Source organism: Heteronotia binoei, chromosome 2 (genome assembly GCF_032191835.1).
Source record: "Heteronotia binoei isolate CCM8104 ecotype False Entrance Well chromosome 2, APGP_CSIRO_Hbin_v1, whole genome shotgun sequence".
NCBI classification, from domain to species: Eukaryota; Metazoa; Chordata; class Lepidosauria; order Squamata; family Gekkonidae; genus Heteronotia; species Heteronotia binoei.
Window position 1 is genome coordinate 205,204,318 of NC_083224.1, and position 119,576 is coordinate 205,323,893.

Genomic DNA, 119,576 nt, shown 5'->3' on the forward strand with positions numbered 1-119,576 from the left:
CCACAGAGTAGCGGTCCCGGACGATGATTTTGTTCAGGGCCCGGTAGTCATTGCAGGGCCAGAACTCGCCGCCTTTCTTCTTGACAAAGAGAACGGGGCAGGCAGTGGGGACGTGGATGGCCGGATGAAACCCCGTTTCAGGTTTTTGGCGAGGAAGTCCTGCAGAGCTGCTAGCTCCGGTTCGGACATGGGGTAGAGCTGCCGCATAGGCAGGGGTGCCCCTGGTACCAAATTGATGGCACAGTCATAAGGCCAGCGTGGAGGGAGCTGGTTGGCCCCCTTTTCCTCAAAGACACCGGCAAAGTTTGTGTAGGCCGGGGGAAGTAGAGGACCAGCAGCCACGGCAGCCAGAGTGGCCGAATGGGCCTGGTGAGGACAAGGGTCCTTGAAGCTCAGCTTTCCCTGTGCCCAGCCCACTAGGGGTTGTGCTTTACGAGCCAGGAGAGTTCCAGAATGAGGGGAAAACGGAGCATGTGAGCAACATCAAATTGTACTTGCTCGTGATGGTGTTGGATCTGGAGCATGACCGGGCAGGTCTCCTGGGTCACCGGATCAGAGGAGGTGCTCGTCGATGGCGTCGACCAGGGTCGGGGTGTCTTTGTCTTGCACTGGGACGAAGTGTTGCTTCACAAAGGCACATCAACGAAGCAGTGGGTGGCCCCAGAGTCGACCAGCGTAGACGAATCGCCAGCACCCGTCCGGCAAGCCGAGTGTGATCAGTACAAGGAATGGGCCCTGGCTGGTAACGTAGGATTCAGGGGACCCGGCTAGGTGCCCCAAGTCGGGGGGTCCACTCAGACTTGAGGCTGGTCTTTTACTGGTGGCGGTGGCACGGTACTCAGCTGGGTGCACTTGGCGGGGCAGCTGGAGGAGAAGTGCCCTGCCCTTCCACAGTACAGGCAGAGATTCTTTGAGCAGCACTATGCTTTTTCCTTGGGGGTGAGGCGCAGCTGTGCAACTGCGAGTTGCATGGGCTCGGGGTCGTCAGTCTCGGGACTGGTGTGCATTGGGGTTGTCACCATCGCTAGGCAGCGGGGCAGCTGAGAGGGATGGGTGCTGCTTCGCCCTAGGCAGCAGCTTTCCAGGCGGCCGTCGATGCGGACACACAGCGTGATTAGGCCTTGCAGTGTGGCTGGTCAGTCTACTTGAGCCAGCTCATCAAGGACTTTGTCAGACAGCGCCTCCATATACTGGTCCATGAGGGCAGCCTCATTCAAGGCCAGGTCTTGGGCCAGAAGTTTGAACTTGGTGGAGTACTGGGAAACTGAGTCCCTACCCTGCTTCTGGGTCCGGATCTTACGATTGGCAGCGGCTGCTTGCTGGGGGTTAGCAAAGGTTACTGCCGTATGATCCAGAAAGCCCTGGTAGTCAGTCAGCAGGGGCGATGGGGCTAGAAGCAAGGGGGTTGCCCATTTCGCTGCCTGCCCCTTTAAGAGGCTGACAATGAAGCATATCTTGATCTTGTCACTGGGGAAGTCTCTGGCACATAATTCAATATAGTTTGCACTGTGCCAGGAATGCAGGAAACTCCTTCACCTTCCCAGTGAACTTCTCTGTGGGAAGCACCGGGCATTTGGGTGGGGCAGTGACAATGGCTTGCTGCTTTACGAGCCAGGAGAGTTCCAGAATGAGGGGAAAACGGAGCATGTGAGCAACATCAAATTGTACTTGCTCGTGATGGTGTTGGATCTGGAGCATGACGGGGCAGGTCTCCTGGGTCACCGGATCAGAGGAGGTGCTCGTCGATGGCTTCGACCAGGGTCGGGGTGTCTTTGTCTTGCACTGGGACAAAGTGTTGCTTCACAAAGGCACATCAACGAAGCAATGGGTGGCCCCAGAGTCGACCAGCGTAGACGAATCGCCAGCACCCGTCCGGCAAGCCGAGTGTGATCAGTACGAGGAATGGGCCCTGGCTGGTAACGTAGGATTCAGGGGACCCGGCTAGGTGCCCCAAGTCGGGGGGTCCACTCAGACTTGGGGCTGGTCTTTTACTGGTGGCGGTGGCACGGTACTCAGCTGGGTGCACTTGGCGGGGCAGCTGGAGGAGAAGTGCCCTGCCCTTCCACAGTACAGGCAGAGATTCTTTGAGCAGCACTATGCTTTTTCCTTGGGGGTGAGGCGCAGCTGTGCAACTGCGAGTTGCATGGGCTCGGGGTCGTCAGTCTCGGGACTGGTGTGCATTGGGGTTGTCACCATCGCTAGGCAGCGGGGCAGCTGAGAGGGATGGGTGCTGCTTCGCCCTAGGCAGCAGCTTTCCAGGCGGCCGTCGATGCGCAATAAAACTGAATTACATAATTTGAGAATATGGAAACAAAAGGTATATATCCAGTAAATAGAAGATGGAAAATTAATTCAAACATTAAAAATACACTATTGCTTTTTATAAAAAGCCCTCTCGTGCAATTCCAATTCACTGAAATTTCCTATTTACTTTATATAAATTATTGAAATGTAAAGTATTAAAATACATCTGTATCCCATTCTCTTTATAAAAATGCCCCTTTGCACTCCTTCACATAGGTCCTGTGGTACTGTTTTTTTTTGATACCTAGCCTTCCTGCTGAAATCATTATCTGTACACATCCCAGATCAAACAAATTCCAGCTGCATTACTGCAATTGCTTTAAAATTATGTTTCGTGTGTTTTAATTGCCTATGAATGTATTTATGTTGTGTGGCCTAATGGCCTATTTTGTGTTGTGCCCACTTGCAGGGAGGGCAGAATATAAACTAGAAAAGATCAGATAAATTTAAAAAGAATTCTTCATGGTCTTAGTTAAACGTGGGCGTTCTGGCCACTACTTAATAGTGCTTTATGGACTAATAAAGCTTATTCCAGAAGCTTTTACTGATCGCGGGCCTTTGTCTACAAATGAAAGTTCTCTCTCATCCTAGAGAGGGAAGAGCGGCCCTATCTGTTCTCGTTACACGGAAACCGGAAGTGCAACGTCAGGCAACCGTTCTCTGTGGCCTCCGTGCGAACAACCTTCCCCAATAAAGCAGCGCGCACTACCTTTCGATTTGTGGGGAGAAAGAAAACGAAGGGTGTGTGTGTGTGAAAGAAGGAAAACAGCGGAACGAACGCCTGTTTTCAGCGCGAGACTATTTCTAGGCCTAGTACACCTATTGCTTGGGTTGCATCCGGGTACTTATGTATAACGGGCGCATGCGCCGCTCTCCTGTATTAGCGCGCCACTACATCTTGCCAGGGGCCTGTTGGTTGCTGAGTCTGCGCGTGCGTATCGGGCGCTTCCGACACGCCAGTCAATTCCTCGCATGCGCACAGAGGCAGTGGTAGCCATTTTGCGAGCCGCTTCAATCAGTCTTTCTGGTTAAAAAAAAAAAAGTAATCTCAACCCGAGCACTGTGCTCGCTTTTAATGGCGTCGGAGAAGGAGGTCGGACCCATTGCAGAGGCGACAATGCCCCTCAGCGGCGACGGCGCTTCAGAGAGCCCCGGGGGGGGGGCGGTCCTGTGGGGATAACGACGGTGCGGCGTCTCAGCGACTTGCGAGTCATCGATCTGAGAGCCGAGCTGAAGCGCCGCGGCCTGGACACCGGCGGGAATAAGAGCGTCCTCCTCGAGCAGCTGCAGAAGGTAAGCGTTTCACTGAGGGGGGCAGGGAGAAATCCTGGAATAAGGTGGGCAGCGTTAAGTTGGCTCTGCGCATGCGTGTCGCCTGAGGCTCGCCGCCCTGCGGTAAGTAGATGGCGCCTGCAGGGGGCGCTGTTGCGATCTGGGCGGTCTCGCGAGTCACGTGGGCGTGGGGGGCCTCTCGTGCCGCGCCGGTAATAAATAGCGTTTGTTTTTTATGTGTCCTCTTCTTAGAGGGCTCGTACTCTTTTTTATTTTTAAGTGTCCCTTCTCTTTTGTATTTTAAAAAACCTGATGAAAATGACCTGGTAATTAGCAGTGATCTCAGCTTAAAAAGGAGAGATCTTTAAAATGAGATTTGTCATAGCGATCACTTGTTTGACGTGTTCATTTAAGGGATCTCCTCTTTTTTACTTTCCAAAATATGGTAACATCCTATGAGATGTTTTTCTGCCTAGTAATTAGCCTAACACAAACCATAGCTACAATCTAGCATAAGTTAAACAGAATAGAATGCTTAAAGAGTAAAGGAACCTAGAAAAGAGACAAAACTGCTTCCCAACATCTGGGTAACATTAATCTTGGTGAGGAAGAAAAGAAAAAGCGCCATAAAACTACACTACATTTGAACACATTAAGAGCAGAGCTCTGTATCTGCTGACTTATTATAGCTGGCATAAAAGGAAAGATTGTGTGGCTGGTTTGCTAATTATGTGGGCTAAATGAAATCGCTATGATCAGAGGCCCTGGAAACGTTACATAATTAAATAGGGATTTGCCAGATTTATAGGTTAGGGTTACCAGCCTCCAGGTAGCACCTGTAGGTCCCCTATTAAAATTACAGTGATGAGTTCCCCAGAGAAAATGGCTGCTTTGAAGGGTAGACTTTATGTCATTTGCCTAGCATAATGTGTGAGGAGAGAATCAGGAGAGACCTCTGGAGAGAGATGCTTCCATGGAAGCCCATGGAGAGAGAGAAAGGGGTCAGAGAGCAGGTCCCAATTTAAGACAAAGTAGATAGCACCTGTGGAGAAACGCCATTTTAATCCATGTTGGTGCTTCATTGGGAGGGATCGCTAAACTGCCAAGCAGGCTTGGGCCTAGCCTTCCCCTCCTCCCCCCCTCCCTTCCAGAGCCAAACCAACAACTCTAGGGGGAAAGTCTCCTAGAGAGGCAGGAAGTTCTTTTGTTCTCTGCATGTGAGTTAGGAGGAAGAGTTTTTCAGTTTTGCAGCTGGCGCTCTGGAAGAGAGGTTGCTTGCCTGTGGACTCCTGCCTGTGGGGGAGGCCTGCTCAGGAAAATGAGGCCTCCAGGCAGTAAGACCAAGTAAGTCATCCAAAAAGGCAGGGCGTGTTTAGATCAGGGACAGTAAAATGCGTTTATAACACATTTTGTTTGTCAGGCTGTTTGCTGTACAGGTGCTGTGCTGTGCTAACTTTTTAAATGCAACTGTTTTTGTTTTGTTTTTCTTTCCCTTTCTTTTTCTCTTTTAAATAAATATTTTTTTGCTGTTTTAAATGCTGGCAGTCAAACTCTGTACCACATAGATCCCCAAACCGCTTTAGACCACGCTGTGTTAAGAAGGGGGCCCCAGGTGAAGGGGGGAAGGCATGCAGTTGGATAAGGTGCCAATCCTCCAGGGGTGCCCCAAAGAAGTGCTGAGGTCTCTGTGAAACCCAAGTGCAGGGTGGCAGAGGACCTTGAGGCCTGGCCTCACAGCTGGAGAGGGGGATTGGGAGTCCTGTTCCTCTCAATCTGAACCCCTAGACTGAGCAGGTGGTGGCAGTGAGCCCAAGGGGCAGGAGGAGAAATAGCTCCCTCCAGGAGTTGGCGACTCAATGGGGAGCTGACGGGACCGGGTCTGAAGGCAGAATCGGGCCGGTTCCGCCACAGCACCTATACACACTTAGAGTGTTGTAGGTCTCCCCAATGTCTGGGCATGCTGAATCACTCACTCCAACAGCTGGAAGTGTCTTTTTCATCATATTTCACAATTTGCCAGTGCAAGTTGATATTTATCTATTTACGTTGTAACCTGCTCTGAGCCTCACAATTGTGCGGAATAGAAATTGAACACATAACTAAATTGTACTCTCCTGAGGTCTCTCTTCACTCCCCCCCCCCTCCACAGGTTCTATCCCAGAAGTCTCCAGACATTTCCCTTCCAAGAGTCCTTTGGTCTGTGCTTTATCCCATTCTGTGGTTGGGGTCTTCCTCATATTTACGCCTTTGCAATAACCTTGAGAAAAAGGCTGCAGCAGTGTTTCCCATTTGCAGGGCCGTGACCCGGTACTGGGCCATGGAAGCATCAATACGGGTCACAAGCCCCACCCCCAGCAAAGCCTGAGCTCTGCTCTGCTTCCTTCCCCCATCTCTCTGTTGTGTAGAGAAAAGCTAGGCTTGAAGACTGATAATAATATAATAATAATAGATTTTATTTGTATCCCGCCCTCCCCGCCTAGGCGGCTCAGGGCGGCTAACAACATTTTATACATTTACAATTAATAGATAAAAACTTTGAATTTAACAATTAAAATTAAACATGTAAAAACCAGTTAATAGATTTAAAATACATCATTTAAGTTAATTTAAATTTAAATTTATCTGGCAGTAGTAATGGTTAGTTCTGTGACGCTGATTCTGCCAGTTTAAATAGTTCGATAGTAATGTAGATGGCGGATCCTTTATTCACAGCAGTTCAGCAGTCGATGTCGATATACGCTTGTTTGAAAAGGACGGTCTTGCAGGCCCTGTGGAACTGGTCAAGGTTCCGCAGGGCCCGCACTTCCTCCGGAAGCTGATTCCACAGAGCAGGGGCCGCAGCTGAAAAGGCCCGAGTTCTGGTGTTTTGGAGCTTGACCTCTCTCGGCCCAGGGATCGCCATTTTATTTTTTCCCACTGACCTCAGTGCCCTCTGGGGTTCATATGGGGAGAGACGGTCCCTTAGGTAGGCTGGTCCTCGGCCATATAAGGCTTTAAAGGTAATGACCAACACTTTGTACCGGACTCGGTATGTAATTGGCAGCCAGTGCAGTCCGCGCAGCCCCGGCCGTATGTGCTCCCATTTTGAGAGCCCCAACAATAGCCTGGCCGACGCGTTCTGATACAGGTTGCAAAGCCTGAGCTCCATTTGACTTCCTTCCCCAGTCTCTGTGTTGTGCAGAGAAAAGCTAGCCTTGAAGACTGACACAGGCTGCAAAGCCTGAGCTCCATTTGACTTCCTTCCTTCTCCCGTCTCTGTGTTGTGCAGAGGGGAGCTGGGCTGCGTCTCCTTCCTTCTCCCCTCCCTCCCAGTGTTTGAGAGAAAATATGGAGTCCACTGGCACTTTAGACCCATGTTGTGGATCCATGTTGGTGCCTCTTTGTATATTCCATTGGAGTAGGGGGCTGACAACCTTAGTTCTGAATTCATCATTAATAAGCAGGTTTCTAGTTTTGTCTGCTCTTTTCCATCACTATTTTAATACTTGAATTCTTTTTCTACTTCAATGTAGCTTACAACTTTTGCAGTGTAGTCACATGATGTAATAAAATTACAATGATGTTAAAATAATATCTGTAAGTGTGATGTATGCTATCAAATGTCTGAAGCTTTGTAAATCAGGAATGTCCAATTTAAATGTTATCATAAATAGTGCAGTTCTATTTGGACGTCTCCGTCATCATCCTGAATAGCCCTTAATGTTGCTCCCAGTAAATCCAAAAAGTGAGTACAATTATAGAACACTGCTGTGTGTGCTTGTGTGACATCACAAGCGAGCCAGTTTGATGTAGTGCAGGGGTGGCCAACGGTAGCTTTCCAGATGTTTTTTGCCTACAACCCCCCATCAGCCCCAGCCAGCATTTCCAATGGTTGGGGCTGATGGGAGTTGTAGGCAAAAACATCTGGAGAGCTACCCTTGGCCAACCCTGATGTAGTGGTTAAGTGTGCTGACTTTTGATTTCCCACTCCTCCCCACATGCAACTGCTGGATTGACCTTGGATCTATCATAACTCTCTCAGAGCTCTTCTGCTCAAGAGCAGCTATTGGAGAGCTCAGCCCCACCTACCTCACAGGGGGGGTCTGTTGTGAGGGGGGAAAGGAGATTGAAAACTGCTCTGAGACTTCTTTGGGTAATAAAGGGCGGGGTATAAATCCAGTCTCCTCCTCTTCTTTCTCCTCCCCATCCATTCTTTTTCTCACATGGAAGGTTTTGTGATAATTGGGCAAAATTAGCCACCTATACTCTTATCATGCCGCCTTATGATACATCCTTGAAGATCCTACCAATTAAAGCCTCTTTCTCAGATCAGAATTAGTTTCTAATAAAGATTTAAAGCTTAAAAAAATCTTCCTGGCTTTCACAGAACTGATGGTTTGCACAAATTTTCCTTCTCTTGATAGATAAAATGTTAGTTTTTTTTGAGCTGTTACATATTTCCAAATGTAAATCCGCCTCTCCTGCCCACCTGTGGCTTGAGATCTCCAGAAACCACATGATGCATCAGTGTTTTTGCTTTACAGGAGCAAGCCTTACAGGGTGGTTTGTGAAAGGAGTGGTGTGGCCCACATTGGAACGGAAAGAGTTGGTGTTTCACAAACTTGCTCTGGATTATGTTTGAATGTCATTTTGATCTGTCTTTTAGGCAATTGAGGAGGAAGGGGGAGATCCCGATGAGATTCCAGTGGTGTCTGAAACAACCATCAAGAAGACTCCCAAAAGAAATGGCAAAGGTATGCAAGGATATAAAGCACCTATGTTCACATGGTGCTGCTTTCTGCTTGTTTTGTTAAATAGAGGAGTGCCGGCCGATCTGTGTATTCCCCCAAACGTGGAAGCAGTGAGCGCTTTCTGAGACGCTTCTTAGGCAGCCTAATCTGTCTGTAAAACTGCAGCTGCTCTGTGTACATTTTAGTCTCAAACCTGCTTCTCACCATGTTAGTGAAAGTCACTTTAACTTAGTTTTCACAAGCAGCAGGTGAGGATGTCCATGCTGCAGCACTTGAGGTTGCTGACTTCACTGGTTCATCTTTGTGGCTTCTGTGGAGTCTCACATGGGACTATGTCTCTGCAGCCCTGCCACTAGGGGGTGTTAGTGAGCTCTAAAAAGAAACTTCTAGACCAATTTCGCACTAGAGCTTTAATCCTGGTTTAACTCTGTCCCCAAACTGACATTCTACACTGGAATCATAGAATCAGAAAAACCAACTCTATGACTCCATGATTCTATGTTTTTAGTGTAGAATGTCAGCTTGGGAACAGGGCTAAACCAGGATTAAAAGTCTAGTGTGAAATCAGTCCTAGTGTCCTGAGAGTGCTCCCCTTTTCTGCATCACTGTGAGTTTCCTGCCCAAAAGATCACATAATGTGGGTTGAGCAACCACTCTCACCTCAGTTCTCTTTTTGTCGCACAAAGAGAATGTGAATTGTGAACTCTGTTGTGAGGTGAATTCCTGTCTGGATTCCCTTCCTATCTCTCTTTGAAAATGGCCTCATTTAAGAAATGCTCTGAATGTGGACCCAAGATGGCCCATTCCTCCTGCCTATTCTGTCTGGGAGAAGTGCACAACACCATCTCCTGCCTGGCCTGAGTCAGGATGACTCCCAAGGTGAGAGAGAGCTGTGCTGTGTGTCTCCTATTGGAGAAAGCACTCAGTGCACTAGAGGCTTTACCTCAGAAACATCCAGGGGAAAAGCCCAAAGCCCCCCTGTCATGACAGTTTCTCATACTGTGGAGGCCTCCAGTGTTGCTCTGGTGGGTTTTGGGACCCCAGCAAAAAAGGTCAAAAAGACCTGCAAATATAAAAGCCATGAATGATGGAGTTCGCTCTTGCCATGTCGCTGCAGTGTGCCCTGAAGCTGTTGTACACCCTCACCCAGACATCATTGTTCACTGTCCCTGAGTGCAACGGATTGACGCTCCATTTCTTGGGCTCCATTTCTTGCGGGGAAGAGGAGGAACATACATCTATTGAATAAATAGAGTGGTTCAGCGGAGTGATTTTTAAATTGTCATATCTTCTGTTTGTAAGAACAATTGAACTCTGATCCTGTTTGTTTTTAGTTTGCATAGGCCACAAAGAGTAATTTTATGAATGTGTGCTCTGCTTTAGCGTCTAATTACAGTGATCTTTCTAGGACGTAGGCCAGAAGAAGAGGGCATTGAAGATAATGGCCTCGAAGAAGATTTTGGAGATGGACAGGTATGACTGACCCAGTACTGAAGCTGCAGTCACAATTCTGCATCCTGAGTCCTGACTACTGTCATATCTGCTCTTTTTTTCTTTTTGCAGGAGGATATTGAAACAAGTTTGGATAACTTGCAGGATGTTGACATGATGGATATTAGTGTGTTAGATGAAGCCGAAATAGATAACTGCAGTGCAGTAGAGTGTCGAACAGCTGGCAGTGCCGATAGTGGGCTTGACTCCTTCTCTGGCAGTAAAGGAAATGCTGGAGCAGGAAGGAGAGAACATCCACAGCAGCTTGCAGGATGCCCTGCAGGTGACATGGAGGCACCTCCACAATTGCCAGGCATTAAAGAAGACCCGAGAGAAATACCAGTAGCAGTGGTATGCATCTCTATTCAAATGTGCGGAATCAGATCAATAATCACAGTAACCTTTTAAATTTTTTTCAAAATAGAAAATATAATGGGGGTATGTGTCTAAAATAAACACCAGCTGATTCTCCCCTAAAAATGCCTATAATAATACCATTTTTGCCTAAAACCTGAAAAAGTTAAATGCATGAATCATAAACATTGTCTGTAGTAACCAGAACTCAGAAATCTCATTTTTAAATAGTTGAATGTTGGGGTTTTTTTGCCTTGTGCATTCCTACTCATTCACCTTTTTTATGTATGTTCATGTTCAACTGGACTGCAGCTGCATTTTTTCCTTTGTCAAGCCCTGGGGTGTTTTGTTACAAACACTAGCCTTGTTCCCTGTCTGAGCTCATTGGAATCAGGCTGTGCCCAAATATTATGTGAGAGCCAGCTTAACCATTGTATATTGTGCAGTTGTAATTATTTGTGTTTATGATATTTAGTATGTCTTTCTCACTGAGACTCAAGATGGATTACATGGCGTTAAGTTGATGCGATCAATAGTGGATTTCAAAATCTGATTTCTAAGTTAAATATTTAGGGGTGGCCCCATTCTGTCTCCCCTAACCCCCCCCCCCCCCCCCAGCATTTTAATTCTAGTTTGTGAATCATTTCCACCTGCCTGAGATCTCAGGAGGGAATGCAAAGTTATTGCTTTTAGAACTAGATTTGGAAAACCAAATTTGAATGTGCCCTTAAAAAATCACCTTTTGGAGATTTTTTTTTTCATCCTAAATCTGCAGCCAATTCTGAGCAAGCATTTGCTATTTTTGTGAAGTTGTTTGTTACACAGTTTGACTAGGCTGGCTGTTGTGGCAAGATACGTTCATAGTGCCAGGCTATCATCTGTACCTATGGTTTTCATTCTGTGTGACAGGGAACTCTGAAGGTCCTTGGAAGATTATTGGTGGCATTTTGGTAAGAAGTACGATTTGTAGTACTTACAGACTCATCTGCAGTGTGCTAAGTTCTGAAGGCGTATTGTGTGCAAGAGTGGGCACATCAGCAGGCTCTCTAGTATGAAATGGCGCATTGAACTCATTGTGAAGGCTCCTTCCCTGAGCAGAGTCTATTGGTCGGCAGGCCCTTTCATCCACCAGTGAAGGCAGGACTTGTAAACACTTGAGACTTCCCCACTGGAGGGGATCACTCCCTATTTTGGAAATTCTGCAACTGTGGGAATTTTTCTTCACCCAGGCTAAAAAGACCTGCCTTGGCCCAAGCTAAAAAGGGTTGCAGACTTGTGGCGTGGGATTACACTAATTATGCGAAATACACAGCACTATCCTAGGTCTGGATGTCCTGTCATACTTGAAAAGAACCAGCCTATGTGGTGTAAGCCTCGTGTTTTGGTTCATCTCAGACTGTCCAGCCATTCACATTCCATGACAGGGCACTCAATAACAGTCTTCTGGTCCACACAAATGGGTCTTGCGCTGCCTCCATTACACCACTTATTGCAGCCCCCTCCTGCTGAAAGAAGTCTTTTTTTTAAAACAAATTTTTATTATTCTGTAATATATTATATTAATATTAAGATTCAATACCAGTACATTGCATTTTCCACCTCCCTCCCCCTCTTTTCGTGACTTCCACCGGTGCATTTTAATTGATGTACTAAAAAGTACTAAAAAAAATAAAAGGTAATCTTAGCATTTTTAGAATCTGCATAAAGAAAAGAAACTTATAACTCTAATAAAATAAAATAAGAAAAAGAATCATTTACTACAATTATACTCCTTTAGTCATTATCATAAAAGCAAGATTGAAAAAGTATATATTTCCATAGTCTCATTTTTAACTATAAAAAGGGTCCATTTACAATTCCACAAACCTTCAACTGTTGTCAAAAATCACCAAATGTCCCTTAACTTTCCACTGTTTTTCAGCATATTTCTGAATTTTCCCCACTCATTTCTAAATTTCTCTACATCATATTCTTTTAAGATTCTGGTAAGCTTGTCCATTTCACTCCAATGCATAACTTTCATAATCCAATCCCACTTTTCTGGTATTTTGTCTTGCTTCCGTGCAGCTGAAAGCATGTACCAGATTATTGTTCTATCTTGTTTTGGAAATTTCTCCATTTGTAATCCCAAACAGAAAGACTTCTGGTGCCTTCTTGATGTTATAGTCCAAAATTTTTGAAATCTCTTGCTGAATCATTCGCCAAAATTGCTTTGCCATTTCACAAGTCCACCACATATGGCAGAAAGAGCCTTCATGTTTTTTACATTTCCAACATCTATCTGACACCTGATTGATCATTTTTGACAGTTTCTTAGGTGTCATATGCCACCTATATAGCATTTTTCTTTAATATTATAACATGTCGATATCCTCATAGAGTTCTTCCATAAGTACTCCCATTGTTCCATCTGTATTTCTTTATATTTATCGCCCATTTTATCATTTGAGATTTAACTACTTCATCTTCTGTAGACCATTTCAACAATAATTTATAAATTCTTGAAATCAATTTTTCGCTATCGCCAAACTGCATTCTTTCCGGTTCTGTTTGTTCTTGTCTTACTCCATCATTTTTAATACCCCGTTCAAGCAAACTCTTGATTTGTTGTAATTGAAACCAATTATACTTATATTCCAATTCTTCTACTGATTTTAATTCCACCTTACTGCCATGTATTTTTAACAATTTTTTATATGATAACCATGTCTCCTCTTTAATGTTCGAATATAACTTTATTACTTCTTTTGGCACAATCCATAGCATTTCCTCTCATCCCCAAATCTTTTATATTTCAACCAGGTTTTTAACAAATTACTTCTTATATAATGATGTAAGAAGAAGCTATCCATCTTGCTTTTCCCATAACACAGATATGCCTGCCAACGAAAAATGTTTCCATGGCCTTCTAATGTTAATAAATTTCTATTTAGTAATGTCATCCATTCCCTAATCGATACCAAACAAACTGCATCATGGTATAACTTTAGATCTGGTAGTTGAAAGCCTCCCCTCTCTTTTGCGTCGGTCAAAATTTTCATTTTAATTCTCGGTTTCTTACCAGCCCATATAAATTCTGAAAGTTTCCTTTGCCATTTATTAAATTGCTTATTATCCTTCACTATTGGAATCGTTTGAAACAAAAACATAATTTTTGGTAACACATTCATTTTGATTGCTGAGATTCTGCCCAGAATAGACAAGTTCAACTTATTCCACTTTAATAAATCTCTCATCAGTTTTCCGCCAGAGCTTCTCATAATTATTTTTATACAAGTCAATGTTTTTTGTTGTTTCTATACCTAAATATTTTACTTTAGAGGTCACTTCACACTTTGTTAGACTTTGTAGTTCTTTCTGTTTAGTCTTTGACATATTTTTACACAAAATTTTTGACTTCTCTTTATTTATATAGAAGCCTGCCATCTCTCCATATTCTTGTATCTTTTGAAGCAGCAACAGTGTAACTTGAGTTGGATTTTCATTTATAAACATTACATCATCTGCAAACGCTCTGTATTTATAAGAAAAAACTTTCAATTTCAGTCCCTCTATCTCTTTATCGTCTTGGATTCGCATAAGCAATATCTCTAAAGTCATTATAAATATCAATGGAGATAGAGGGCAACCTTGTCTCATTCCTTGTCTGATTATCATTTTCTCTGCATTTATACAGAGTCTTGCTTGTTGTTCCGTAGCTTTCACCATTCTTACAAAATCGTTTCCCAATCTCAGTTTCTCCACTTCAAACATATAGTCCCAGTGCACATTATCAAATGCTTTCTCTGCATCTGCAAAGAATAATGCTACTTTTTCAGGATGTTTCTCATAATATTCTATAATATCTGTTACCGTTCTAATATTGTCTCTAATTTGCCTCCTGGGAAGAAACCCTGCTTGCTCTTCTTTAATAAAATTATTCAAATGCTGTTTTAGGTGTTCTGCTAATATTCTGGCATATATTTTGCAATCATTGTTAAGTAATGAAATTGGTCTATAATTTTTTACGTTCGTGGAATCTCTATCTTCTTTCGGTATCAACGAAATTACTGCTTCTTTCCAAGTAGGTATTTTCCCATCATAATATTCATCAATTTCTGAAGTTTTGGTAGTAGGGCCTCCATGAGGACTTTATAAAATTTTGCTGTAAACCATCTGGACCGGGTGCTTTCCCCAATTTTATTGAATTAATTGCCGCCTCTATTTCTTCCTTTCCGATTGGTTCATTTAATACCTTCTCCATATTTTCAGTTAAGGGGTTTACATTAATTTTCTGTAAATATGCATTAATTTTTTCCTTGACCACTGCATGACTTTTAAACAACTTGGCATAATATTTATAAAATTCTCTTTTAATTCCTTCCTGGTCGACAATTTCCTTGTCCCCCAAAATAATTATATTAATAATTTTATTCTCCCTTTTTCTTTTCATTTGCCAGGCCAGGTATTTTCCAGGTTTATTCGCACCTTCAAAAGATTTTTGTTGAAACCTTTTTAGATTCCATTCCACTTCTTTGTTTAAAAAATGTCTCAGTTGACTTTGTAATATTGTAATCTCCCTTATAATTTTCTTTTTCCCCAGTCTCTTTTTGAGCTCCTTCTCCTTCTTTCCAATCTCTTTTTGCAAGTCTATCATTTGTTTATCTTTGGCTTTTTTATCTTTATTATTCAATGTAATTAGGATGCCCCTCATTACTACTTTATATGCATCCCACACAGTTTGAAATTCAATGTCCTTATTTTCATTTATTTGAAAGAAAGATTTAGTCTCCTTTTCCAGAGACTCTACTACCCCCTTTTCCTGCAGCAAATCTTCATTTATCCACCATCTTAAAGTCTTTTTTATGGGCTTTGCAGACTACATTAATGGATTGTGGTCTGCCCCTATTTTAGGAAGAATCTCTATTTTTGTTGTTGTAAGTCCCAGATTTTTTGTAATCCATAACATATCGATTCTTGAGAAAGAATTATGTCTTGCTGAAAAGAAAGTATAGTCCCATACTTTAGGGTTAAATTCCCGCCATATATCCACCAGACTTTCCTTTTTAACTAGTTCAAAAAATGACTTTGGTAGTTTTCCTTCATTATTTTTTCCCCCAGATCTGTCCAAAATATTTTTAACCGTTCCATTAAAGTCTTCCATTAGCATAATTTGCTCATATGTCACTTGATCTAGTTGTTGCATAATATCCTTAAAGAAAGAGTCTTTTGCTCCATTTGGGGCATACATTCCCAATAACAAAGTTCTTTTATGGTTCAGCATCACTTCCACCACAATAAATCTACCATCGTCATCTTTAAAAATCAGCTTTGGGTCTATCAAAGATTTCAGGCTTTCACGGCTGGTAACATCATTAGGGTTTGTAGAATCTTTCGGGCTCAAGTGCCGTGTTCTACTGGAGAACACGGCACTTAAGCCCGAAAGATTCTACAAACCCTAATGAGATTTGGGTCTAATTCTTACTTCACATAAAAAAACCACACCTTTTTTCATAGAAGTAACTGGTTTCATCAGCCAGTGAACAAAATTCCACACCTAGTTGCTTATTCAATAAAAAAATTGTAATCCATTTGTTTGATATGTACTTCTTGTAGACAAATTATGTTACATTTTTGCTTCCCAATCCAATGAAAAGTTGCCCTTCTTTTTTGTGGTGAATCAAGTCCATTTATGTTCCAAGATATTACCGTAGCTTTCGGACCATAAGACGCACCCCCCCCCCCAAAAAAAAGTGGGGGGAAAAGTGTGTGCATCTTATGGAGCGAAGGGACAATAGGACGTACCTTCCTCCGGGGGGGGGGGGGGCGATCCGCTGCCTCTGATCCCGGTGCTTCCCCCACGCCTGCCTGCCTGGCTCCAGCTCTGCTTCCAGCAAGCGCTGGGATCGCTCCACGCTGCCCCCACCGCAAACCCAGCGCTTCGCGAGGGCCAGCTGCAGAGGGGGCGGCGTGCTTCCTCCGTGCCTGTCTGCCTGGCTCCAACTCTGACGCTTACAGCAAGCGCCAGGATTGCTCCCTGTGTGTATCTGTAAATTGCAAGCCTACTTTTGAATTATTGATGTTCACAATAGAAATTCCACGGTCAGTGCTTTGTGTCCTAGGACCCAGGGGAAAGCATGAAATGGCTGGGCATTATGAGCTTTTGAACATAAGTGCTTTGTGTGCTGGTTAAGAACATGTGAAGGCACCATAGACTGAGGGCTATGTGTTTATCTATAAAACTGTAATCTTCCCCAGAAAAATAACTGCAACTCCTATGGGGCAGTGCAAGAATAGAGAAACAGCCAGCATAGTGATCATTATCAGCCTACTATTTGGGAAGCCTGGGTTCAAATCTGCGGTCTACACAGGAAATGTGCTGGACACACACTCTCAGTGTAATCCATCTCACTGTGGATTGTGATTATTCCTCATCTAAACTGTTCCCATCACTTTTCTATTGAGAAAGACTGGAACTCAGGGGGCGAACTCAGTTGCACCCAGGACAGCCCTAACAAAACAAGCTTAACAACACAGAGAGAGAGAATAGCAAGGCAAAAAGCTCATTCCTGCAATAAAACTGTGTTAAAGTTCTCATGGATGTTTTCTGCATTTCTCCAGTGGGATTGAGGCAGTTGATCAAAGCAGCCTCTGTGCTTTCCCCTCCCTTTTCCCCAAGGGAGGAGGAGGGAGTAGAAGCCTCAGCCAGTATATGGGCTTGGTTCTGTAACTCTACTGTTTGATTAAGAGAACCAGGCTGTATCAGTTGCATAGCAGAGCTACAGAGCAAAGCCTGTCCATTGACTGAAGCTTCTCCATCCTCCTCCTTTCGGGAGAAGGGAGGGGAGAAGAGGGAAAGAGCAGAGGCTGTTTTGATCAGCTGCATCACAGGGAGAAATACAAAAATGGCAACCAGAGGAAGCAGGCGAGGGAGAAGGAAGCAGAGGGCCATTTGCTGGTGGGCCTGATTGGAGCCTTTTGGGGGACGGATTAGGCCTGCAGGCCACACATTTAACATCCCTGCTCTAAAACATACTATACTTGTGTGGATAGCATACCACTTAATAGATTCAAGTGGTTAGCCATGTTGGTCTGGAGCAATAGAACAAAGTTTGAGTCCAGTGGCACCTTTAAGAATAGCAAGTTAAATTCTGGGTATAAGTTTTTGTGTGCATGCACACCTCTTAAGATATGAAGAAGTGTGCATGCACATGAAAGCTTATACGCAGCATAGCACTTGAGTAACAATACGGTATTCATTATGGTACTGTTGTGGCAGTTAATGGGGTCCAACCCTACAATTCCAATTGATAAAGCACGCCTTTGTGAGCAGCCACAAGAAGCTAGAATCTTGCTTTCCCACTGTTGTTTGTTTTAACTGTATTATCTGAATCGACAAACCACTGTGGCAGCTGCTTTTGTACCTCCAGGGTCCCTGCACAGGTATTGTGAGCAAAAGGAAATGTGAACAGGCAAGTGACTCTGAGCTGTGACTTGCTTGAACATTTGAAAGCCTAACTCTCTGCTTAGTGCAAATCATGGTTCGTTGTTAGTTCCAGAGGGGTGTGATGGTTTGGTGTGATGAGTGAATTGAGTTAATGAGAGAAAAACTCAGTGCTGGTAGGGGGAGAAGGAGCAGATGATGAAGCAGGTGTCCAGAGCTGCAGTCCTATGCATGCTTACGTGTGACTAAGCTATTGAACAAAATAGGATTTGTTTCTGAGTAAATAGATATAGGATTGCGCCATATATCAATCTGGAGAGAACGTGTCCTGTTCAGACTTCGTTATGGGCAAGGTCTGTAGGGATCAGGAGTGGCCAAACTTGCTTAATGTGTGAGCCACATAGAATAAATGTCAGATTTTTGAGAGCTGCAAGACATGAACAAATATTGCACATGTCTTTATTAAAACTCTTAATACTTTGCACGGAAAGATAAAAGTACATATCCATGCACTTTACAGCATGACCATATTAGAAGACTTTTTAAAAAGCAAAAGCAGGGAATAAGACCAGCATAGGAAAGGTTATGGAATTATTTTTGGGCATCAGTGTGAGAAAGAAACACACATGTACCGTATAAATCATTGGCTATCATTTTCATCGTTATGCATCTCTCTTTGCCTTCATACCAAGGTTAGTAAATATAGCTCCTATAAGAGCTGTGAAACTGAGGGGGAACCCTGCACTGCCCTCTCTAATTCCATCCCTCTATCTAGTGGCTCCCTTGGCTTTCGCACTGTCTTTCCCCGCTCTCAGTATCTGGGCGACCTCTGTGGTGAAGAGCTGACAAGCCTATTTCCCTCCTTCCCTGCTTCACACATGGGTTAGAGCTCAGAGACTGAGACTGCCTTAAGTTCCTCCTTGAACTCCAGGGGCAGCACAGTATGCATGTGGCTCCCAAGCCACAGTTTGGCTGCCTCCTGGTTGAGACTGTGCTGAGGGCAAGCAAAACTACCTCCTCCCCCAAATTTTGTATCAAGAGGATTCTTCTTTGTGCAGAGGTGCTACAGGCTCAGAGAAATGTTATCAAAGTTCCTTGCTACTTTTCTTCATTTCCCTGTCATCTTCCACTTCATTTATTGCTTTTTAAAAAAACACTATGCTGTCTGTTAAGCAAAATGTTGGTTTAATTCAAGCTTCTTTCAGGATAAGGGGTTGTAATAAGGCACCGAAAATCTTATCCTTCATTCTGACTTGTCTTTCCTTGACAGCCATCTGTTACAATTGCTTGTTTTTCTTTCAGGTTGAAGGTGAAGATGCTAGAAGTGCCATGGAGCTGGGACCCTCTGATTTCATCAGTGAAAAGGTAAAATTGTTTTTAAAAGTTGGTTTCCCAATAATTCTGAAAAGCTGCTGAAACAACGGTTGGAAAGTTTATGATGCACGAAGACACTGACTTGCAACCTACTCACTTGCAGCTGCTAGAATGGCTTTGGGTTAGTCATAACTCTCGCAAGAGTTGTCCTTGGAAGGGTGGCTTTCTGTGAGAGCTCTCTCAGCCCCACCAACCTCACAGGGTGTCTGTTGTGGGGGAAGAAGATAAAGGAGATTGTAAGCTGCTCTGAGACTCTGATTCAGAGAGAAGGGTGGGGTATAAATCTAGGTGGGTAGTATGTTAGAGCAGCAGCAGCATTGGTCAGAATGCGCTTGCCTATGTAGTAGCCAGGAGTGGGCCCAGCAGGAGATGTGAGCAGAGCCTGATTTAGTGGATAGTTGGCCTCCACTCTTGGCAGTGGTGGGCGTGTAGGATTTCTGCATATATTTGGAGTGATGCACATCTGGCTGTTAGTATCTCCTCTGTGATAAAGGGAACACAGATGGAAATTGGCTAGGGATGGCCATTCGCTCATAGAAGCATAAGTTGTGCCTAGTTGGTTAGTTATCCGTGTCAGCATGTCTGACTTTGAAAGCAGGCAGCACTTGAAGGCTGCAATCTGAATTGGGGATGATTTCCATCTATGTTTCCTGAGGCCAGAGGGATGGTTCCCTCTTCTAACCTGGTTCGTGTGCTGGCTCCACTTCCTGCCCCAGCTTCACCTCTCTTCTTTAGTCTCTGTCTGCTTCTTCCACAGCTCCTTCTTTGCCTTCTTTCTCTGCTTCCCTTTCTGGCACATCTCCTGGGGGATGGGGAGATGACTTTTTTAGATGGCAGTTGGAGTAACTCCCCAAAATGGTGCCTGAACTGTCTCCCCATGCATGTCCATATAGACATATTGCTCTTGGTGTTTTTGGTTTCTCCCCTTGCCCCTTTCTCCCTCCCCCCTAAAAAAAGCTAGGATTTTTGTTCAAACCTAGTTTCCTTTGATTTTTCTGAGCTGTTGATTGTGCAGATTTTTTTAAAAATTGCATGGGGCCAGATTTTGACCACTAAGATGTAATGATGTTTGAATATAAATGCAGTGAATAAATCTGCATCAACATTTTTTACTGTTGTTTCACATCAGTTTACAGCTCACTTCTAACCATTGCTGCAAATACAGATGTCCCTCAGTGCTGAATGTGGCAAGACAGTGTTACAGCTTTTGCTTTGGTCATAATTATAATTTATACATTTTTAAATATCTTTATAAATGATTTGGATGAAGGAATAGAGGCAATGCTTATTACATTTGCAGTTGATGAATAAAATGAAAGGGTTTACAAATGCCGTCAAACACAGACAGGATACAGGATGATTTTGACAAGCTGGGAAACTGGGCTAAAACAAAAATAGTAAATTTTAACAGGGATAAATGCAAAGTTCTGCATTTAGGTAGGAAAAAAACCAATGCATGGTTATAGGATGGGGGAGACTCGTCTTGGCAGTAGTTTGTGCAAAAAGGATCTAGGGTTCTTAGTGGATCATACACTGTACATGAGTCAACAGTGTGATGCGGTGGCTAAAAAGGCAAATGCAATTTTGGGCTGTATCAGCAGAAGTCTAGTGTCCAGATCACATGAAGTTAAAAAAGCCAGTGTGATTTTGGGCTGTATCAACAGAAATATAGTGTCCAGATGAGGCAAAGTGATCACCTTATTCTGCTCGCATTAGAGCTCACCTAGAGTATTGTGTTCAGTTTTGGGCAGCACAATTTAAGAAGGATATAGCCAAACTGGAGCATATCCAGAGGAGGTAGCAAAGATGGTGAGGGGTCTGGACACCCAGTCCTATGAGGAAAGGCTGAGGGAGCTGGGTATGTTTTGCCTGGACAAATGACTGAGCGGTGATATGATCACCATCTTCAAGTACTTGAAGGGCTGTCATATAGAAGATGATACAGAGTTGTTTTCTGTTGTTCCAGAAGGTTGGACCAGAATCAGTGGGTTGAAATTACATCACGAGAGTTTTTGACTAAACATTAGGAAGAACTTCTTGCCAGGTTCCTCAGTGGAACAGGCTTCCTTGGGAGATGGTGGGTTCTCCCTTCTTTGGAGGTTTTTAACAGAGGCTAGATGGGCATCTGACAGCAGTGCTGATTCTGTTTTACTTGGGGAGTTCATAAGAAGGAGGACAGGAAGAGTTGCATCAGTTATTAGTTCTTGTGGCCCCTTCTCACATGCCTAGGGAAGTGCTGTTTTCCACTTTGGGGGTCAGTCAGCAATTTTTCTCCTGGCCAGTTTTGCTAGGGATCTTGGACAGTCTTTTTTTTAAAAAAACTATCTTCTGGGCATGGGACTGAGTGTGTGTGCAGGGGGCAGATACTTGTGAATTTCCTACATTGTACAGGGGGTTGGACTAAATGACCCTGGAGGTCCCGTCTAACTCTGTGATTCTATGATTCTGTGGAATAAACTGGAGCTAACCTACATGCGCTTGTTATAGGCCACTTTCTATGCAAAAGGGAAGTGGAGACTGCCAGAGCCCAGTGCAGACTTTACAAGCTCAGCTTTCTCTATTCTACCATGCAAAGGTTAAACTGGCAGTAGACTGCAGGCAAAGAAGGGAGTGGAAGCTCCGCAGCAGGCCGTGGCACCCTTGTGTTCTAGATGTGGACCATGCCACTTGTTAGCCCCTGTTCTTTGTGAGACTTTTAATTTCCTCCCCACAGGAGCACATGGCTATAAAGAGTGCGCAGTTGATGAAGGTTTGGATGACTTGACAGGAAGTCTGGGGTGGCTTTACAAGACTTGGTTGAATATGGTTGTCCTTGTTATTTCAAAACAGAAAATGGAAAATGTACCTTCAGGTTGTGAAGTGTGCAGGTGATTAATGTTGGCTAAGAAACCACAATAGAACATTGTCTCTGTAGTTACAGTTCCTAAAATATGGGGATTGGTGTTCTGTAATTATAGAGACCATGAGCCTTGCTTTATACCTCACCTTGGCCACAGTCTCACTGGGTGGCATTCACCAAGCTGTTATTCTCTTGTTGTCAATGCCCTCCCCCCATCTTTGATATGGGGGTATTAACCCTGATCTCTTACAGCTGGGCTACTAGAAGAAATTAAAGGGCTTTTGAAACACGATAAGCTTTTTATGAGCCAAATACTTGCATTATTGTCAAATATTTCACTAGAGGTGTGCAATCAGAAACTGTTACCCTGATAAAATGCCTGATGTTTGTGGATCAAATGTCTTTTTGCAGTACATCCTCCTGATGATTCCTGATTCTGATAATTTCACTCCCAATAATATCGTAAGGTTGGAAAGGCCACAGGAGCAGTGAAAAAGGAAGGGGCATGCCCTGTGGTGCTTTGGCCCTTTAAAATTTAAAGGGTCAAAGCACCTACAGACAATTTAAAGGGCCACTGTTATCTGTGGGTGGATGAGACCCAGTCTCCTGCCCACTGGAAATAATGGTACTTGGAGGTTCAAAAGGTCAATATACTCTGGGTGAGTGAGTGATTCTTTTTCTTTCCTTGATCCTGCTGAATCTGGGTGGGTGGCAGGACTTCCAAATTATCTTTTTTAATTTCCTTGGGTAACTTCATACAGCATATGACTACTGTTTTCACTAAATTTGGGAGTACTGTTCCAGCATTTATTAAAACAAAACATTTTCCCAATGTGACTTTGCAGAATGGTAATGGCACCTTCAGTTTTAAACAAAAGCAATAATTATGCCATTCCCAATTTTTCAGTAAGGAGTTAAAGTGATTTTTTTAAAGTGTATACTTACTTGAGGGCATTTTTTGACTCCTTCAACTTTTATTTTCTCCTGACATCTCATCATGAGATGGGGTAACATATTTTTTCTTTTTTTAACTACTAGGAATTGGAAAAATTTCCTCTGGAATCAGGTACTGTTGCTTAAAGACATGCTGGGCCCCCTCATTTTACCTCCCCCCATGTGTTTTTCATGGATAAAATCCTTTTAGTTGCGTAAAATATTTGGTTTTATTCCATTAATTACTATGGTATATTCTAAATGGTGCACGGTCCAGCAGTCTTGCACACGCAGCCCCCAAAAGCCACAGAGATTGGAAATCTGGTCATATCAGCAGATCTGCTACAGCATACTCCGTCTTGCATGAGGCAAATCTTTGGTGAGAAATGAGCAATTTGCTTGCTTCCTCAAATTGGCTGATGAGCTGCCCTTCAGAAGAGCAGTTCTGCATGTAGAGCAGGTCTTGTGATACGATCTAGTACCTTGAGTCTGTAAACTAAGACTAGAGAAGGACAGTTCAGTCTAAAGCAGAGAGTAGGGAACAAAAACAGGAATCGAAGACAGAAGAGAGGTTCATCACGAAAATTGTGCTTTCTGGACTGCAAACGTATTCTTGTTCCATCTGAAGCTGGTCTGGTTTTGATGTTTGGACTGATTCATCTTAAAGGAGTTCAGTAAAATCTGGAATCTGCACTGTTAAAAGGACTATATAAACATCCTGGACTTTGAAGCTAGAGTGCAGAAGAAAGAAAAAGCTGAGAATGCTACCTGAAGACAGTGAAAAAACCCCCACAAGCCAGGAACATCGTGCATAAAAGGTGTTTTAAGCCGTTTTCTTCTTTCTTTCAGACAGTGCTCTGCTAGGCATGTTAGTCTGCAGTGAGCTTAGGCGTGTGAATGTGATGTACGCAAGGGTTTTCCAATCTCTGTGTGGCATTAGACTGGCAGCCATGCCTGTTCCGCACTTGTCTTTGCTGTGGTCTACAGAAGATGAAGTAGTTAAATCTCAAATGATAAAATGGGCGATAAATATAAATAAAGAAATACAGATGGAACAATGGGAGTACTTATGGAAGAACTCTATGAGGATATCGACATGTTATAATATTAAAGAAAAATGCTATATAGGTGGCATATGACACCTAAGAAACTGTCAAAAATGATCAATCAGGTGTCAGATAGATGTTGGAAATGTAAAAAACATGAAGGCTCTTTCTGCCATATGTGGTGGACTTGTGAAATGGCAAAGCAATTTTGGCGAATGATTCAGCAAGAGATTTCAAAAATTTTGGACTATAACATCAAGAAGGCACCAGAAGTCTTTCTGTTTGGGATTACAAATGGAGAAATTTCCAAAACAAGATAGAACAATAATCTGGTACATGCTTTCAGCTGCACGGAAGCAAGACAAAATACCAGAAAAGTGGGATTGGATTATGAAAGTTATGCATTGGAGTGAAATGGACAAGCTTACCAGAATCTTAAAAGAATATGATGTAGAGAAATTTAGAAATGAGTGGGGAAAATTCAGAAATATGCTGAAAAACAGTGGAAAGTTAAGGGACATTTGGTGATTTTTGACAACAGTTGAAGGTTTGTGGAATTGTAAATGGACCCTTTTTATAGTTAAAAATGAGACTATGGAAATATATACTTTTTCAATCTTGCTTTTATGATAATGACTAAAGGAGTATAATTGTAGTAAATGATTCTTTTTCTTATTTTATTTTATTAGAGTTATAAGTTTCTTTTCTTTATGCAGATTCTAAAAATGCTAAGATTACCTTTTATTTTTTTTAGTACTTTTTAGTACATCAATTAAAATGCACCGGTGGAAGTCACGAAAAGAGGGGGAGGGAGGTGGAAAATGCAATGTACTGGTATTGAATCTTAATATTAATATAATATATTACAGAATAATAAAAATTTGTTTTAAAAAAAAGACTTCTTTCAGCAGGAGGGGGCTGCAATAAGTGGTGTAATGGAGGCAGCGCAAGACCCATTTGTGTGGACCAGAAGACTGTTATTGAGTGCCCTGTCATGGAATGTGAATGGCTGGACAGTCTGAGATGAACCAAAACACGAGGCTTACACCACATAGGCTGGTTCTTTTCAAGTATGACAGGACATCCAGACCTAGGATAGTGCTGTGTATTTCGCATAATTAGTGTAATCCCACGCCACAAGTCTGCAACCCTTTTTAGCTTGGGCCAAGGCAGGTCTTTTTAGCCTGGGTGAAGAAAAATTCCCACAGTTGCAGAATTTCCAAAATAGGGAGTGATCCCCTCCAGTGGGGAAGTCTCAAGTGTTTACAAGTCCTGCCTTCACTGGTGGATGAAAGGGCCTGCCGACCAATAGACTCTGCTCAGGGAAGGAGCCTTCACAATGAGTTCAATGCGCCATTTCATACTAGAGAGCCTGCTGATGTGCCCACTCTTGCACACAATACGCCTTCAGAACTTAGCACACTGCAGATGAGTCTGTAAGTACTACAAATCGTACTTCTTACCAAAATGCCACCAATAATCTTCCAAGGACCTTCAGAGTTCCCTGTCACACAGAATGAAAACCATAGGTACAGATGATAGCCTGGCACTATGAACGTATCTTGCCACAACAGCCAGCCTAGTCAAACTGTGTAACAAACAACTTCACAAAAATAGCAAATGCTTGCTCAGAATTGGCTGCAGATTTAGGATGAAAAAAAAAATCTCCAAAAGGTGATTTTTTAAGGGCACATTCAAATTTGGTTTTCCAAATCTAGTTCTAAAAGCAATAACTTTGCATTCCCTCCTGAGATCTCAGGCAGGTGGAAATGATTCACAAACTAGAATTAAAATGCTGGGGGGGGGGGGGTTAGGGGAGACAGAATGGGGCCACCCCTAAATATTTAACTTAGAAATCAGATTTTGAAATCCACTATTGATCGCATCAACTTAACGCCATGTAATCCATCTTGAGTCTCAGTGAGAAAGACATACTAAATATCATAAACACAAATAATTACAACTGCACAATATACAATGGTTAAGCTGGCTCTCACATAATATTTGGGCACAGCCTGATTCCAATGAGCTCAGACAGGGAACAAGGCTAGTGTTTGTAACAAAACACCCCAGGGCTTGACAAAGGAAAAAATGCAGCTGCAGTCCAGTTGAACATGAACATACATAAAAAAGGTGAATGAGTAGGAATGCACAAGGCAAAAAAACCCCAACATTCAACTATTTAAAAATGAGATTTCTGAGTTCTGGTTACTACAGACAATGTTTATGATTCATGCATTTAACTTTTTCAGGTTTTAGGCAAAAATGGTATTATTATAGGCATTTTTAGGGGAGAATCAGCTGGTGTTTATTTTAGACACATACCCCCATTATATTTTCTATTTTGAAAAAAATTTAAAAGGTTACTGTGATTATTGATCTGATTCCGCACATTTGAATAGAGATGCATACCACTGCTACTGGTATTTCTCTCGGGTCTTCTTTAATGCCTGGCAATTGTGGAGGTGCCTCCATGTCACCTGCAGGGCATCCTGCAAGCTGCTGTGGATGTTCTCTCCTTCCTGCTCCAGCATTTCCTTTACTGCCAGAGAAGGAGTCAAGCCCACTATCGGCACTGCCAGCTGTTCGACACTCTACTGCACTGCAGTTATCTATTTCGGCTTCATCTAACACACTAATATCCATCATGTCAACATCCTGCAAGTTATCCAAACTTGTTTCAATATCCTCCTGCAAAAAGAAAAAAAGAGCAGATATGACAGTAGTCAGGACTCAGGATGCAGAATTGTGACTTTGCAGCTTCAGTACTGGGTCAGTCATACCTGTCCATCTCCAAAATCTTCTTCGAGGCCATTATCTTCAATGCCCTCTTCTTCTGGCCTACGTCCTAGAAAGATCACTGTAATTAGACGCTAAAGCAGAGCACACATTCATAAAATTACTCTTTGTGGCCTATGCAAACTAAAAACAAACAGGATCAGAGTTCAATTGTTCTTACAAACAGAAGATATGACAATTTAAAAATCACTCCGCTGAACCACTCTATTTATTCAATAGATGTATGTTCCTCCTCTTCCCCGCAAGAAATGGAGCCCAAGAAATGGAGCGTCAATCCGTTGCACTCAGGGACAGTGAACAATGATGTCTGGGTGAGGGTGTACAACAGCTTCAGGGCACACTGCAGCGACATGGCAAGAGCGAACTCCATCATTCATGGCTTTTATATTTGCAGGTCTTTTTGACCTTTTTTGCTGGGGTCCCAAAACCCACCAGAGCAACACTGGAGGCCTCCACAGTATGAGAAACTGTCATGACAGGGGGGCTTTGGGCTTTTCCCCTGGATGTTTCTGAGGTAAAGCCTCTAGTGCACTGAGTGCTTTCTCCAATAGGAGACACACAGCACAGCTCTCTCTCACCTTGGGAGTCATCCTGACTCAGGCCAGGCAGGAGATGGTGTTGTGCACTTCTCCCAGACAGAATAGGCAGGAGGAATGGGCCATCTTGGGTCCACATTCAGAGCATTTCTTAAATGAGGCCATTTTCAAAGAGAGATAGGAAGGGAATCCAGACAGGAATTCACCTCACAACAGAGTTCACAATTCACATTCTCTTTGTGCGACAAAAAGAGAACTGAGGTGAGAGTGGTTGCTCAACCCACATTATGTGATCTTTTGGGCAGGAAACTCACAGTGATGCAGAAAAGGGGAGCACTCTCAGGACACTAGGACTGATTTCACACTAGACTTTTAATCCTGGTTTAGCCCTGTTCCCAAGCTGACATTCTACACTAAAAACATAGAATCATGGAGTCATAGAGTTGGTTTTTCTGATTCTATGATTCCAGTGTAGAATGTCAGTTTGGGGACAGAGTTAAACCAGGATTAAAGCTCTAGTGCGAAATTGGTCTAGAAGTTTCTTTTTAGAGCTCACTAACACCCCCTAGTGGCAGGGCTGCAGAGACATAGTCCCATGTGAGACTCCACAGAAGCCACAAAGATGAACCAGTGAAGTCAGCAACCTCAAGTGCTGCAGCATGGACATCCTCACCTGCTGCTTGTGAAAACTAAGTTAAAGTGACTTTCACTAACATGGTGAGAAGCAGGTTTGAGACTAAAATGTACACAGAGCAGCTGCAGTTTTACAGACAGATTAGGCTGCCTAAGAAGCGTCTCAGAAAGCGCTCACTGCTTCCACGTTTGGGGGAATACACAGATCGGCCGGCACTCCTCTATTTAACAAAACAAGCAGAAAGCAGCACCATGTGAACATAGGTGCTTTATATCCTTGCATACCTTTGCCATTTCTTTTGGGAGTCTTCTTGATGGTTGTTTCAGACACCACTGGAATCTCATCGGGATCTCCCCCTTCCTCCTCAATTGCCTAAAAGACAGATCAAAATGACATTCAAACATAATCCAGAGCAAGTTTGTGAAACACCAACTCTTTCCGTTCCAATGTGGGCCACACCACTCCTTTCACAAACCACCCTGTAAGGCTTGCTCCTGTAAAGCAAAAACACTGATGCATCATGTGGTTTCTGGAGATCTCAAGCCACAGGTGGGCAGGAGAGGCGGATTTACATTTGGAAATATGTAACAGCTCAAAAAAAACTAACATTTTATCTATCAAGAGAAGGAAAATTTGTGCAAACCATCAGTTCTGTGAAAGCCAGGAAGATTTTTTTAAGCTTTAAATCTTTATTAGAAACTAATTCTGATCTGAGAAAGAGGCTTTAATTGGTAGGATCTTCAAGGATGTATCATAAGGCGGCATGATAAGAGTATAGGTGGCTAATTTTGCCCAATTATCACAAAACCTTCCATGTGAGAAAAAGAATGGATGGGGAGGAGAAAGAAGAGGAGGAGACTGGATTTATACCCCGCCCTTTATTACCCAAAGAAGTCTCAGAGCAGTTTTCAATCTCCTTTCCCCCCTCACAACAGACCCCCCCTGTGAGGTAGGTGGGGCTGAGCTCTCCAATAGCTGCTCTTGAGCAGAAGAGCTCTGAGAGAGTTATGATAGATCCAAGGTCAATCCAGCAGTTGCATGTGGGGAGGAGTGGGAAATCAAAAGTCAGCACACTTAACCACTACATCAGGGTTGGCCAAGGGTAGCTCTCCAGATGTTTTTGCCTACAACTCCCATCAGCCCCAACCATTGGAAATGCTGGCTGGGGCTGATGGGGGGTTGTAGGCAAAAAACATCTGGAAAGCTACCGTTGGCCACCCCTGCACTACATCAAACTGGCTCGCTTGTGATGTCACACAAGCACACACAGCAGTGTTCTATAATTGTACTCACTTTTTGGATTTACTGGGAGCAACATTAAGGGCTATTCAGGATGATGACGGAGACGTCCAAATAGAACTGCACTATTTATGATAACATTTAAATTGGACATTCCTGATTTACAAAGCTTCAGACATTTGATAGCATACATCACACTTACAGATATTATTTTAACATCATTGTAATTTTATTACATCATGTGACTACACTGCAAAAGTTGTAAGCTACATTGAAGTAGAAAAAGAATTCAAGTATTAAAATAGTGATGGAAAAGAGCAGACAAAACTAGAAACCTGCTTATTAATGATGAATTCAGAACTAAGGTTGTCAGCCCCCTACTCCAATGGAATATACAAAGAGGCACCAACATGGATCCACAACATGGGTCTAAAGTGCCAGTGGACTCCATATTTTCTCTCAAACACTGGGAGGGAGGGGAGAAGGAAGGAGACGCAGCCCAGCTCCCCTCTGCACAACACAGAGACGGGAGAAGGAAGGAAGTCAAATGGAGCTCAGGCTTTGCAGCCTGTGTCAGTCTTCAAGGCTAGCTTTTCTCTGCACAACACAGAGACTGGGGAAGGAAGTCAAATGGAGCTCAGGCTTTGCAACCTGTATCAGAACGCGTCGGCCAGGCTATTGTTGGGGCTCTCAAAATGGGAGCACATACGGCCGGGGCTGCGCGGACTGCACTGGCTGCCAATTACATACCGAGTCCGGTACAAAGTGTTGGTCATTACCTTTAAAGCCTTATATGGCCGAGGACCAGCCTACCTAAGGGACCGTCTCTCCCCATATGAACCCCAGAGGGCACTGAGGTCAGTGGGAAAAAATAAAATGGCGATCCCTGGGCCGAGAGAGGTCAAGCTCCAAAACACCAGAACTCGGGCCTTTTCAGCTGCGGCCCCTGCTCTGTGGAATCAGCTTCCGGAGGAAGTGCGGGCCCTGCGGAACCTTGACCAGTTCCACAGGGCCTGCAAGACCGTCCTTTTCAAACAAGCGTATATCGACATCGACTGCTGAACTGCTGTGAATAAAGGATCCGCCATCTACATTACTATCGAACTATTTAAACTGGCAGAATCAGCGTCACAGAACTAACCATTACTACTGCCAGATAAATTTAAATTTAAATTAACTTAAATGATGTATTTTAAATCTATTAACTGGTTTTTACATGTTTAATTTTAATTGTTAAATTCAAAGTTTTTATCTATTAATTGTAAATGTATAAAATGTTGTTAGCCGCCCTGAGCCGCCTAGGCGGGGAGGGCGGGATACAAATAAAATCTATTATTATTATATTATTATCAGTCTTCAAGCCTAGCTTTTCTCTACACAACAGAGAGATGGGGGAAGGAAGCAGAGCAGAGCTCAGGCTTTGCTGGGGGTGGGGCTTGTGACCCGTATTGATGCTTCCATGGCCCAGTACCGGGTCACGGCCCTGCAAATGGGAAACACTGCTGCAGCCTTTTTCTCAAGGTTATTGCAAAGGCGTAAATATGAGGAAGACCCCAACCACAGAATGGGATAAAGCACAGACCAAAGGACTCTTGGAAGGGAAATGTCTGGAGACTTCTGGGATAGAACCTGTGGAGGGGGGGGGGGAGTGAAGAGAGACCTCAGGAGAGTACAATTTAGTTATGTGTTCAATTTCTATTCCGCACAATTGTGAGGCTCAGAGCAGGTTACAACGTAAATAGATAAATATCAACTTGCACTGGCAAATTGTGAAATATGATGAAAAAGACACTTCCAGCTGTTGGAGTGAGTGATTCAGCATGCCCAGACATTGGGGAGACCTACAACACTCTAAGTGTGTATAGGTGCTGTGGCGGAACCGGCCCGATTCTGCCTTCAGACCCGGTCCCGTCAGCTCCCCATTGAGTCGCCAACTCCTGGAGGGAGCTATTTCTCCTCCTGCCCCTTGGGCTCACTGCCACCACCTGCTCAGTCTAGGGGTTCAGATTGAGAGGAACAGGACTCCCAATCCCCCTCTCCAGCTGTGAGGCCAGGCCTCAAGGTCCTCTGCCACCCTGCACTTGGGTTTCACAGAGACCTCAGCACTTCTTTGGGGCACCCCTGGAGGATTGGCACCTTATCCAACTGCATGCCTTCCCCCCTTCACCTGGGGCCCCCTTCTTAACACAGCGTGGTCTAAAGCGGTTTGGGGATCTATGTGGTACAGAGTTTGACTGCCAGCATTTAAAACAGCAAAAAAATATTTATTTAAAAGAGAAAAAGAAAGGGAAAGAAAAACAAAACAAAAACAGTTGCATTTAAAAAGTTAGCACAGCACAGCACCTGTACAGCAAACAGCCTGACAAACAAAATGTGTTATAAACGCATTTTACTGTCCCTGATCTAAACACGCCCTGCCTTTTTGGATGACTTACTTGGTCTTACTGCCTGGAGGCCTCATTTTCCTGAGCAGGCCTCCCCCACAGGCAGGAGTCCACAGGCAAGCAACCTCTCTTCCAGAGCGCCAGCTGCAAAACTGAAAAACTCTTCCTCCTAACTCACATGCAGAGAACAAAAGAACTTCCTGCCTCTCTAGGAGACTTTCCCCCTAGAGTTGTTGGTTTGGCTCTGGAAGGGAGGGGGGGAGGAGGGGAAGGCTAGGCCCAAGCCTGCTTGGCAGTTTAGCGATCCCTCCCAATGAAGCACCAACATGGATTAAAATGGCGTTTCTCCACAGGTGCTATCTACTTTGTCTTAAATTGGGACCTGCTCTCTGACCCCTTTCTCTCTCTCCATGGGCTTCCATGGAAGCATCTCTCTCCAGAGGTCTCTCCTGATTCTCTCCTCACACATTATGCTAGGCAAATGACATAAAGTCTACCCTTCAAAGCAGCCATTTTCTCTGGGGAACTCATCACTGTAATTTTAATAGGGGACCTACAGGTGCTACCTGGAGGCTGGTAACCCTAACCTATAAATCTGGCAAATCCCTATTTAATTATGTAACGTTTCCAGGGCCTCTGATCATAGCGATTTCATTTAGCCCACATAATTAGCAAACCAGCCACACAATCTTTCCTTTTATGCCAGCTATAATAAGTCAGCAGATACAGAGCTCTGCTCTTAATGTGTTCAAATGTAGTGTAGTTTTATGGCGCTTTTTCTTTTCTTCCTCACCAAGATTAATGTTACCCAGATGTTGGGAAGCAGTTTTGTCTCTTTTCTAGGTTCCTTTACTCTTTAAGCATTCTATTCTGTTTAACTTATGCTAGATTGTAGCTATGGTTTGTGTTAGGCTAATTACTAGGCAGAAAAACATCTCATAGGATGTTACCATATTTTGGAAAGTAAAAAAGAGGAGATCCCTTAAATGAACACGTCAAACAAGTGATCGCTATGACAAATCTCATTTTAAAGATCTCTCCTTTTTAAGCTGAGATCACTGCTAATTACCAGGTCATTTTCATCAGGTTTTTTAAAATACAAAAGAGAAGGGACACTTAAAAATAAAAAAGAGTACGAGCCCTCTAAGAAGAGGACACATAAAAAACAAACGCTATTTATTACCGGCGCGGCACGAGAGGCCCCCCACGCCCACGTGACTCGCGAGACCGCCCAGATCGCAACAGCGCCCCCTGCAGGCGCCATCTACTTACCGCAGGGCGGCGAGCCTCAGGCGACACGCATGCGCAGAGCCAACTTAACGCTGCCCACCTTATTCCAGGATTTCTCCCTGCCCCCCTCAGTGAAACGCTTACCTTCCGCAGCTGCTCGAGGAGGACGCTCTTATTCCCGCCGGTGTCCAGGCCGCGGCGCTTCAGCTCGGCTCTCAGATCGATGACTCGCAAGTCGCTGAGACGCCGCACCGTCGTTATCCCCACAGGACCGCCCCCCCCCCCGGGGCTCTCTGAAGCGCCGTCGCCGCTGAGGGGCATTGTCGCCTCTGCAATGGGTCCGACCTCCTTCTCCGACGCCATTAAAAGCGAGCACAGTGCTCGGGTTGAGATTACTTTTTTTTTTTTAACCAGAAAGACTGATTGAAGCGGCTCGCAAAATGGCTACCACTGCCTCTGTGCGCATGCGAGGAATTGACTGGCGTGTCGGAAGCGCCCGATACACACGCGCAGACTCAGCAACCAACAGGCCCCTGGCAAGATGTAGTGGCGCGCTAATACAGGAGAGCGGCGCATGCGCCCGTTATACATAAGTACCCGGATGCAACCCAAGCAATAGGTGTACTAGGCCTAGAAATAGTCTCGCGCTGAAAACAGGCGTTCGTTCCGCTGTTTTCCTTCTTTCACACACACACACCCTTCGTTTTCTTTCTCCCCACAAATCGAAAGGTAGTGCGCGCTGCTTTATTGGGGAAGGTTGTTCGCACGGAGGCCACAGAGAACGGTTGCCTGACGTTGCACTTCCGGTTTCCGTGTAACGAGAACAGATAGGGCCGCTCTTCCCTCTCTAGGATGAGAAAGAACTTTCATTTGTAGACAAAGGCCCGCGATCAGTAAAAGCTTCTGGAATAAGCTTTATTAGTCCATAAAGCACTATTAAGTAGTGGCCAGAACGCCCACGTTTAACTAAGACCATGAAGAATTCTTTTTAAATTTATCTGATCTTTTCTAGTTTATATTCTGCCCTCCCTGCAAGTGGGCACAACACAAAATAGGCCATTAGGCCACACAACATAAATACATTCATAGGCAATTAAAACACACGAAACATAATTTTAAAGCAATTGCAGTAATGCAGCTGGAATTTGTTTGATCTGGGATGTGTACAGATAATGATTTCAGCAGGAAGGCTAGGTATCAAAAAAACACAGTACCACAGGACCTATGTGAAGGAGTGCAAAGGGGCATTTTTATAAAGAGAATGGGATACAGATGTATTTTAATACTTTACATTTCAATAATTTATATAAAGTAAATAGGAAATTTCAGTGAATTGGAATTGCACGAGAGGGCTTTTTATAAAAAGCAATAGTGTATTTTTAATGTTTGAATTAATTTTCCATCTTCTATTTACTGGATATATACCTTTTGTTTCCATATTCTCAAATTATGTAATTCAGTTTTATTGCGCATCGACGGCCGCCTGGAAAGCTGCTGCCTAGGGCGAAGCAGCACCCATCCCTCTCAGCTGCCCCGCTGCCTAGCGATGGTGACAACCCCAATGCACACCAGTCCTGAGACTGACGACCCCGAGCCCATGCAACTCGCAGTTGCACAGCTGCGCCTCACCCCCAAGGAAAAAGCATAGTGCTGCTCAAAGAATCTCTGCCTGTACTGTGGAAGGGCAGGGCACTTCTCCTCCAGCTGCCCCGCCAAGTGCACCCAGCTGAGTACCGTGCCACCGCCACCAGTAAAAGACCAGCCCCAAGTCTGAGTGGACCCCCCGACTTGGGGCACCTAGCCGGGTCCCCTGAATCCTACGTTACCAGCCAGGGCCCATTCCTTGTACTGATCACACTCGGCTTGCCGGACGGGTGCTGGCGATTCGTCTACGCTGGTCGACTCTGGGGCCACCCACTGCTTCGTTGATGTGCCTTTGTGAAGCAACACTTCGTCCCAGTGCAAGACAAAGACACCCCGACCCTGGTCGACGCCATCGACGAGCACCTCCTCTGATCCGGTGACCCAGGAGACCTGCCCGGTCATGCTCCAGATCCAACACCATCACGAGCAAGTACAATTTGATGTTGCTCACATGCTCCGTTTTCCCCTCATTCTGGAACTCTCCTGGCTCGTAAAGCACAACCCCTAGTGGGCTGGGCACAGGGAAAGCTGAGCTTCAAGGACCCTTGTCCTCACCAGGCCCATTCGGCCACTCTGGCTGCCGTGGCTGCTGGTCCTCTACTTCCCCCGGCCTACACAAACTTAGCCGGTGTCTTTGAGGAAAAGGGGGCCAACCAGCTCCCTCCACGCTGGCCTTATGACTGTGCCATCAATTTGGTACCAGGGGCACCCCTGCCTATGCGGCAGCTCTACCCCATGTCCGAACCGGAGCTAGCAGCTCTGCAGGACTTCCTCGCCAAAAACCTGAAACGGGGTTTCATCCGGCCATCCACGTCCCCACTGCCTGCCCCGTTCTCTTTGTCAAGAAGAAAGGCGGCGAGTTCTGGCCCTGCAATGACTACCGGGCCCTGAACAAAATCATCGTCCGGGACCGCTACTCTGTGGCAGGGTGGCTCAGGCTGAGTGGACTGAAATTAAATCCGACGAAGACAGAGGCCCTGTATCTAAGCCGTCGCGGTTTGGGACCAGAGGTCTGCTTACCAACCTTCGATGGCGCGCAGCTCACGCTGGCACCCAGGGTTAAAAGCTTGGGGGTTCTCTTGGGTTCCTCTTTAACAATGGAGATCCAAGTAGCTGCCACTGCCAAGTAAGCTTTTTACCATCTGCGGATGGCAAGGAAGTTGGTCCCCTTTCTCAAACGCGATGACTTGGCAACAGTGATCCATGCTACGGTCACCTCAAGACTGGATTACTGTAATGCCCTCTACATGGTACTGCCCTTGTCTCAAATCTGGCGACTCCAGCTAGTGCAGAATGTTGCAGCCAGGCTGTTAATGGGAGTTCCTCTACGCGAGCACATTCAGCCTGTGCTGAAAGCGCTGCACTGGCTACCGATAATGTACCAGATTCGTTTCAAGGTGCTGATTATTACCTTTAAAGTCCTATATAGTCAGGGTCCTGCATACCTGAGGGACCGCTTTTGCCTGCATATGCCCCAGCGAGCACTTCGGTCCAGGTCTCAAAACCAGTCCCCAGTATCAGAGAAGCAAGGCTCAAATCAACAAGAGCCAGGGCCTTTTCTGTTGCTGCCCCTAGCTGGTGGAATAGATCTGCCAGAATAGATCAAGGCCCTGCGAGAGCTTTCACAGTTCCGCAGGGCCTGCAAAACGGCACTCTTCTGCCTCTCAGACACTGGAATATAACTACAGTAAATGCTTAGCCTCACTGACTCCATTTTCTTAGCATTGATATTAACCATAAGAAAGCTTGCTGCATATCAAAGTAGAGGCCACAGAATGTTACTAATAGTTGGTGTGAACATTCCTTTCCTTGTAAACTAACAAAAGATACTTTCCTTTGAAGATAAGTGCCTCAGGGCTGGCAATTTGGCCATCCCCGTGAAGCAGCAATAACAAAGAGATAAGAGGAAGTACCCGTGTGAAACCTAGCACCCCGACCTAGCAATGTTTAGATGTGTGGGTTTTTGGCATAGCAAGCTTTGATGTAGAATTCTTTAAGATATGTGCTCATATGCAACACTGTATCAGTTCCAATCTTTCTTCGCTCAGATGCTATGGATTTTCTAATAAAGCCTAAACTTTGTATCAAATCGAAGTCTGGTTGATTTGAAGTTCCATTGTCTTGACATTTTGGAATTGATCCACTTTTTTAAGAGTTTATCCGTGCCGGCTACTTTTAAGCCAGATGGCTGCAAAATTTCCAGATAAGGGAGAACCTACCGAAACAGCGAAGGAGCCGAAGACCGCCCCCCCACGTTACTGGGACTAGGGGCACAGGAGGATCCCCGCTGCATTTCCAGACGATCTTCCTCACCCCAAAGCAGTTGAAGCCCTGCACCTCAACCACCTTAATGGACGAGGCGCCGAGTCGATACGAGAAACTACTCGCGAGGCCAGACCAGGGCGAGAACCCGGGAGGCGACGATAACCCGAAACGAGGGGCAACTGAGGAGGGTCGAGGCCGGGGGGGCCGACTTGGACGGAGAGGATGGGAACCCCCCGAAAGGAGAGGAAATCCTCGAGCAGATACGAAAGGAGATGAGAGGCTGGGCCAAAGACCTCCGGAACGAGATCCAGGCCAACACAGTGCACATCGCCAGAGAGGTGCAACAGCAGCTCGACCAGCTACGAGTTCGCCCACCACCAGCACCCGGCCCGCCAGTCGTGCCACCAGGGGAACCTGCAGCACCCCCCGTACCACCAGCGGGGCCGCCCGCCCCGCGGCCCAGACCTTGGGATGGGGGGAGAGGCAGAGGGCTGGATATCACTTTTGACGGAGATCCAAAAGAAGTCGAGTACTTCACGATCCAGGGCAATAGTTACATGCACTACTGGGGGAACACCTTCCCTGATGAACCCAGCCGGGTGGACTACCTTGCCTCAAAGCTGAAAGGGGCAGCCCGGAGATGGTACGTGAGCCTGTACAAGAGTCGGGCCCCCAAGCTGACCAGTGTGGAAGGGTTTTTGCAAGCGATGCTACGCCAGTACGAAGACCCTCTCCAAGAAACCTGGGCCCTGACCACGCTGCACGAAATGCAACAAGGGTCAAAAACGGTGAGAGAGTACACCGCAGAGTTCAGGGCCCACTGCGCGAGGGTCCGAGGCTGGAGCGAATTGATGAAGATCGAAGCTTACCAGCGAGGCCTCAATGCGAGCCTGCTGGACCACGCTTTCCACCAAGCCTGCCCGACCACATTGGTTGGGTGGATGCAGCTAGCTGGGGAAGTGGAGACCAACATGAAGCGCATAGCCCTGCAACGCCAACAGCAGCAAGGAGACTCGGCTGGGGGCGAAGCTAGAGGTGAAGAAGACCCAAACCCCGGGAGGGACCCTTAAACCACTAGGGGGCCGAAAGTGTTACCACTGTGGGGACCGGGGCACCTGGCCGTAAATTGCCCGGAAAAGCCTCGAGCCCCCTGAACCCGAAGGCGGCAGGCCCAAAGAAGACGCCGGGAAAGCCCAAGGAGCCCAGTCGGGGCAACACTGCCATATCGATGGCGATTGACGAGGATAGTATAATTGCTGAGGACCTGAGCGACGAGGCATGGGAACCCGAGCCGGCGAAAAACGAGAACGAACTGCACTAAAGGGTGCCGGGCAACAGGTCCTGGAACTAACAGCACCGTTACGGGTGAGAATAACTGGGTCCCTACTTTTCGTTCCCCTGACTCTATTAAACCCGAGACTTAAGAGATTCATGCACGCCCGGGCCTTGGTCGATTCGGGGTGCACCTGAGAGATCATAACCCTGGGATTGGTGTGGAACACCCTTCCCCACCCAATCCAATTTGAACAAATGGATGGGTCGGCCATGAGGGGGGAGCCATGCACAGAGGAGACCCAGGGGCTACCGGTGGGGATTGAGGAACATTGGGAGGTGGAAGTATTCGTCATCGCTCCATCTTGCTCTTTCGACGTGGTATTGGGGGTGGACTGGCTTGCGAGGCACCAGCCGGACATACAGTGGGGGGCGCAAACTATAGACTTTACGGATCGACAGTGTACGCACCACCACTGGCTGGGAAAGTGGGGGCCCACCCCACCCCCTAAGAATGAGACTATGTGTGTGTCAGTGGAGGAGATCAGGTCGATACCTAAAGAGTGTTTAGCGAGGAGGAAGCCAACGAGCTGCCACCCCACCACAATACCGACTGCACCATTGAACTGATCCTGGGGCGGGAACTCCCAAAGGCAAAACTGTACTCCATGGGGTGGGCAGAGAAGGCGGAATTGAGAAAGTTTATTGACAAAAACCTCAAAAGAGGATTCATCAGACCTGCTACGGCCCCTCACGCTGCCCCAGTCCTCTTCCAGAAGAAGGACGGGAGTCTTAGGCTTTGCACGGACTTTCGCAGGATAAATGGGATTTAAATGTCAAACGCCTATCCCATCCCGTTAATTAAGGACTTGCTAAGTACGGTGTCAGGGGTCCATTTTCACTAAACTGGACCTAAGGACACCTACTTTAGAGTAAGGATTAAGGAGGGGGACGAATGGAAAACGGCGTTCAATACACCGATGGGGCAGTTCGAATACTTGGTGATGCCGTTTGGCCTTCAAGGGGCCCCAGGGGTGTTTATGAACTTTATCAACGAAGTGCTCAGAGAATACCTGTACAAGGGGGTGGTGGTGTACCTGGATGACATCATTATCTATTCCAAGGATCTGCCCTCCCATGTGCAGCTGGTTAGAAAAGTGCTCTCTACCTTGTATGAGCACAAACTGTATACAAAATTGTCAAAGTGTGAATTTCACCAAGCGGAACTGGATTACCTGGGGTTTTGGGTGTCGGGGAAGGGATTGGCTATGGACTCAGCCAAAATACAATCAGCGCTGGACTGGGAACCCCCGAGGACATGTAGACAGCTACAATCCTTCCTCGGCATCGTGAATTTTTATAGGGGGTTCATTCAAGGGTTCGCCAAGGTGATGTTGCCCCTGACCGACCTACTTAAGACTAAGGGAAGGGGGCCGGAGGCTAAGAAACCCGGGGCAAAACTCCAATGGTCGCCGGAGTGCCAAAGGGCATTTGAGGAACTTAAGAGACTATTCACGAGTGAGCCTATCTTGGCCCACCCGAACGAACTCAAGCCCTTCGTGGTCCAGTGCGACGCTTCCGATGTGGCCGTCGGGGCAATATTAATGCAGAAAGACGAGGAGGGGAGGTTAAGACCGTGCATCTACATCTCCCAGAAATTTTCCCCAGAACAACGGAACTGGTAGGTCTGGGACAAAGAGGCGTTTGCAGTAACGTTTGCCCTAAAGACTTGGCGGTCGTGGTTGGAGGGGATGAGAGTCCCGTTTGAGATATGGACTGACCATAAAAACCTAGAGGCCCTGACTGGCCGGTGGAAATTAACCGCCAGGCAGATCCGATGGGCCGGCTTCTTTGCCAAGTTTGACTTCACCTTAAGGCACATCCCGGAGGCAAAGAACTTTCTGGCCGATGCGCTATCCCGGCTCCCCCAGCACGAAAGTCAGAAGGAGGTCACAGACTCCCTGATTCCTCCTTCGGCGGTGGCCGGGGCAGTGACTACTCGCTCCGGGAAAAAACCCAAAGCCTCTAGAACCGTGGGGGGGCAGTAGACTGATTGAGGAGACAGAGAAAGAGGGCGAGCAAAGACCAGATGGAGAAGGGGGGTTTTGGTATCACAAGGAAAAACTGTATGTACCCAAAACCCTCCGCTCTGAGGTCCTGCAACACTGCCACTGCAGCAAAATAGCAGGGCACTTCGGGTATGTGAAGACGCTGCATTTGGTAAATCGGCAGTTTTAGTGGCCAAAAATGAAAAGAGACATTTACGAATTTGTGAACTCCTGCCCGATTTGTATAATGGCAAAAAAGAGGGGAGGTAAAACACCTGGCCTCTTCCAGCCGACCCCCACAGCCACGCGACCGTGGTCGGTAGTGTCCATGGACTTTATAGTAGAGCTCCCAGTATCTCAGGGCAAAACTGTGATCTTGGTAGTAGCGGACACTTTTTCTAAGCAAGCGCATTTCACTCCTTGCAAGCAACTCCCTACTTCCAAAAAATTAGCCTACTTATTTTTCCAACACGATGTTAAATTACTCATTCCTTTTATTTATGTGACTGCACCATCAGTTTGCTTGGGAAATCAATGCATGGATGTTACTAGTTCAGATGAAGCAGTGGCCTTTATATCTTTTCAGCTGGAGGTTTATCATCAATGCCTTCTGTCCATTGAGCTGTATTTACTATCTTCCAGGCTAGATTCAGGATAGCCATGTTGGTCTGAAGCAGCAACAAAGTCTGAGCCCAGCTTCACCTGTAAGATTTTGTGTGCATGCACACTTCTTCATATACACTGAAACATTCCTGGCCCCTCTACTTACCACCCCCACTTCCAATATGTTGCTGCAGCTAAGAGAAGGATGGGGACAGCGTGCTCTGCTTGGCACTCACAGGCCCAGATAAAAGCGACCGCCACCCCCGTCACTCCTCCTGCCTGTGCAGCTGCTGCACCATGGCTTGGTTTCCCAGGCCAGCTAGGCCATGGAGGAGGCCCCCTTGGGCTGCAGGGGCTCCTCTACCTCCTCCGTAGCAGGCACGCAGGCCTCCCAAGGTTCTTGATGTGCTAGGCCCTCTGGTCCTGCAAACGAAAAATCCTGGCTACAGCCCCGCGCACATGTGGAGAGAAGGGGAGGGGGCTGTGTGCGAATCCCCTCTTGAGGAAGCCTGTGTCCATCTATAAGGCGTTAGGTGGGAAGTCTGAAGGAGTGCGCGCGCACACGGAAGCTGCTTTCTCGGATTCAGGCTAGCCTCGGGCCTAGGAAAGGAGAGTCCCGCCCCACTCCTCCGCGCAGGCGCGAGCAGCCCCGTCTCCGCGCGTGCGCAAGGCCTCTCTGCTGTGTCTGCCGCGGCCGGTGCCTTCCCGCCATTTTGTCTGAGGGAGGGGAGACAGAGGACTCTCCGGTCGCCTCCTTCGCTCCGCGCGGAGGGAAGAAAGATCCGAGCCCCCGGCCGCGATGGCGGCGTCTGAGTCCGAATGCCAAGCGTCGTCCGGGTCGGGCGCGGAAGACGCGTCGCCGCTTCTCCCTCCCCCTGCGAGCGCCGCCCCGGCGGGCCGCCGCCTGTGCGACCTGCGGGTGATCGACCTGCGCGCCGAGCTGAAGCGCCGCAACCTGGACAGCGGCGGCAACAAGAGCGTCCTCCTCGAGCGCCTCCGCAGAGTCAGTGAGGGAGGGGGGGAGGGGCCGCGGCGCCATGATGGGCCTGCCTCTCCTGGCGGGCGGGCGGGGGGGGGCCTCGAGCGCCATTGCGGAGGGACCGCTCGCTCCCATTAAGAATTGCTGGGTTGACCCCCCCCCCGGCCATGGGGTGACCTTGGGCTAGGTGCAGTGGGAAGCCGAGAGCTCCTCAGCCGCGGAAATGGTCTCTGCAGTGTGCCTGAGCCCCCGGGGTGCAGGGTGTCAGTATCACAACAGGTAAATAACCAGGCCAGAAGAGAGGAGGAGTAACGACATTTGTAGCAGGGGATGAGCTTTCATGAGTCACTGTTCACTTCGGATTCAACTAGAAAAAGAAGTGAGCAGTGATACATAAAAGCTGCTACAAATTTTGTTAGTTTTTAAGCTGGTATTGTACTCTTGCTTTTTCTGCTGCTACACATAGACTAGGAAAGCATAAGGTACAAGATGCTATTAAACCTTAAAAAGGAAAATGAGTGGCACATTCTCTGGGAATTCTGAAGGGGTAGGTTCAGATGGAGGTGGTGGGAAGTGGGGCAAGGAAGGGGGAAAGAAATGATTTATTTTTACTTATTTAAAACATGTATTAACTGCTTTTCTTGCAGAACTTGAGATGGCATACAATAGAAATAAAACATTAAAATAAATTTTAAAAACACAATGAAAACTACAGTTATAAAATCCCAGTGAAAAGTCAACAGTTTAAAAAAATCCTATCAGGACTGCCAATAAAAAGTCTTATTCAGCCAAATGCAATCCTAAATAAAACTGTCTTCAGCTGAAAGCAATCCAGGCGGATTGGAAAGGAGTGCTCTGGTAGGGAGAAAGGGAGGGTTGTATTCATCCATCTTATATTTTTATCCATCTTCCATGAAGCTATGGGTGACATAGGTCATGTGATCCCCTTCCCCATGTGATCTTTACAACAACCCTATTGAGAGATTGTGACTAGTTGGAGGTTACCCACTCTGAGTTTCATGGTTGAGTGGGGATTAATCTTGATTGTCTGATACTAGTTCACACTCTAACCGCTGGACCACACTGGATGAGACTAGAACAGTGGAGAGATGAGACTGGAATGATGGAGGAAAAACGAAGAAAGAGAGAGGGGGATAATGGGGCAGTAGAATAGGAGAAGGAGAAAGGAAGAAGAAAGCAGGGAGGAAGGAGGCAAAGGAAAATGGGGTGAAGGAGCAGAGATCAAAAGCAAGTGAAGTGGGGGAGGAATGGGAGTCTGCAAACAGTATGACTGAAGGAAGATAGCTCTTACCCTACCATCTTGAAGGAAAAAGATCCTTTTTTTTACTTTTTCTGCTTATCCCATCCTCTCAGATCTAAGGAAGACAAATGTGGAATCCCTTTTGTGGATCTTGACATTTAGGAAGAGAGAAAAGTCAGCACCATTTTATACCAAACAGACTAGGCTGCATTCATCCTTTGTCCCCTTTGAAGCATTATAGTCTTCCATTGGGATTCAGTAGGTTTCTTGTGGTCAGATTGAAATCACCAGAGTCATACAGAGGAACATTTATTTAAAGCTGAAGAAATGCTGGGCTCTCTGTTAGCAGAGCTTAGAAGGTATTCCTAGTGTGTCCTAAAGCTTTGAAGCTGACACTAAAAAATTTGAATTACATTTTTATCCTGTATTACATTTCTTTAGGTCATGATATGTAGAAATAAAACTCTTCGTTCCATTCTGGACAGTTTAAAAGTTCTGGAAGATTGGCCAGATAAGTCACTTTGGAAAGGGCGTTTTGCATTTATTTCAGAAGTGTAAAAACAAGGAATAACAATCAGATATCACAGTAGTTTTGAAACCAAGATAAGACTTTCTATTCCGCTGATTTTAACATTATTTGGTATAAGTAATGTGCTAGTGTAGTGGCCTTCAGTCTTACCTTTTCAGCATTATTATGTCTTGGAAACCCCATCATGTTTTCTGAAACATGTTCAGGATACATGCGTTGTTCTACACAGTCACTCTTAGGTTCCCTTTCTGCTATACAGCATGAATTGAGTGCAGCTTGGAATTCACCAATCAGTTCCCTGCTGTAACATCGCAGAAGCAAAGCAGGAATTATGCATGTTGATCAAGCTGTATGTCAAGGAACTTCTCGCAGCAACATTATTATCTTTGGTGGGTTTCGTCGTTCTTTCAAAGGAACTAGTCAGAACTAGTCGGTGAGAAGGGAAATCCTGTTGGCTGTTTTCCCCCCAGCATTTGCTCCTGCTTCCTTCCTTCACACCTACCTTCACCAATGTCTGCCCTTCTCAGGTGCAAGTTTCCCTCCGGTCCTTGCGGCTCCTCCCCTCCTCCTTTTCTGTCTCGCCTACCCCAGTCAGCTCCTAGTGGAGGTCATGCAATATATGCACATAATGTTACAGTTGTCCACAGCACCACCCAGGTGTCTTTTTTCCTGCATCGTCTGTCTGCACATGTACAGACATCACTTTTTAAATTTTTCTCCCTTTTATGTTTTCATGTTTCTCTGCAAATCCAGGTTACCAGAAACATACTCTGGCCCTGACTGCATCCCCCATGGATTTTTAGATCTACCTGTTGGGGCTGTTAGATATTAAATTCATTTGGGTAAAGTACATATTGGATATTATCTCAATTATCCTTACAGTAAATTTCCAAGGTTGCTGGAAATGTCTTTTATTGCCTGTGCAGCTGGTGCCATGTGTAAGGCTGCCCAGTGAATTCATAGCTGAAATAAAACTTAAACAAGTCAGCTGAATTTCAGATCGCGAGCCCAGGAAAGACCTTGTTACCTGAGGTCTTTTCAAGTAATGGTTGGTCATACCTGGCTAGATATAGCAGTAGTTTGACTGGCATATTATAGTCATAATATGTTTGTAGACAGTGATGGTTATCAAGAGGTGATGTTAAAATAGCCTTAGTTTGCAGAGTTTTTTTAACCAAGTTTTCTGGAAATTTTATAACCTTCCCTTCAGATGCTTCATTTTTCCCTTGTCTGCCAGCCAGTGACTCCAGCTCTGAGCATGTTTACAAGTAGAGATGTAAAATTTCCGGAAACTTCGAAGCTTGGGAAAAAACGGAAAATTTTTGGAAAAATTGAAAAACACTTTTTTTTCCTTTTCCAGATTGAAAGTCATTCTGTTACTTTAGGAACATAAAATATGACTATGGACAATTTTACTTGGCATGAAATTATCACAACTAGCATATTAAAAATATAGTGTATCCAAACAGAATTTACTTTTTAAATAATGTTTTTTTGTAATTGTAACAAATGGAGCAACAGTCTTCTGAACTGTTTACTAGTTTATCTGGAACAGACCAAAAAACCTCCACAAAACAATTTTTTAAAAATCCAGAAGTAACAATTATTCATATTTCCTTTCCACAGTATTAAATAAAAAAAAAAACTCATTCTCATAAAAAGAATTGAGGGGGGGTGTATAGAAGGAAATTTAGGACTAAGTTTCAGTGAATGTGCTTGACTTAACTTGCTTGTCCTCAGTGCACAGAAATTAGAATAATCTGATACAATACATATTTTTTAGAAATGATTTGAAAAATGTTTGAATACCTTGTCTTAAAATATTATATTCATCATGTTAAAAGAAAACGTTCCATAATCAATTTTTCATTTTTCTGGTTTTTTTCCGGACCTTCACATCTATATTTACAAGTAATTCAGTCTACTCTCAGTGCATCTTATGGCCTTCACTCTTCAACACTAATCTTTCAAAACCAGTCTTTGCTTATGATTGGTGCGACAGAACAGGCAGCATTATCTGTCTTCAATTTATGTTTGTGTAGGTAGGGTAACAGTACTTTAGTTGGGTTGTAGAATACAAGGATTAACCTTCATGTTAAAGCATAGCAACCAGTTTTTACTTTTCTGAAACTTCTTTGTGGGGAAGCAGAGAGAGGGAATTGGGATTATCACCACTGGTGTACCCTTTGGAGTTCCAGGGTATGAACCTCTCACGACATCAACTTCCGATCCCAAAATGCCTCCCTGCGCATTTCACGAAACTTCAAGCATCAGTGATTTCAGTTTAGATAGCCTCTGCTTCAGTTCAACTGCTTTTTCTTTTTTAAAAAGTCCAACAATAGTTTTGAGCTCTTTGTTCCTGTGAATGTTGCAAGGGTAGGCCTTGTACCATGCTTTCCTTTGGTATCCATTATGAAGACAGTGAAACTTCCTTTCTGAAATGCAGAGCAGAGAAGACCTTTACTACTTTTAGGGAGTGTTCTACAGTGTATCTAGTAGTAGAAAAGAGTCCAGTTGCACCCTAAAACCTAACAAAATTTGTGGCAAGATAGAAGCTTCTTATGAGCAGTGTCATAAAAGTTCCTACCCTGCCACAAATGTTCTTACTCGTGTTACTCAACATGGCTCATACCCATCTTAATGTATGTAGTGATAGTGTTCTTGCAGAAGTACTCATAATTGTGTCTTTCTAACAGGCCATTGAGGAAGAGGGGGGGAATCCTGATGAAATTCCAGCTGCTGCTGAAATTACCAATAAGAGAACACCCAAAAGAACCATAAAAGGTACAGAGAAATCATGTTTATCTTGCCATTGGGTTGAATTTGTTGTACACAGCGGTTTTCTTGTCTCCAGAGCTTTTCTCTGATATAGAGGTAGGTGCATGTTTCAAGCTATCACCAGATTTTAATACAGCACCTTTGCAGAACACTTTGTACTGAGGTTTTTTAATTAAAGGGGGGCTGTGTTTGTGCTTTTATATAAATGTTGGCACTTCCAAGCTGGGGTGAGTCAGTGGTTTTGCAAAATAATCTGCTCTGTAGTTCTCATTTAACTAATGGGAAGGTTTTAAATGCCTCTATTGATGTGGCTAAATAGGTTTAATTACTGAAGGGTTTTTAGCTCAAATTTTATACTTCATGTTAGGGTTGGATAACCTTTGTATTCTCCAGGATTACTAGGTTCTCCATAGAGTAATCTAAGAACTGATTTGACCTCATAAACTGACCCTGTAATGAACAGACTGGTAGTATTATCTTTCTCCGTAGGGCACTTTTTTTCTTGCCATTTCTTCAAAGAATGTGAGATGCCTTCACCTTCCCCATATAACCTTCACAATAACCCTGCATGGTAGGTTAGCCTGAGAGTGTGTGAGTGGCCCAGGGTCATCAAGCAAGCTTCTTGTTTCCAGATCCTAGTCTGACATACTGACCACTACATCACACTGGTTCTTAATCACACTTATGAGCAATAAGAGCTTCATTGTTATAGAGCTGAAATTTATAGCATTACATATATGCATTGATGGGTTTGTTATATGTTTAGTTGTTTTGTTTGCATTCTGCTTTTCTTTATTGGAACACAAGGAAACATAAGAGTTCCCAGATGGTATCCAGAGCAGGGTATCCTGCTTAACCTCAGGAAGGCTTTTGGGTGGCATTTTCAGACAGTGCAGTTACATACATAACCCTGATCATCTTGATTATCTGGTTTCAAAAGAAACCAGATTAGTATTTGGTTAGTATTTGGATGGGAGACTACCAAGGAAGTCCAGGGTTGCTACTCAGAGGCAAGCAGTAGCAAACCACCTTTGCATGTCTCTTGCCTTGAAAACCCTTGAAGGAGGGGTCGCATAAGTTGGCTGAGACTTGATAGCAATTCCACCATTATATACATACATATTTGCACGTTAGCAGACAAAATCTCCTCCTCCTTCTCCTCCCCCTGAAAAAGCTATGGTTTGAGTGGAATTTTTGTTTTACACTTTTCTTTGTCTTCCATAAAAAAAAAATGGAAGGCAGATTCCTCACTGGGTAATTCCAAATTTGCTGGGTTAGAGTAGTGCTTCAGACCCCATAATCAGCATTCCTGTAGTATATTCTTAAAACAGAGTGTAAAATTTGAAGGAGGTTATGTAGTAATTTCCCTACTCTTGAGCCTCTGTTGGTTTTTAGGACGTAAACCAGAAGAGGAAGATGGTGAAGATAATGGATTGGAGGAGAACTCGAGAGATGGGCAGGTATGAAAGGAAAAGGACATTTCACTTACTGCTTTAGTGTTTCTTAACAGACTTTTCAAGCTTGCTGCTAATAGTCTCTTTTTGTGCCCATCCTTCTCCACCTACAGGAGGATACTGAAGCAAGTTCAGATAACTTGCAGGATATTGACATGATGGACATTAGTGTGTTAGATGAAGCTGAAACCGATAATTCCAGTGCCATCGATTGCAAGGATGATTACATTGCTGAAAATGTTCTTGACTCTGATGAGAAAGATAATACTGACACAGAACTGAAGGAACTTCCTGATCAGCTGATGGATAATGAGGTCAGTAACTGGTGATGTCTTTCTATATATGTCAGAAATTCACACAATTGGTTGGCTCAAATCGTTACATGAAATTTAGATCCCCCTGTCCTCCGATACTCCCTACCCTGGTTTTTACTCTCTAGAAGTGCCCAACCCAGCATATCCTGTATCTTTACTCTCTCCCTCATTCCCAGTTGTCCCTTCCCTTTTTCCTAGGACACACACACTCCAGTCCGTGACCATCAATGTTCTGTTGCTGACATCTAAAACTTGAGCTGTTAGAATATTCATGAACATTCTGTGCAATGTCTGACTTTGAGATAGCTATCTAGCAACAGTCAGTTTTCTGTGTGTATGATTGATTTGAGAGCTGACAGACTTGTGTTACTTCTATGCAGTTACAGATATGTGCTGGAATGTGTGCAAATTTATGCATGTTAGTTTTCTCTTCATCATCTTCTGAGTAAAATTAATATTTTTTGGCAAGGAATATGTTTTTTGTTTTCATTCTTTCAGGAGAATGGTGAGGAACTTGATAACATGCTGGATGCTGCTTCCTCTGATTTAGCTGCAGAGAAGGTAATAGCCAAAAGCAGCCTCATGGGCTCAAAGTGTATTCTAATACCTCAGTTATCACTTTGTTTTTAACAGGGGCCATATTTGTAACACTGACTTATAGAGGCAAATAACTCTGTTCCCTCTTTCTCAGGGTGAACTTCAGCTTTTTGGCATCTGTTGTTCACTCTCATTTGCCCACAAGCAGCCAGCATGCATTAGAATGGGAGCACTGTGTCAGGACCTCGAGTCAAGAAATAACACAGTCCAACGATTCAGCAGTTTATTCCATAAGCATCTTAAGGCAGTACACCATCTTTGCTAAGACTAACGTCTTAGCCCAGTAACTCTCCTTTTAACCCCTCGCCCCAACCATTATATTTCAAGCACATAAGCACGGCAAAGCGGGAATATCTTTTGGCAGGACCCCCTCCCACCCCAAGTCTTAGAGTCCAGGTACCTAATCTTTATTTCACTAGCGTCTGACTTTGAGGCCGGTGGATACAGCTTGAACAAGTTCCCCGGATAAACATGCAGGGAGGAAAGCTAAGCAGGAATGCACCCAGGCAAAATTACATTACAGAATGCATGGCAAGAGGAATACAGAGAGGATGACTGTTGACACACTGTGCAAAAGTTTTCCTTGCTGTTCATTTTGCAGAAGGGTAGCTTAAAAACTGAGGAAGGCATCTGAAGTGTGCAACTGCTTCTGCTTGGCAGATTTGGAGTGAAGGGCTATTTTGATGGCTGTGGAGGCTTGGGAGTCTGGATTTGGCCTCAAGCTACCAGGCTTCCAATGGCTGATGCAGTAGACCTTAGTTGCCATTGCTCCATAAAATCTTTTAACTATCTACATCCCAGTAACTTGTCCAAACGTGGCAGTTGTGTAGATCTCTCTCTGTGTGCTTGTGTCGAGATTTTGTATTAAAGGATCAGGCAGCTGTGTTGTAATTTTGTAAGGCAGCTTGGCTCATAGGCTGTTGGAGCTGTTGTGAGATACACTGCTCTGTGATTGCAGCTGATGTTTCAGTAATCAGATTGGTCACAGCCATGGGAATTTTCATTCTATTGTAAAGCACTTCTCTCCCTTCTTTGTACCAAGTAAAGCTGAATCCTGCAGTTTGCACAGCATTTTTTCTCTGCCTCATAACTTATTCTGGATAGGGGTCAGGGCAAAAAGCTGTACAGGGCACTGACGCCCTACTGCCAGATAGCTGCTATGTAGAGATTCTGCCACCAGACATTGCCCACATGTTTTCAGGCATGTCTTCATCATCGTGTTCCGGTGGATTATAATAACCCTTCTAATAAACCATGCAAAGGACTGGGGACAATCCTAAACTAGCTTCTAAATGTTTGATGGCGGAGGGCCTCAGCTCAGTGGTAGGAAATGAGGTTGGTCTGGCAGGACCTGTTGGGGACAAATCTCTGCTGACTCTCCCTAATCACCAAGTTGTCCTTTAGGTGCTTGCAGATATTGATCCCTTTAAAATCTGCTCCAGTATTTTCCCTGGGACAGAAGTCAGACTGACCGGCCTGTAGTTTTCTGGGTCATCCCCCCTCCCTTTTTTGAAGGGATGACATTTGCCCTCCTCCAGTCTTGTGGCACATCTCCTGTCCTCCAACAGGTCTGGAAGATGATTGACAAAGGTTCTGCATGCTCTCTGGAAAGCTGTTTGAGCACTTTTGGGTGCATACAATCTGGCCCAGAGGATTTGTACTCATTCAGTGCAGCCAGGTGCTTCTCAACTACCACTCTGTCTATGTTAACCAACAGTTGGATGCCACGCCTTGCCTCCTACCATCTCTAGATGAGCCTGTTCTTTTCTTCAGGGAAAAACAGGCAAAATAGGCATTATTTTGGCATGCTTTCTCTCTGTCAAAGTGGTCCCAGTGCATCTTTTACCTTGCATTTGCTCTTTACATATCAGTCTCCGGCATCTCTAGTTAAAAAGCTTTCAAGAGCTGGAAGGACCTGAAAGTGCCAGTCTGAGTGGAAAATGTTGAACTGACTAGAACTGCAGCCTGATTGACATAAGGAAGCTTCATATGTTGATGTTTATGATTTTGGCATCTAGGAATCTAAATATTTTCTAGTTCTGGTAGCCCTTGGGGGGTTGTATGCATCATTTAAGGAATGTTTTCTTCTTCCATTTTTATTACAGGATTTGGAATATCATCATACAGAGCCAGGTACTGTTATATATGTTGCCTTTCCAGTAATTCTTCCAATTTTAGAAATGTGTGGAAAAGGTACAGATCTCAAATCTTTTGTTTTACTGTACAGTAGATTATCCAGATCATTTCAAAGGTCTATAAAGGTTGGAAACCCAGCCACATCCCTAGATCTGTCAAATGCCTACCATTTAAGAATTATTTTTCTAGACTTGAAGCATTTGAAACAAGACGTGTGCTTAGCTTCACATATGCACTAGAAATGTAATGTCACAGCTTGAAAGCAAAAGATTTATGCTCATAGACCAGACTGTGGTATACAATTCTTTGATTTGTGATCAAGTAGAATAGTGAAGACAGTTTTAACTTAGGGAAGTGCCAAGTTTTAAGTCAGTAACGGGATATAACAGAAGAAGGAAGACGAGGTTCCAAATGGAAATTCCATAAAGATACTATTTACTTTCTTCGACTTTCACATGTTCATCCATCGACAGAAGATGTTCGAGCTGTCATGTTGGAGTGCCCTGCTTTTAAAAAGAGAAAAATTCATTTGAAATGGAATTTTGAGTTCATTCAATCATTCCGTTTAAGCCTCTTGGAATCTGGGAAGCTAAATTTGGGAAGAACTAGAACAGATGAACCTCTTGAAGACTTGTCAAGAACGAGCCTGAAGGTTTTTCATTAATCTAATAGGGTCATGTTCTTCGTACCATTTGGTCTTTAATAAGCCATGTTAAGTTAGCTTAGGCGTATAAATGTGATGTTCGCAAGGGTTTTCCAATCTCTGTGTAGCATTAGACTGGCAGCCATGCCCGTTCCGCACTTGTCTTTACTGTGTTTCCCTGGTGATTAAACCTTGTGCCATTCTATTCCTGTTAAATCCATAGAAAATGAGAAAATGCTCGACATTTTGGGTGACACTTGTAAATCTGAGCCCTTTAAAGAAGACACTTCCGAAGCGGAGCAGGCACAGGAAGCGAAAAACCCGTTGGCGGGCGAAAAGGCAGCCGAGGAAGAGGAAGACGCGCTTGCCGCCACCGCCCCTCTGTTGGAAGAAGACCTTTTAGATACGGAGAGCCCCTCAGCCCGGGCTGCAGTCAGGAAGCAGGAGGAGGCGGAGGCAAAGCACTTAGTGGTAGCGGCAGGGGAGCTGAGCGAGCAGACAGGCGAGGAAGCCCAGCTGGACTCGGACTCTGTAGCGGTAGAGAGCAGGAGTGGTGGTGGAGGAGGAGGAGGTGAAGGAGATGAGAGTAGCAAAACAGCAGCCCAGAGTCTGGAAGCCAGTAGTGAGGCCAGTGTGGCCAGCCAAGAGGCCACGAAGATGGAAGAGAAATCTCAGTGTGAGGAAGACTCCTCCTCTGCCACTAGAGAGGCCTCTGCCCCAGAGGGTGGTGATCAGAACACGAGGTTTGTTTTTTCTCCGTTTTAGACCAGATGCTGTATTTTTTTTTTCCTTTTTTAAAAAAAAATCTCTTTGGTTTCTGAGAGTGAGGCCAGTGTTTACTTCCATTTGGTCTGCAAGACTGCTGAAATTGTTGCCTTATACTTTAAAAAACCATCTTTTGTGCATATTTTAAACAAAACAGTTTGATTTCTTTTCTGCAACCATCAGAGGTTGTTTTTCTTAAATTCTTACCTTTAATTGTCTACAAAATTCCTGTTAAGGTTGCCTTCCTGTGCTTGTTGGCTATCTCCATGAGATGTTTTTATTGTTGGCTTTTTGTTTTTGTTTTTACTTTTTAAGCATCTAAATTCTGGTAGGTATTGAATTCTTGCAATTTTATATATCAGTTGCCTTTTCTTTCATTATTGGTTTTCCCTTTTTTCCTGTCCTTAGTTCGGAGGAGAACAAAGATATAAAACTGGCTTCAAAAGAAGAGAAAGGTACATATAGTCTAAAAATGTCTATTTTTATTGACGTTTATTGTGTGTTAATTTTTTTATATATATAAATTGAAAGCTACCCTGGGAATTTTTTGTCGTTTTGTTTCATTTTAACTGAGAGCTGTGGGATAGAAATCATTGTTGAACAATCTTTTCCCAGCTGGGTTATATTCTTCAACTCCAGCTGACAGCAGCACATTCCTCTGATGGAAGAATAGGGTCTTGGACTGGAGGCACATAAGAGAAGCCATGTTGGATCAGACCAGCGTTCCACCCAGTCCAACATTCTGTGCCACATACTGGCCAAAATCCAGTCACCATCAGGAGGGCCATTACAGCAGAAACTCTCCCACTGTTGCCCTCCCCCCAACAAGGTGAAGCTGTTAGCTGAGCAGAGTGATAGGATATGACGCTTTGTGTTTGTGTGTTCTGTGGGCATGATCCACAACCATGAAACCCCCAGTTGTATCCAGAGACCAAACAATGCAATATGGCTGGGATTTGAATAGCCTTGGGCATAAGAGAAGTGGTCCCATACCTTATGGAACTGCATTGTTATGGATTGAACCTAGTGACACACATTAATGTGTACAGCTGCCTTGGACTCTAGATCCATCTGCCTTAGCAAAGTCTGTTTTGACTGGTGTTAGCTCTCTGGGGTCACGGGAATAGAAAAATGCCTCTCAGTTTTGCAGCCGGAGATCCTTTAACAGAAAACGCTAGAGATTAAACCTGAGACCTCCTGCATGCAGAGCAGGTTCTCAGCCATGGCTTGTCCATTAATCAAATTTCAGACATCGCTGTAAAATAAATAGCTTCCTTAGGTAAAGTAGAGGTGCTGAACTCATTTTTTTATGAGGGCCAGATCTGACATAAATGCTACTTTGTCGGGACAGGCAATGTGTGTCATAAAATTTAATGCCAGGTACTAGGGATAAAAACTTTATAAAAGACACAGTCAAACCCAATTAATGATATTTTTCTCAAAATAAAACATACTTTACACATAAGCAGAGCCCTGCTGGATCAGGCCAGTAGTCTAAGTCCAGCATACAGTAGCAGTTCCTCTAAGTCTGTACAATATTCTAAATGAGGCCACCCCATAGATCTACACAGGGGCATTACAATATCAGCTTGTCGATCTTAATACCTTTCCTAATCATCCCAATTTAAGGGTTTGCCTTTTTCACTGCTTTCAGCATACTGGTTTAGAACATAAGAGAAGCCATGTTAGTTTAGGCCAGTGGCTTATCCAGTCCAAAACAGTGACCAAAGCCCTTGCGCCCTCCAAGCCCCAAAAATACAGAGCATCACCCTGGAGGAAATGGCTATTTTGAAATAGTGGACTCTGTTCCATTAGATTCTCCTCCCCAAATCTCCAGTTGGAGAACTTGGCTGCCTGGGGAGGGGCACAAGATCCAGCTCTAGAGAAGCTTCCTGGGGTATTCGTGGAGCAGCGAGTCTTCTTCCCTCCCTCCCTCCAGTGGAAAGCAACAGGCTGGGCCTAACGAGGGAGGTGTGTCTGGTGAGGCGCAATTCAGCTGGGCTGTCCTCTGGGTTGGGAAGCCAATACACGGCCGCTTCCTCCTCTCCAGCAGGCGTGATGCAGCAGTGATGGTAAAGTTTGTCTTCCATCACTAGCCATGTGGTAAAAGGGAGCAGGGCAAGAGGACGGGGCTGGGCATTGCCCCACGCAAGCCCCAAGACACTTGGCCCACCTGCACAGGTGGCTTCCTCTCCCTGCAAAATAAAACTTGCAGCTGCAGCTCCTCCCTCTTGTTTACCCATTGAGACAGCAGCTTCTCTCTCCCCACCCCCCAGAAATTTGCAAGCAGCTGGGACAGGAAGCCACTCATGTTTGGCACTGTGGCATGAAGGCTTGGGGCCTGGCTTGGGGCAGAGCTCCCCACTTCCACTGCCTGCTACTCCTTAGCACTGGGGCAGTATATCATCTGGACCTGGACTCAGCCACAACCAGCAGCAGGACCCCTGATACCCCACCGTGAGCCTTGGCAGTGTCCCATCTTCCCAGCTTACTGTAAAAGGCTTACTTTGGGAGGACAAAGGGGCAGGGTTGAGTGAGCCAGCAGCCATGGTTCAGAAGTCGCCACTAGCAGGGGAGGTCTCAAGACAGGTGTAAAGGAAGCCGGTTGGGCCAGCTACAGCACGTCCTCAACAAGGCACAGGGCCACTATCCAGGAACTCACCAGGTGCTGGAAGCAGGTCCTTGAAAGTCAAACTGCCCATGTCTGGCTCAGCTTCCAGCCTTTTATTCTTCCCTGTTCAGTCACACCCCTCTTCCTCTTCCCTGTCACTGCCTGCCTTCCCAGCTCAACTTCCAGCTCAAAGCATGGGCTGGCCAATTGAGCAAAGGTGGGGAGGACCCAAGGGTGGAGAGCCAACCCTGCTGCCATGCTCCTCAGGGGGATTGGCCAGGCTATTTCCCCAGCCCCCCTGGTGAGGCGCAATTCAGTCTTTGACCAATCTGTTGCCCATGCTTCAGGTTGAAAGCTGAGCAGGGAAGGCAACCAGCAAGAGGGAGGAGGGGTGTGATCATTCTGGGAAGAATAAAAGGAAACAAAGGAGCTGAGGTCAGGGAGGAAAAGAGCTGGGAGCTTAGTGATTGTGGAGCAGAATACTAGCAGAGAGGAAGAGGAAGGAGGGGATGGGCTTGATCCAGTCCACAGGCTGTTTTGTTTGATACCTCTGAGGGCATCTTCCTTTCCATTTGGACTGGCTTTTTCAGCAGTGAGTGTGGCCATGTCACACCACAGTTTGATGCATCCTCTTTTTGTTTCCCACCAGGTCACAGTGTTGCCGCTTCTGGTCGGAACTTTTGGGTGAGCGGCCTTGCTTCCACCACCCGAGCAACTGACTTGAAGAACCTCTTTAGCAAATACGGAAAAGTAGGTTTTGTTGATGGCTGAATCCTTTCAAGACCCCAGAGCATTTTACATGAGGCTGCTCTTGAAGCTGCAGCTGGCATGAAACGCAGAACCTGTTGGTTGAGCACTTTCTGCCTACTAAGCAAATCAGCTGAGTATGCTCAGTCAGCTATCTTAGCTACCAGCTTGCTTCATATTCCTCTGGCCTTAAACTGTTGCTCTTCATAAGTCCCTTGGCATTAGTTAAGGTGAAGTCAGCAGGGGCCAGAAATAAAGCTGCTTTTGCTGTCTCACCCATTCTCTAGATTTGGCTTCCAGATGATGTGAAGAAGACTAATGCTCTATGGAAGGGATGGAAGTGGTGTAAAACCCCTCCCATTCAGAGTAGCTTTGATAATCATTTGGATGTCTGGAGATCCTCTGATTTATGTGGAAGTTGGTTTCAGTGTTTTTTTGTGATACTTATAATGGATTTTAAATGGAGTATTATAATTTTGCATGACAATTGCTGGTTGTCACTGTAAACCACATGTGTGGCAGACTAATAGTATAGAAATTATCACTTTGGAAAAGTGGTACAGAAATTTTTAAAACCAGTACTGAGAATTGTTACACTGAGAGTAGAGCTGTGCAACAGTATTCCGTTTCCCTCCATGTTCAATGCACTTGCTTCCTTTTCTCGAGGTGGTTGGCGCAAAAGTGGTCACCAATGCTCGCAGTCCAGGCTCCCGGTGTTATGGTTTTGTGACTATGTCTACAGCAGAAGAAGCCACAAAATGCATTGAGCATTGCCACAAAACGGAATTACATGGGAAAATAATATCTGTTGAGCGAGTAAGTGATGTCTTTTTTGTCCATTTTTTAAAAAACCAATTGTTCTCCCTCTTACTCCTCCAGGTGTACAAACATGCACATTCCTAACATTTTACTTCAAGGATTTCTAACAGTTGTAATTCATTTTAGGCCAAAAACGAACCTGCTGCTAAGAAGCCCTTGGAGAAAAAGGAAAATGAGGTGAAGAGTGAAGGATCAGCCAGTGACAGGTAATACACTTCAAGGGGTTTTTGTTTTGTTTTGTTTTTTGGTAATTCTTTATCTGCCTAGAGCCCCAGCAGTATTTGAAAGTTGTGCACCACATCTTCACAGAATTTTTGGAAGAAGTTAATGCACTTTTTTGGAACGTGGAGAAACTCTGTTATAAAACTAAGAATAGGCTCCTGCTTCCTTTACCCTGATGTCTAGATAAATCCAGATTGAAAAGACCTTGCAGGAGTTCTTGTAAAAGGAGGCAGATCTGATTGACAGTATATGTAAAACTGCCACACCAGAGTTTGTGTGCCTCACATTCCCTGTCTCCATTCTGAACTTCAAAATATTGTAGGTCTCTCACCACAAAAAAAAGTGAGAAGGCAGACCAGAAAGAAGATGCCAAAAAAACTGAAGAAAAGGATGAGAAGGGAAAAGAGGAGATGAGATCTGGATCAGCGGACCAATCTAAGACCCCCAAATCAGGTGACCTACCAGGTTTTGTCACTGAAAAGAAGGTTAAATAGATGGCAGCTGTGGGGGGTGGGGTGGGGTTGGAATCTGGCAACTCTGGTATTCCCTAGGCCAAGGATGTAGTCTGGGAAGCCCTCGGGTCAAACCTTGGCTCTGCTAAACAAATTCACTTAGTACTGGAAGCTGCTCATTGCTTCTACATTTTCATTACACTGCAGTAATGCAACTGTAGCAGCAGCTCTCCAATGTCCTGAGTGCAAAGAGATCTTTCCCAGCCAGCTACCTAGAATCATAGAATTTGAAGGTACCGCCAGGGTAATTTAGTCCAACCCCCTGCACAATGAAGGCTATTCAAATATACTTTCCCCTAAGTCCGCAGAATCATGATTGCTGTCAGATGGCCACCTAGCCTCTGTTTAAAAACTTCCAAAGGAGAGCCCACCACCTCCCAAAGAAGCCTGTTCCGCTGAGGAACCACTCTGTCAGCAGTTCTTCCTAATGTTTATCCAAAAACTCTTGGTTTAATTTCAACACATTAGCCCTGCCATCTAGTGCAACTGAAAACAACTCCACACTATCCTCTATATGACAGCCCTTCAGGTACTTGAAGATGGTGATCATATCACCTCTCAGTCTTTCCTCCAGGCTAAATATATCCAGCTCTTTCAACCTTTCCTCATAGGACTTGGTCTCCAGACCCCTCACCATCTTCATTGCCCTCCTCTGGACACATTCCAGCTTGTCTATATCCTTCTTAAATTGTGATGCCCAAACCCGAACACAATACTCTAGGTGAGGTCTAACTAGAGGAGAGTAGAGCAATGCCATCGCTTCACATGATCTAGACACTATACTTCTGTTGATACAGTGCAAAATCACATTTGCCTTTTTAGCTGCCGCATCACATTGCTGACTCGTGTTCAGTGTATGATCCACTAAGACCCCTAGATCCGTTTCGCACATACTACTGCCAAGACAAATCTCCCCCATCCTATAATTATGCATTTGATTTTTACTTATGAAATGCAGAACTTTACACTTATCCCTGTTAAAAATCATTTTATTTGTTTTTGCCTAGTTTTCTAGCCTGTCGCAATCATCCTGTATCCTAACTCTGTCTTCTACTGTATTTGCTATCCCTTCCAATTTAGTATTATCTGCAAATTTAATAAGCATTCCGTGTATTCCTTCATCCAAATCCTATAGATATAAAGGCCAAGTCGTTCTGGTAACAACTCACCTACCCTCCCTTTGACTGAGCTGCATGTCATTCAATCCCTTTAGTCCCTGGACAGACAAGGAGTGGGCCACCGGGGAAGCTGCCTTCACAGTTGCTAGACAACCATAGTATTCCAAGCTTGGTTCTGTCTGTAAAAGGCAAGGAGAGGAAGCCCTTTCCTGGCCTTTTTTGGCCTTTGAGAGAGAACTCATTGGGCCAGGTCCTGACTAGGGTTGCCAACTCCAGGTTGGTGGGAAATTTCTGGAGATTTTGTGGTGGAGTCCGCAGAAGCCAGAGTTTGGGGAGGGGAGAGCCCTCATGCTCCAAAGCAGTTATTTTCTCCAGGGGAAGAGAAATCTGTTTGGAGTTATCTGGAAAGATATCTGTTGTCTGGAAGAAGGCAATTCAGACTTGTCCCAGTGTGTGAAATAACTATAACACAACAGGCATGCCCCTTCACTGAAGAATTCATCCCTCTTTCTTTGAAATCCAAATTGTAAAATTTCAGGCACTAAACATCTAATGCTGGTCCCAAGTAATATAGAATTCATGGCTGTGAAAAGTAGGGGTGTGCACTCACACAAAAATCACCTCTTTTTTTTTAGATTTGGGTCCATTGGACCCCCCAAAATATCAGTATTTCCCAATATTCCCTAATCCCAATATCAGTATGATATTGTGATTCAGGCAAATAATTGGGAAGCCTAAATTTATTTGTTGTTTGGGAATGCCTTCTCTAAACAGCAGCAGCATGACTCAGCAATATAGCTGACCTGAATAAAAGCTGAATTTTATTCAGGCCAGCTATATCAGTAGCCAAAACATCCTCTGATCTGCAATTGGCTGAATAAATACCCCAAAATTCTGGTAAGGTATTTTTCTGTTATTTTTCCGGTTCAGTTTATACCAAATGCACACCTCTAGTGGATAGCTGACTCTGTTTAGCTGAGTTATGCATTAAATGCCTAATTTTACACCTGCCAACTTTTATGCAGGAAACAAAGCTACAGAAAGGACTGTGATAATGGATAAATCCAAGGGTGAACCGGTTATTAGCGTAAAGACAACAACTACATCGAAAGATAGAGTAAGTGAAATAATTATGATAATGAAGTTCTCATCAAGTGCTGTTTGTTCATTTCACTTGTGTCTATTTCATTGAAGCTATTACAAGTCATTTTCAGCAGCACAGAAAGCTTGATCCCACTGGATTATTAGGTAGCCAAATTTTTAAATTGCTTGAGCATTCTTAGTGCAGCTGAAAGAAGATGAAGAAGATATTGGATTTATACCCCATCCTTCACTCTGAATCTCCTTTACTTTCCTCCTCCTGTGAGGTAGGTGGGGCTGAGAGACCTCTCCCAGGAGGTGCCCTTTCAGGGACAGTGCTGCAAGAGCTGAACCAAGGCCATTCCAGTAACTGCAAGTGGAGGAGTGGGTAATCAACCCCAGTTCTCCCAGATAAGAGTCCATGCACTTAACCACTACACCAAACTGGCTCTCAAAGTGTAGTGGCTGACTAAGTAGTCTGGCTCCTTCCTCTGTCCAAAGGTTCCAAATCATACTGGATGCATTCACATGTTGGATTCTTGCTGCCACTGATGGAATTGTCAGATGAAGGACAGGAGACCATTAGGTATCCCTCAAGCATGTCTGAACGCATTCCCAGCCATGAACCCCAGAAGAAAGGCAGGAAGCAGCTGTGACCCCTCCACCATTCCTGAATCTATTTCAGCAGAAAACCCCTTCTCCAGGAAATAACTTTATATCCAGTTTTGTGTGAAATCTTTATTACTCTTAGCTGCTTCATAAGCCTGTTTTTGGCTGAAAGATAGAATGAAAACATACATACACACTGATGCCTTAAATTTTTAGATCACCAAAAAGATACTTCATGGGACCGTAATGGTTGATGTTTGCTTGGCTGATCTTGGTTTAGGCACTTTAATGCAAACTGGAAGCAAATTAACCACAAATGATGCTGTGGGATCCCTTGGGGAAGATGATCTGGACCATGCAATACACCATTAGTTTCTCTGTCTCTGGGGCTGTAAGAGGAGTATTGGGATACAAAATTCTGGGGGCCCAGGGAGGTGTTTGGAGTGCCAGAGGAAAGTAGCAACATCTTTGTCCTCATCAAGCAAATTCTGCATGTTGGGGAGAGGTGGACTGTGAAGGAATCATCATTCAGAGGCCTGTGCTAGCTCTCAGCAGGCCTGCTGGACAATCTCGGTTGAGTTGGTAGTCTAAAAATATCACAGTTCACATTTCCAAGTGACCCTAGGTCCTGTTTGTGTGTTGCTACATCATACTAAAATAGTTGGATCTTCTTAATGTTGGACTTTATTTCACTATAAAGAATTGTAAATCAAGTATGTCCTAATGCACGCTGGTCCTTTTCACAAATAACTTCACCAGAGCTCACAAATTTAGGCTGAGCTCTTTCTTCTCTATAAATGAGCTGTTCTTTACCAAAGAGGGGGTAGGCAAACAGATGTTCTGTAGCTATGAAGCATCAAAAGGCTGAGAATGACAACCAAGCATTGAATCTTTTCTTTTCAAGCAGATTGACTAAATAAAAAAATCAGACTTATGGTGGAACAGAAGATTTTGTTGGAAGGAATGTGTTTGGATGGATGCATGGTTGTATACGTATATTTGTGTGTGTAAGATTTCCTTGAAATCATGCTTCTAAAATTAGTTTTTATTATTTTGAATGTTAGAGTGTCAAGAGCCAAGATCGTAAATCAGAAAGCAGGGAAAAGAGCAGAGAGAGGCAAGGAAATGTGCCGTTTGACAAAAACAAGGAGCAAAAACGTCTGCGAGAAATAGAACATCGGTAAGTTCATAATGCCAATACAATTTACAGTCCTTTTCTGCAAAATTTTACCATGCTCAAGTCCTGCTTTGTTTTGGGTTTGTTCATACTGCTTTCCTAAGGGTTTTGCCTGCTCGGTGTCTTCCCTTAGTCATCCTTGTGGGCCACTTGGAGAGGGAAGAAGAAGGGGCAGCTGCTTCCCTATATCATCTGTCTCAATTTCTCAGACAGCAGAAAATCCCTGGTATTTTTGTCTGTGTGTACAAACATAGAAGGTGTGCATATTTTTCTCAGAGAAGGCATACACTAGTGAAGGCTGGGCAGGGATGTGTTGTTTTTTGTTGTTTTCCAATAGCTATGGATGGTTTTTAAGTGATGAGAAGCCTGTTTGGCAGAGTCTGAATCTGTAAGGTGGGATATAAATACATGTTCACTTATAGTTTTTATTTGCAGAAATTTGCATGGCACTTTAAAAATGTGTGTCCAGCTGGTGGCTGTGCTCTCTGACAGCAGCTTTTCCCTACTCTTCCAATTCTCCAAGGGAGCAGGCAGCAGAATTTATATCCCACTGCATGGAGGAAAAGCAGTGTCTCTTCTTCTTCCACAGCCTTTGCCCCTGCTCTTCACCTTATCCATTCTCAGCAAGCAAGGGAGAGGGATTTTCCTAATGCAGGCACAGTCCACCTGTGAGAAACCAGAGCCAACCCTGCTGGCAGCTTGCTGGTCTTGGCTGTTGGCCTCACCCCCTGCTATGCAGCAGGAAAGGAACAGACTTTGCCTTCATTTTTTGTAGCTCCAACATCTGTTCAGCCCTCAGCCTGGAAGAAGAATGACAGCAGGCCCCTGTGGTGACTTACAACAGGTGGCTCAGCAAGGAAGAAGGCCTGTTCATGGGAGCTTCTGCTGCAGGGTCTGCCACTCTCACCTCTTGGGTTCTTCTGTTAGATACCCAGAAATGTAGGAGGTGGCGTGCGGGTGCTGGAGTGAGATGAGGGAAATGCTCCTTCACAGTTCTCATGTTTTGCCCAAGGATTTTTCCACGCAGTATTACAGCACACCACTTCCTCTGGAACAGGGTAAGTAATCTCTCACAAATCCCTTCTGTGTTCTTTCTCCTGCTCTCCGCCTCCCCGCTTGGGGTATCCTCTCTTTGAGGAGGAAGCCAAGACACATAATTGCTCAAAACTTGCCAGAAGATATCCAGCTAGAGGAGAACTATTTAAAGGAGACACTCCCATTCTTATCCTGTCCAAAGCAATCCAAGTTCTTGTGCGGGAGCTGCTGGCATGGTTTTAATGTAGACTCCAACATGGGAATTCACCAGAATGTTTTTCCAGGACTGCCCAAACAGAACTCTGTGTTTTTTCCACAAAATAAATTGTATCCAAGATACGTCCAAAGCACTCAGCAGTCTGATCAGAAAATTCACAAGTTTCCTTCTGACTTATGAACAGTCTGAAAAATCTCCGTTGACATCTCAGCAACTGCACATTCCTCTCTAAATTGGCGGCACTCAAATGTTATGAGCTGAGGTTTTATTTCCCAGAGTTCACCTAGTTGCCAGATATCTTGGGAAAGGGCTCAGTGCATTGGCTGAAGTGGCAGACTTCATGGCAAGCTCCTCCACAGACTGCTGGATGCTCTCATCAGGGCCTTGGCCTCTGACATTGCAGCCCAGTCAGTACAGCAGCAGGAGTGACTCAAGGCCATTCTGTCAACTCTTCCTGCAGGAACAAATTATTTGATGACTTCTTTGGCCTTGTTCATGTTGGAGACCAGTGACTATCTTTCCTCATCTCCCCCCACCCCACCAAGAGTTTTTATGCTTGTCATCCCAACAGGAATATTTCTTGTTATCTGCATGGTCTGGTCCTCACTATTAAGTTGAATCCTCATTGTCTGAATCCAGCTGAGGAAGTAAATGGAAAATCTTCATGTGCCGTGATAGTCATCACTGGTCAGAGGAAGTTTTCTGCTGTTTCCCATGTACTGGGAATCTTTAGCCTTGGAGGCTAGCAGCAGTTGACTGAGGCTGCACTCTGAAACTGAGGTACGTTCCATGTTCCACAGTCTGGCCAAAATCAGGAGGTAACAGGCATTGTTGATTGTGTACTAGGCACAGAAGCCATGGCATCAGTTCCAACACTAGAAGGATCCTCTGGCACGTTTCCAGTATTTTTTGAAGAAAGGCTAGAGTGGAGAGCAGTTGAGGAACTTGACATCCAGAGGAGGAACCTCAGGGGAGTTTTATCTGGAAAAATAGACAGAAGCATTTCAGTGAAGAGGTTTCACAGGATCTGATTGAACTCAGAGTGTACTTTCCTACATCGTGTTTGTCCCAGCTCTCTCAACCCCTGAGGCTCATGTGTGACATAAGATAGCATCTGTACCAGGCTCTCCCATTTCACCCCTCTTCTGCCCCAAGATTTACAGCAGAGAATGTTTCTGGCAGTGCATTTCAGGCCACAGAATGCACAGGTACCAATGCCTTGACAAACCACCTGATCTGGTCACACTTGCAGTCCCAGAGATGCAACTTTTACTTTTCTTTCTTAGAGCATCATTAGTTTGTATTTAATAGAATCAAGATATCTTTGCTTTGTTTAGAGGCTCCATTAAGAGAGTAATGAACAAGGATCTCTCTCTATTCCAAGAACTAGAAGAGAAGATTGGTCTAGTATGTGGCAGCAAGAGTCTTAAGTGGGACTTACAGCAAGCAACATATTACCGTAATGCTTCATTATCTTCATTTTTCTGGCTGCCATTCAGGGCCTGGGACCCGGGTAACTAAAGGACCACTTCCTGCCTCTTCACTTATTTAGATATTCAGGGTCTTTCTTTATGTCTCCTTATGGTCTGAAGTGACGTGGATTTCTCCACTGGAGGAGGGCCTTTTAATAGTTTCCCCCAGGCTTTGGAATTTTTATACTGCCTACTTAAGTGTAGTGTGTAGATGACTGGGGAAGTGTAGATGACTGGGGAAGGCAATGGCAAACCACCCCATAAAAAGTCTGCTGTAAAAACACCGTGATGCAACGTCACCCCAGAGTCGGAAACAACTGGTGCTTGCACAGGGGACTACCTTTACCTTTTTAAAAATTGTCTTTACATACAGTTAGCCTCCGTGAATGGCTTGTTATCAGAAAGGTAGGGTGAAAATGGTTAAATTTAAAATGAAAGAGTTCCTTAAGATTCTTCCAATGCTGTGTAAGAACCTGGTACTAAAATCTGCTAAACGTTGGTGTCACCTGCCAGATTCTGTGGTGGTCTGTATGAGGTTCTGTTCCTCACCCCTTCAGTAAATATTGCTGTCTCAGTAGCACTGTATGTTTCTCAAGCAGTCATTCCTCCATTTGTGGCTGTGTCATGGTCACCTGACTGGGGAAATGCAACGTGAAGGAGCCAGAATATCAAGGCCCAAGATCATTTGTCCCTCATGGATGCTGATCTCCTCACCTATTGGACAGATCAGCCCTGTAGCCATACTTTGACAGGATGGCTTTGCCAGACAGCTGTCTCTGCCAGTTCCTATGTAACTGAAACATAGTATCACTGATTCTGGCGGACTTTAAGATGAAAGCTTCGTCTCAGCAGAGTACACCCATAGTTTGCAGCATTCTTGAGCAGATTAATTGAAGATCCTCAACAGGAGAAATAGACTCTTCATCCAGATACTTGCTCACTTCAGGAACACCCAGATCATTAACTTCTTTTCTTTAGTGGCATTGCTCAAAATTCTTGGAGGGCAGGAGCAACATACAGTGTGGACTCAAAAGAAGCCTTTTCTTACCTTCTAGGAAGAGTGGTGTGGGAAGAAAAGCCTTAACAGCTGAAGTAATAGTAGCAGTTCCATTCTGGTCTTGGAAGCTATTGTTTTCAGACCAGATGGACTTCAGGAACCTCAACCTGCAGCACTTTTTGGGGACTGTGCTTCATGGCATAAGTTGTCCGCATTGGGGGGGGGGGGGCGTGGCATGCTCAGCTGAGAGGAAGACGCGGTTTGTTTGAGCTCCTGGTGGAATGCTAAAGGGAATTAAGAATTCCTTCTTCTGGAGATAAAAAGGTCAAAATAAGCCTTGAAGACATTAATCTAAATTGGCGTTAGTTGCGAAGTGGGAGTAAAGCTGTCTGGAAGTTGGAGAGAGGACAAGGTTATAACTAATTGGTGTGCTGAGAGAAACGGCAATGGCGACTTCAGACTCAGAAGCAGAAAGTGAAGATAAGGTAATGAAACCGAAAGATTTTCAATTAGAAGTAAAGAAAGCAGTGGAAGGAGCCAAACATAGCATTATTAAAGCGGTAACAAAGATAGTGGATGAAAAAATAACTAATTTAGCAGAGGCCATTGAAGCTATGGCAGAAACTGTAATAGTGCATGGGAAATGGCTCAGTTAAATGAGAAGAAAATTAACGTTGCAAAAACAGTCCAGACAGCTGAAAAAGCAAAGTAAGTACTTTAAAGATAAATTGATGGACTTGGAAAATCAGGCCAGAAGGTCAAATTTGCGGTTGAAAAATATTCCAGAAACAGAGGACATGGATAATGTGATTGAATGGATGGCTAAAATGCTCCCGGACTTAGGAATTTCAAGGGAAGTTTTGGACCGTATTCATCGAGTTGGGAAGCAGACAGCTGAGTGGAGGCGGCCTAGAGATGTGGTAATGTGCTTTGGAAAATATATATTAAAGGAGCAAGTGCTTAAAGACATGAAGGCCTTGGACAGGCACGATAAGTTACTGTATAATGATAAGAAAGTGTTGGTTTTTGAAGATTTATCACAGGAAATGATTAACAGGAAGAAAAATTTAAGAGTGTTTACTAAGGTGCTGCAGGATAAAGGAATGAAATACAGCTGGAGAATGGCACCCTTTGCTCTGAAAATGTTGCATGAAGGAGTAGAGCTGTTTGCAGAAGATCAGAAGCAGATGGAGGTGCTATTTAAACGAGTGGGACTGCAGCTGCCTTAGGATTACAAGCAATTACCTGACTGGGAGTCAGAAGGGGAAAATAATTTGGAAGAGGAAATGAGAAACACTCAAACAAGAAAAAAAAGAAGGATGAAAAAAAGACTTGGGACTTCAGGGAAAGGACTAAGACTAAGAAATGATTAAGGAAAGATGGGCTAAGGAAGAAGGAAAGAAGATAAAAGGACCGGTATAGCTCAACATGAACAGGTTTTTTTTCCTTTGAGTTTATAGTTTGGGAGAGACGTCGTTTTTCTTCCCCCCCCCCCCCCCATATGGATGTCAGTGGTAGCTGGATGTTTGTTGTGTTTAGTGGTATGAATGGGAAGGAGAGGTGTAGATGGTGGCTGATTGGGATGATGTTGGTATGTTTGGTTGGTGTGATTGGGGTATGGTTAGATGATTGGGATCTAAGGGGTGAATGGGTGGATTATGAATGGAGTAAGAATGTGTGTGAATGCATATTGGGAAGAATTTTTTTTACAAGAGATATGCCACGAGCATTGGCATATTGCAACTCACTTGGATGGTTAGAGCGGGTAATGGAATGTAGGTGGTGGGTAGATAAGCAGCATCAGGTGGGGTTAGTTAAGGATGGTTGGGGATTAGAATTCCAGGCTGGTAGAGAACAGAAGAGATATGGGAAAGAGCTATGGTTAGGTATAACATGACAAAAAATGTTAATGTTACATGTACAACTCTTAATGTTAGCGGGCTAGGAAATCCAGTGAAACGGGCAAGAGTTGGAAGATATATTCAAGAATTAAAAGCAGATGTGGTGTTTCTGCAGGAGGTATATAATGGGGAAGAGAGATGAATTTTCCTGGATTTGGGAAAGGTAAGAAATTTATTGCTCCAGGCTCCTCGAAGAGCAGAGGGGTGGGAATAGTATTTAATTCTAAAATAGATTTTGTTGAAGATAAAATAATGAGAGATAAGGATGGCAGGTTTATTTTTGTACAGGGTCATTTGGAGGGAGAACCGGTGGCTTTAGCTTCTTTTTACCTCCCTAATGTACATCAGTTGAATGTATTGTACAGATACTTGCAGAAGTTTGAAAAATTTTCGCCCTATACTAAAATAATAGGGGGTGATTTTAATATTAACTTGCAAGGGAAAGGCAATGTTAAAAAAGAAAAGGCAGAGAAATGTAAAAGAATGTGTGGGAAATTTGGTCTGCTAGAATTATGGATGGAAATGTTTCCTAATGATGATGTATATTCTTTTTACTCTGCCGTTCATGGAATTTATTCAAGATTGGATGGAATCTGAGTCTCTCAAGAAATGAGGAATTGGGTAAAAGATATGGAGATTGGAATGATTAAGATTACTGATCATGCCCCTGTTTCAGCCTTTTTAGGTCATTGTAATAGACTTTATAACTGGAAGTTTAATCCATGGTTAGTGGCCGATGAAGAAAGTAAGGGTAATATTAAAAATGCAATGGAAAAATATTTTGAGGAGAATAGGAAATCAGATACTTCATTAACAATACTATGGGAAGCAATGAAAGCCACTATTAGAGGTGCGTGTATATAGAATTTGGTGAGATTGAAGAAAGGGAAAGATTAAAGAAGTAGAAGAAGAAGTTAGATTATTGGAGGAGAAATTAGGAAATCTAAGGAGGAGGAGGATAAAGAACAAGTAGTTAGGAAAAGGGAAGAGTTCATTATATTGGATGTTAATAGGACTACGTTAAAATTATGGTATAATAAACAGAAGTATTATGAGTTTGAGGGGAAAGGAGGAAGAATTTTAGCAAATAGAATTAAGAATTTTCAGGTCAGGAAAACTATTAAGGCAATTAGGAATGATATAGGGTTTTTGGAAACTGAACCTAAAATAATATTGGAGAATTTTATAGAATTTTATAATAAACTGTATGCAAATAAAGGGATTAAAAATGACGATATAGAAAGATTCTGTGAGGGGTTGGAATTTTTAGAATTAAGGGAAGATAGTAGAAAATAATTAGATAAGAATATAACTGAAGAAGAAGTTAAGATGGCAATAGATTCTATGAATATGCAATCTGCACCTGGACTGGATGGTTTTAATGCGGTATTTTATAAGCATTTTAAGGATATATTGGTGCCTCATGTGACTGAATTGTTTCAAGGAATTTTGGATGGATCTCCTACACCGCCTGCATGGTTGGAGTCGAGATTGGTGTTAATTCCGAAACCTGGGAAAGATCAGACTAAGGGATTCATATAGGCCAATTTCTATTACAAATATAGATTATCGAATATTTGCAAAGGTTATGGCAATGAGACTTTAAAAATGTATAACACAATTGATAGGGAAAGATCAATTTGGGTTTATGCCTCAAAAGTACTTAGTAGAGGCAGTCAGGAAGGTGATGGGTATGGTTTATTTAGCTAAAAATAAGGATTTGCCACTTACGCTTTTGGCGTTGGATATTTATAAGGCCTTTGATTCTGTGGAGTGGACGTATAGGAAGATTATATTTCAAAAGTATAGGTTTGGGGAGAAATTTCTAAATATGATTGAGGCGATATATTCTAAATCTAAGGCGTTGATAGGAGTTGGTGGATCAGTAGAGGGATATGTTCAGGTAATGAGTAGTATGAAACAGGGATGCCCATTATCCCCTATGTTATTTATTTTAGCATTGGAACCGTTAGTGAATAAATTTAAAAAGGACAAAAGAATTATAGGCTTTGAAGTTCCAGGTAAAGGGAAAATAGATGGGAATCTCTTAACAATGTATGCAGATGACATGATGGTGACAATTAAGGATGTGGAGCCCGCAGTGGCTCCTTTAAAAAAGATATTACAGGAATTTGAGGAGGTGTCAGGGTTAAAAGTGAATTTTTCAAAATCTTCAATGATACGTGTTAATGTAAAACCAGGTTCACAATTAGCAGCTTCAAAGATTTTGGGTATTCCCATAGCAAATAAATGGTGAAATATTTAGGGGTAAATATTCCTAGGAATATATAAAAAAAATTGAGTATAATTATAAAAGAATCTGGAGTGGAATTCAAGCTAAGATGAGAGATTGGAGGAAGAGGAAAGATTCAATTAGTACAAGGAATGCTATGGTTAAAATGTTTTTAGTTCCTAGGTTGACTTATTTTTTTTATGTACTGCCTTGGCATATACCAGAACGCGTACTGAAGAGGTGGCAAGGAGGAATAGATAGATTTGTTTTTGCATCTAAGAAACCAAGGACAGCTAGTAGGTATAGATATTATGGTATTAAAGATGGGGGATTCCCAGTATAATTTATTATTATGATGCCTATCAATTAAGGCATTTAATGACTTGGTTGGAGGGAGAGTTAGGAGAAGAGCTGAACGGGATAGGAGAGGAAAAATTAGAGGTAATAGGAGGAAAGGAAAGTTTATTTGATAGAACGAAAAGGAGAAAGAAGATAGGTGATAAATTATCAACTTTTATGGGGCCCAGTAGGGTATGGGAGAAGTGGGGAAAAAAAACTTGCTCCGGAGATATCATCTATTATTAAAATGTGGTACTATGATAAATTTGCTCCATTAAGGGGATCATTGTCAAAGGAAGTAGGAGATAAACTGAAGAGGCTTACGATTCGAGAATTGAAAGAGGTTTGGGGTACAGATGGGATGAAGAAAGAGGAGTATAATTTTTTGAATAATATTAATTGGTTGTTAAAAAGTCAAATCTCCTCATTGTTGAAGGAGAAAGAACTTAAAAATATTGGTAAAAGAATTAATACTCCCTTTGAAAAATTGGTGAAAGAGTATGGAGAAGATAAGTCAAAAATAGTTTCGAAATTGTATAAGATTTTATTAGGTACAGGGAAATCTCCAAGAGAATTTTTGAAGGAATATTGGGAAACAGATATTGAAGAAAAAAAAAATTAGATGAAGATTGGGAAAGGATTTTTAGATTACCTCCTTTTGTCACAACTTCTAGATTAATGCAGGAGCAGGGATTAAAGATGATACAGAAATGGTATTATACACTGATTAAGTTGTATTATATTTCTAAATCGGGGAGTAAAAATTGTTGGAGGAAATGTGGAGAAATTGTAACTTTCAGTCACATGTGGTGGGATTGTCCTTTAGTGAAAAAGTTCTGGGTTCAGGTTGGCATAGAGATGACAAAGAAGAAGAAGAATAAGTATATCTAAAGCAATGGCATTTATTAATTTGGATGGTCTAGGGTTAAGATCAAAAGAGGATAGTAAATGGATTAATTTGATGTTAGTAGCAGCAAGACAAGTGATAGCAAGGAATTGGAAAGAAGCTGAGGAACTGACAATTAATCATTGGAGGGATAAAATGAATAATATAATAATTTTGGAGTATTTAACGATGAAAATACGAAGAATGAATGGATTAAAGGTTAGGGAACAGGAGGAGGGCTGGTTTAGAAAGATGGTGAGGTATTTGGAAAAGGTTAAACAATTTAAGATGATTGGTTGGTTAATAAAAAAATGAATGGATAAGTTTAAATAGACTGATGGAGTTGTACTTGGATGGAAAGTAAATGGTTATAAATATATGGAATATTATTATGTATCTATGGCCTGGGATTCTCAGAGGTGGAGTGGTGTTGGAATATATAACAATAAAATTTATTAATCAAAAAAAAAGTTGTCCGCATGGAAATTGAGAAGCTGTGCCTTGTAAGCAAGGGATATTCTACAGATGTGGTCTGAACTATGCTGGCCTCCATGTGATCTTGCACCAAGAAAATTTTCAAGATATAAGAAGGTGCACAGAGATCTCCAACTTTGTTTTCTGGATCAGATACTTCAGGCTTTCTCCAATGAAATCTGGATCAGGCATTTGGACTGGCCATCCTGAAGAGTCAATCCTCGAAGTCCTAAGGTGGAGCAGGAAGGTGTGCCCTGTCTTTCCGTTCATGCATTAGACTGTTCCTCAACCGAGCCTTTCTTATTAGTCCATCCTCTAGAAGTATATTCCCATTTTCAGCATTAAGAACATTTACAGTACTCCTCTTTCAATCATCTGAGAACCATAGAAAGTTTACATAGGATAAGGTGGTCTTGGCAACTCCAGCTTGGCAGGCTAGGGAGAGAGTGGGGCTTTCTATTAGAAAAGAGATGTACACATTTCATGGTAAGATGCTTCTGCATAGTGGATCCATTATGTTTCCAAGAAACAGTTCAAGAGCCAAGAAACAGTCAGTCCTTACAATCCTGACTGGTGACAAACACAGAAATATGCTGTGCCTTCAGCATGGACAGGAGGAGGTTTATGGAACTGAGTTGTTTTGTCAGTCTTTGTTTCAAGAACTAGGATTGGGAAGGGGTGGGGGTCACAGATTGTCCAGGTCACTTCTCAGCAAATAGATAACTGAATTTTGCTGACTGGCCAAAAAACCCACATGAGTATCCACAATCCCAGGTGAGTCTGCTGCCTCTCTGTGTGCAGTGCTAGAGATCTGTAGCCCAAGAAGGCATTGTGCTAGCATTGAACACACACAGGCTGAGAGCCATGCCTTACCTGCCAGTGGTCGTGAAAAGTGCCATCTAGTCACAACCGAGTTATGCTGAGTTTCTGATCGGGCTAGCCTGAGCCAATATCCTGTTTAAATTAAACACACACACCCTACATACTACTACCCTACACATACTACTGGGAAATGTTTCAGATTGCCACTTGAGCCACACCGACCTTTTCACTGGCATTTAATTCTTTTGCATCTGTTCTTCCTTTTTATAGGAGGGAGGATCCTGCCTGAGTATCATGTCTCACCCACAAATGTGGCTACTGCTCTTTGGCATCCCTTGGTGGCCTGCTCTCCTGCTGACTGAACAAGAACAGGAAGTTGGGACTGTTGTGGTTCCCTTCTGTTTAGTAGGCAGGAGAGCAGGTGGGTCCTGGGTGCTGTGTTGAAACTTCGGGTGATGTTGCATCTGGATGGATCTGTTTCCCTTTTCTTCTCCCCCCCTCCCTTTCCAGGTCAAAGACGCTGGAAGAATCCCTTCTGTGTTTGGCTTTTTGTTCATCCTTGTTAGGGCTCTGGACTTTATTATCTAGATTTCTTTTTAAATCTAGATATTTTTTTGTTAACTTTCTCAACTTGAATCCACATCCTGAAACTGGGAAGTTACCATCCTCCAGATAAAACATTAAGTTTGTTTGTTGGCCTTCTATCAGCCAGGGGAGGAATTAACCCTTTGCTGCCTCTTCTGCTTACTGCATAGAAGAGGGCTTTATGGTAAGTTCTGTTCTCTGAAATCTGGAAGCTGTGTTTGAGTTAGTTAAAACCAGGCCTGTAATGATTTTTGTGCAAGTTGAAGGATAAAGCAGAGAAGGGGATAGCTGCATATACCACCTTGAACTTCTTGGAGGGATGCAATAGAAATGAATTTTGTGATCTTGAATAAGCATGGTTTTCTTTTGCATAACCTGGTTTCTGCTTTCACCCGGAATCACTGGCTTGGCATCCCTTCTGGTATCTTTTTCAAACAGTTTGGGGCAAGGCATGAATATTTAAGGTAAAATTGCTGTGTTCAAAGGCGGGGTATTAGTAAATGAATGTCAGTTTTGTGTCTAGTTTTCTTCAAAGTTTTGGAATTAGGCTGTTTTGCTTTTTGTAAGCTGAATGAAGGCAGTAGTAAACAAAGGTATATGAAAAAGCCATCTCTCTTCTGGGAGGGGGTGCTGATGTATTCCATCTGCCTCCTTAAGCAGTACACGGGAGCGTCGAGAGAAACAGCAGCGCATGCAAGCCATCTGGGAGCAAGAGGAACGAGAGAGGCTCGAGATTGCCCGGGAGAGGCTGGAAATCGAAAAAACCCGCCTGGAGCGGGAGCGGATGGAGCGAGAGCGCCTGGAGCGGGAGCGCATGCATATTGAGCATGAACGGCGACGGGAGCAGGAGCGCATCCAGCGTGAGAGGGAGGAGCTGCGGCGGCAGCACGAGCAGCTTCGCTATGAACAAGAGAGGCGCGTGTCACTGAGGCGGCCATATGACATGGATGGGAGGTATGCTTTGTTGAGTCATATGGGAGTTCCCTAGTATGTCAGATTTTTGTGTGCGCGCGCATGCGAACCTTTGCACACAGAAGTGCATTTAGAAGGTGGCTACATCTTACCACTCGCTCAGCTAACTGTGGAGCCTTCTGCCAATAGAAGAGGGTTTTTCACAGGGGCCTCCATATGCTGAGTGGTATGGGAAAGTAGTATGAGAATGGACTACTAACAGCAAGGCTGTGGATTTGAGCCACATGCTGGTCATCCCATACGGAACAAGAATCTTGCAGTATTTTAGCTTTTCATGGAGGCATAGGTCTCAGGGGCTATTTATCCCTGATAGCTGGAGGGAATTTCTGTAATCAAACATAGATACCTCTAAATTGCCAAGCGGCAAATGAGGACAATGCTGTGGCCATGCTCAGATAGTGTTGCAAATAAAGAAAACCACTAAGAGACACCATAAATTTTAAACAACAAAACAGTGTAATGTAGTGGTCAGTGGTGTTCTGACAAAGCTTGCACTTAGAACTTCAAATAGACAAGAGCATGTACCAAAAAGACATTCACAGAAGACAGTTCAAAAACAAGGAGTAACAATATTCCAGTATTTAGTTTGTGGAACTAAAAGAAGCCCTTCCAAAGACATCTGACCTTGATATCAAGACGTTTCATTTGTCTTTCTTCAGTTTGGAGGCTTATTTATCACTGGAACCCAATCTTTATAATACATTCACAGGAGACCAACAAGGTTCAGAACATATCTGTTAGATTTCCAGGTTCTCTAATTCTTAAACATATCTCAATAGCAAAGAGTGGTTCATACAAAGTGATGCGATCACAGGGACCATACTGTCCACAGAAGTTATTCCTAGTCTAATAATATTTGTGTGACAAATAGTTTAGGGAATTGGCATGTGTACCCCTCTTAATGCCTCTCTTAGAGAGGCTATGTAGCACTGCACACCAAGTAGTAATTTAATGTCCGCGTGGATGTCTCTGCTTGGTGATCTGGGCTGCTCTGCTGCAAAATTCAGGACTTGAGGAGAATTATTCCAGTCCTTCAGTTTCCAAAGTGAGAAGGACATAGTTGTGCCCTGAAGCTTTGAGACAGGCGGTGAGAAACATACCTCCAGAGCCAGAAACTCGAGACTAGGAAGAGAACAGTGCTCACTTGATGAAATGCATGTCAATAAGCTGTTGCTACCCCTAGTGATTGAATTGCAGCTGCCATTATGAGCCCTGATCAAATCATGGAGCAAAGGAATTAAGATGAATGTTTGATGCTGTGATTCAGATTGTTCAAAAAACCACACTAGACTGATGGGAGAGGCCATCTTTCCTTTGTTTCATCAGTCTCTTTGTTTTTTGTTTGTTGCAATAGCATCTGTTTCCCTTGCTGGGTCTCATCTTTTATTAGTGTGGTGAGAGCAAAGTAAGAGAAGTTCCTGTCAATTTCCTTGCAGGCGAGATGACCCATACTGGCCAGAGTCAAAGCGGATGGCAATGGATGACCGCCATCGCTCGGATTTTAACCGCCAGGACCGGTTCCATGATTTTGACCACAGGGATCGTGGGCGGTACCAAGACCATTCTCTAGACAGGTTATCCAATGAGTGAATGGTGGTATCTCCTCATGTTGAGGGCCTTGCAAAAAGAATTTGGAATGGGGAACATACTGTCCATTATGTTTGGGAACATTCTAGTTAAAAAGGTGGAGATTTTATTTTTCAGGCCTTCACAGTGCAGCATTTTGTTAACCAGAGTATCTTTTGTCATGATATATGGGATAGGGGGTAGGGAAGGATCTATAAATTAATAAATTACATAGCAGTCTGGAATGCACATGGAAAAGCAGTTGCATTCACTGGGAAGGGAAAGAACCTGTCTCTGATTGCCAGAGCTACCTTTGGACTCTGTGAAGTGACAGACATGAAGCAGCTTCATAGACTACATAGGGGAATGTGGTATTTATTCTCTAGCAAAGGCTACAGTAACAAAATGTGTATGTAGTCTGAATCTCTTTTTCTGTTCAAGAACCACAGAAACAGAAACTTAATAGTATTGAAAATTAAAATTGGCGTTGGTCTGAATTGACTCTGCTTTTTTTCCCCACCAGGAGGGAAGGATCACGAGGAATTATGGGAGATAGAGATGGGCAGGTAAGCCGTATTTGTTGTAGGACTTTAAGGGTGAAAGCACCTAAAAAGCTCATGCTAATCCCCCTCAGAGTGTTATGTAAGATGGGCGCATAACTTGTAGCAAAATCAATTCTTGTTTCAATTTAAGAATTCCTCTAAAAAAAATTGTTGGTTGGATGTCAGTTGCATTTGCTGAAAAGAGCCAGGTTTATTTCTGCCCTTAAAGAAACCTATGTACTGCAGTCAGAATTAATGTATCCAATTTAATGGCTTTCGATGCATTTTGCATTGTTTGGTAAATGAGACAAAGAAGAGGATTTGCAGGATTCAAAGATTCAGACTTATAAGAACAGGAGTGGAAACTGGGCTTTAAGGATAGGCAAATAACGGCAGACAGGAACACCTGGCTTCCAAATATTGCAGAATGTAGCACACAATTGAAGCTGCATTGAATTTGAGTACTGTGGCAAAGTTAGAGCCCAGTAGCACCTTTAAGACCAACAAAGTTTTATTCGGGATATGAGCTTTCATGTGCATGCACACTTTGTCAAACAGGATGACTGTGCATGCACATGAAAGCTCACATCCTGAATAAAATTTTGTTGGTCTTAAAGGTGCTGCTAGACTAATTTTGTCTCATTGCTTTAGACCAACACAGCTGCCCACCTCAATTTGAGTACTGTTAGCCAGTCTTCTGAAAATGCATATCCAAAAATTTTCCTGAATCTGTTGCTCTAATTTAGCATCTTCAATTTCACCTGTTTTATTTATTTATTTAATCAAATTTATGTTTTTTCAGAAACAAAATTTTAGAATTGTATACTGTAACGTTTTTGCCTCTTTTTTCTGAGACCCTTATATGTAACACCTAAAGGCATTTTCCTGTAGTGTTCTGAGGTGCTATGTTTTGTGTTGCCTTCCTTAGTCTGCCTACTTATTTTTGCTGCCACCAAAGGCTCTCAACTGCAACTTCTTAGCTGAACCCAAAGAACAGGATGGCTTAGTAATATTTGGTGGAATGACAGAATGGCCAGCATATGGGTAAAAGGGGACTCTTTACCTAAATAAAACACTTCCTCCCCCCCTTCCCTTTAAACATAATTACAGGTTATTTAGAAGTATAACAGCATGGCGGTTTCAGCATGGTTCATATTGGTAATGGCTTCAAGATAGGTACAGTTCTTCTTACTATAAGGCTCCTTTAATAGAGCTAATTTTTAAGCTGATTTTTCTTATTTGCCACTTAAGCTAATAACTTCCACTAGGAACACAGATTTCTCTCACTCCCTGCAGCACCTCACTCCATCTCTTCACCCACTCAACTCTCTTCCTTGTCTCTCTCACACACAATCTCTCTCTACAACCCAGTCAATCTGCTTCCCAGGGTACAGCTACCATCCAATTGTGACATGCTTTGATCACTCACCTAGTTTCTCCCTCCTTCTTACTCTAGAAATGTACATTTTAACACACATGGAAAACCCCACATTAAATCGCAGAAATAAAGCATAAAAATATTTTCATAGCAAAACACCACCCTATCGTATCTTAATTTTATGCCGGAATAGCAACAACTAGTTTATTTGAAATACTTGGTTAAGAGAAGTGTGGTTTAAATGTTATGTTCAGACAAATTCAAAGTTTTTGTGTGGAAAGGTTTTGTTTATAACTTAAAGACAATCATTCAGTTGTGGAAACTCAAGAAGGGTGCAAGTTTCTCTGCCAGCCCTTATCAGAGGGAAGGCAAGAGCAGAGATAATGCTGATCCTCTATCCTCTTCACTCTGCCAGCACTATGCAGATGAGCGCCATGGGAGACCAGATCGGCACTCACGAGATAGCTGGAGCAGCTACGGTTCTGACCGGCATATGAGCGAGGGGCGGGGCATACCCCCACAGTCTCGGTGAGTGGTGGCATACCCTGTCACATTGCTTAAATTTTGGTTAACATTTTACTCACAGAATCTCTAGCTTTCCTCACCCCAAAAGATAAGGGCAGGGTATAAGGTTTTACAAACACAGGTCTTGCCCAGAATTAAAAGCTGACCCTTGCACCACCCTGTCCTAGGCTACAATTAGCCAAAGAGATATTTTTATGCCATTCCAGGAAGATACTCACCATTGGCCACCTTAGCTGTCCAGCATTTGTCTTGACAGGAGCTTCCAGCCTTCCTATGAGGATCCCAGGCCATTTATACTGTTTCAAGTTAGCAGCCCCTTCAGCAGCTCTGAAGATCAAAGAGAGCTGTACAGATGCAAGAACTGACTGGTTTCATTTGCTTCTAGTGACACTCCTCTCTCCAGAAGAGGGCTGCAAGATTCTGCAGTAGCTGCAACAGCTTAGCTATCATTGGGATCATCCATAAAAATGTTAAAAATTGCCTTTGAGGATCAGACCAAGCATCTGTTTTAGTCCTTCTGCAATGGTTCCAGCAGCATCCACCTTGGTGCCAGTGTGAAATTCATAAAGAATGACTTGGATCTTCTTCGTGGTCTCTGTGCTTCACACTCATGGGATAGAGCGCCTGCGCCAATCCCCGAATCGGTACCTTAAAAGCCTGGGATTTTTTCACGCTCGGCCCCAACAGGCATGCGCAGGCATCCCAGTGTGCATGCTCGCCAGCGCCAGCGCGAGGATCCTGCCAGTTCCTTTCTGACCGCTGCGCTGAGAGGATCTCCTTTCATTTCCCCGGTTGGTAAAGTAATCTTAGATTGCTTTTTTCCTGTTGTATATAGCCCGTTTGTTATTTTCTTAGTGTAGTTAGTTAGTTAGTTAGTTGTTAGATAGTTAGTGTTGTTTAAAAAAAAAAAGCTTGTTGGACTTGCCCTTCGGGGCTCAGTTTTTCCCCCGTGTTTTCCCCCTCCGAGACTTTCCTGGGTGGGGGTTTTCCTGGGCGTCTATGGAAAGACATTGGGGTTTTTTTAAGAGGTGCCGCTCCTGTGGGAAGAAGATTCTCCCCCCCCCCCCCCCCCCGAGGGCCATTTCCTCTGTCTGGGCGAGGGCCATTGTGTCGATTCTTGCGCACACTGTCTGAGTTTCTCCAAGCAAACTCGTAAGAATCAAGCGGCGAGGCTTTCAACGGCTTTGGTCGAGTCAGCACTTCGTCCTCAAAAGATGGCATCGGGCCCGTCGGTACCGATGGGTGAGGCCGTGGCCTCGATGGTCACATCAGCTGAGACTTCACTGATCAGGACCGAGATGCCGGTCGAGCGCGGGCATTCCACGAAATGGCCTTCTGAAGGGTCAGTGGACACCCCGGCTAAGAGGCGTTGGGATGACTCGGGGACCTGATCATCCGCACCGAAGAAGGTGAAATCGAAGGAGAAGCAGAAGAAGAGACCATCCCTCACCCCTTCGCATGACGCTTCGACATCGACAGCTCCACTGAGGAAGATCTTGGCGTCCCTGCGTCATAGCCCTTCGGTGTCGAGAGGCAGTGCTTCGCAGCTGCGCCTATCGGCATCAGAGCAAGAGATCGACCTGACTCAGCGCTCCCACTCTTCAGGGTCCAGGCGTCTCAATGAGAGCGACTTGGTCTCGGAGGTTGGCGCCAATGGAGCCTTCGGCACCAATGGATCAGGAGAGAGGCCGGAGAGAGCTGGAACCAACTACAGTAGCTCGTCGCTTCCCACCGCTTCCACCATGGGAGCAGCGCCAATGGCCTCCTTACGCTTATCCCTACGCACTGTACCAATGGTACCCTCCTCGCAAGTTCGCAGACTGGGACCAGCAGTCTGAGGCATCCCACATGTCCAGGCTGTCTCAATACTCTAGACGGCGTCCTTCGGCATAGATCTCTGTCCCATCTGACAGACGCAGCGTGGTGGCGGAGGAAGTCCAACCTCGGTCGTCGGTGTCGATCCGGTCGCCCATCAGAGAGTCAACTCTGGTGCTCTCAGAACATTCTCTACACAGAGAGTCTTCATTGTCGGACTCCAAGGTCGGTACCGACAATCTGGACCGGGCTTTGGAACCTTCACCAGTGTCTCATACAGCTGAGGATCTTCCCATCTCACCATCGGAGGATCTGAAGTCGTACGGGGACCTGGTGAAGAGGATGGCACTCTCCCTCTCGCTTCCAGTGACACAGCCGCAACCCGTTGTACACGATAACGTGTTTAACATCATGCAGCGGGATATGTCTACAGCGGTTGCCCTGCCGGTAACAAAGGTCATCCTACAGGCAATGAAGGAGCCCTGGGCAAAGCCTGCTTCTACACCCGTGTAGATACCAATACTCAGTGTAGGAACAACTAACCCTGTCTTCCCTGAGTGAGGAGAAGAGGTCAGCTGCAAAGAAGTTGCAGAAGAAACAACAACTGGCTGCAGCAAAGCACATGGTCGACGTTTCAGCAAGGACCATCACTTCTGCCGTCTTCCTCCACCGCCACTCCTGGCTCAGATCCACGGCTCTCCAGCTGGACACCAGGGCCTTCGTTGAAGATCTGCCCTTCGAGGGTGAAGGCCTGCTCAGCTCTACCACTGACAATGTGCTCCAGGAAATGGATAAAAGTATAAAAACTTCCAGGAACCTTCCAGAGCTGCAAGACAGAAACAGTGGCACAAGCCTTGGGCAAAGAAGCCGTACCAAAAGTTCTCCCCGGAACATCAGTGGAGACCTCACTCTCCTCAACCTGAGAGTAGGTCCCCATACAGGGGGAACAACAGAAACTGTTATGCTTCAGCACAAACCACCGGCAAGTCCAAGGGCACTCGCCCTCAAAAGCAGGGCCTTTGACTTTCTGGCAGCACGCGTCACTGTCCCCTCTTCCACTTCATCTATCCGCCTCCACCCATTCCTGTCAGCCTGGGAGTCCATCACTACAGACAGGTGGACGCTTTCCATCATAGCGGAAGGCTACAAAATAGATTTTGCTCAGATTCCGAACCAATCTGTGGTAATTACCACTCCCCCTTTCCCACCTCTGCTGGCGGAGGTGAGCAACCTCTTACAGAAACAAGCCATAGCGAGGATCCCGATGTAGGCCAGGACGGGAGGCTTCTACTCTCGTTACTTCCTGGTTCCCAAGCAGGACGGGGGTCTAAGACCAGTCATGGATCTTCGGAATCTGAACAAATTTATTTTGTACCAGAAGTTCAGAATGTCCACTCTGCAAACAATTCTGCCCCTCATCAACCAAGGGGATTGGATGGCAACGCTGGACCTCTCAAGAATGCATACTTCCACGTCAGCATCCGTCCTGCATTCAGACATTTCCTTTGGTTTGCAGTAGGTTCTCAGCACTTCCAGTTCAAGGCTCTTCCGTTCGGTCTGTCCACTGCACCTCGGGTGTTCACGAAAATGATGAGTGTTGTGGCTGCCCATCTCCGGCTTCAAGGGATAGTCGTCTTTCCATACATTGACGACTGGCTCCTTGTGGCGGAGTCGAAAGAGAGTTTGTCATCCCACATTGCCATCACTCTTCGTCTTCTCGACACCTTGGGTCTGCAGGTCATTTTGGAGAAATCACACCTTACTCCATCAAGGACAGTTCAGTTCATAGGGGCTTCGCTGGATACGAACCCTCATCACGCGTTTCCGCCTCAATAGAGAGCGATGGACATCAACCTTGTCGAACTTCTGCAGAGTCAAAAGTGGGGCACGGCGCAGCAGCTGCAGCGGATGCTGGGCTGATGGCGGCGACTACAAGCGTGCTGCTCTTTGCGAAGCTGAGGATGAGAGGCCCACAGCTTTGGTTTCTTCGTCAGTTTCGCCCGCTAAGGGACTCACTTCAAAAGAGGTTTGTAATTTCACCTACATACATGCTTACATACCTGTGACACTTCAAACACTGCAATGATGGAAATCGATGGACAACATTTGTCAGGGAGCTCCCTTCCATCTACCTGCACCATAGCTCATGGCTATGCGTTGTGACTACCCAAATCTAGTTTTTCAGGAGGCTGGAGTGTCGTTAGCTCCTGCTATTTCTTTTCTCCCCAAGGTGGTTTCTCAGTTCTACCTCAACTTAGAAGTTTGTTTGCCCACTTTTCATCCTACACCTTCCTCAGATGAGGAACGTAGGGTGCATGCTCTAGATACGAAGCGTGCTTTATTGTATTATTTAAGTCGCTCCAAGAGTTTTTGTAAGGACCAGCAGCTTTTTGTTTCTTATGCTGCTCCTAAGTTAGGTTCCAGGATCTCGTCTCAGCAGCTTTCAAAATGGCTCAATGAGACTATTAAACTGTGTTATTTGTTGGCTAAGAAGCCGTTACCTGGGCCTATTCGCGGACACTCTACAAGAGCGATCGCAACGTCGGTGGTGTTACTGAAAGGCATTTCCCTGACGAATGTTTACAAGGCTGCCACCTGGTCCTCTCCGTATGCCTTTATGAAGCACTACGCACTGGATGTGCATGCTCAACAGAGGACTCATCTGGGAGCTGCGGTGCTGCAAGCTGTTTCTTCTGGTTGACCGTCTTCCCGCCTCCAGGTATGTCTTGCTTGCTAAACTCCCATGAGTGTGAAGCACAGAGACCACAAAGAAGATAGACAGGTTGCTTACCTGTAACTGTAGATCTTCGAGTGGTCATCTGTGCATTCACACTACCCGCCCTCCTTCCCCACTGCTGACGGTCCCCCTCCTGTAGGGGCTTCCAGAGGTCAGGAAGGAACTGGCAGGATCCTCGCGCTTGCGCCGGCGAGCATGCACACTGGGATGCCTGTGCAAAGAAGCCGTACCCGTTGGGGCCAAGTGCAAAAAACCCCGAGCTTTTAAGGTACCAATTTGGGGATCGGCACAGGCACTCTATCCCATGAGTGTGAATGCACAGATGACCACTCGAAGATCTGCAGTTACAGGTAAGCAACCTGTCTTTCCCTGTGTTTTTGTCGCCAACATAGGAGTCAGAAATCTGCTGATAAATTCATTCAGTAGAAAGTGGCCTACCTAACTTTTTTTTAAAAAAGCAACTGTCTTAGCAAGCGACCATTTTTGGTTGTGCTTCATAATAAAAACTCTGGCACACAGCTCACTCCCCCTATGTGTGGTAATGATCAATGAATTGCAGAATGTTTGGAAATACAGGGAACTTACACACACATCACTTTTGACACCTAGGCCAGAAAATTAATGCTTCTTTAGTTAGAGGAAGTTAATATACATTTCTAAAGTGATCTTGTGTAATCATTTTAGTTACAACTGCCTGAAATCTGTCTGTATTTGTTACTAAATTGATAGTTCCCTATGACATTTATCTAATTCACATAGTTCTACTAGAATCATAAAGGACCTCCAGGAACTTCACAGATACGTTCCACACACACATCCCCAGTGACTCCTGCTCCATGCCCAGAAGATGGCAAAACCCCTTCAGGCCTGGAGAAAAATTGCTGACTGACCCTAGAGTGGCAAACAGCAATTCCCTGGGTGTGTAAGAAAGGGCCACAAGAACTGATACAACCCTTCCTGCCCTCCTTCTCATGATCTGCCTAAATTCACAGGATCAGCTGTCAGATGGCCATCTAGCCTCTGTTTGAAAACCTTCAAAGAAGGAGAGTCCCCACCTGTGAGTTTTTGCACAGTGTCAAAGAGGCTCCTCTGATGAATGCAGGAAAAGCTTTTATTGAAAGATCAGTAGCAACACCTAGCAAGGTCATCCTTGCCAGAACTGACACAATCAAAACGAAATAAATATTTATAGATGCTTCAAACCATTACCATTGTGCACCCAATCATTTGCATACTTAACACTTTTTTAAAAGATTAACAAGCCTGGCATTATCAAAGATTTCAGGTTTTCATGGCTGGTAACATCATTAGGGTTTGTAGAATCTTTCAGGCTCAAGCCTGGCATTATTTATGCCTACTCTAAGGTTAGCTACAAACGTATGCAGTCTCTGCTGGTACTGTCTCAGTCCATCTCCTGGGAGACTAGATAAATGCATTCCATTGAGGTAACACACAAAACCGTTCTTTCCCAGAGGGCTCCCCTCTTTTTAGCAGCATTACAAGAATAATATCCGATTACAGTGAATTAGTATCTATAAGTATAAGTAGGTTACATAAAATGGAAGTAAAATTACATGATATAAAGTAATATATACCAAATATATGACTAATTAGCAAAGAAAACAATACTGGAAACTAAGATCTCATATCATGACACCACCACCACCTAAGGAAGCCTATTCCACTGTGGAATCACTCTGTCAGAAAGTTCTTCCTGATGTTTAGTTGAAATCTCTTCTGATTCAATTTCAACCCATTGGTTTTGGTTCGACCTTCTGGGGCAACAGAAAACAACTCTGCACCATCCTCTAGATAAAATAACCGTCTTCAAGTACGTGAAGGACTGTTATCACCTCTCAGTCTTCTCCTTTCCAAGCTAAACATACCCAGCTCCTTCAGCCTTTCCTCATAGGATTTGGTCTCCAGACCCCTCACTGGACACACTCCAGCTTGTCTATATCCTTAAATTGTGATTTAGCTTAAATCATATGATTTAGTTTAAATCTCTCCTTTTTAGGGCTCTTACCAAACATATTTTTCCCTACCCTTGTAAGGTGCAAACCATCTTCCGAATAGAAGAGCTTCATCTTGAAAGCATAATCCATGGACCAAAAGTCCAAACCTTTCCTGATGACACCATCTACGTAGCCAGTCATTTATTTGTAGTAGTAGGAGTAAGGCCCGTTGTGGAGAAAAATACAACAGACTCTAGAAGGAGGCTCTGGGCGAGTACTCACCACCCTTGCTGTCTTCCCACCCACCCAAGTGAAGGCATTGACCCCCCCCCCCCCACACACACACACACACAAAGAAAGCCATTGCAAGCTCTTTTGTTCTCTCTGTTTATCTGCTGGTGTTGGTGGCCCCTTCCTGCTGTGAATGAACATTCCTTGTCAGTTAAAGAGATGTAACTGTCACTTTGTGTGGATTAAATGGAGGAAGGTAGACAGAATGAGACAGAGTGACAAGGATGATCAGGGGCCTGGAGATCATGCCAAGAGAAAAGGTGTGGGAATGTTCAATCTGGAGAAAGAAGGTAGAGAAGGGAACTAGATTGCTCTTTTGAAGTCTTTGAAGGGTTGTCACCCTGTTGGCAGCAGAGGAGAGGACTCATAATAATGGGCTTAAATTAAGGGTGGGACGGTACCGACTAGATATTAACTCTTCTTTACGATAAGTTGTTCGACAGAGGAATCAACTACTGAGGGAGGTGGTGAGCTCCCCCTCACACTGGCAATCTTCAAGCAGCAGCTGGACAAATTCTGGTCAGGGATGCTAGTCTAGGCTGATCCTGCATTGAGCAGGGGGTTGGACTTGATGGCCTGTATGCCCCCTTCCAACTCCATGGTTCTCTGATTACAGTTTCTGCACATTTGCCTGCACACTTGCACATTAGGCTCACCTGCCTGTAATTTCCTGGTTCCCCTCTGGATCCCTTTTTAAAAATTGGGGTAACATTTTCTGGTTCAGCAGTTGAATTTAGTGATAAGTTACATATACAGATTAGTAGGTCAACTATCATTGAGTTTCCTAAGGACTTGGAGATTTACCAGTTACTAGAACGTCATCTCTGTTCACCTCAATTTGGCTCAGTTCTTCAGACTCCCTTAAAATAGTGGATGTGGCATGGGTACAGTGAACACAGAAGCAAAAAAATTCATTGAGCGTCTCTGCCATCTCTCCATCTTTCTTCAGCAATCCCTTTAATCCTTCATCATCCAAAGACCCGACTGCTTCTCTGGCTGGTTTCTTGCTCCAGATATATGTAAAGAAATGCTTATTGTTTGTCTTGATGCTTTCAGTTCAGTTCAGAAGGGCTGTTTCACATCATCTGACCAGAATGGCACTGTTAAACATGGTGTCTTTAAACAATGTTTTGTTATGCCTGTAACTTTAAATATCAAAACCAACTTCTCATTTTTTAAATAATACCACTTGTTCCTTGGGGTTGAAGTTGTAGGATGTCAAATTCAACCATCTTAGTTACAAAATAGCTGGGAGATGATAATCCCCCTTTCCCAACACAGATATTTATCTTGCTCTGAAAGGTTTAGCTGGCCTTTCCATCAGGGAGCTCAGGGCAGTAGACATATTTCCCTGCCCCCCATTTTGTCCTCCAGAGAGGCCTTTCAAGCAGGTTTTGCAGAGAGAGAGCAACTAGCCGAAGGTCTCCCATTGAGCTTCATGGCAGAGGTGGGATTAAAGACCAGATCCCCCAGGTCCTAGTTCAGAGCACTCACCACTCTATCACACTGGCTGCCTGAAGAGACACTATAGGTGAGGTACTGTATATTTTTTTTAACAGGATAGGGTGAGGCAAGTAACCAAAACTTCAGATCAGCAAAGCTGAGTTCCTCCAGAGGAGGGGGTGGGGTAGATTTTATTTCTGCAGATAAAAGATAAGCCTATAAAACTTCTTTTCAGAGATGGACGAAGCTGGGGAAATCACAGTAGAAAATTTGATGGCCACCAAGATCGCTCCTGGCAGAGCAACACACATGGAGGAGCGACGGGGCGAGATCATGAGCGATGGCAAGGTAACTTTTTCCTTTATTCAGCACTGAGAGCACCTAAAAAAACTTAAACGATCTTGATTAGTTTTTTTTATCTTACTTTTCAGACAAAACATCTCTGCCCAAGCAACTAGCACCAATAAATTTGCTCTCTGTACTGATTGGAGGAATTGTACCCAAAAAAGGGTGGGGAGTGGAGGGAGACCAGTTTATAATTGCATTGTGCTTATGGTAGTAGAACTTCTGATGCTGATTGGCTAAACTGATTACAGTGGTACAGAATATTCACAAACATTCCAGTGCAGAACATTGCTTAAAAAAGATAGTTTCAGTTTATGTCCTGTGAGGGAAAGGAGAACTGTCAGTGTAGCTGTGAGTAGAACTTCACGCTGAGTCAAGGACAGGAGCAAGCAAAGATGTCTTATTTGAAGCACAGCCTCTTCCAATAATGTCCACCCTGCCAGCTAAGCTCTTTCTTGCAAGTTGTGCTCTTTTTAGATGTCAGCCCAAAACATTTTTTACCTAGGCTTTTACCTAAGGGGCTGGTCTTTTAGCATCATTTTATTAACCAGCAAAATGTTTAATACCTGTTCAAAGCAGCTTCATGTCCCTCTGGCCTCTACTGTGCTGGAATGATATTAATCATTTTTATGATGTTTATGTTGTAAGCAGCTTTGGGTAGGCTCTCTAGCAGTGAGAATGCTATGCTTTTGTTTGAACTCAGGAGTTTTTGTTTTTGACAAAGGAACAGTAGTTGCAGACACAACTACTGTGGGTACAGGAACAGGACAATTTATTTATTTATTTTATTCTATTTATATCCCGCCCTACCCCACCTCATGAGTTTCAAAGCAGTTGATTTTTTGTGTGTGTGGACATGTCCTTAGTATATTTGTGTTCCTTTCAGGTGGGGGCAGAGGGAGACGTGGCCATGTGATGCAGCGAGGTGGAATGTCTGGGTAAGGAGCTTTTCACTTGCCACTGGAACTCCGTTGTCCTTTCTCTTTCATCCTCCAGCTAGATGTTTAGTTCCCCTGGTTTTTGTTTTTAAGTTGTACTTTCCAAACCTGTTCTTATTAATACGAGGGATACATTTGTTATACAAGCATCCTGTAAGGCTTCTGTGCTAGTTTGCTCACTTGAACTTTTTTCCTTATGGGGCTTTTCCTGGGGAGGGGAGACCTGATACCTTGACCTTCCAGCAAGGCCAAGTAGTCTGCAGTCCTCCTGATCTTACTTTATTTTTGATGAAGTGTACCTTTTACCTGGAGACTGGAGTCACTCAACATCTTGTTGACCCACTCTACTTTGCAGTGAGGGAGCCTTAGCTGTCAGGGACAGCCTTAGACAGGCAGGACTCTCGGACCTTTTAAGCAGGTGAGTGAAGAGCAGCATCTTAGTTGCTTAGACCAGTGATCCAAAAGCCTTACATTAGTATCCAGTATCGCCACCAGGATGCATTCAGGACTGTCAGATTTGACACACCCACCAAACTCTAGGAACACACTGTAAGCTTATGTCATTGCAGACTGAGAGGTTGCTCATGAAGCCTTAATTTTGTCACCTTTTTTAGGCGGGGTCGCTTCGTGCCAAGCGGCACACAGGGCCAAGCCTCACATGGTGGAGAGGCACAGGACGAAGGCTTCTCAGGGCAGGACAGAGGGAGCCGGCCCAATGATCCTCGGTTCAGTCGTCGCTATTGAATGTTTTATTGGCTCTCCCCCTCCAGAGACTACAACACTACTGCTCAGTGTCCCACTGGCCATGACTCTTAAGTTGACCGTTGTTTTCCTTCATAGCTCAAGATGTGAACCCATTCAGGTTATTTTTTGTTTTGTTATGTGCTCCTGTACGTGCCCCTCCCCCCCTTTAAAAGAAAGTACATTTCTTTTATGAGGCATTCCATTTTCTATAAATAAAATAAAAAGTTTCCAATTGCCTGGTTGCTGTTTCTGAAGTCTTTGTAAGTTTGGAACTCTGTTCATCACATGGTTATCCTGTATTCCTGTGCAAGGAAAGGGAAGTGTGAAAACTGGATGGAGGGTGGGGTCCTCAATGAACTTTAAAATCACTATTTTCAAATTAGTATGGAAAGTAGATATTCAGTAAAGTTAAAGAATATTTCACATTAGCTAAATAATATATTAGCAGAAATGCTACTTGAATGCATCTATGACACACTAGTTCGCTCAAATAGTACTGCATGTATGTATCTGTTTACCTGATAGATCCAGGTGGGCTGCTGTGTTTGTCTGAAGCAGTAGAACAGATTTTAAATCCAGCAAAAGTTTTTCAAGATACATGCTTTCATGTGCATGCACACTTCTTCAGATACATAGGAATGGTAGCTAACATTTCATATATATAGCCAGATGCCTCTACATAAGTGGACAGCAAATTCACATACAACTTTATGAAGATGTTATGACATATGGACAGACTCAATAGCAATAACCAACTAAGGTTATAGATCGCAATATGGATTTAATTATGGGGGAAAACCAGTGGAGCAATAACTATGCCAAAGTAGTTTCAAAGAAAATGCGGAATGGATTTTCCATTAAGCTCTCTGAGCCCAGATAGACTACTGTGGGACTGGAAAGACAGCCCCTGGGAGAAGCAGGAGCATTCTCAGACCGGAATGGCAGGGCGTTCTGGGACTGGTGTGATAGTAGAATGGCAGCCCCTGGAATTATAGGATGAGAGCTCCTGGGAGTGGCAGAGGTATTCTGGGGTTGGAATGACAGTCCCCAGCAAGAGAACCAGTGCTTGAGGCCTGGAATGACAGCTTCCCCGCCACAAGATTGTGTCCAGTTCCTCACCACCATGTTATCTCCCCCCACCATATGTTAACACCTGCAATCCAACCTCACCCACCACATAATCACTGGCTCTTGCAGGATGATAAATGCCAGGCAAGCCACACAGAAAGGGCAGAGAGGAGGACAGCTGAATGGGTTGCCCATGACTGCTGTTGCCTTCCTAAGACAGCCTCAAGGTGGGGTCTGGCCAGGTACAGGACAGACACCAGGCATTGCACTGCAGATAGACTGAGGGTGTTATAGGTCCCTTGAGAACCACCACCCACTGGTGCAAGCGGCTCCCTGGCCCAGCTGGGGAACACCCATCTGGACCCACCACATAATCACATGGCCTGTCGACTGCCATACTTCTGCAGATAACGCATCTAGACATTTGCCTGCCTAGACCTCCATGCTCCTGTTCTTGGTCCCAAAGGGGAGAAGGACCGCTTGCCTCTTGACCCATGGGGCATATGTCCCTTGGCCATTCAAGTTTTCTGTGCCTAGCACCAACATTTATTTTTGCTGGGTGCAATGTAGCCATCCACAACAGTGCAGATGGCTCCCTTGCTGGGCAGCAGGGATGGTCCTGCCTGGTAATCACGTTCATGATTATCAAAACACACAGCATGGAAGTAGGACAATCTGGAAACAAGAACTGTCCCCAAAAATATGAAACAAGGTACCGTATATTATACACCACTTAGCAAAAATAAAAAGTTCCAATATTAACAGGAATATGACCTACTAGAAATAAGGCCCATTGTGGGGGGAAATACAATGGGCTCTAGAAAGAGGCTCTGAGCAAAAGCCCCTCAACCCTTGCAGTCTCCACACCCACTCAAGTGAAGGCACTGAAAGCCAGTTTGATTTAGCGGTTAAGTGCACAGACTTTTATCTGGGAGAACCAGGTTTGATTCCCCACTCCTCCACTTGCAGCTGCTGGAATGGCCTTGGGTGAGCCATAGCTTTCGTAAAGCTGTCCTTGAAAGGGTAGCTTCTGGGAGAGCTCTCTCAGCCCTACCCACCTCACAGGGTGTCTGTTGTGGGGAAGGAAGATAAAGAAGATTGTGAGCCGCTCTGAGATTCGGAGTGGAGGGCGGGATATAAATCCAATATCTTCATTCATTCATTCCTCCCCACCTCCAGAGGAGTTGATCTCTGCCATATGGAGAGCAGATATAATTCTGAGTGATCTCCAGCCCTCACCGGGAGATTGGCAACAATGGTTCCTCAGGAGGAAATGGCTGGTTTGGAGGGTGGAGCCTATAGCATTGTACCTGTCTGACATCCCACCTCTCCTCAAACCCACCCTCTCCAGGCTCCATCCCACAAATCTCCAGGAACTTCTCAACCTGGAGTTGGCAATGGCTAAGCCACACTGGCTGTCATAGGGGGGCTGCTGCTGAACAGGAGCAAACAGCCAGGCAGCTACAGCATTGATATCTAAACCGATTCCAGTATAAATATAGAGTGCCAAACAATATTTGACATTACTGTATGCAGCGCTAAATAAGAACTAATATTGATGCCATCTTAGATTTTAGGATTGAAACTGCAAATGTATGTGTACAATGAATTTTAACTGTTGTTAGCCGCCCTGAGCCTACCGCAATTCTGGCTTCCTGAGACTCTTCCATAAAATTATCAGGAATTTCCCACTAACCTGGAGCTGGCAACCATAGTCAGAACTGGGCCTGATGAGTTCTCCCTCAAAGGTTTTAACTGACAAAAGAATGCTTGGTTGCCTAGCAACAGTCACTGCCTAATGCTTCCTCCATCAGGGCCCAGATCTCCAGTGGGAACTTGTTTCGCCAGGTAGGAGCCAGGACAGAAAAGGCCCTGGCACTAGTTGAGACTAAATGAACATCCTTTGGGCCAGGGACAACCAGAAAGTGCCGCTCAGCAGAGCATAATGGGGGAGAGGCGGTCCCTCAGATATGCTGGTCCCAGGTCGTTAAGGGCTTTAAAGGTTAACACCATTACCTTGAAAAAGATCTGATACTCAACTGGCAGCCAATGAAATTGGTGGAGCACTGAATGAATATACTCTATAGGCAATGCAGTCAGCAGGCACACTGCTGCATTTTGCACCAGCTGGAGTTTCTGGATCAGGTTCAAGGGCAAGCCCATGTACAGCAGATTATAGTAATCTAGCCTGGAAGTGACCGTTGCATGTTAAGATCCTGAGCAAAGAGGTAGGAATCAGTAAAGTTCAGCATTTAAGTAGAAAAATCAAATGCATAATCATAGGATGGGGGAGACTTGTCTCAGTATGTGCAAAAAAAATCTAGGGGTCTTAGTGAACCATATTCTGAACATGAATCAGTGTGATGTGGTGGCTAAAAAGGCAAATGCAATTTTGGGCTATATCAACAGAAGTATCAGATCATGTCCAGATCATGTGAATTGATGGTAGTGCTTTACTCTGCTCTGGTAAGACCTCACCTGGAGTATTGTGTTCATTTTTGGGTACAACATTTTAAGAAGGATATAGACAAGCTGGAATGGATCCAGAGGAGGGTGACGAAGATGGTGAGGGGTCTAGAGACTAGGCTTCCTCAGGAGGTGGTGTGCTCTCCTTCCTTGGAGGGTTTTATCTTATTGTGAAGCAAGAGATTCAATCCTGGCCAGATGCAAAATGTATTTTTTCAGTAGTTGCAACAAGAGCTGTGCATTAATAAAAATTCTTGTGGGTTACTTCCCACCGCACCCCAGCCACACTGTACAACCTTGCAGAACAATCCAGCTTGAAAATGCCAAAAAGTTACCACTTGTTCAAAAAACTGAAAGGCTTGAGGCACTTTAAAGACTTAACTGGTTTAGCTTTCATTAGTGGCACCAAGTATTCTTTTCAGTTGTCAGATACGTTATACACAGAGAGATGCGTGCACACACAGAGGTACAAAGAACTGTTATAAACTGGCCTGAAGGCCATGAAATGTAAAGGTCTGTGGATTTGTCACTTAGCCAAAAACTATTCTAATTAAAAAAAAAAGCAGAGCCCTTGATTCCATTTGGTGGCTCAAAGCCCCATTCCCTTCAGTTCCTTCTTACCAGGGAGGCCAGCTCCTGAGTCCCCACCTAGGGTTGCCAAGTCCTTCCTGGCAACCAGCAGAGGATGGGGGGGGGGGGAGGAGGAGGCTCTGCTGACATGCCCACATGAGCCAGAAGTGATGGCACTGGGGAGATGCTCTATTTGGGCAAAACTCTATGGTCGAAGCTAAATTTGCTGTAGAGTTTTTGCCAAAATAGAGTGTCACCACAAGATCCTGGAAATCATGATGTTACTTTGGGTTATATGGGTTGCTACACCTTGGCAGAGCCTCCCTTTTTTTCAGGGAAAGTTCCCCCCTACTGGCCAGCTGATCTTGACTGCAGGGCAGTGGGGCCTGTCAGCAGGGGTCCCCCCTTCAACCAGGGGATCTGGGAACCCTATCCCCACCCCCAGCTGCTGTTGCATCTGTCACTTAGGTGGTGAACTGGGTGGGTCCACCATGCCTCTCTAGAAGACAGCTCCATGGAGCCATAGAAGGCTTCTGCAAGCAGGCTTGAGGAACTTGCCAAGTGGTGGAAACACAGTTCCAACAAGGGCAGAAGCAGAACAAAGAATGCAGCTTAGTGTTACCGTAACGGTGTGAGCCTGTGGCTGGGCTTTGCCACCTACATGAGAGGTTTCTGTACCACAGGGCAGGGTGGGGGGGCAGATTCCTGGCACCTCAACAGGAGCCTAGACTCTGCTACCTTGTTCTTTAAAAAAACCCCTACCAAATTGCCCTGTAGCTGCTACTGAACCTGGCCCTCTATATCTAGAGCAGGAGGGAAGGAGGTAAGGGTGGTCTGGGAAACAGACAGCCCTTGAAAGGGCCCTGCCCTCTATTTTATTGATAGAAACCAAGGTCTGAGGGCTTGCAATCTTGTTGCAGTTGCCTAGCAACCCTCACAATGACCACTGAGTTCTTCTTTCTTAAAGATGCAGGGACTGCTATTCTTGCTTGAGGGGATCTCATTTCCCTCATCCCCCACTATTTCCTCTTTAAGCTCCCTGAAAGCCCTGATTCTTTCCTTTGCACACACTGGCCACTTTCCACTCTCTCTGCCCCGGCTTCAGCTGTTCCTCTTTCTTTCCACATGGCTGCCTCTCACTGGAAAACATCTGGGTAGCTTCAGCTGGACTGGACACTGTGCTAGGCCAGCTGCTGAACCCAGTTATGCAGTGCCAGCTGCCACACCCAATTGCATAGTGGGGACCTTGCAAGGACTTTCAGGGGGCAACTCACTTTCCCCAGTATCCCCTCCCAACACTTCTTTTCCTCCTCCTGGCAGCCCCTCATTTTCCTATATCCTCATCTTTTCTTGTTTCCAGTTTGGCGTAGTGGTTAAGAGCAGTAGACTTCAATCTGGAGAACCAGGTTTGATTCTCCACTTCTCAACTTGCAGCTAACTGGGTGACATTAGGCCAGTAACTGTTCCCTCAGAGCTCTCAGCCCCACCTACCTCACAGGGTGCCGGTTGTAGGGAGAGGGAGAGATTGTAAACCACTCTGAGACGCCCAAGTGAAGGGTGGGGTATAAATCTTCCTCTCCTTCCCACCCACCAACTGACTTACCTTTTATTTGCCACTCCATCTTATTATCTATTTAATTTATACTCCACCTTTCTATCCAACCCAGAGCAGCTTACATGATTCAGATCTATTTTATCTTAACAAATATCCTGTGAGGTAGGTTAGGCTGAGAGTAGGTAGCTGGCCAAGATTACCTAGGAAGATTCCATGGCAGAGCAGGGATTCAAACAAGGGTCTCCCAGATCCTAATCTGAAACTCTAACCACTACACTGGCCTTAATTTAGTGGCTGCTGTTACAGTAAAAAGGAAGCAAGTTTGAGTGAGTCAGGCAAGCAGCCTGGTGGTTGTTGGGGACGGATGATGGCTCAATGGTAGAGCATCTGCTTGGTAAGCAGAAGGTCTCAGGTTCAATCCTCGGCATCTCAAATTAAAAAGGGTCCAGGCAAGCAGGCATGAAAAACCTCAGCTTGAGACCCTGGAAAGCCACTGAGCAGACTTTGATGCAGGGGGTTGGACTAGATGACTCTGGAGATCCCTTCCAACTTCATGATGAACCAAGGGTCTGATTCAGTATAAGGCAGCTTCATATGTTCATATGTTGGCAGGTTTAGCCCCAATGAGTACACCCTCAGAAGCCAAAACACCCAGCCCCCCCCCCTCTGCTTTTTAAAGAGAAAAATCAAGACTCAAAGGCTGGCAGTACTTCTGTAGTTGCCTAGTAATAGCCAATGAAGGTATTTGTTTCTTAAAGCTACAGTTGTTGCTGCAATTAATGGAACCACTCCAGGTGTTTTAAGATTTTTCTACAAATTTGGGCTTTTCTATAGAAAGATCTTGTCAGTTCGTGGTTCCAATCTGTGGTATCCACAGATTTGGCCACAGTAACAGGTCTGGCGTATAGGAGTAGGTAGCCACCTAGGGCGCCACCTGGTCTACAGGGGCACCACTGGGTGCCCCCTCCTTCTGATGTGCTGTGGCAGCGTGTATGCTTCTTGGAGTCTGCCTTCCCCTGCCTTTCAAAGAACAGACCTGGGGAACGCGAAGGCAGCCACCCCCCCCCACCCCGATTCTACTCAGTCTTCCCAGGGGTGGGGCGCTGTGGCAGCAGGTGTGCTCAGATCCAGGCCCCCCTCCCCAACTGAAACTTGGGATGGGGCCTGCTGGGGTGTCAGAATCCCCAGCCCTGAGTGAGAATTAGATCTATTGATTACTGATAACACCAACAATATTATTTATATGAGCAGAGAGTGAATTTGCTACCCCAACTGGTGTCACTTAAAGTCACATATTTGGAAGGGGCCATACACAGGCCAGCTAGTCCAACCAGAATTCAATACAGAAGCAACTGAGAACATCTCTGACAAGGGTTTGTCCTGCTGCTGCTTAAAGACAGCCAGTGAGAGCAAGCTCACCACCTCCCTTGGGAGCTGATTCCACTGCTGAACAACTCTTATTGTAAAAAAGTTTTTACTAATATCGTCAAAACCATTCCACCCTTAATTTAGACTATTATTTCAAGTCCTCTCCTCAGCTGCCAAGAGGAACAGCTCCCTGCCTTCCTCTTGTGGGGCCCAGCCATGCAGCCTCCCCAGGGCCAGGCAGGGATCACAGGGCCCAGATGTACTGTATGGCAACCTCCCTGGGGCCTAGCTGGCTGGCCAGAATTGCTGCAGGGCCTGGAAAGTTACCTTCACAGTTCAGTTTGCACTTGATTATCCCAGATGGTGTGGTCTAATATGCTAATGAATGTGTGACCTAATATGCTAGTATCAGGGGATGTGGTCTAATATGCTACTGAGTTCCTGTTGGGTTTTTTGTACAAAAAAGCCCTGGAGCTAGGCATTTGCCTAGGGCAGCGAGCTGGGTATATGTGTGTGTGTGTGTGTACGTACCAGATTAGGCTCTCCCCACATGATTTCAAATAGAAAAACAATTATGTGCATTAATTTTGCTGGCCTGAATCATTAATTCAGGCCAGCAAAATTCATTAATTTTGCTGGCGGAGAACTGTTTTTTACGTTGATAATTTTTTATACCCTGCAAATGATGTTATAAATATCCATATGGCCCTTGGCAGAAAAAAGGTTTCCCACCCCTGCTCTAAGGGACAGCCCAGATACATGTCCCCCTCAACCTCCTCTTCTCCAGACTGAACATTGCCAAGTCACTCAGCCCCCCAGGGCTTGGTCTCCTGATCATCCTCATCACTCTCCTCTACACCCACTCCATATTATACTATTAAACCATATTATACTATTAAATCCAATCTTTTTTTTAAATTATCCAATTCAAAATCTCTCATCTTGCTTTTCATTTAAGCTCCATTTTGTTCCAGTAAGGAGGAAAGGGAGACTGTATCTGTGCAAGATTTTCCAGAGGGTAAATGTCTCCCTCCCAGAACCACTCTGAAGCTATTACTTTTTCACCTTTCCTCCCAGCAGTTTAGGGCAGCATGTATTGTTGGGCTTCAACATGGAGAACAGAGTGCCTGCTGAGAACACAAGTAGTTGCCACTTTCCGCAAACCAGTAGGGTTTCTCTTCTTGTACTATCTAAAGCAGAACGGATTGCAAAAATACCTAGATTGCATCTGAGACCTCTGTCTGGGAGGCTGAGACTTCAACAAGACAGAAGTTGGTTGCCAGGTCTTTATTCCAAGCCCCAGGACCAACCTGCAGCTGTCAATTCCCCCTGAGTCATCAAGAAAGAAAGAAAAACCAATGCTCTTTGGTAGGGTTTCATTTGATGAGATCCTTCAGGTATTTCCAGCCATGCTGTGTGTATTCACAAGCCCTGGTCGGGGCTACAGAGAGAGCACCGATGACCATCTCAACTCCTGCAAAAAGAAAAGGGGGAAACCCTAAAGAAAATCCAAATAAACAGCCTGAGCAACTTTGGTTTATTTTGTGCAGTGTCTGCCTCAGTCTACCGTTCAATGAACTAGCAAAAGCAGTGGACAGAAGTACAGTTCCACAACAGCAAAGGTTGAATGAAAAGAATATGATTAGGGTTTGTAGAATCTTTCGGGATCAAGTGCCGTGTTCTACTGGAGAAAGTTTTCCTTCCAGACGTTTCGTTTTCAGCTGCGGAGAACATCCTCAGTGGCGTTGCAGCCGGAGCAGGCGCTCTGACCTTCTTGGCTGCTGTGCATTGATGCATTGATGAGAACGAAACATCTGGAAGGAAAACTTTCTCCAGTAGAACACGGCACTTGATCCCGAAAGATTCTACAAACCCTAATGATGTTACCAGCCGTGAAAACCAGATCTTTGAAAAGCCAAATCTTTGAAAAGAATATGGCTTAGCATCTTCCCAAGGTATGAGCCTGTGGCTGGGTGAACCAGAAGCCCGAAAGATTTCTTCTCCACAGGAGCAGGGAGCAATTCCCTACTCCTCAGCAGGAGCCTATGGACTGTTACCTTTTCCTTCTTTTTAAAAACCCTCCACATAAACAGAGTAAAGTGAATTTGATTAACAGGAAGCACCCACTTGCGGCCCCTATACACAAAGATCTCCATTGGCAATTGTCTAATTTTTATTGCTTTCTCCCCACCACTTCTGCATTTTAAAAAAGAAAGTATTAATATAAAAATGTCCAATACATTCAATGACACAGCACAGCCCTTTCTGGAATCTGCAGCAGGCAAAATAGTTCAGGCAGGGATAGGAAAGAAAAGCTGGCTATGATCTTTGGGATCCAGCTCGGGAACCCTGGAGCCTGAGGTCCACTGCCCTGACTCTTTCCTGAGGATCAGATCAACCTTTCTCTACTTTAGGGCAATGCTTTCTGCATATATTTAAAAATTGAATTAGACAAACGCATGAATCCATTAGCCCAGGTGGCAAAGCTGAACCTCCATGTTCCAAGGCAGTTTGAATTCCCATTGTTGATGGGAAGGCTTGTGTGCCCCCAGGTGGGGGCCTCTTGAAGATATACCATTGGTCTCTGTGGGGAATCAGGATTCTGGCCCTGTAATATTCCAGAGAGGATGGCATGAATGTGAGCTTTAACAAGGTGGAGGCCATTAGTTCTCTCATGCATAATAGAGGAGTCTGAGGAGGTAAAATACCCCAAATTGACTCAAGTGGACTCTGTGAGAGCAATCCAGCTCGGTAAATCAATGATGGACAAGTGAAAGGGCTTTTGCTCCCTCCTCCACCACCCCCATCCCCATCCCAGACTACAGACTGGAACAAAAAAACAAAGGTGTGTGTGTGTGTGTGGGGGGGGAATCTATCATTCTTACCTGAGTTCCAGGAATTGGCAAAAGAAAATTCAGTTTTTGGAATTGATGGAAGCTGCAAGAATTAAACCAGATATATTTTATTTAAAACAAAACCCATCAGAAAAAGAGCTTAAAGTCAACACCAAGAGCTTATCAAAACTTAAGAAAAGGCAAGATCTGAAGCTAGATGCCAAAGCCTCCCACCCCCACCCAACATTAATCTAAAAAGAGAACACAAACTTAAATATGTTTGGAATAAAACTGCTAGGCTAAAGAGGCCAGACAATCAGCCACATCTCAAGAGCATGTAATTAAGAGCAGGCGCTCCAAAGTCCTGGGATCAAATCCTTCCCCAATAGCTCTTACCTACCACATTTTTAAAATCCTGCACTTCCTCTTCTCAGGATGGCATACATGGTTTTCCCTTCTCCATCTTATTCTCACAACCCTGCAAGGTAGGTTAGTTTGAGAATGACTGACCCAAGGTCACCTTCATGGATGTATGGGGTTGTTAACCCGGATCTGATGCAAACTGGCCATAAGCTAAGAGCTCCACTGGGTTCAAACCCACACACCGCTACAATCTTGTGTAACTCAGAGCCAGTCTCTTCCTTTCTCAGCCTTATCTGCCTCACAGAAAAAAAAAACCAGTCCCAGATCAATCTTAACATTGCGTGGGTGAGTAGGGGTGGCATTTCAGCTCTGGAACTCCATGTCTGCAGCAGTGCGCCAAATCTACACAGCACTTCAGCACTAAGAAGAAAGCCCAGTCAATTCTCCTGGGCATTTGTGGAGGGCTTTCACAGCTCCTGTTTTTAACATGTTTTGTCTTTGTTTTGCTGCTGGGATTGTAATGCTGCAGGTCATTTTTAACATGGGTTGCTTTTGCTGTTTTTGAGTTTGTGACTTTATTAGATGTTTACTGGGTCCTTTAAGCACCAGAGTGAATTTTTGAGAGCAATGGGGATGAAATCTTTCTGCAATATCAAACAATAAGTAGCTTCTTTTCAGCACTTACCTGCCAACCAAAATATCTGGTCCATTCCTCCACAGCTGGGGGCAATGCCTCCTGGGCTTTCCGGAGTGCTTCAGCCCCCTGGTCACTGCCACTTAAGAGTCCTTGCTCATAGACTATGTAAACAGCACCTCCAACCAAGCCTCCTTTCACTAGGAACCTGGGCAGAAAAGGACATGGCTACAGCTAGGCAGCATCTGATCCACTCAGGCGGCCAGGTTCCCCCCCACCCCGTGCCACTGGCAGATCCCAGTTGGGAAACTCCTGGAGATTTGGGGGAAGGGCAGGGATCTCAGTGGGGTACAATGCCACAGAGCCCACTTTCCAAGGCAGCCATTTTCTCCAGGGGAACTGATCTCTGCAGTCTGGAGACGAGCTGTAACTCCTGGAGGTTGACATACCTACCCTGGCCCAACATCCTGTTTCCCAACTGTGGCCAAACAGATGCCCCCGAAGACCCACAGCCACCCTCACCATGTCTCCTAACAGCCTCTGAACACGGAAGTCCCACACGGCCACTGTCAGAACTGCCAAGTTTAAAATGCACAAGGCGGTGACTCTTTCCAAACACCGGATATCGCTAGGTTGATCTCCCCCCCCCCCCCCATTCGGCCTTCCCGAATTTAGTATATATATTAAAACCCCCGAACAGCTCCCTTTAACTCACCTGGCAGCGGGTAACATCTGCGGCGCCATCGCTGCCTCTGCCTCCGCCTCCGGCCCAAGGGCACCGATTTCAGCAGGCGGGCCGGCTGCCGCAAAGCCTTTCGGGAACTGCAGTCTCTATGGCAACCTCTGCCTCGACCGCTACGCGACTTCCTTCTTCCTCCTAACGAAGACAAGGCCCATTTCCGGCGCTTGAAAATAGATGCGGCGAGCAGGGGTTGGTTGAATTGAGCGGATGAGGTCAGCTGTCCTCTCGGGCAGGCCTGCTCTACCCTTTCAACTCTATGCTCAGACTTCCAAGGGCGCTTATGTTTAAAGGCTGGTTGGAGCTGAGCATAGGAAAAGTGTATTTGCAGACTAATTCGCTCGAAAAGTGTATTGGCACGAGTTATTCTTGAATTGATCACGCTTTGGTCTCTGTGTGGAAATTATCTTGTTACCATGGGACACCCTTTGAGGCCAGTGGTACCTTTAAAACCAACAACGTTTAATTCTGGATAGAAGTTTTCATATTCACGCACAAGAGTTTCATTCTGGGTATAAGCTTTCATGTGCATGCACAAGTGTTTCGTTCTGGGAATAAGTTTTCATGAAACACAGTGTTTTATTCTGAACATAACCCTTTGTGTGCATGCACAAGTTGCATTCGATACCCAGACTGAAACACTTGTGCATGTACACGAAAGCTTTTAATGAAATTTGTTCTTTTTATGGACTGGTAACTTCCATTTCAGGGTATCTGAAGAAGTGTGTGTGCACACAGAAGCTTATACCTTGAATAAAACTTTGTTGGTCTAAAACAAGGGTGTCAACGTGCAGCCCAGGGGCCAAATCAGCCCCCCAGAGGGCTCCTATTGGGCCCTCAAGCAACTGGCTGTCATCTGCTTCTTTCTCCCTCTCTGTTGCTTCCTTCTGCATCACAGCTTGCTTTGCCAGGCTTGCTCAATCACACGGGAGCTACAGAGTAAAGCCTGTATCTCCTCCATTGGCTGAGGCTCGTCCCTTGGGGAGGGAGAACTTGCTTTGCCAGGCTCTCTCAATCGCACAGCAGAGCTACTGAGTCAAGCTTATCTTCCTTCTGTTAGCTGAGGTCCTTCCCCTCCTCATCCCCTGGGGAAGGAAGGAAAGAAAGAGCCAGAGCTTCCTTTGCCCAATTCCTTGGATGCCATAAGAGAGATACAAAGAAAGCACCTTTAAGGCCAATGAGTGCTAATGTTTTAAGCATGTTTTAATTGTGTGTGTATGTGTTTGTCTGTGTCCTTTATAAAGTTTATATTTCTGCTACCCAATCTTAAATAGGCAGACACATGGCCCAGCTCAGCATGGCCCGGCCTGACAAGGTCTTATTTATGTCAGAAGCGGCCCTCATCACAAATGGGTTTGATACCGCTGGTCTAAAAGGTGCCACTGGATTTGAACTTTCTTCTGCTGGAAACCCTTTTGCTTAATACTCTCATAAAATCAGTGTTTTGCTTTGGTTGGTTATTAACTTTGATCAACTTTTGTTGTAATCACAATTTGATTTTGAGGCTTATTTTTTTCCTGTCATTTTGTAAGCTGCCTTGTTCTTGATGAGTTTTGGGTTGTTTCTTTTTTAAAAACTTCATTGTGTTGCTTTGTTTTTTTTTCTTATTCTAGGGAAACTATTTTTCTTAGATTTATCACCTTTTAAACTTTGCAAACACTACTGGTGTAATTTTCCCAAGTACTTTTATAACTAGTGCTGTGATTTTATTCTCAGTAATTCTCCATGTATTAATTGTTTTCATGGAAAACCAGACGAAGTGGGCACCTGAAAAATGCCAGAACTGAAATTTTATTACCAAAATGCAGCCACATAGAGATCCAAAGCAAAATCAAACAAGAAGTAGGATGCCAACATATAGGTGGCCCCTGGAGATGCTATTATGACTGCTCTCCAGACTACAGGGATCAGTTCCTTAGGAGAGCCGGCAGGAGAAAATTAGAGCTTGTATTGATCCGTGTTTGAAACAAAGTTACTGTGGCTCTATGAAACGTTGGGAGAAGAGGCTGAGGAAGAACCAGACAAGCGAAACCATGAGGACTCCTTTATATACAGTTCCTTATTCTCTCCATTACAAAATCACGAGCAGAACAACAAAGGACTCCACCCAATACTACACATCTGCTTACTGTATAAAGGCTGTTGCCTTAATGAAATGTTGTAGTGACTGGTTGGGGAGGAAATAACTCCTTGTGTTCCTTTATTTCGTCTTATATTGCACTAAACAAAACATACAAATAGTGTGAAATTATTATTGTTTATTGGTGATTTGTGCTGTAGATATTCTTCCCTGGAGAAAATGGCTGCTTTGGAGGGTGGGCTCTATGGCTTCATATTGGATGATATTCCCCAAATGTTGCAAAGGAAACCAGGGACCACTGCTAACTTTGTGAAAGGAGAGAGGTGGGGGGGGGCGCTTTTTTGCAAAGAATTCAGGGCTGCCAGTCTGATTCTCTCCTTATGGTTGCCAACCTCTGGGGGCAGCTGGAGATCTGGAATCAACATGTGTCTCCAGGTTACAGGGATCCATTCCTGTGGAGAAGATGGTTACTATGAAGGGTGGACGTTAAGGCATTACACATGCTACGGTCCCTCCCCTCCCCAAGCTCAAGCCCCCCCAAATCTCCAGGTATTTCCCAACCCAGAGCTGGGAACATTACATGACCTGGTTTACCCTCACAACAACCATAGGGTTGCCAACACTGACTTGGGAAACTCCTGGAGATTTAGGGGTGGAGCCTGGAGAGGCACTTCAGTTTCTCCATCCTCATAGTGTTGCCAGCTTCCAAGTGGTTATCTGAAGTAACTAAAGCACAGTGTATAATCAGATTCAAAATGTTTATAGTTTTATTAACAACAAAGGATGTTAATTGGTATTTCCAAAGTACTTTCAAAATTTGTACTTCTAAAAATCGAAACAGTAAATTATTTAAACAAAATAAGAGGCAAGCTGTCTTGGTGACAATTCATCTGCCCTCTCATTGGCTGAGGCACACATCACTCGGAGAGCGACCCCACCCTCCAGCCCCAGGACGGACAAGGACTGGGCCACTGGGGAAGCTGCCTTCACATCCTATTGGCCTGTCCTGCCAAGTCCTCCATTTCCCCTCAATGGCTGTTGCAAGGCAGGTGGGAGTATTCCAAGGTTGGTTAAAAGTGGGAGGGAGGCTCTTTCTAGGTCATGCTATGATGCCAAACTAAATTGATGCTGAGTGCCCAAGAACAGGCCACTTGTCCAGAACCTCTTTCTAGAGCCCGTTATATTTATTCCCACAATGGGCTTTTATTCCTAGTTATGCATAAGCATCTAGAAAGAGGCACTTTACACAATATAACACAAATATGCAAAGAAAATATACAAAAGCCCAATCTCATGGGTTTCACCAGTTCATATGTTAACATTCATAAGACTTCACAGGACATTGAGACAAACTGAAGCCTGAAAGGCTACAGGAACCAGGAAGAAATCCTGTTTCACCTTCATTATTAGAAAAGTTGTGGCTTGCAAAGTGACTCTCTACACTGCTGGGCTTTTTGACCTAATTGTCAGAACTTGAAGAACTTCAAACGAGACCCATTACTTTGTAGCAAAGCATAGGATGTTTATTGAGAACTGTGTTCAGGGAAAGCACAAGTTGAAACTGATAACAAGCATTGCGAGGGATACATTCTTTATGCAGTTGTTACAGAAACAATAAAACCATTTCTCACACTTTGGGAGACAGTCCTTCGTTCCCAGGGTCCCTTATCTCCAAAGGGAGGAAGGAGTCCTGCTGTGAGATTCTAGCAGGCCAGCTTCAAAGGACACCTGCAGATGTTTCCCAGGGGCTATCTGTCACCCTTCAGTGGTTGCAGTTTGTTTGAAATGCAAAGCCTGGGGTTAGTGCGTCTGGCTACAAGGACACAGGGTTAGTGGCTGGTTTACAATATGGAGTCAGTTAGGCTAACACTACTAAACTTCATAGGCATAACAGTTACAAGTTCTGACATACTGCCACCCCTAAGCTCTCGCTTTGGGCTTGTGTGGGTACAGTAGGTGGAATTTCTTGAGCAGTTGCGGGGCAGACACATCACTGGCTTTGACCCACTAGTCGCAGCTAGGGGGAAAGTACTTCCACCTTATTAGATAGTACAACACCCCTCGTTGGACCCTGGAGTCTAGGATCTCCTGCACCTCATGGTGGCTCTGGCCCTTCACTTGAGTAGGTGGAACCTCGGGAGGGCGAGGGTGCCAGGACGTAGCTCCAGGATCTTTGCGAAGAAGGCTGCAATGAAAAACAGGGTGGATCTTACTAAACATTTTGGGTAGCTCTAGTTCCACAGTCACTTTATTGATCACTCGTTTTATTTTGAAAGGACCTAGGTACTTGTAAGCCAGTTTCCAACAGGTCTGGTGAAGGGGAAGGTTCTTGGTTGAGAGGAACACACTCTCCCCTTCCTTGAAGTCCCACTGGGGGGAGTGCTTTCGATCGAAATGTTTTTTGTAATCCTCCTTCGCACTCTCTAAATTGTCCTGTATCACCTTCCACCCCTCCCGGATCCCCTCCCACCACTGTTGACATGAGGTTGGCCCCAGGGCGTCCGGGGGCGCGGATAGGAGCGGGAAGGGTTTTCCCTCATAGCCATTGACTATCTGGAAGGGTGAGGTTTTGGTGGAGCTGTGCAGGCTATTGTTGTACCCATACTCCGCAAAGGGCAGGAGCTCCACCCAGTTAGATTGTTGGTAGTTGACATAGCACCTGAGGTATTGCTCTAGCAGCCCGTTCACCCTCTCTGTCTGTCCGTCGGTTTGAGGGTGATAGGCGGAGCTGAGCCCTTGCTCCATGCCTGCGACCTTACAGAACTCCCGCCAGAAGTTGGCAACGAACTGAGGCCCGCGGTCGCTAATCACCTTATTGGGGAACGAGTGGAGGCGGACCATGTGGTGGAAGAATAAGTGGGCCAGCTTCTTTGCCGTAGGCAGCTTTTTACACGGGATGAAGTGGGCTTGCTTCGAGAAGGTGTCCACTACTACTAGGTTTACGGTTTTCCCCTGGGAGGGTGGCAATTCTACTATAAAGTCCATGGACACCACCGCCCAGGGCCTTGAGGCTGTTGGTAACGGCTGGAGGAGCCCAGGTGGTTTCCCCCCCTCCGTTTGGCCATGATACAAGTGGGGCATGAGTTCACAAATTCTGACACATCTCGTTTCATTTGTGGCCACCAAAATTGTCTCATCAATAGATGCAAGGTTTTCACGTAGCCGAAATGCCCCGCCAAGCGGCTGGAGTGGCATTGCGTTAGGACGTCCCCCCTTAGGCATTTTGGTACGTATATCTTCCCGTTGTAATACCAAAGCCCGCCCTCTCCCTTTTCCACACCTTCTGGTCTTTCCCCCCCCTTCGGCCTCTGACTCGGCTGCTAGGTGCTCCGCCTCCCTCGGCTCCGGCACCCCCATCTTCTTCTTGGACCGGGTGGTGACCCCCCCCCCGCTACTTGGGACGGGGGGACGAGCGAGTCTATCACTTCTTCCCTTTGACTATCATGTTGGGGCATGCGGGAGAGGGCGTCAGCCAAAAAGTTCTTGGTCCCGGGGATGTGCCTTAGCACAAAATCGAACTTGGCGAAAAACCCCGTCCACCTGATTTGTTTGGCCGTGAGCTTACGCCGGCCCGTCAGCGCCTCGAGGTTTTTGTGATTGGTCCAGATCTCAAAGGGGACTCGCGCGCCTTCTAGCCACGAGCGCCATGTTTTTAAGGCAAAAGTGACCGCGAAAGCTTCCTTGTCCCACACTGACCAGTTCCGCTGCTCACGGGAGAATTTACGGGAGATGTATGCGCATGGTCTTAGTACCCCTCCTTCGTCTCTTTGCATCAGTATTGCCCCCACGGCGACGTCAGAGGCGTCGCATTGAACTATGAACGGCTTAAGTTCGTTTGGGTGGGCTAGTACGGGCTCGCTCGTGAATAATCTCTTTAGCTCATCGAACGCTCTCTGGCACTCGGGGGACCAGTCTAAGCGGGCCCCGGGTTTCGTGGCCACCTCCCCTTTCCCTTTGGTCTTAAGCAGTTCAGTGAGGGGCAGCATGACCTGGGCGAACCCCTTTATGAACCTGCGGTAAAAATTTGCGAACCCCAAGAAAGATTGTAGCTGCCTTCGGGTTTGGGGCGCTTCCCAGTCTAGTACGGCTTGTATTTTGGCTGGGTCCATCGCTAATCCTTCCCCCGACACCCGAAATCCCAGGTAGTCTAGTTCCGCTTTGTGGAACTCACATTTGGTCAACTTCGCATACAGTTTGTTCTGGTACAGGGTGGTTAACACTTTCCTAACCAAAGGCACATGCGACTCCAGGTCTTTTGAGTAAATAATGATGTCATCCAGGTACACCACCACCCCCTTGAACAGGTACTCCCTTAACACTTCATTTATAAAGTTCATGAACACCCCCGGCGCCCCTTGTAGCCCGAATGGCATCACCAGGTATTCGAACTGCCCCATTGGGGTGTTAAACACCATTTTCCACTCGTCCCCCTCCTTGATCCGCACCCTGAAGTATGCGTCTCGAAGGTCGAGTTTCGTAAACACCTTGCCCTCCGCCACTGTGCTAAGCAAGTCTTTTATGAGCGGGATTGGGTAAGCGTTGGACATAGAAATCCCATTTATCCCGTGAAAATCGGTACAAAGTCTCAGACTCCCGTCGCGTGCGGTGCGGTGGCGGGGCGGATGAAACCCCGTTTCAAGTTTTTGTCTATGAATTTCTTTAATTCTGCCTTCTCCGCCCACCCCATCGAATAGAGTTTGGCTTTCGGCAGTTCCTGCCCGGGGATTAGCTCAATGGCACAGTCCGTAGGGCGGTGCGGGGGCAGTTCATTTGCTTCCTCCTCGCTGAACGCCCACTTTAAATCCCGGTATTCCCTGGGGATCGATTTGACTTCCTCTATAGTCAGGCAGAGCCTCTCGTTTTGCGGCGGAGGTTTGGGTCCCCATTCCCTCCGCCAGTGGTGGTTCTCACACCTCCAGTCTGGGAAGGTGACGATTTGCGCTTCCCGCTGGATGTTGGGCTGGTGCCTCGCTAGCCACCCTGCCCCCACCACTATATCGAACAAGGATGAGGGGGCGATCACGAACACCTCTATCCCCCAGTGTTCTTCCGTCCCCATCGGCACTGCCTGCGTTTCCTCCGTACAGGGCTCCCCTTTCATCACTGTCCCATCCATCTGCTCGAATTGGATCGGGTGGGGCAAGGGGGATTTGGCCAGCCCTAACGCTTCTACTAAGCGGGGGGTTATGATGTCTCTGGTGCACCCCGAGTCTATTAAGGCCCAGGTGTGCATGAACCACTTTAGATTAGGGTTTAATAAAGTCACGGCCATAAACAACAGTTCCCCGGTTATTCTCACCGTCATCGGTGCCGTCGCTTCTCGGACCTGCTTTGCGGCACCTATTAAAGCAGGTCGCTGTCGTTTCCCGCCGGCTCAGGGTCTTAGGACTCTTCGCTCGACTCCTCGATAGTTATAACATCCTCGTCAATCGCCATGGACGTGGCGACGGCGCCCCGACTGGGCTCCTTCGCTCGCCCCCCCTTTCTTCGAGGTGGGTACGAACGGTTTGGGGGAAGGCGTCGCCAGTTGCGGTTTCTCCGGGCAGTTAGCGGCCAGGTGCACCGGGTCCCCGCACCGGAAGCATCGCCTCTCGCCGGGTGGCCCTGGCTGTGCTGGGGCTGTTGGTGGTTTCTTCCCTTCAGGCTTGGGGAAGGAAGGGCTCGGCTTACCCCCCTTCTTCACTAGCTGCTGCTGGCGGCGGATCCCCACGTGTTGGAGGTTCGTCTCTACTTTGCCCGCCAGCTGGATCCAACCGACCAGGGTGTCGGGCCTCCCCTGGTGGTAGCACCGGTCGAGAATGTTGGCATTCAGGCCGTTCTTGAACGCGGTGTACTTCATCAGCTCGCTCCAGCCTCTCACTACGGTGCAGTGGGCCATAAACTCGGTGGCATACTCCCGGGTGGTGCGGTTCCCCTGTTCGATCCTCTGGAGGGCTTCTATCGCCTTCTCTTCCCTCAGCGGATCGCCATACTGCCGCAGCATAGCCTGTAGGAACTCCGCTACGGTAGCCAACTCCGGCTTCCTCCCGGTGTACAGCCCCACGTACCATTTCCTTGCGACCCCTTTCAGTTTGGAGGCAATGTGGTCCACCCGGCTGGCTTCCGACGGGAAGCTCGCTCCCCAGTGGGTCATGAAGCTGTTGCACTGGATGGTGAAGTACTCCACCTCCTCTGCGTCCCCGTCGAACGTGATCTGAAGTTCTCAATTCTGCACCCTTCCCCAGGCCCCGGGATGGCCGGGGCTGGCGGGCCCACCGGTGCCGGGCCTGGCCCTGGCGGCGGCCCTGCCGGTTGCGCCGGCGGCAGCCCCATCAGGGGTCCCACCGGTTGCCCCCCGGGTGGTCCGGCGGGGGCCCCCCCACCCCCGGGTGGGGCGGCTGGCTGGCCCGGCCCTCTGCCGTCGGGCGGTGGCGGTTGCCCCGGCCCGCCGTTGGGTGGTGGCGCCGGCTGGCACGGTGCTCCCCCAGGCAGCCCGACCGGCGCCCCTCCGCCAGGCGCCCCGGCTCCCTGTAGCACCCGGATCTGATCTTGGATGGCGTCCATCTGCCGATGCATCTCGCCAACGAGCTGTATGCGGCTCTCGTGGACCTCATCGTGAATCTCTCTCACCCACTGTAACAGTTCGTTGTGCAGCGCCTGGGCGTAGTCCTCCCCGTGGGGGATCGGGCCCTCCTCGGGCCCAGGCCTCCCTCGGCCCCGGTGCCCGTCACCAACGCCCTGTAGCGCTCGTCCGTGGCGTCCATGAGTGTGGTTGACTTCCACGGGCTCCAGCTCCTCGGGGAGAAAATGAGTGTGGAGAAGTGCGTCAGCTCCTTCACCTTGCACCTCACTACCGTGACTCCTGGCTTGACCGGGCGCTCCTCTGGTGGGGTGCTGGGCTCTCCGTTATCTGGAGCCTTTGCTGCCATTCAGCTAAGTTGCCAGTTCGGATAAGCTCCAAAACAGATCAGTTTCAAAATGTCAGAACTTGAAGAACTTCAAACGAGACCCATTACTTTGTAGCAAAGCATAGGACGTTTATTGAGAACTGCGTTCAGGGAAAGCACAAGTTGAAACTGATAACGAGCATTGCGAGGGATACATTCTTTATGCAGTTGTTACAGAAACAATAAAACCATTTCTCACACTTTGGGAGACAGTCCTTCGTTCCCAGGGTCCCTTATCTCCAAAGGGAGGAAGGAGTCCTGCTGTGAGATTCTAGCAGGCCAGCTTCAAAGGACACCTGCAGATGTTTCCCAGGGGCTATCTGTCACCCTTCAGTGGTTGCAGTTTGTTTGAAATGCAAAGCCTGGGGTTAGTGCGTCTGGCTACAAGGACACAGGGTTAGTGGCTGATTTACAATATGGAGTCAGTTAGGCTAACACTACTAAGCTTCATAGGCATAACAGTTACAAGTTCTGACACTAATCTATGTGGGTTTGGGGGGAGAAATTCAAAAAGAATCACCAACCCAACTATCACTTTCACTCCTGACCAGCTATTTTTAAATGGAGAACCAAAGAAAAGGGGAATCACGGGCAAATAAGCTATCACAAGTGCACAAGAAACTTATATGAGCACAATAAATATGTCAAACATTAAATCATGCCCTGTCTCATGTAATTGCTATTATTTATGGGGGAAAATGTTACATCAGAGCCAAATAGTTGCTTATATACAGAATCTATTACCTGAATTATAGAATTATAGAGTTGGAAGGGACCTCTAGGGTCATCTAGTCCAACCCCCTGCACAATGCACAAACACCTCCCCCTAAATTCACAGGATCTTCATTGCTGTCAGATGGCCATCTAGCCTCTATTACTAATCAGTATTATCGAATCTCAGAAATGAAGTTAAAGCGTGTAATGTTGTTCACAAACGTATAATGTTACTTATATTTGCTAGATCAGTAATTGCGAGTAACTGGTGTAAAACCATTTGAAATATATATGTCATGGCTAAATTGAATGATCAAATGAAACCAATAACTAATACGGAAAATCAATCTGATTTTATTGCAAATTGGTTACTAATATTAGAATATTTACATGTATGGACTGAGATACCAAATATTATAGAAGTATTACAGCTTTATTTACAGGTGGCAAGAATACACAGAAGAATTGTACAAGAAGGACCTCAATTTCCTTGACAACCATGACAGTGAAATCGATGACCTTGAGCCAGACATCCTGGAGCGTGGTCAAATGGGCCTTAGAAAGCATGACTAACAACAAAGTGAGCGGAGATGACGGTATCCCAGTTGAGCCTTTGATTGTGTGGATCACAACAAACTGTGGCAAGTCCTTAAAGAGAAGGGAGTACCAGACCACCTCACATGTTTCCTGAAAAACCTGTATAAGAGTCAAGAAGCAATGGTCAGAATGGGATATGGAACAACTGATTGGTTTAGAATAGGAAAAGGAGTTCGACAAGGATGTATATTGTCACCCTGCTCATTTAATTTATATGCAGAGTACATCATGCGGAATGCTGGCCTGGGTGAAGCACAAGCCAGAATTAAGATTGCAAGGTCAACAACCTCAGATATGCAGATGACACCACTCCAATGGCAGAAAGTGAAGAGGACCTAAAGAACTTGTTGTTGAGGGTGAAAGAAGAGAGCACAAAAGTAGGCTTGAAACTCAACATCAAAAAAACTAAGATCATGGTATCCGGCCCCATCACACAAATAGAAGGAGAAGACATGGAAGTAGTGACAGACTTCACATGTCGGGCCCCTGGCGCCCCCCGTTGTCCTTCAACGTGGCCGTAGCCCCTCTGACTATGACCGCACCCTTTGGTCTCTTGCTGGTGTCTCCTGAGATCTCAGAAATAGGGGGAGGGAGCTGGGTTACCGCACCTCAGGCTCCTTGCCTCCTCCAGCTGTGCTTGGGCTCCTGTCTCTCTCTGTTTGCAGCACCTCGGCAGCATCAGCCAGCTTCCTCCCTGACCTCTTGGACCTCAGGCCTTTTATCCCTCCTGGAGTTCCCTCCCCTCTCCCCAAGTCCGACCCCCGACTGGCTCTGCCCTCGTTGATAAGCCTGGATGCTGGGGAGAGGCGTTCCGGGGCTTAGCCTGTCTGGGACTGCTGGGGTGTCCACAGCCATAATGAAGCGTCGGGGTGCAGCGCCACCAGCCGCCGCAACTCAGTCTGCCTGTTGAACTCCCTCCGCACCTCTCTTCCCTCGCCGCCGCTGAGGCTGTGGGTCAGCCAATCTCCCCATGCCCAGGGATGGGCGTGCTGACCGTGTGGGCTGGTGGGCGTTGCAGGCGGCTGCATGCCGTAGAGGTATATCGGGGCTTGGTGGCTGGGGAGGGGGACTAGCCGGGGGGGGGGTCTCCACGGAGTTCCGGACTGGGCAGAGCACACCCCTTTCCGTCTTTCTAGCTTCTCTGCGTTGTCTTCAAAGAGTCTGGAGAGGTAATCTGACGTGATGGTCAGCCCCGGCTTGATGATGCACTGTGAAACAAAAAGGAAGAAGTGACATATACCACCTGAGGATGCGGTCATTGCTATCCTTCATCCTAGACATCCACAGAAGTGGGGCACGGTCAACTACCAAACAAAAGGGATTGTTGGTTAGGTAGAACTTCAATGCCCCGATGGCGTTCTTCCCCGGTGTCAGTGTGCAACGTAAAGGGCCGAGAGAAGTCTGGATTTTGCAGCACTGGTTCGGAGCATCTCAAAGGCCACTTCCTGGGCCGTCCCCCATGGGAGGATGTTCGGGCATGCTTTCCGGAGGCTGTCCGTCAAAGGGGTGACTATGGCTGCGAAGTTGGGCATGAATTTACTATAATACCCTGCGAACCCTAAGAAGCGCCGCAGTTGTTTCTTGGTGCACAGGCGTGGCTGCTGCTCCAACGTTACGATTTTCTCTGGCAGGGGCCGTAGCTGTCCTTTCCCAACCAGGAACCCCAGATACTTAAGTTCCTGGAGGGCTTTTTCGGGGGTTGGCGCGGAGCCCTGCAGTGTGCAGGAACTGCAATACTCAGCACAGGTGGATCAGGTGGGCCTCCCAGGTCGGGCTGCAGACAATTATATCGTCGATGTAGGCCCGGGCAAAGCCCTCACACTGGGCCAATGCCTTATCCACCAGCTGTTGGAAAGTTGCCGCTGCCCCATTCAAGCCAAAGGGCATTTTCTTGAATTGAAAAAGCCCCCCGGGGGTGGCGAAGGCGGTATTCTCCCTGTCCGCCAGGTGCATAGGTACCTGCCAATAGCCCTTGGTGAGGTCCAGTGCAGAGAGGTATTGGGCTTTCCCTAGTTGGTCAATGAGGATGTCAGCGCGGGGCATAGGGTAGGTGTTGAATTTGGCCAACTTATTCACCTCCTGATAGTCCACACAAAAGCGGACGCTGCAATCTGGTTTTGGTACGAGGACCACTGGGCTGCGCCAATCACTCTGGGATGGCTCGATGACATTGAGGCGGCACATCTCATCCACTTCCCAGGCGATGATGTCCCAGTGCTTTTGGGGCATGGGCTTCCACCGGGCGTGAGCCACTTGGCCCAGGGATGTCACAATTCTATTTTTGACCAGGGTGGTCAAACCCAGCTTGTTGGAGAACACTGAGGGGCACTCGGCCAGAACCGCTCAGAGATCCTGTTGCTGTACCAGTGTGAGAGAGGTGCCAAATGCCAGGTTCCCCCCGACGTCTCTGTCAGTGGTCCAGGATAGGGACCCGTCCCGTAGATCGCTCAGGTCCTCCGCCAAAAGTCCCTGCTCGTTCTGTGGCTCCTGACGTACCCATCCCTTTAGGTTGTTAACATTGATGGACTTCTTTTGGCGGGGGTGGGGTCCGCCTTGAATCTTGTATGTGAGGGGACCCAGTATTCATGTAACCTGGAAGGGCCCTCTCCAGGTGTCTCCCTGATTCTGGCCCATTACCCCTCTGTGCACCAGGACTCGGTCTTCCACTTGGAAGCCCCAGACCTTGGCGCCTTTATTGTACCGCCTCCACTGTGCTTCCTGGGTCATCTCCAGGTTGCCTCGGGCCTCCTGGCATACGTCCTCCAGCCGCTCTTGTAACTGCCTAACACACTCCTCTGGGGGCACCTTGGGCCCATCCCCTCCTCGTACCCATTGCTCCTCCAGCAGGCCTACCTCCCATGGGCTACCTCCCATACAGCAGCTCGAAAGGGGAATACCCGAGTGAGGCTTGGGGTGTTTTGCGGATGGCGAAGACCAAGGGGTCCAGATACAGATCCTAGGCAGTGGGGTGGGCATAAGTCGTCTTCTTCAGCATCATCTTTAGTGTCTGGTTCATCCATTCCACCAACCCATCGGTTTGGGGATGGTGGACGGAGGTGAACAGTTGCTTGATGTGCAGCGTTTGACACACCTGTCACATAAGGCCAGCTGTAAAGGGCGTTCCCCAGTTTGTGAATATTTCTTGGGGTAGCCCCATGTGGGAGAAGTAGTGCATCAGTGCCCTGGCCACACCAGCACTCTTCATTAATTTATATTGGTTTTAAATTATTTATTTAACTTAAATTTACAAACCTGTATTTAACTGTATTTTATTGTATTAATTGTATTTTATTGTTATATGATGGTATATGTATCATGTCTTGTAAGCTGCTCTGAGCCTGCCTTGGCAGGATATAAATAAAAATTTATTATTATTATTATTCATCAATCAATCAATCGACCTTTAATGGCATATAAAAACAGGTTAAGAAACAATGGGTTAAGGGAAAAAACACAGTTACATAAAATCACAGTTAAATAAAACAACAAGACTGTTCCTTGTCTTGACAAATCCTTTTGGCCCAGTACAGAAATGAGGCAGTATTCACAGTTATGTCAGGAGTAACATCCTTCAGAACAAGCTGGACCTTATCTGGATCAGCCAGACCCATCTTATTTAGAAGAATAGGATCCAAAAATTGACAACGAATACTTACATAAAAAGGGCAGTACAAAAGAATATGTGAAATGGTTTCAATAGATCCGGACTTACACGGACATAGTCTGGCCAGGTAGGGTATATTACGAAATCTACCATATAGAACTGCTGATGGCATAACATCAAATCTTGCCAATGAAAAGGCCCTACGCTGTTGAGGACTTTGCAAAGAATAGAGATAAGAAGCCATATGGCCAACATCAAACGAAAACCCTAGACTCACAGGAGAACAAGTTTTATTAGCGGCACTGTGGAGATTTTGTAATTCAATATCCAGGAATCTGGCTTTAATCAAGCGAAATGCCTCTATTTGTGAGAGCATAGATAATGACTCTGTAGATAAACCGACAGTGCTGATCTTTTTCTTGATGGAGTCTAGCCAATTAGAGTATCTAGATTCTGAAAGCATTTGAATGATAAGACTGGAAGGATCAGAATTATAGTGCATTCGCAACCAGTATTTAACAGTTAAAAGCCATGCCCTAGTTTCAAGTGGAACCTGCCCCAATTCTTGGCATAGGGCTGCATAAGGCACACAACATGGCATTCGCAGAATTTTACAGAGAAATTTGGATTGGATGCGTTCCAAAGAATAATCAAACACACCAATCCATAATGGCATACCGTATAGTAGTTGCGCACATGTTTTGGCCTTAAAAACTTTCAGAGCAGCCGGCACAAATTGGTTGCCCTTATTGTAGAAGAAACAACAGATAGCCTGGGCACTGGCCTTAGCCATATTGGTTGCAGACCTTCGCTGTACAGTCCATGATGCATTATATTGAAAATGAATACCTAGATACTTAAAGTGTCTGACCTGCTCTATTCTATTTCCATTAAAATCCCATTTGAATAACTTCCAAGTTCTTGAGAAGACAAGTATTTTTGGTTTTTTTCAAAATTAAGTTGGAGCTTATTGATTTCAAAATACTCAAGACAGCGGCTAAAAAGACGCTTCAAACCCACTCGTGTGCAGGACATTAGTAAAGCATCATCTGCATACAGTAACAGTGGCACGTGAGTGGAACTGAGTTTAGGGCTGTGACCATCGGCGCCAGACAACGCTAGATCATTAAGGAAAAGGTTAAATAAGGAGGGGGCTAGAATGCAGCCCTGTTTAACACCCTTATTAGATGGAATTTTTGCCGTTAACTTCCCTGCTAGGGAGCATTTGACCTGACAAGTTGTTGAGGTATACAATTTCCTGATAAGAAAAAGTAATCGCTTATCAATATTCATTTTATTCAATTTGTCCCAAAGTAGGCCTCTATCTATGGAGTCAAAAGCTCCTTGAAGATCTAGGAAGGCAGTATATAACTTAAGCTTGGCCTTCCTAGTATATTTATTTACCAGATGGGACAAGATAATACAGTGATCCAGTGCGGATTTCCCATGGCGAAAACCCGCTTGTTCTGGCCCTAGGATTTGTTTTTGTGTCATCCATGCAGTAAGTTTGGCTAATAGGTGCTTGGCGTACAACTTGCCAATTATAGAGAGGAAGCTAATGGGTCTAAAATTTGAGGGGGATGAACAGTCACCCTTCTTGTAAATTGGTACTATTACTGCATTTGTCCAAGCCTCAGGCATTAAACCAGTTTTATCAACCATTGTAAAAAGGGCAGCGAGTAGGGGAGCCCACCAATCTGGGTCTGATTTTAGAATTTCAGGGGTTATCACATCTGGACCAGGGGCTTTCCCGGCCTTTAGTTGGACAATTAATTCCCTTGTCTCATCAGAATCTACAGGGGGCCAATCAGGTAAATCGCTCAAACAGAAATCAGATGGTTCTAATACACTTCAACCTTCCTCATAAAACACTGTTAGGAAATGTTGAAACCAGACATGAGGGGGAATAAGGGACGTGATGGGAGCTTCTCTATGGAATGCACCAGAAACTATGGTCCAAAATTGTTTTGATTTATTTAAAGTTGCCGCTTGTATCAGTTGCTCCCACTGGCCGTTAATATAATCATTTCTCTTTTTTTATGAGTTGCTGAAGCTGGGACTTAAGATCGAAGAAATTAGTAGGAAAGGCAACAGCCTTAGATTCTCTATAATGGCTGCAGGTGACACGTAATAGTTTTTTCAGATTCCTACAATCCCTATCGAACCAGGGATTTAAGTAGCTTTTCCCTAAATTATTCTGTGAATTCCTCCAAGGTTCTGATTTTTGGTTCAATGAATCAATAATATGTGATATTAATGAACTATAGGATTTAAGAGTTTGTAGTGGATCATCAGCACAAAGTATTAGGGATCTGTACTCTAAAAATGGCCTAGAGTTAAACAGTAGTTGGATTTTTGAATTTAATGCAGAACCCCTATAAATTCTTAATAAAAAAACTGGCCCCTCACTCTGGACAGAGGGCAAAAGGTTTAAAGGGGAGTCAACTTTGATAGTCAAGATTAAAGAAAAGTGATCACTGCTAATAAAATCCCCTGAGCCTGCCTTGGCGGGAAGGGCGGGATATAAATAAAAATGTATTATTATTATTATTATTATTATTATTATTATTATTATTATTATTATTATTATTATTATTATTATTATTATTATTATTATTATTATTATCATCATCATCATCATCATTATTATCATTATTATTCATGCTAGACAGGGGGATGGCTTCCGGATAGCGGGTGGCGTAGTCCATTAGGACCAATATATACCGTGCCCCTCTTGGTGTTCGGGGCAGGGGTCCCACGAAGTCCATAGCCACCCGCTCAAAAGGAGTACCCACTATGGGCAAGGGGGCTAGCAGAGCCTGGGGGTCTGTTCAGGACTTTAGGCGTTGGCAGATGTCACAAAAGTGACAGTAGGCCTGGATGTCCCGGGCCACAGAAGGCCAAAAGAAGTGGGCCAGGATCCGGGCCAGAGTGTTCTTAACCCCTTGGTGGTCTGCCCACTGGTGATCGTGGGCTCCCTGAAGGACTTCTGGCCTGTACCGGCAAGGTACTAACAGTAGTTTACTGGGGCCTAACCACTCTTTTACCACTCAAAACCATACCCCTTCTTTGCGGATGATCCGGGGCAGATGTTGACTCCGTCGCTTGTCCTCAATGACCCCATCGTGGACCGCCTCCTGCCTCCGCAGAGCATCTAATTCCACATCTTCCGCCTGGGCCTCCACGAATTGGGGGCCTGCTGGCCATGCCTCCCAGACGTCGGTTGGGGGAGGATCCGGGGTAGATGGGCCCTCTCCCGGGTCTGTCTCCTCTTCCACAGCTGGTGCCGTGGTATCATGGTTGGTGGGGCCGGGCCAGCCTTGATGTTCGGGATTAGCTGCCTCCACAATGTCTCCAAAACATGGGGCATCCCATCCAAGCAGCATTGGGCATGGCAAACATGCCACTTTGGCCACTGATACACACCAATAGCGGCCCAGGTACTTTAGGGGTATGGATATCATGGGGCACCTTTCCATGTGCCCATGGAGGCATGCAATCGACGCGGTACGAAGGACAGGCACTGGGGCGAACACCAGGTGGGCCCATATCATGGACAGTGAACTGCCATTATTGATCATAGCCTGCATATGTCTTCCCCCGAGCCCAACAGGGATAGTCCAGGGTGGGGACTGGGCCCCCATCTCCGAGGTTTGCAGGGTTTCTTCCCACCCAGCGTTGCATTCCATCAGGGGGCATTCGCACTTGAGGTGCCCCCACTGGCCGCAGGTAAAGCACGGCTCGACTTCCCCCATTGGTCGCCACCCCTCCGGTGAAGGGCGTCCCTCTCTTTCGCCTTCGCGACTGCCAGGTCGCGGTCCCGGTATCAAGGGTCACCCCAGGGCCCCCACAGCTCGGGTGCAGAGCGGGCGAGCAGGGGCTGAGCGTGGCCACTTCTCTCGGCTGACCCCAGTGTCTTTCCCAGGGGGGCCTCCCAGTGGTGCTTGTCCCACGGGCTGGGGGCCCCCCTCCCCGGTTCTGCTGCTGTCTGTCCTGAGTGGGAGGTCTCTGTGCTCAGCTGCCTGGAAATTTTCCCAGAGCTCCTGGGCCTCGCTAAGGCATGTTGGCCTCCAGCAGGCCACCTAATGACAGGTGTGGGGTGGTAGCACCTACAGCAATTGCTCGATCATCACCAGTTCCACTATGCACCACCTGTCTTCAGTGGTGGGGCGAAGTCAGCGGGTGGCAGCATCCTTGAGAGCTGCAATCGCCAAGCGGGGGCAGACCGTTACTGCTGGTAGCCAAGAGCGGAGCTTCTGGCGGTGGGCCTCTGGCGTGACTTCTAGGCGGTCCAAAATGGCAATCTTAAGCACATCATAGTCTGCAGCCTTGGCCTTTTCCAAAGCCTTCATGGCAGCCTGGGCTTCGCCCATTAAGTAGGACCCCAGAATAGGCCACTGCTCCTTGGGCCACTGTGCGGCTTTGGCTACCCTCTCGAAAGCCTCAAGATATGCTTCCACATCGTCCTCTGCCTCTAGCTTCATAAGAGGGGGCCAGGGGCTCCGTCCAGAACCAAAAGGCGCCGCCCTTGCTGGGTAGGGTCAGGCCAGCAGCACCTGTTGGAGGTCTTGCACGAGCATTGCCTGGGCCACTTTGTCAAGTAGACAGATTCAATGACGAGTCAAAGTTGCTACAAAAACTACATTTATTGATAGACCGTTACTCTGGCTCAAGCCTTGGCTTGAGAAGAATGAAACCAATACATTGATACATAAGTTTTAAGGTACACTTCAAAAGGATTCCTACGGGGAGGGGAAGCAGGGGAGCATTCACACATAGCCACAAAGATACATTCCCAGGGTGTTTATCAGACATTTTGGCCTAGTATACTTTCCCGCCTTTTCCATTGACAGCCGTATACTTCCGAATAGCTATTCGGCAGTATATGGCGAGCCGTATTCGGCTGCCGCATAATAGGCGGCAATGGGAATTGGCTACGGCCAATTCCGAATACAGCCGAATCAGTGTTGATTCGGCTGTATATATGGTTCGGCCAAACCGAATGCATATCCCTAGTCACGACCCGAAAGATGGAGGCTAAAAAGACCCAGGTGGGTGGAGGAGTAGGGAAGCCCTTGGCAACATGTAAATGCTTCCGTTGCGGGGACCCGAACCACCTGTCCAGCAACTGCCACAACCCCCCTCAACTGGCATCAACCATCACCAAGACAAGCACCCCAACATCGAAGAAGCAGGCCAGCCGCCCTAAGGATGCGGCGAGCTCAATCCCGGAAGAGGAGACCATCATCATCGACGAGCTGAGTGAGATGTTCTGGGAAGACGAGCCAGCGGGAAACGAGGATGACCTGCTCTAAATGGTGCCAATCAGCAGGTCACCGATGAACCGGCACCGCTCAGGGTGAGTAATGGAGTTGTTATTTTTTGTCCCAGTGACTTTGTTAAACAGCAAACTCAGGCGGTTCATCCACGTGAGAGCCATGATTGACTCGGGGTGCACAAGGGACATAATCACCCCTAAATTAGTGGACGCTTTGGGGCTTCCCACTGTGGCCTTACCCCACCCCATTCAATTTGAACAAATGGATGGGTCAGTGATGAGGGGGGAACCCTGCATTTTGAAAACTCAGTTGATCCCCATGGGCAATAAAGACCATTGGGACCAAGAGGCCTTTGTGATAGCCCCCTCCTCCTCATATGATGTAGTTCTAGGAGTAGGATGGCTAGCGAAACTTGAGCCAGACATCCGCTGGGAGGATCAAACAATAGAATTCACTGATGTAAAGTGTCAAACCCATCAGTGGAAAAGGGAGTGGGGGCCAAACCCTCCGCCTCGAAATGAGAAGGTTTGCCTGACGGTGGAGAAAGTTCAAGAGATCCCCAAAGCATACTGAGACTTACAGGGAGTGTTCAGTGAGGAGGGGGAAGATGAACTTCTGCCCCATAGAGACACGGACTGTGCCATAGAATTAATCCCGGGGCAAACCCTGCCTAAAGCAAAGCTGTATTCGATGGGGTGGGCCGAAAAGATGGAACTGAGGAAGTTTTTAAATAAGAATCTAAAAAGGAGTTTCGTACGACCGGCCACGGCCCCCCCACGCAGCCCCCATCCTTTTCTGGAAAAAGAAGGATGGCTCACTCAGACTTTGTACCAATTTTCACGGGATTAATAGGATTTCAACCTCCAACATGTGCCTGATACCCCTCATCAAGGACTTACTCAGTACGGTGTCGGAGGGAAAGATCTTTACTAAATTGGACTTGAGGGATGCGTACTTTAGGGTGCGCATAAAGGAAGGGGACGAATGGAAAACGGCCTTCAATGCACCCATGGGACAATTCGAGTACCAAGTGATGCCGTTTGGGTTACAAGGGGCCCCAGGAGTTTTCATGAACTTTATAAATGAAGTGCTGAGAGAGTATTTGTTTAAGGGGGTGGTGGTATATCTGGATGACAAGATCTCTAATCGCATGTGAAATTGGTGCGGGAAGTACTCAGCACGTTGTTAAAGCATAAACTGTATGCCAAGTTGTCCAAATGCGAGTTCCACAGAACCAAACTTGATTACTTGGGTTTCAGAGTGTCCGGGAAAGGGTTAGCCATGGACCCGAGCAAGGTCCAGGCGGTGTTAGATTGGGCTCCCCCGAGGACACATAGACAGCTCCAATCATTCCTCGGGTTCGCCAATTTTTACCACACCTTCATACAGGGGTTTGCCCAAACGATGTTGCCCCTCACTGAATTGTTGAAAACCAAAGGGAAGGGTCTGAACACTAAAAAAACAGGCACAAAGCTAAATTGGACACCTAAGTGCCAAGAGGTGTTCACTAAGCTTAAGCGGTTGTTCACCAGTGAGCTCATCCTAAGTCACCCCAATGAACTAAAACCCGTAATTGTGCAATGTGACGCGTCCGACGTCGCTGTTGGAGCCATCCTCATGCAGAGAGACGAGGAGGGGCAACTGAGACCCTGTGCATACATTTTCCAAAATTTTTCCCTGAGCAGAGAAATTGGTCGGTATGGGATAAGGAGGCTTTTGCGGTGACTTATGCCTTAAAGACCTGGAGGTCCTGGCTAGAAGGAGCCAAGTTACCGTTCGAAATTTGGACTGATCAC

The 119,576-nt window shown here is 45.5% G+C and overlaps 4 protein-coding genes across 4 annotated transcripts; 2 read left to right on the forward strand and 2 right to left on the reverse strand.

The window, feature by feature from the left end:
- Positions 1-360: 360 nt before the first annotated feature.
- On the forward strand, positions 361-23,500 carry LOC132567481 (uncharacterized). The gene is made up of 9 exons (XM_060233157.1): positions 361-369; positions 535-747; positions 1,709-1,893; positions 3,348-3,597; positions 8,222-8,309; positions 9,715-9,779; positions 9,870-10,148; positions 18,877-18,939; positions 22,826-23,500. The coding sequence occupies exons 1-9, from the start codon at positions 361-363 to the stop codon at positions 22,865-22,867; spliced, it is 1,194 nt and encodes a 397-aa protein (XP_060089140.1). The 3' UTR covers positions 22,868-23,500.
- A 2,471-nt stretch (positions 23,501-25,971) lies between these two features.
- On the reverse strand, positions 25,972-32,988 carry LOC132567211 (scaffold attachment factor B1-like). The gene is made up of 4 exons (XM_060232898.1): positions 32,733-32,988; positions 28,020-28,107; positions 26,550-26,614; positions 25,972-26,457 (listed from the first exon to the last, which is right to left on the reverse strand). Exons 1-4 carry the CDS (start codon positions 32,949-32,951, stop codon positions 26,122-26,124), a joined length of 708 nt encoding a protein of 235 aa, XP_060088881.1. The 5' UTR covers positions 32,952-32,988; the 3' UTR covers positions 25,972-26,121.
- Positions 32,989-41,131: 8,143 nt separating this feature from the next.
- On the forward strand, positions 41,132-87,219 carry LOC132567212 (scaffold attachment factor B1-like). The gene is made up of 21 exons (XM_060232899.1): positions 41,132-41,423; positions 45,886-45,973; positions 47,363-47,427; positions 47,535-47,735; positions 48,234-48,296; positions 50,438-50,465; positions 51,335-51,854; positions 52,285-52,331; positions 55,137-55,237; positions 55,901-56,050; positions 56,180-56,259; positions 56,598-56,728; positions 58,931-59,022; positions 60,659-60,774; positions 72,390-72,686; positions 74,141-74,278; positions 74,794-74,836; positions 76,606-76,718; positions 85,192-85,304; positions 86,188-86,239; positions 86,854-87,219. Exons 1-21 carry the CDS (start codon positions 41,220-41,222, stop codon positions 86,981-86,983), a joined length of 2,772 nt encoding a protein of 923 aa, XP_060088882.1. The 5' UTR covers positions 41,132-41,219; the 3' UTR covers positions 86,984-87,219.
- Positions 87,220-95,282: 8,063 nt separating this feature from the next.
- MICOS13 (mitochondrial contact site and cristae organizing system subunit 13) lies at positions 95,283-98,768 on the reverse strand. Its single transcript, XM_060232895.1, has 4 exons — positions 98,557-98,768; positions 97,893-98,049; positions 96,896-96,947; positions 95,283-95,484 (listed from the first exon to the last, which is right to left on the reverse strand). The coding sequence occupies exons 1-4, from the start codon at positions 98,583-98,585 to the stop codon at positions 95,387-95,389; spliced, it is 336 nt and encodes a 111-aa protein (XP_060088878.1). The 5' UTR covers positions 98,586-98,768; the 3' UTR covers positions 95,283-95,386.
- Positions 98,769-119,576: the final 20,808 nt, after the last annotated feature.

What these genes read in the sequence shown, in the direction of transcription:
- LOC132567211 (XM_060232898.1), bottom strand. Translation starts at nt 32,951, where the DNA reads ATGGCGTCGGAGAAGGAGGTCGGACCCATTGCAGAGGCGACAATGCCC. An exon ending in TCCTCGAGCAGCTGCGGAAG is followed by an intron (nt 28,108 to 32,732) that starts GTAAGCGTTTCA and finishes TCTGTCTTTTAG; the next exon opens with GCAATTGAGGAGGAAGGGGG. An exon ending in TCCCAAAAGAAATGGCAAAG is followed by an intron (nt 26,615 to 28,019) that starts GTATGCAAGGAT and finishes TGATCTTTCTAG; the next exon opens with GACGTAGGCCAGAAGAAGAG.
- LOC132567212 (XM_060232899.1), top strand. Translation starts at nt 41,220, where the DNA reads ATGGCGGCGTCTGAGTCCGAATGCCAAGCGTCGTCCGGGTCGGGCGCG. An exon ending in TCTTTAGCAAATACGGAAAA is followed by an intron (nt 55,238 to 55,900) that starts GTAGGTTTTGTT and finishes CCTTTTCTCGAG; the next exon opens with GTGGTTGGCGCAAAAGTGGT. An exon ending in GGCATACCCCCACAGTCTCG is followed by an intron (nt 76,719 to 85,191) that starts GTGAGTGGTGGC and finishes ACTTCTTTTCAG; the next exon opens with AGATGGACGAAGCTGGGGAA.
- LOC132567481 (XM_060233157.1), top strand. An exon ending in AAGATTTTGGAGATGGACAG is followed by an intron (nt 9,780 to 9,869) that starts GTATGACTGACC and finishes TTCTTTTTGCAG; the next exon opens with GAGGATATTGAAACAAGTTT. An exon ending in GAGAAATACCAGTAGCAGTG is followed by an intron (nt 10,149 to 18,876) that starts GTATGCATCTCT and finishes TTTTTCTTTCAG; the next exon opens with GTTGAAGGTGAAGATGCTAG.
- MICOS13 (XM_060232895.1), bottom strand. Translation starts at nt 98,585, where the DNA reads ATGGCGCCGCAGATGTTACCCGCTGCCAG. An exon ending in CAGATGTTACCCGCTGCCAG is followed by an intron (nt 98,050 to 98,556) that starts GTGAGTTAAAGG and finishes TTTTCTGCCCAG; the next exon opens with GTTCCTAGTGAAAGGAGGCT. An exon ending in CCAGATATTTTGGTTGGCAG is followed by an intron (nt 96,948 to 97,892) that starts GTAAGTGCTGAA and finishes TAATTCTTGCAG; the next exon opens with CTTCCATCAATTCCAAAAAC.